Source organism: Vigna unguiculata, chromosome 3, assembly GCF_004118075.2.
Source record: "Vigna unguiculata cultivar IT97K-499-35 chromosome 3, ASM411807v1, whole genome shotgun sequence".
In the NCBI taxonomy this organism is placed as follows: Eukaryota; Viridiplantae; Streptophyta; class Magnoliopsida; order Fabales; family Fabaceae; genus Vigna; species Vigna unguiculata.
The window spans coordinates 64,398,655-64,515,364 of record NC_040281.1 but is presented as its reverse complement, the minus strand read 5'-3'; the positions used below and the strand labels follow the sequence as shown (position 1 = coordinate 64,515,364).

The following is a 116,710-nucleotide window of genomic DNA, read 5'->3' as shown; positions in this document are numbered from 1 at the left end:
AATACAAATACAAAAATGTTTAGTAATTTTTAAAAATAATTTAAAATTATAATTAATTAATAATATTTTTTATTTAAAATCACAAATTTCACCTACGTAGTACCATTTATATACTTATATCTTCTTATGTAAAATTATATTTATCGATTTATTTATTATTAGTTAACTTCGCAAACATTACAGGTTATTCGTGTAGCCAAATTTAGTACTGTAGTCTGTAGCCAAATGTATTACCTTTTATATATGTTACAAAATACAATCTTGGATTCAGAAAATTGTTTTACAGTTGTATGAATAACTTTGTTATTTATTGGTAGATCACTTTCCATGTACTTTGGTATCTCTTCCTTTAATTATGTTTAACTTAGTTTTTTTTCGTACCACCGTAATAAATCAGAAAATATATGTTATAAACTCTTATGATTATTTATGATGCATATTTATGACTATACGTATTCTGATAGTTAATTATGATTTTTTATTATGTAAATTCAAATTAAAATCATATATAAAAATAGTTAATATTAAAAATTACAAATTAATATCATCATAAAAATATTACTATTTTAAAGATTAGATAGTTCATTTTATATATATATATATATATATATATATAATACAAAATATCATAAAATTAAAATACATAATTTAATTTTAATTTTAAGTATCGATATCATAAATCATTTACTTGTGACAATTTGATTATTGACAAACTTTTCAACAATTTATAGCATAATTTCTTCTCAAAATTTACATATTTTAAAAATATTCATTCAAACAAACTTGTTCTCATTTTGATTCTTAAATTACACATATTTAATGGTCATATGTTGCGAAGCTTAATCAAATTCTTAATGATAAACAATATCATTAGTTTTTTTCTTCCATTGTTCAATAAAATTTAAAAACATATTGGAATTTGTAACAACTGAACGAGAAAGTTAGGAGCACTGAATTCTCAGTGTCAGCAGTAAACTAGTATAGTTTGAAAATTAAAGTGAAATAGATTTATTTAGATAATTTTTTTAAATGGTTTATTTTATAAAAGAAATCGTTTATAGTAGAATTTACTTCCTCAACCAACAATAAGTAAACAGTTGACTAAATAAATACACACGTTGGTTGATGAAATTCAAAGAAAAATCTTGAAAATAATGTTTTGCTCTTTGTTTTTTATTTCCTCAAATATTTATACTTGTACATAATTTAATACTTAAGGGAGTATTTTCTTAGAATAGGCACCAAAGTAGAAATTCTCTTTCAACACATATTTATAATAAAGATCGTAGGAGCAAGTTAAGACAATTCCTTTTATAATGTCCCACATTTGGTAGGAAAATAAGGTTAAAAATTGTGAATACTTCATAAAAAAAATAGGCTTAAATATTTTTTTTTCTTATTTTCGTAGTGTTTATTATGCATCGTCCTCATTTTGACAGAATGATTTTGACCGAATATTTAAAATGATTTTCATTTTCACAATTCGTATTTTATTTGGTCATTTTTTGTAACTCTGTTTAAATCATTGACGGATCATTGTACATGTGACACAGTTTATATTAGGATGTGTTACGTGTACCCAAATAAAACACAAATTACGAAAATAATGATCATTTTAAACATTCAATCAAAATAAAAATCATTTTAAATATAATGTAAAAATAAAAATCATAACGATCATTACGAAAATAGGACAAAAACATAAAAATATTTTAAATATGATGTGAAAATAAAATCATAACGATCATTACGAAAATAGGACAAAAACATATTTAAGCCAAAAGAATAATAGAGTAGAAGTGGGGATAATGGCGCTGCAATCCAATTCAAAAGTTCAAAATGATGAGAAAATAGCGTATCCGCAAATCCAGGGTATCCTCGTGGATCTTTCGTGTTGCGTTAAATAAGGGCCCCATCAGAAGCAAACTAATTGAACAGGATCTTAGCCGCTAATCACCGAAGCAAAACTCCACTTAGATTACTAATCTTCCCCAAAATTGAAAACCAAGGAAAGGAACTCTCAACTGAACTATAAGCAAACCCTCGAGATCGAGGGTAGGCTCAGCTTAGGGATTGTTCGGGTCAAACGATTCATTTTCGAAGATGAAAGCAGTCTCCGATTGGATCGATTCTTGTTCCAAAGAGCAATTGAAGACGTATCAAGAATGGTTCATCTTGGCCGATTCAGGTTTTACTGCTTCGCTTCCTTTCATTCTTCAACTCCATTCGCATTAGGATGCAACTCATTCTTTTCTCTTTTCTTCTCTTATTTGATCGTAGATGGAGACGCCCGTATCTCTGGAAATGATGCAACCAAGTTCTTTGCTCTCTCCAACTTGTCTCGCTCTCAACTCAAGCATGTATATATTCCCTTTCTTATTGTTCATTTTTCAATTTACAATGAGTCTTCAATTTTTATGCCATTCTCGGATTAAGTTGCCGGGACTGATTTTCCAGCTATAATCATTCTTCGTAAGTTGAACTAGTTTAGTTGTATTTCCGATTTTGGTGAAATTTAATCTATACTTGCTTAATTGCTCTCCATAGGTTTGGGCTATCGCTGATGCTAAAAGACAGGGCTTTCTTGGTTTTCAAGAGTTTGTTATCGCAATGCAGGTTCGGGTTTTTAAATACCGACTCTTGGCTTTAATATGGATAATCTGATATCAGAATTTTACTTTCAAATTGATTTTTTATTTATTTTTTTAATAAACAGCTCGTTGCACTGGCACAAGCAGGATACAATATCAACTCAGATATCCTTAAAGCGGAAAGTAAGTTCACCTGTGTAATGTCATTCATGCTTGCTATTTTTTTGTATTGATCTTTACCTTATCAGATGCTTACCCACTTTTTTGGTGGAACGACGTGTTCCATGTGTGGTGGTAAGGAAACTTAAGTGAGATCCCATGTCATGGCCGCTTTTATATGTGATCTCTGAATCACTTGGCTTGATACGAGTCATTCGTTGTATCACTCCAAGGATGAATTAACTGAAATATGTATGTGTGTAAAAGAACGTTCATCATCTGCTTCATTGTTGAGGTTTATTTCTCAAGTCCTATAAATCCAAATTTCATGCAATACGGAAGGAGAAACAGGCCTGGGGAAATCTGCTGGTCATGATACTTCCGGAAATGGATAACCAGCCAAACTTATTGAGCCATGTTGGTCTCAATATGAGTAACGGTTCAAAATATTGGTGCAATGGGAATATATGTTATCTATTGGATTCAAAGATACAAGTTTCCCTTCTGTCTAAATTCGTAGACTGTCCTTCCTAATACTTTCTAGTATTCAGCATTCGTTCCTTCCAATGCATTTTAATTATTCCATTTCTTTTGATTTCAGTTGACAAGGAAAGTATTAAATCTCCAGTAATGGAAGGGCTTGATGGTTTAATAGATGTGAGCAATTTGTGTACCTCACCTTGTCTTTTTTTAGCAATTAGATAATTTTAGTACTGTTGATTATTTTTCTAAATGTTTTTTCCTTTCCCTTTTCTTTTTCAGCAGACAAAGAGTTTGACATTACATTCCCAACCAGAGGCATTTGGTTAGACATGTAATTTTTTTTCCACATTCATGACATTGTACTGTGTAATTAATATTGATTCTATTATTTACTGATAATATGTAGGGACTGCTCAACCTCAGCCTTTGTCCCTCAATTCATGGGCTGCTCCAAAATCTGTGAAGAAAGTGAGTCCCCCAAATCAATGCCCATTTGAACAACAATACGTAGTTTGCTTTTAAAAGAGTTTAGAAAATGAAAAGTGACTTTGGTTTTACAGGTGAATAAAAAATGTAAAAATTTCTTAAATTTGGTTTATTCTTGTGAAGATTGTGTGAATTAATGATACTTAATGTATGGTGCAAAAATTAAAAGACAGCTTTAAACTTGTGAATGGTTGGATTACTTTAAGAGATGATGCATTCAGAATTGATAGCATTCTTCTTGCATATGTTCATTCTATGACAAATCAGTTGATGCAAACAAGGCAATATTAGATAAACGTGATTACTAGGTTAAAATTAATAATAATGTGCGCTTGTGAACTCATTACTTTTCAAGCTCAATTACACAGGCCTAGTGTTACTCTAGTTGATTGCCAGGTATATTCTAATTATAAAAGTTTGGTCTATTTTAGTTACCTCTGAATGCAGTTACATCAATAATCGATGGTTTGAAGAGATTGTATGTGGAAAAGCTAAGGCCGTTGGAGGTCACTTATCAATTCAATGATTTTGTATCTCCATTACTGGTAAGCGACTTGTACACCCAATATATAAATAAAATATGCCAAATTTTTGTGAACTCCCCATTTATGCATATTAATTAATTAACATGACTTATTATTCAGGTAAATGTGAAATATTCAGTTTAAGAATGTCTATGGTTTGTCTTTCAGACCGACAGTGATTTTGATGCTAAACCAATGGTTATGCTTCTTGGTCAATATTCCACAGGGAAAACAACCTTCATAAAACATATGCTACGATGCGATTATCCAGGTTGGTTGAGTCGTGGGTATTCTAGCAGCCGCATTATTTGAAATCCTTCGTGCAAATAATATATGAAGGGATATAAATTACTTTATTGATCCTGTCTCCGGTTAATTATTCGCACAGGTGCACACATTGGACCAGAGCCTACAACGGACAGATTTGTGGTTGTCATGGTACCATAATCCACTCTTCTAGCATGAGCTTTGATAATTGTTAATTCGTGTTCATTTGTGCTTTTCTTGTGCTCATGGAGGTTCAAAGCTGAATGTGTTTTTTACTTGTAGTCTGGTTCTGATGAAAGGAGTATTCCTGGAAATACAGTAGCTGTTGATGCTAGTATGCCTTTCAGTGGCCTGTCAACTTTTGGTGGTTCATTTTTGTCAAAGTTCCAGTGTTCTCAACTACCACATCCAGTGAGTTTTCTATATATGCTTACAACTTGTGTCATTTATTTGTCCTTGAACTTGAAACAATTTTTTCTTTCAGCTGCTAGATGAAATAACATTTGTGGACACTCCTGGTGTCCTCTCTGGAGAAAAACAAAGGACTCAACGAAGTTATGACTTCACTGGTGTTATATCTTGGTTTGCTGCAAAATGTGATCTGATACTTCTGCTATTTGATCCTCATAAACTTGACATTAGTGACGAATTTAAACGTGTAATTGGGTCTCTACACGGTCATGATGACAAGATTCGCGTGGTTTTGAATAAAGCGGATCAAATTGATACTCAACAAGTAATGCACTGCCGTCAACTCTTTGTCTCCTGGTCTCGATAAATTTGTGATTTACTTTTGACTTGTTTCCATACCTCATATTTTTAATAACGTAGCTCATGAGAGTTTATGGAGCATTGATGTGGTCTCTGGGGAAAGTTCTGAATACTCCAGAAGTTATGCGTGTATATATTGGGTAGGTTTCATCTTTTACATACTGCTAATGATTTCTGCTTTATTTACGATGACTCGATTCAAGTATTTAACATTCATTTAAGACTGTACTGTCTTGTTGCAGTTGAACATTATTCGATCTCAGTTTTGTTGACCAATTGATTTGTCTTTTTAACACATTGTGGTTGAAATTTACTTTTAAAATGCTTAGCATTTGTTGATGTTTCACATTGCTTTCATATCCCATCCATCGATTCCTCTAATTTGTTCGCAAACATCAGTTTTAAGTTTATTTTACTTTTCTTTGCAGCTCATTTAATGATAAGCCTATAACCGAAGGATTTGTTGGCCCGTTAGGACAGGAGCTCTTTGAAAAGGAACAGAATGATCTTCTTGCAGACTTGGTAGATATTCCAAGAAAGGCATGCGACAGTCGGGTATGGTCCTATTTTCTTAATCCTTCAAATATGTGAATTAAGTGCGTATGGCAGGTCGTTCTAGTAATCCTTCTAATACTTGTTTATCTTGTAATATATTATTTTTTGTTTCTGGTTCTAAATTATAATGTGTTAACTGTGCAGATCAATGAATTTGTGAAACGTGCTAGATCTGCTAAAATTCATGCGTATATAATTAGTCATCTTAGGAATGAGATGCCAGCAATGATGGGCAAAGCTAAGACTCAACAAAGGCTTATAGAGAATCTTGAAGACGAATTTAGAAAGGTCTCTCCTTTCACTTCTTCTCCCTTGTTTCCTCTAATTTCTTAATTCTTATCATATATGACCTTGCTAAGCAGGTTCAAAGGGAGTTTCATCTACCAGCTGGTGATTTTCCCGATGTAGAACACTTCAGAGAGATTTTGAGTGGCTACAGCATTGACAAATTTGAGAAACTAAAGCCCAAAATGATTCAAGCGGTTGATGACATGCTTGGATACGAAATACCAGAGTTATTAAAAAAGTTCAGAAATCCTTATGATTGAATTAAAAAGGTTTTCCATTTTATGATTGTTTTTAGGCTGAGATTTTTATATAAATGATGAATTTTTTTTCATGTTTCACTGTCTATCGTAGTGTAGCCCATTGGCAATCCATAGTGAAATTTACTGTGTAAAAGCCGTTAACTATATTATATTTTTTTTTCTCCTCAGTTATACCTCAAACTCAAGAACACCATATCGAATCTAAAATAATTGAATGTTTGACTTTGTGATTATCAAAATTTAATAGGAAATAAAAGAAAGAAAAATTAATGAAAATCGAGCACTGTTTTGTTGAAATAAAAATTAACGAAGGAAATAAAAAATTGAAACAGTATATATGTATGTATGTGTATGTATGTATGAATGTATATGATAGATAAAATTGATAAATAGAAAACTTACAAGATCAGCTTTCTAAAAAAGTTTTTGTTGATTCAATTTCTATCTATATTTTGAATTATTATTGTCTTTGAAAGTCAATTAACTTAATTTACTCTCTCAGGATGTGAAGGTGTATCAAATTAAATTAACTCCTATTATCCTATTAAATGTTCAGTCCCTTTTCTCTGTTCTAAACATTTTACAGTTGCAAGTTACCATGTCTAGTTTTAGGCCAATCTGGTTACGTCACGCTTAAGCCGTGTCACCAACAAGACCAGCATCCTCTGCTACTATTAGGATAAAAATTAGTTTGTTAATTACTTTTAATTTGTTCATATAAACTTGTAAGCTGCTCAAATAATCTATATCTAGTTTAAATTTCATGTCAAACATGTTTAAAAAATAAAGAAGAAATTGTTTGACAAATTAACTTAAAATGTATTTGAGAACTTTTCTTATTTGAATTTATCTTATGAAGTAAACACTTTATATAAAATAATGTTTCTTCTTATTATTATTATTATTTGCAATTTATAACATTAGTCCTAGTTAAGAAATCAACTCAAATGTTTCTTTTTGTAGAATGTGTGAAAGAGAAATCTCTCCCGCTTATTAATAAGCCATAAATAAGAGATTTAAAAGACGTCATAAACAATAAATAAGATATTTAAAATATATTAAATATTTTAATTTAATCTTAAAGGCAATTGCAATAATTCTTCCCTTCAAATCAACGCCTTTGAGTACAACCAAAAAGCATTTCACTTCCAAATTACCTTAAATCCATCTGGGGCTATAATTATCTGAGTACTAAAGAAATGTTTACCGAGATATAATAAAAAAGTTAACAAATTAGGTCAATTAATTACTTTGGGCCAAATAATTTATCAATTATATTGAGCATTAAACTCGATTTAAGATTAAATATTATAAAGATTTTTTTTTTTAAATCATGAATTCTTACTCGTAGTAAAGTTTTTATTTTTTATAATATTTATTTCGAAACTTATATTTGAAGTAATTGATAATGTAAGAATCTGCATTGACATAATGAAAATTAAACAGTAATTTTATGATTGGCTTTAGTTTTTTCAGACATAATAATATTTTTAAATAAGGGTTAAATATGTTTTTGGTCCCTTAACTTTCAGTGAATTTTGGAATTAGTCCATTTTGAAACTTTGGACCAATTTAGTCCTTCATCTTTCGGAATACGTGAATTTAGTCCTTTTAATCAAATTTTGTTAGGTTTATTTGATGTTTCGTACGCATTTTAAGATTGTATTTGAGTTGTTTATACTGTTTGACACATTTTTACTCTAATTTTAAGTCAAATACTATTGTGAAATATGCTTGAAATGTCAAATAAATTTAACAAAATTTGATTAAAATGACTAAATTCATGTATTTTAAAAGATGAAGGACTAAATTGATTCAAAATTTCAGGACTAATTCCAAAATTCACTAAAAAGTGTTTAAAGGTAATATAAAAAAGTGTTTAAACGGATGGTTAAGTCTGGGGCGTTGCGGTGAGTGAGTGTTAGCTTGGATTGCATCGAAAGTGGAAATGGTGAAGTCAAAGAGATTTGAAGGAAAGGTAGCGATTGTGACAGCTTCCACGCAGGGAATCGGTTTAGCCATAGCCGAGAGGCTTGGCCTCGAAGGTGCATCCGTTGTTATCTCTTCTCGCAAACAGGTTCATTTCCCCTTTCTTAATTTCTTCTCCATCCACTCAATTTTAGGTTTTCCCTTCATATCTTTCATCCTCATCTTCATCTCTTTCAATTGCCGCAGCAAAATGTTGACGCGGCGGCGGAAAAACTGAGGGCAAAAGGAATTGAAGTGTTAGGGGTTGTTTGTCATGTTTCTAATCCTCAGCAACGGAAGGATTTGATTCACAAAACTGTGCAGGTCAGATCTTCAGATCAATTATCAACTTCTTTCTTTTTTCATATACAGCTAGTTTAACACTCTAAACTATCACTTTTAACTCGTAGTTGTAAAAGTTTGCTGTACAGTAATTTTATTGTTTTTTTTTATAATACCAAGGAGGATTTCTAAGTAGTTGAGCTTTTAAAAACACTTTATACTAAATTTACATATCTATTGAATCTTACCGTAAAATTAAATTGTTTTTAATTATATCACAGTGTGTAATCTTGGCCATCTTGATCATATTTTGTACCAGTCTAAATCTCATTCAGATTTATTATTATTTGTTGTTTTCATCAAGAGGTTAGACTGATACTTGGCCTTCATTTTCTTCAATACATAGTTTCTATAAAATTGAAATCTGTCTTCCAACTTTGTTCTGATATTATATGATTGAACATTCTGGTTTTCTGCAGAAATATGGAAAGATAGATGTTGTTGTGTCTAATGCTGCTGCAAATCCTTCTGTTGATTCCATCTTGCAAACAAAAGACACTGTCCTTGACAAGTTATGGGAGATAAATGTCAAAGCTACTATACTTCTTTTGAAGGTAGTTAACTCCGTGAAATGACCAAAACAAAAACAAATTTGATACATATGTTTTTTCAGCATTTTCTTTTCATGTCATCTTGATAAGATGTGCTGATGATGTGATTGGTTTATGCAGGATGCTGCGCCTCACTTGCAGAAGGGTTCTTCTGTTGTTATCATTTCCTCAATTGCTGGTTATAACCCGCCACCTTCTTTGGCTATGTATGGAGTGACCAAAACAGCTCTTCTTGGACTTACCAAAGTTAGTACTTGACCTGCAATTGTTACTAACTTTTCTTTTTATTAATTTGCTAATGATTTGTAATATGTTGGGTAGGCCCTGGCTGCAGAAATGGCCCCTGACACTCGTGTAAACTGTGTTGCTCCTGGTTTTGTGCCGACCAATTTTGCTTCATTCCTTACAACTAATGAAGCTGTGGTGAGTGTTTTCTGAACCCTTCTTCCTCCCTTGAATCCCATTCCTCGACATTTAATCATTCTGTGTTACTGCAGAGGAAAAATCTTGAAGATAAGACATTTCTTAGAAGGCTTGGTACAACAGAAGACATGGCTGCTGCAACAGCATTTTTGGCATCTGACGATGCTTCTTATATAACAGGAGAGACTATAGTCGTTGCAGGAGGAACGCCTTCAAGGTTGTAGCTTCCACTATTATTCTCTCAGTCAGCACATATTTGAAGTTCTTGTTAGCAATAAATTATTTGAAGTTCTTGTTATGGCCCCTCTGCACCCATGGGGATATATGTTCACTTGGTTTGAACAGTGTTTATTTCAATTTCTTTTTAATACCGCAAGGATATTACTGAGCTATGTTTGGGGTTGTTGAAATAGAAAAGATAAAAGTATAGGCTGAATTCTTAGTATGTATAGAATACATTATAAATAAAAGGTTACAAAAAGATGGATATAAGTCTGTTACCTCTAACAATTTTAATAACAAATAAAAAAACGGGATTGTTAAAGATATTATGAGTTATCACATTTTAAAAGGAAAAAAAAAAAGTTATGTACACTAGGAGAGTGAGTATTAGGAAATTTACATTGGAAGGTAGAAAAAGAAAAAGAAAAAGTATCAAATACGTGTTTATCCGAAAGTACCCTCCAGGTAAGTGTCAATTCACGGGTATTTGTCTACTGCTACGGAGTATTTGAAAAGTTGAGGCAACTTTTGAAGAGAACTTCTCTCCAAGTGCGATGTGTTGTGACTTTGTTTAGAAAAATTATCTTTTGGCACTCATTTTTTATTTCTTTTAGTTCCATTTAACAATTTTTTTAATAATAAAATATTATATTTAACTAATATAAATAAATGTATAAACGAAAGTTTGAAATAAGCGCTTTTTAATAATAAAGTATTATATTTAACTAATAAAAACAAATATAAACAAACTTTTGAAATAAAATAATAGTATTTATGTTAAATATTAGTATAAGAAAATGATAGAGTCAAATTATGTTGTTCTTTGTTTAAATATCTTTTTTTCTCCTTAAGTTTATTATAACCTTAAGTTTTAAACTATTGAGGCTGGTTATATTTATCTTTAAAATGCATTTCTTTTATTTTAGAGTGCTCATTTTAAACAAAAAAAAATGCTTTTGTTATTTACCAGATTTTGCCTCTCTTGTTTTGATTCCTTTTCAGAACATAGTTGGTGAAAAATTTATTTATCAAAATGTAGTCATGTGCAAACACAGTAATTTCATCCAATGATATTTTCTTGTGTTAGCATCTCGGAAGGCATTGTACATAAGTAATGTTTAACTTCAAGTTTAGCAGGTATTCCAAAGTTAAAATTAAAAAGAAAATATATTTTAAATGTATGGTTCTTCTTTTTTGGGCTGACATATGATCTTTTTATTTATAAGATTAAATATATTTTTAGTTTTTTAAAAATTTTAGTAAAATTTGAAATTAGTCTTTTTTGAAATTTTTGATCAATTTAGTTTTTCATATTTAGAAATGCGTGAAAATAGTTCTTTTAATAAAATTTTGTTAAGTTTATCTGACGTTTCAAGCGCATCTCAATATAGTATTTGAATTATTTACACCGTTTAACATATTTTTATTTCAATGTTAACTCAAATATTATTATAAAATGTGTTTGAAACGTCAAATAAATTTTACAAAATTTGATTAAAATAATTAGATATAAATATAAAATATCCAATTTTTTCAATTATGTATAAGGACGGGAATAAGTATGTATATACCTGTCCCATTTTCATACATGTCATAGTACTCGTCTTGTCCCGTTTAAATTATTAAAGTACTGAAAATTTATTATATAGTATTATCTTAGTTTTTTCTTTCTCTCTTATAATTATTCGACTTGTTTTATATCTATAAAATTATTCAAATTTGAAAGATAATTTTTCTAAAATGATAATATACTCAAAAGATTGATAATATTTACTACATATGTTATTATGTATTCTATATGATATAATTGTCTTAGTTTAATTCTCCTGCTCCATTATAAGGAGCATCTACCTTGCTCTTTCTTTCTTCCAATCACACTTTCTCTACCAAATAAATATAGCTTCATCCAATATACAAAAGAACAACAGAAAGAGAATGATTAATCAAGGGTAAACTATAGATGCAATTTTTGTTGGAGAACCTTGTTCTTCATCTATACTTTGCATTCACGTCTGTACGCAATAGCAACTTTTTTTAAATTATTAAAAAGACACCTTTTGAATAAATATATATTTTAACAATATTAAATTTTAAAAATACTATTTAATATAAGTTACCGTGCTTGATTGATACATTTTCTTAATGTTTTTTATCAACTATCAATCAACAAAAAGTTATGATAGATATAGCATGTAAAGAAATTTTTATTAAGAAAAATCAAACTTATTGTATCTGGTTCGTACAACTCTATAATCATTTAATGAAATTTTTATGTGAGACTTATGTCCGTAACTTATTTAATATTTGTCGCTTGATAAAAATAATAACAGCTATATTATATCTGAAATAAAATGTAGGATTAAATATGTTTTTGGTCCCTCAAGTTTCAGCGAAATTTGGAATTAGCCACTCATCACAAATTTTGACCAATTTAGTCCTTCATCTCTAAAAATGTGTGAATTTAGTCCTTTTAACCAAATTTTGTTAAGTTTATCTGACATTTCAAACACATTTCATTATAGTATTTGAATTATTTACACCGTTTGACACATTTTTGCTTCAATGTTAACTCAAATATTATCATAAAATGCATGCGCTTAAAATGTCAAATAAACTTAATAAAATTTGGTAAGAAGGACTAAATCTACACATTTATAAAGATGAATGACTAAATTGGTATAAAGTTTCGAAGAGGGACTAATTCCAAAATTCAATAAAACTTGAAGGAGCAAAAACATATTTAACCCTAAAATGTAAGATTTGCCAAATAATATAGAAGGGAAAAAAATTAAAAAGAAAAGTAAACATACTTTTCGTTTATCTATTTTTGTACATAAATATTTTCTATTTAATGTTAATTAGTGAAAAAAACAAGAATTTCAATGGATATTGAGCTTTAGAATAAATATACATAAGATTTAATTTTAAATAGGTATATATGAATTTTTATCTTAAATTTTTTTTTTTAAAATTTAAATATGTTTGTAGTTCTTAAGTTCGGATGCAAAAATATAATTTATTTTTTTCTTACTATTTGATGTATTTTTGTTCCCAAATTTAAAAAATGAATTAATATTATTATTTTAACTCATTAACGTTAATTTCTCTTTTGTATTGTGTTAAAAAGAGTGTTCCAAATTGATATTTGAATGGTTGTGTAATGAATTGTGTAGAGAGATCAAATATCAATCTTGAATATCATTTAATACATAAAAGATAAAAAATAACTATCAATAAAATCAAAACATTATATTCATTTATTTTTAAAATTTGTGATCAAAATGTATCAAAATTTGAAACATAAACAAATATCAATTTTGTATATAAGTTTAAGGACTGCCATCATATTTAACTCTAAAAAATAAGAATCCTCTGCACTCATAGGAAAAGTTGCAGTAGAAAATTCAATTAAAAACATATTGTTTTTTATACATAGATAAGAAAAATAACTTTAAAATATTATAAATAAATTAATTTATAAAAAGTATTTACATAAAAGTTTAACCACGTTTAAATATGTTCAACTTTGAAGTTTAAAGTTTGTCTCATAATTTTGTTCTTACAAAATGAGGTAGTAAATAGAAAGGTGTATTAAAATTGTTTTTATTCTTTATATAATATAAGACTTATTAATTGTAACTAAAAATTAATTGACCGGTATATTAGGAAGGGAAAAAAAATGTCATGGATAGCATGGTGGTAGTATTTTGGAATCAAACTACTGAGAGGGATTGGAATGAAGCATTGATATTTTCTGTTCCTTAATCTTTCATCTTTATATATGTTTCTATAATGTCTTCTCATTCACACACCTTTCACTTTTTATTTAAAAGGTCTGATTCCACACTCAGAAACCCTTCCTTTGCAAAATTTCAATTAGAATATTATGAGCTTAGATGATCCACAATTGAAATGCTTAAAGAACTCATCAAGTTGCATCAATCTAATCTACTGAATTGACTATCCCAGAAGGAATTAATACACATATAGTTCATGCAAATCCAAATAAAAAATCCCTCAGTTAAGGTACTGCACGCACTTTCTGTACCTTTCAGTACATTTTTTTTTTTGTGGGAAGAAAGAAAAGAAAGGTAAACTAAGAGTTGAATCATGCGTGGCATTTGGATCAAACGGTTCTTGACTTGGCTCTTGTGTGCGCTTTAATCTTTATCTTTTTGACAAGGTTAGGTGCCACATGTACATGCATTGAAGAACCTTTTTTGGTGCTAACAATTTGGTGCTACAGTTAAAGGATGCAACATGGGACATATCCCAAACTATTAGCAGAATGAAAAGCACAAAATTGTTGGATGAGCAAAACGCAAAGCTCAAATCTACCATGCTTTGCACTGTGGCCACTTATCATTGATGATGTGATGATGCATGCAAGAAAAGAAACGCGAACAGAGAAGCAAGGTAGCTCAATTAAATTAAAATCCAGCAAAAAGTCTCTCTTTCTTTCTCTCTCTCTGGCTCCACTTTTGAACCAAGCACTCACGAGACACCCTTGAAGCTTCACCCTTTGAATTCATCTTTATGCTGCTACACGACCTAATCCTCCTCACCCCTCCTATTACCAGAAACAAACCGTGAAAACTGCTTCTTCTCTTCTCTTCTCATCTCATCTCTATCTATCTCCTTACAATTCCCATCTTCACCAACGCTCCCTGCAGTTACTTCCAATTCTTATGTTCATGTTTTGCAGAAATTTTCACCCTTGACAGCTTTGAGACAATTGCTTGATATGAACAAATCTTTTGCAATCCAAAAGGGTCTTCTCTGAATTCGTAAATGAGTCATTTTGACTCGTATTCTGCTTCCTGTTCTTCATTTTCTGTTGGAGCCTATGTTTCGGAATCGGTTTATGCACTTCCTGAAATCGGTTCACACATTCAGAAGAAAATCTACTTTTGACAGATTGTTTTGACAAGCAAGCATCGGTCACTGCGCATATCTGTTTCAGAGGCATGCACTTTGCCAGAACTTCAATGGGAGGCTCATGTTTCCATGCGCTTCGTCTGAGGAGGTTCAAGAGTAAGCCTCTGCCAGAACCCTCTTCGTCTTCGAGGGCCCGGTTGGATTCTGACTTGGAGAACATGGAGAGAAGAAGATTCGACAGCTTGGAATCATGGTCCATGATATTGGACTCCGAGAATGTGGAAACATGGGAAGCATCAAAGGAGGATCAAGAAGAATGGACTGCAGACCTTTCTCAACTTTTCATCGGTAACAAGTTTGCTTCTGGTGCTCACAGTCGAATTTACCGAGGAATTTACAAGCAGAGAGCTGTTGCTGTAAAAATGGTCAGAATCCCCACACAGGACGAGGAGAGAAGAGGCTTGCTCGAACAGCAATTCAAGTCAGAAGTTGCTTTACTTTCACGTCTCTTTCACCCTAACATAGTGCAGGTGATTAACCTCTTCAAACTCCACAGCACTCCACTGTTAGTCTGTGAACATACATACACTCATGTTTTTTGTTTGTTTAGCTTTATGAGTTTTTGTCTGTGTCGGATTTGGAATTGAAGCAGAGCACTGTTTGAACTGTTTTTGACTTCAAAGTTCTATAGATAATCATGTTGTATGCATAAAAAAAGAGTAGTTATTAGGAGAGAGGTTCTTTTCTTTGGTTTGTTTTTATGAGTAAGATTTTGAAGATGGAGGGGTGACTAATAAAGGTGTATTAATTTACAGTTTATTGCAGCTTGTAAAAAACCGCCAGTGTACTGTATCATAACAGAATACATGTCACAAGGAACTCTGAGGATGTATCTGAACAAGAAAGAACCATATTCTCTTTCGACAGAAACCATACTAAGGTTAGCTCTTGACATATCAAGGGGCATGGAGTACCTTCATTCGCAGGGTGTGATCCACAGAGACCTCAAGTCAAATAACTTGCTTCTCAACGATGAGATGAGGGTTAAGGTGGCAGACTTTGGAACATCGTGTCTGGAAACACGGTGTCGGGAAACCAAGGGAAACATGGGAACGTATCGTTGGATGGCCCCTGAGATGATTAAGGAAAAACCATACACTCGTAAAGTTGATGTCTACAGCTTTGGAATCGTTCTCTGGGAACTCACCACTGCTCTTCTCCCCTTCCAGGGAATGACCCCTGTTCAAGCTGCTTTTGCTGTTGCTGAGAAGGTCACATCCCTATCCCTATCCATATAATGCTGCATCAATTTATAACTCTCTGCTTAATCTTAAAGAGACAACTCTTGAATCTAGTACCTAGTGTTATACTTGTTGGATCACTGAAAAATTATAACTATTACAATGTAATAGTTCAAACGACACGACATGATACACGATTTGATTGTGACTCGATCTATTTGAACTCCGACACCATAGAATAATTGATGTTACCTTCATCGATGCTTAATACTTCTTATGTCTGATTAGATAGATTTTTCTATAAACCCATTCAAAGAAAGAAAATAAGGCCGTCCAAAATGCTTTTGACTGTGTATAAAAAAATAGGTAAGATGTTATTGTAACCATAAAACGGAAAGGAAAACGTGACATAAAATTGCAACTGCTACATTAATAGCTTTTGTCAAGATCTTTTGAGTAGCAACATCAAGGTTTAATTTGGTCAGTGAAATTTCGTGTAGAACAGAAACTTTGTGTAGAAAAAAGTAGGCTAATTGAGGAAGTGTTGTTGACAAGTGTAATTCCTAGGATGGAACAAATGAGGCTCGTGGCTAATAACGTAGCATCCGGCGCAGTTACTGTTGCCAGCAAGGTAGCATTTTTCCAGGTAGAAGCTCGGAACTATTTGACAACATTTAAGCTAACTCCACGTAGGAATTGTACTAACTTCCCCTTGAGATTAAGGTCAAAACTTTGTTTTGAATTCGATGCAAAGAGTACAAAAGCAAGTCCAAAGATCTTGACTTTTTGTGAGAGGGGGTCCATGGGCCAACATGAGTCTTGACTAGAATTGAATCCATTAATGGGTAAAATGGATGGGCCTTCGATGTGTTCCCTCCTCAAACAACCACTCTCGAAATGGCCCAATGAGTTGGAAAACATTTGAGTGAACAATTGTTCCATTAATGTGTCAGTGTGTCTTTAATGCATGATGTTGTTGTTATTATTACTCTGTGAAGGTTGTTTTATTGAACACTGATTTGAGTTAATTGAGCAGAACGAAAGGCCTCCACTTCCTGCTAGTTGCCAACCAGCACTTGCTCATCTCATAAAACGTTGTTGGAATGCAAACCCTTCGAAGAGGCCAGATTTCAGTGACATCGTGTGCACTCTGGAGAAGTACGATGAGTGTGTGAAAGAGGGTCTTCCTCTGACTCATCATTCAGGCCTTGTCAGCAAAAACATCATCATTGAACGCTTAAAAGGTTGCGTCTCTATGACTTCTTCCATACCTGTACAGGCTTGATTCCCTATATAAGGTATATTGTTGTTGTCATCAATCCATATTGAAGCTCTTATAAGTTATAGATATTATATTATACATGCTTCATCTTCTTTCAACTCTATTATTATGTAACTGTACCTTTTTTCAGTTGTGTCAAAGGGATCACTTATTTCATTAAAGACAGGTACAACCGAATTGTTATCTGCTAATCTCTTCATTCCCAAACACACACAACTTTACTACAAGTGGAATTCATTACTTCGATATAAAAATTTGAATTCTCTGTTGAATTTTTCTATACTGTTTTTTTACTGTGTCTTCAAAATATATCGCCAGAAATCGAAACTGTAATCTGAAGCACTCCAACCTCAACTACCGTATGTTAACCAAACTCAACAAAGCAACAGCCTCCATCCTACCAAACAACATGTACTACTCTGCATTAATACATTGGCAACTGTTCAATTTTCCACCCACCCACCACAAACGCTGACATTATTCTTAACTAAAACTACACTACTGTTGGAACCCTCATTTATGTTTATGTCTTATCCCTCTTCTTGTCTTGGAAGTTAATTTCCACTTCAATTAAGCTAACTATAAATTAATGACTAGATTTGGACTGTGATGGTTGCTCATGAATAATTAAATTTTGAGTTCAGTTGTGATTGAAGGAATTGGGTAGATTCGAAGTGCAACTTCTAATGCTTAAGTGTCACACAATAATACTGTAGAATTTATATCAGTTGTGTACCGATTATATGTAATTGCTATTTAATATTACAAGTAGTATCTGTGAGTTGTTACTCTTGATGTTTTTTGATTGCTCTTTTGTTCACTTTCTTTGAGGATCTGCTATTAAGGGGAAAAAACGTTGTTTGTTTGGTAGTGGGACACATGTGTCTAAAAAATCTGTGGTGCAGCTGTGTGTTAAAGCATCTAGCAGTATCTTGAAAGGTAGCCTTAGAAAAATAGCAAACATGAAAAGGAAAACACTTAATTATTTTTGGAACATTTGGTTGTTGAGATTACATTGGCGGTTAATTATCTACACAAACATCCTCCTTGTTACCCACTATCCAGCCCAACTTTCCTCATTTTCTTTTGGATTAAATATGTTTTTGTCTCTCAAGTTTGGGTGAAATTTGAAATTAGTTCTTCATCAAAACATTCGACAAATTTAGTCATTCATCTTTAAAAGTACATAAATTTAGTTTTTTAACCTAATTTTGTTAAATTTATCTGACGTTTCAAGAACATTTCACGATAGTATTTAAATTGTTTATACCGTTTGACACATTTTCGCTTTAATGTTAACTCAAATATTATCATAAAATACGTTTAAAATTTCAAATAAACTTAACAAAATTTGATAAGAATGACTAAATTCACGTATTTCTAAATATGAATAACTAAATTGATATAAAGGTTCAAAAAAAGACTAATTTTAAAATTCACTGAAACTTGAGAGACCAAAAACATATTTAACCTTTTTCTTTTCTGTTTTGGTCTCTGAAAAGCTTATAATTCACCATTTATCAACCCTCAAACTCATGCCCAATGTTTTAAAAAGAGAATCTAGTATAACTTAATTATATTGTATCGATTTCTAAACGATACGAAACTATTAAATATTAAATGTACCCGTACATATATTATTGTTTTTCTAATTTACAAATATAATTCTTTTTAGTGACAAAATATTTTTAAAAGTAAATTGTATCTGGTGGTGGTGTATGTGTCAAAAAAAATATTTTTCTAACTGCATGAGTGTTGGAAGTGATGTTACTTTATCAATTTAAACAAAACACAATTTTGATTTATTGGAAATTAAAATTAATTGTATCTTTATATTTACCAACTGAAATAAAAAACTTGGATCATTGGTGCATTATCTGGTAATTAAGTAGCTTAATTTATGGGCGCATGAGAATCATAGTTGAAAAGTGAGAAGACATGACGGACCCAATACCTAACTCCACTAACTTTTCTCCTTATCAATTCCTCGTCATTCACGAAAAATAAAATTAAAAATTGCCAAAATTGTAACTATGCTTACATTTGGCACTTCCAAAAAATATTATGTGAAATAAATTCCATGAATTTGGAAATTTTGAGCATTTGACTGCGTTGAAAGGTTGAGTTGGAGTTCACGTAGTTTTAAGTGAAAAATCGAACACGCTAAGTATATTATTTATTCTATTGTTTTAATAATATAATGTTTTGATCATTACACTAATCACAGTGTAGCTCTTGCTTAAATTTATGTTATTTTTATTATATTTTAAATTCAATTGAAAATATTTTAAGATATAGAATAATATTAATAGTCAAATGTAGAATAGAAAAAAAAAATCTTAAAGAAATCATCTATAAATTAAAACTTATGTGGAAGTATGGTGAAATGAACAGATTTTAGCTTTTTCATCTCAACTTACTTTCATGTTTAACTAATTGTTCAAAATCCCTTAAACCAGTTTTTAAACTAATTTTACCAAACATGTACTTTATATAACTTTTAATAAAAAAATTATAATTATCACCCACTTTCTGCATAGTAAGGGCTAGTCCTAATCATAGAATGGAGGGAGAGTGAGCAAAGGTCAAGGTTAGAGAAGGCTACAAAAGTTAAAACTCAATGTGCATGATCGACAAGTTTCTTTTTTAAATATTTTTTATAAATTAATTATTATCTCATTATATGTACATTAAAATGTTTTTGTAGTTAATAAATTCCTGTTATTTTTCTTAATATGTACATTCATAAATCCATATTAAATTAACATTTTCTCAACATCACATATCGTTATTGATGGACCTCCACAAGCAACACAAACTAACACTTGCAATAATATAAAACTTAATTATAATTTTAAAAGTATAAATTAAATTTAAGGGTTAAATATATTTTTGATCCCTCACCTTTCAGTGAAAATTGGAATTAGTCCATTTTCGAAACTTGGACCCAATTTAGTCCCTCAACTTTAAAATTGTGTAGATTTAGTCTTTTTAATCAGATTTTGTTAAGTTTATTTAACGTTTCAAATGCGTTTCATGATAGGTTTTTAACTAATATTAAAGAAAAAACGTGTCAAACGGTGTAAACATCATCTCAAATGCTATCATGAGATGCATGCGTTTGAAACGTTAAATAAACTTAACAAAATTTGCTTGAAAGGACTAAATTTACGCAGTTCTGAAGTCGAGGAACTAAATTGGGTCAAAGTTTCGAGGAGAGACTGATTCTAATTTTCACTGAAAGTTTGAGGACAAAAAAACATATTTAACCCTAAATTTAATGATCCAATAAAAAATTCAAAGTAATTGACTATATATCAAAAAGTAAAGTTATAGGTGGTGATTATAGGAAATGTTTATCAATTTTATCGAAGAAAAAAAAAAAACATCAGAGTAGTAAGAATAATTGATTAGTATTTAAAATATACCACAGTGAAATAACTGTCCTCTAATTACATGTTATTTGTCTCTTTAATCACATGATTGTATCGGATGGAAACTTTATTATACATTGGTTTCCTTAATGACTAAGCAAAAGACTAAAGAAGATTATTTAGAGTGATACCGTGAGAGAAGGGAAAATACAAGTTTGAAATTTTACTCCCAACAAAAGCTATGATCATAAGTTAATAGATAGCACAAAGTCAAGGCTTATTAAACTAAAAATTATGACACAAAAAACAAAAGGAGTTTCCATTAATTACCCTTCATAATTTCATATACTCTATCACGGTACTTTATAAAAAACAAAATTAATTATTAATTTCTTAAGTAGTAATCTCACATATAAGCTGATTAGACTTTAAATACTCTCATTATTTTTTAATATAAAACAAAAATGATGATAAGTAGATTGTAATACTTTTTAAAGGTGGATTTGCTTAATTTTTTACTTTTTTTTTAACTTAATTAAACTATAATTTTTTTAGTTAAGTAAATAATATTTTATTGACAGCTTCATTATTAAATAAATAAATTATGTAACGGGGTGCTGTGGTTGAAAACATTTTGAAATCTCATTCAACTGATATTTTACACATTCTAATAGAATTCTTTTTTTAATGTAGATTTTACCAACATGAATTTTTTAAAATTAAAAAAATTACAAGTTATCCTTTTCAAGAAAAAGCTTGTATTAATTATAAATATATATCAAAATTATATATGTATTTATAAAATACAATCTTAGAAAAAAAATACGTTAAATTTGAAGGCCACACAATATAAACATATAAATGACGTGTCCTTCGGATATTATGGTAGAAAAATGTTTATATTTATTGGAGTGATTAAAATATTAAACTGGATTAACCTTTCACTCTATTTATTGTATGAAAATGAAACATTTTTAAAAGTGTCATCCATCTCCTTCACACATAAAACCGAACAAAGTAAGAAAAAAGAAATTAGAAGTCACATCACACCCAATTTTTAATTGAACATATACTAATTAAAGACATTAAAATTTATCTGAAGATTGTTATTAATTGTTTTATTTCATTTTTCATATTCATATTAATATATATAAATAGAAGTTATTTTCATATCATTATGAATAATAAAGTATGATTACATCATGATTAGTGTAACAAATAAAAGTAGTGCAAGTGGCAAAAAGCGTGAAGAAAGCCCTCATCAAAATGTCTCATACAATCTAATAATCAAAGATATTTGCTGCGACGTGAGGTGGTGTATAGTAATCTTTTCGAACTAATCCATTCACTAAAATAAAATATAACTATCTATGAGTGAGCACAAATATACAATTAAATCTTACTTAGATTAACTAAATAAAGGAAAAAAAAAACAAGATTTAATTATGAAGAATTAAATTGTTAACATATTAAATTTAAAAAAGAAGAAGATAATAATACGAATACACTGACTTATCATTCACAGATCGCAAATTAAAGTTTTAAAAAAATACTTTACATAATTCCAGTATGTATAAACTAATGGTTTATGTTATTTGTTTAAAAATGAAATATGTTTAATGCCACATCCAATTTTAACTTAGTGTGGACATTTAAAAAAATAAATTTAAAGTTTTATTTTTATGTTGAATATATAAATTAAAAATGTATTTATTTAGTTTTTGAAATATTATTGTTTTTCTATAAATATTTTTCTATGAAATTGAAGTAGTATTATTCACATTAATCACCATATTTAATATATTATTTATGTTATTTTTTTAAAACATACTTCCCAAGAATAAGAAGAGATATGCATTTAAATTTTTTGTACTGAGTTTTAAATATTATAATTTAAATGTTTATTGTGAAATACGATAGAGTATTGAGATTTATTTATAAAAAAGTTTATAATGAATTGTTTACGTTTATAAAACTTATTTTTAGGATGTTTCGTTATACTTTAAATATTTGAAGTGCAACTTTTATGTGAACAATGTTGTTTGTATGTTACTTTATAATTAGAATACTTTCCGAAGTTAAGAATCAATAGAAAACTAAGGAAAGTGTACTACTTAATTTAACTAACTTTGTGTCATTTTTATATTTTTAAAATGTACAATACATCCCATCGTTCTTTCAAATAATCGTACACATATTTTTAATCTTCTGGGTTTCTACTTAAAATTGAAGTTTGTTATTATTTTAAAATTTAATATAATTTGATCATTAAATTTTAAAAATGAATAAAAGTAAATAAATATAACTAATATAATTCTTAACTATTTTATTAATTTAAATTGTCATTATTAGAATTTTTTTATATTTCATGACATTCTTTTTACAAATTTGTTATAAATTTTTGCAAGACTTTGTGTTTATCATTTTTGTAAGAATTTTAATTGACAGATAATTTATTTGTGAATAATTATTTTCTACTATAAAATTTATAAATTTATTAACAATTTTTTTTTTGTAAAAAATGTTTCATACAATTTTTCTTTTAAAATAATAATAATTTAATGTAAATAATTTTTCTTAACAAAATTTATAAGTATTTTTTACGAAAAAAATTCAAAATAAAATTAACAAGAAATTTATGTTAGTTTTTTTGATGCATTTTAGATCAAATACTAGTTTAGGATATCATTTATAAAAAATAATGTTGTTGAGTTAAAATAATTATATATATTATTTTGTAAGAATATAATCGAAATATATCAAAATTTAAAATATAAAAAAAATTTAATTTCATATTTATATACTAAAAAAATATTTATCCTTCTTTGGTACCAATATAAGTTTTATCTTTAATTTATATTTTTTTAGTTTAAACTATCTCTTATACAAGAACTACTTTTATTCTTTTTCATGATTTTCATTCTTTCGATTTTGTTTATCCTTTCTATAATATATATATTCTAAATTTTTTTATTAATAACTTAACAATAATTTATAAGATAACGAAAATAATTTTTTATTACATAGTGTCCAGTTATAAAATATTATTTCGAAATTTCTCTATCGTCCAAGACTCGTAATTATAATTTGCATTGACTATTTTTCATCGGAAAAGTTTCATCTTTCTTTTAACAATATTTTCCTTATCACCGAGATTAAGAAGCTCATAATATTGAATTTTAAAAACTAAAACTCTATTAACATTTCATCTCCAAGACACAATTATTTAACTGCAAAGGTGTGTTTGGATGAAGTAGGTAAAATTTATATTTTCAAAATATCAATTTGAATTGACAGAGAAATTAAAAATAGTTACTTTAACATTAAAATAAATTTACCATAAAATTATTTTAGAAACCGTTCAAATAATTTATTAACATTATTTTAATTATTAAAATAAAAAATAATAATATTTTGACTCATTTTTAACTCATCATTACAAAACTCAAAATAAATAATTAAAATAATAAATAAAAGAATGAATAAAAATATAATTTTCTTAAAATCAATTTCGAATGTCTCGTCGAAAATCAATTTTAAGTTTCATCCACAAATGCACTAAGTAAACAGTTTTTTTTGGACATAAAGTAGTTATAAAAATCTGATAGAAAAGATGGAGGAAGTAGTGGAATTGTTTTAATGGTGATAATATTTAAAAACAAAAGTACTTAAAAAGATTATTTAAAAAAAAAAATAGAGATGGAGAGTTTGAGGACAAGACTCTTGGAGATAAACGAAGAATAGGATTGGTGAGACAGAAAAAGAACAACTTTTTGTGGCTCTCTTCTTTGCTTTCGCCGATCTCGTTCTGCGTGACACCTAACCCTCCTTCTTCCCTAATTCATTAACCTTAAATTAACACCTTAATTATTACTCTTAAATTAAATAAATACTTTCTTTTTTTAACCTTAAATTAAATTGCTTTTCCGATACTGCCCTCGTCTCCTCCACCAACAATCGTAACAGCCACGGGGCAGTTTTGGGAATGAAATTCAAAGCCCCACCGCCCAATTTCGTTTTGAATCTCTGCCCACCACAAATCACCATCTCCTACTCACTTCTATTACTACTCCCATATATAATAATAATAATAATAATAATAATAATAATAATATTCAATTAATCATCATTCACCCATTATATTAAAAAATATTTACTATAAAATATCAGTAACACATAAATCATAGGGTTCAAGGGCTCCACTCATTATTAGTGCTTTTAAAAAGAAAACCAAATAAAAAAATACAATGAAGTGAAAAATAGTTGTCAAAAAATACCACACTCCTTTCTCCTATCTTCTCAACCAAACAACACCCACCAAACAGGGCATCAGAAAATTACCATAAATAACAGACAAAATCTATGGCCCTCTATTTTAATTTCTGCAAAAACTCTTTAGCCACATTAGCAAATGGCAATAATTCTATATGTATGCATGTAATATTATTTCTAATGTAAACTTTTAGTTATGTCTCTATCTCAAAATGTTCCATTCACAATAACTAATAATCATTTTGATGTGAAATTAATCATGTTGGCATCCAGCTTAAATTTCCCAGACATGTTCAGTGTTACTTTAGTTATGTTTCTTCATATGGCAGTCAAAATAAAATCAAAGCTCCGTCTTTGAAAGAATTGAATCAAATCATTCCATTCACCAAAAGTTTTGGAATCTGTAATAAGTAAAAACACTACAAATCCATTAGGTCACTTTCCCTTAAGAGAATTAGTTATCGGCTCAATACCCCTAAAAAGGACAGTGTCCTATAAATGAGGAACATTCAGGTTTTAGCTAAGTTCAAACAAAGAAGAAGATAAATAATGGCTATGCTTATGCTTTCATTCAAACTGTAACAAAACTAATGGAAACCAGAAACAGAGACTGCCATTTCTTTTTATACATTCAAGATAAGTGATTAATGTACAAAAAGAAAAAAAAAAGAGTTTAGAAATAAATAAAAAACAAAAGAGAGAAAGAAAGGGTAAAGATTAAACCCACCTTTTCTCTTCAAAACTCATTCAGGGACCCCAGGCACCCCAAATCCTTTCTCCGATGAAACTAACGAACCTTCTAACGGACCCTTTCTCCTCCCCGTCACCACCGTCACCGCCTTCACCAACCTCAACCTCTCCGCCGCCGCTACCACTGCTCCCCTCGGGGAGCGGTTCGGCCGGCGAAGAGTGAAACTCGGAGCGAGTCAACTCGGGAGGCTTGGTCTTGGAGCCCCTCTTGTTTCTCTTATCCTTTCTGGAGAGTTTCGCGGTGTGGGTGAGAGAGTCTTCGAAGGCGTCGATGATTTCGTGGATGAGTTGGTGGTTAGGAGAGGAGTTCCAGCGCACCCAGTAGCTCATGTAGCAGCGGAAGCAGGAGCAGTTAAAGAGGGGGGGATGATCGCCGTCGACGACCACCTTAGGGTTCTTGCGGCGGTGGTGGTTGTTGGAGAAGTGGTTGTTGTTGTTGTTGGAGGAGGAGGAGGAGCATGAGAGAAGGTAAGCGAGAACTTCCCGGTCCTCCGGTGAGAGGGAGAGAGTGAGAGTGAGGATGGCGGCGGGGAGGAAGGAGAGGTGGTCGGAGATGGTTGGCGGCGGCGGAGAAGAAGAGGGGGAGGGGTGGACGGTTCCTTTACGGTAGAGCTTCTTCATCGTTTGAGAGAGAGAGAGAGAGAGAGAGAAAGAAGGGAACAAAAGTTTGAGGTTTGAAGGGTTGATGAACTTTTATTATTATTCTGATTCTCTTCTATTAACTATTAAGAGAGAGAATGTGAATATGAAAAGGAAAATAAAATAGGTTGGGAGGGATCGGGTGCGGCGCGGGTGTTGGTGCGACCCAGCCGTATAGAATTGGACGCTTGTGATTTGTGCAGCGTTGGGTTGGGTCCCACGGCTGTGATTTGTCGCTGTCGATGCTTCGACATTTGTGGAACTTAATTACTCTGTTTCTCTCTTTCTCCAAGTTGGTATGCTCTGCAACTACCCCAAGTACATACTTTCATTAGGGTTTTTGCCTTTCTATTCTCAATTTCCCTTTTTATTAAAAAAAATGTTTCTGTAATAACACTACAATAACCAGTTTTTAGTCCAATAGTAATTATTGAGAAGAAAATTAAAAAAACAGAATTTGATTCTCTGCCACAACCACCAAAGAGGGGATTGATGGAGTTAATGTCTACCAAACATTCTCATATGGAAAATGTAACCCAATATTTGTTTTTCACAAAAACTCTATTTATTATATCTTCAACAAAACAAACAAAAACTTAAGTTATTCGTTAAATTATTTATAAAAAAAAAAAAAACTCAACAACAACTGAAGAACAGTTTGCTACTAATAATTGAAAAAGAAAAGGAAAATAAGTGTTTTATTTTAACATACACTATAATTAAAAAAAAACATGGTATATAATTTCTAAAATTTATACAGTATCTAATTCTTGATTCCGTCCTTGAAAGTAGGAACACGTTAGAATCTAACGATAAAATTTTCGAAAATTGATGTATTAAAAACAATAAAATATTTTTTTTTACTAGAATAAAAAAAATAGTATTTTTTGTTATATGCTTGAATCTTCTAATATTTGAAAATATTTACATGTATATTAAAAAATAAAAAATTCATGGAACCAAGACTCCTGGTAACTCAAATATTTGTTTGTATGCTAATAGAATGTGACATTTTTTATTTTAAAAATAAATATAAAAGAAGAGTGTGCTAAGGTAACCGAGGGTACAAATTGAAGTTTGAAAGTACACTGAGCATAAGTTTTCTATTAATGAAAGTATTAGCCAATTTTAAATTACAGCAATTGAATAAGTTACACTGAATTACATTTTAATTTATTTAAAAACAAAGGGTGTCTTTAATTAATACACTATTAGGATATTTCAAGTGTACACTATCTATTAAAATTACGAACATGATCTAAAATAAATTCACCAGAAAAAGTTCTTCCAAATTATCATTGATTGTTATGCAAACAGAATAGTGTCCAATTTTATGTGTTGAATTTGTGTTTTATACATCCACGCGCAAACTTTTCCTTAGAATAGTTGATTTTTCAAAATAAAGAACTAGAAAAAAATGTAATAAAAAATGTTCCTAATTCAGTACTTAAAACAAAAATTAGTAGCATAGCTTATTTTACTATTATTATATTTACTAAATATATATATATATATATATATATACACACTAAAAACGCTAGTAAAGAAGATTAAAATAAATACAGTGTTAATTTATTTTTTTAATCTAACTAACAATACTGTTAACTGTTAAACATACGCAAGTGTGACTTACTTGTAGTTGACTATGACCATGCAGCATGCAGCACGCATGAATGAAACTCTACTTTTTTTCAACATTGGATAATAATTGAATTCATACCAATGAAGACTAGTTTTGATCCAAAAATAATATTTATCCCGTTATAATAAGGTTTCATTTTATAATCAAATTATTTTTATTCACAAAATTTTAAGTTGTTAGTATTTTGTTATTAAAAAAATTAATTCACAACTTCCCATACTCTTTTACTGTTAAATTACCTTATAAATCTTTACTTTTATTCACAATATATGAATTTGAAGATTTATCGAAAAAATTGAGCTTGTTTTTATTAAAATTGAGGTAAATTTTTATTTAAAAATAAATTTTGAAAAATAAAAGTTTACTTTTATTGATGAAATAAGAAGAAAAAATAGCGCAAATTGATTTTGTTTGAATTGTCATAATTTTTTCCTCTGGAAGTTCAAAGAATACATAGATTTGAATTAAAATTCAAATCAACCTTTGGAATGCGCATGAAGGATTCGTTGACCAGTTGGTAACTGTGCATTGCCGTCGTTTTTAATAACAAAATCTACTGTTCACACCGCAATCATTTGGTGTGTTCTTTCCAATTTCCAAAATAAATAATATATATTAATCTCAAATATTTTTATTTCTATTTCATACATTGTTTCAGAGGAATAAAATACAATTTTATGCATGAATTTTCATTATTTATTTGAGCCCTTCGATAATCTTTTGAGATTGCAGAGGTACTTATGAAGTTAAATTCATCTCTAGTATAGTAATCGGCAATCTGGCCTGTCCATTATTTGTGCTATTTTGTAGTTTTTTATTTTATTTTAAATTGTGTCATTTTATTCTTATACAAGTTTTTCTTTGAATAGTTAAAATTGATGTCTAGTTACAATGTTTTGTATTCTTTACCATTTTTACTCATTTAAAATTTTAAACAAAAAGCATTTATTTAAAGTCTACTTATTTTTTTAGGAAAAATGTTAGAAAAGTTAGACTTTAGAAAGTTCTGCTTCAATATCACATTCTATCTTACGGTAATTGATAATCAATTATCAATCTTATTGAAACAATTTTCAATTTAGGATAACTATATTTTGTTCTAAAAATCTTTTAGTTTATTTTTTTTATTAATATTTGAACTCAATATTGGTAAATTAGTTAAAAAAAATTGTGTTTTTAGTTAGTATGTTATATTTGATTATATTATTTCACTATTCTAATGAAATCGTGGTGTTTTTTCAACCTTCTTTAATTTTTCTTGGATTGAATTTTTTTTTAAATAAAGGAAGTTATGTGTGTTGAAGTATTATTCTGAGAATTTATAAATCTGGAATGATTATGCTGTTCATGAGAATTTAGAATTTTGGTGATAAATTTTGTATGGGATGTTTTAAATTGGAAAGTCATTTCTATTTCTATTTTGATAGAGAAATATTGGATTTTTTTTGTATTTGATGGTTTATTTGAAGTCAAATTTATAAATATGGATCTGTTCATTTTTTTTGCTAAATAGGGTCAAGTGGTTAAGGGAAGGATAGGTGAAGTTGTACTCCACCGACTCAGTTTCAGTTTTTTTTTTTTTTGAAAAAAACAACGTTGTCCTTACAGAGAATGGTTTATGTGTTGGAAAAAGTGAAGTCGTCCTCATATATGACGATTTCACTTTTTGTTGTCAAAAGAACCTTAAAATACAAAAAAAAGTCGAGAAATATTGCATGGTGAATTAGAAAATAATTTTGAATTGCAATTTGAAACTTGAGAGAAAAATGAAAGTTAATATATTATTTTGGATGATATGGTCGAATCTAATTAAAATGCTTTAAATATGAAATTTGTGTGGTAGAATAGTTGAAATTGGTACTTTAAACTTGTGAAGAAAATATAATAAGCAGAATATGTTTTTAATGACTTTTGAAAATGATGAGTTATTGTATAATTTTTTTTCCAGTATTTTTCTCAAATAAAATCTTCCCCACTCAAGCAAGAATTGTGAATGAGTTAATTTTGTCTATGTTGTGTTATTGGTCAAACAACATTTTCAAATGTTAATTATTGTTTTATTTTGGTTATCAAAGGAATGAGGTTAAATTATGAATTTGAATGATGATGGATTGGATTAGTTTTGAGTTAGATACTTATATAAATGTGAATACTTGTAGTAATGTGTGAATTAAGAACACAAAGCTACATTTAAAACAAGTAGGATAGTTTCAACAAGTGTTTAAACAAATAGATTAAAACCAATACCTCATATGATAAAAAAAACTAAAACAGAGTGTATTGCCTAAAACATCAATACGTGTTTTTTTAACCATGTCAACAAACATTTTTTTATGTATGTTGATTTGTGTTAATGAATGGTTAAGAGTTTGAATGCACTTAAATGTATATGTTGATGACCTAATTTATGAACTAAAGTACAAAGATTATTATGTATATTTTGAATAAGAGAAGCCTTTACTTTGAACAAATACTTATGAAGCTCTATCAATTGAACCATAAAAGGAACATAAGATATATTATTTTTCTTAGAAATAAGAATTTATGATGTTTTATCGATGAAAAAGAAAAGATGAATGGAGTTTTCTGAGAGACAGTGACCAGTAGAAGGTACATGAAATGAAAAGGCATTGGATGCTTGGAACATTATTGGCATAAGATGGAGTTGTTTCTGACGTTAAAAAAATAAGTTACTTCATCTGTCTTCATTATCATTTATTGGAGAGAGTGAGCCCCCCCTGCCCATATAAATTGGCGTTACATAGTTTGGATCATAACTAAACCCCACTCACTAGGGACCAATATTCACGAGTTCATGGCCTCACCCACAAAATCAAAATCATCTTCTACCAAACCTTCATACTGCTACTATGTCGTAAAATGCGGCACTTGGAGTTTGGATCAGGGGTTAGCTACTATTTATCTTCCATGGGGTTTCTAAATCATAGTACGGACATGGATATCTTTGTCTTTTTATCGTAAAAACATGTTATGTTACCTGAGTAAATAAAGATCACAGTATGCTACTTTTGGTAAAAGAAATTGTCAGTATATTATCTGTGTAAAAAAAGAAATTCTATAAAGTTGATACTCAAGGAAAAGAATCATTTGGCGACCGGATGCAGTAAGAGAACACTGGTTTTTGTAGGTGGGGCGTGCGTGTTCACAAAACCTAAAAACAAAAAAAAGGCATCACTCACATTTTGACTATTTTTACCACTCCTACATAGTACATGCTTTCGAATCTTTCTGGTGAATTTTAGTACATTACTCACCGCCACCCTCGTCCGATTTCAGAAAAATTCCAAATTCCAAAATTTACGCTCAATTTCAACTCGCGGATAATCTGTCCCCATTCATGACTCATGACCATCATCATTATTGCCCATGTTTTCATCAATAATAATTATGTAAAAAGCAAGCATCTCTATTTTAAAGTAAAATCATCCAAATGCCACAGACCGGAAAAGAGAAAAAAAAAAAAAGAAGAAAAAGGGGTATAGTATATACCACCGATGGAAAGATGATAATAGTACGCATTTGGATAAGCGTTTCCAAAATTACCAAGTTGAAATTGATTCAATATAAAATTCTTTCATTTAATGTTTTATTCCATAATAGTTTTCACCCAAATTCTTAAAGCATGACCCAACAGATTAGTATCTATCTTAAATTACATCAATTGATATTTCAACGTCATTTTAAGCGGAAGCTATAACTAGCTTCTGTAAAACACATCCAGATGGTCAATATCACATTCAAAATTTGAAAAATGTTCCATTTGGTTTGGATGTGAGACTTGCATTAATTAACATGAATTAAGAAACTACAGATTAAGATATCAAAACTCTGTTTGCTCGTAGATTTGTGTGCTTTATCTTCGAATCACAACCAAACACATCAATAGGGTGGGTTTCGCAAACGTTACCATGAATAAAACGAGTATAAATAAACTGATCAGGGGATCTACACAAATACAAGCATGTACTTAGATTATATTATTCCAAGCTGAAATAACTATTGGGAAGAACTCTGTAGGCGTGCCTTGATCCATGACTCGAGATACCGCAGCTCCTCATTGTTTATGGAGTGGGCAAGACCAGGATAAGCCTGCGGAGTGCCAACAAAACAAATGTCAACGTCGATGGACAGAAGGGTGGTTCATTGGATAAATAACTGAATTGTTGAAAACATAGAATTCACCTTAAACTCACAACCAACACCATTTTTTTCAAGGAAGGGGGGACCTGCATGTCCAGCTTCGAACAATACCGTTCTATCAACCATTCCGTGGCACCATAGTATGGGTGTCTGTAGATATATACATATAATACGTCAAAAAAGCATAAAACAAATGACAACTGCATTCCGCAAATTCACTCTGGTGTCATGCTCAGGGTACACCTAAAAGTGATTCTAAATTCTAATGACATAAAAAGTTAAACACTGTGGCGTGTCATTGTTCCAACAACTTCCAAGGAAAATTGAATATCAACAACATCACGCCCTGATGAGAAAAACCAACATAGCTGGCACCCGTGCTTGTGAAATGGAACTTTTGGATTTAGGGAGTTGGGCTCCGAAAATTCCTTCATGTAATGAATAGGGGAATTAAGGCATGAATAAAACTCGTTACACAACAGATTTTGATAGAAAAAACAGAGTAGAGAGAATATTTGTTATGAATATTTTGCGTGTCTTTTTTTGAGCCCCCAGGCAAGGCATAATAAAAGAAAAAAGTGGCTATAGTACTCCGGTGGGAAAAGTTGCAGCAAACTTTTCCAACCAGCCAAATGCCGCATAAGCTAATTTCTAATATGGAAAATGAAAGATGGAAAAATGAGTTTTATAATAGTAAAGCAACTTTACAACAATAGAATGTTGTAACAATACCCCTGTTCAAGAGCAGCCTTATCCTCAAGGCCAGAAATTAGGAAATTTCTTCAAGAGATCATAGTAGAATTTCCAAGTATCTTGGTCATTAAGTAAATTCTTCCACTTGACTAACAGTTTACCAGTAGCAATGCTACCTCGCTGGACCATTTTTCTGTCCAATATTATCCTCTAGATCCCCTTAACTGAATGGCCACGAAATTGTAAAAGCAAAGGATGAATGAAACAGAGCGAGGGTCTATACGGCTCTTCAATTAGGAAACGTGAAACACATTAAGAACCTCTTAATCTAGAGGAAATTTCAGATGATATGATACTAATACTATTCTGTCTATCTCCCGTTAAGGACCATAAAATTTGGTAGCAACTTATGGAAAAAGTGCTTAAGAATGGAAAAATCTTTATAAGTGCTTGACAATGGAAAATTATTGATAAGGCTGGGTGTACACTGATTGGATTGGGTTTCGACCAATCCACTCTTGATCAAATTGCATTGGATTAAGTCAATTGGCTCACAAATTTTTGAATTTGCTAAATTTTTTAATTTAAAGAAAAATTGTTACATTGGTTAGTTTGTTTTTAAATAAACATTTATTTAATATTTAAAAAGTACAAATTTAGTTAATAAAATAATGAAGTGAATTGAATAATAGCAATATTACTATTATTATTGATATTAATATTATTTAATAATTGTGGTTGAGTTAAACTGGATTGATTCTTGAGTTTAACTTACCAAACCTGTCACTCAAAAGCAGAGGACATTTAGTTGGGTCGGATTTGACTCAATCACAAAGAAAACTTAATGCGATCACCCCAGATTGTGTAGTTTTGCTAGTAAGGTAAGGCAAATGAATACAGGTGGTTGACCATAAACCACTTCATAAGGAGTAGTGTGTAGTGCAGAGTGATAGTTGGTGTTGTACCACCACTTAGCAAGCGACGCCCACTTAGACCATGAAGAACCAGCCAAATCAGGTTTGCACCTCAGACAAATACCACAAATTTTGAAATACTGTTGTTGGATATCCATGAGCATACCTCTCCAGAAAAACAGAGATTTCACTCTGGCAGTTGTGACATCTTGATCAGAATGTTCCCCTGTAAATGACTCATGCAGTCATTTCAATATTATAAGTTTGAGATAAGAATTGGCACCAATAAATAATTTGCATTTGCATCTAAGTTCTCCTCTATGCCAAGAGTATTTCAGATGCTTGTTAGGATCCCACATAAGCTCCTGAATAAGTAATTGAATACTATGATCAGCAGACCAACTGTTAGGTTTGCTCCAATAGCTTCATCTGAGCATTATTAAGCATCATTGGAAAGCTCCCGACTTTTGAACATCATATACTATGGCTAGAAACTTCCTCTCATATATTGACATAGCTTAATGCGTAGGACTCAAGGATTTGCTAATGTAAGCAATAGGGTGCTTATCTTGCATTCAAACTGCACCAAGATCCAGAACCTGAGGCATCTGTCGTCACAATGACAGTCTTAGAAAACTTGGGGAGAGCCAGTACCGTGCTAAAATAAGAACATTTTTCAATCCTTGGAAGGCAGGCACTATTTGAAAATGTTGATAATACATATGTCAACGGTTTTGCAATTTTACTAAGTCCTTCACCAACCGTGGGTAACAATCAACCAAACCTAAAAACCTATAAAGCTGCTTTTAGGCCAGTCTGCAAGTCCGCCACTGCCTGAATTTATTCATAGCTTTATTGGACTTTGGAACTTTGGATTTAGGGAGTTAGACTCTGAAAATCCCTTAATCTAAAGAGTTGGGGAACTAATTCATGAATAAAACCAGTTACACAGCAGATTTTGATTGAAAAAACAGCAAGAGTAGAGATTAGATTGGTTATGAATATTTTGCGTATCTTTTTCTGTGTCCCAGGTAACGCATAAAAGAAAGCAAGAAGTTGCTACAGTGCTCTGGCGTGAAAAGTTGCAACAAACTTTTCCCACCAGCTTAATGCCACGTCACCTAATTCCTAATACGAAAAATAACATATAGAAAATAGCATGAATTTTATAACGTGAATTTAAGTATTGCAACTTTACAGCAATAGAAAATGCTCTATGATAAGTATGAAAAATACTTATTATTCTTATTTTATTGGACCTCTTAATTGTACTTAATCATGTGTTTTGTGGGAAGTTTTAGGTTGTTTTTAGGTTCTTTTAGGTTTAGATATATTTTGTGTTATCTTTGAGATTATTGTATAAGAAAGTGAAGGATTGGAGAAGAAGTGAGGTTATTCTGTCAGGATCCAGTCGCCCAGCGAAATGGACCAGTCGTCCAGCGAGTGTGCTCTTTCGCCCAGCGAGTAATCACTGGTCGCCCAGCGAGTAAGTCATCTTGCCCAGCGAGAAGACGGTTTTCTAAAGTGGTTATAGTTTCGAAAAGTTACACGAAACTGTGTGCGGGAGTGTGGGAACGCGACAGAACTAGAAAGGAGACGAAAAAGCGCCATTCTAGGGCAAGGAGACTTCACAACAATTCATCCATTCCATCAAATTCATCCATCCTTTGTTCTAGATGCTTAGGAGTGACTAAACTCCTCCTTCATTGGGGTTGGATGTAATGGACCTATACTCTTTGTAATTTTCCTATGCAATGTAATCTCTTTCGTTGTTCATATGTTTTATCTCAATTATAAATGTGCTTGATGGAAATCTTTGCTATTTGGTTGTATCTAATTATTGGAAAATAAATTGGAACTTAACCTTGGATAGAACAACCATGAGATTGGGTTCTAGGAATAGACGTAATCTCTAGGTCATTCTATACATCAAATCTTAATGCAAGTCATGTGTTAAAATAGTTAAGGAATTAATATTTTGACATATTTGACTTAGAACTTACTTCTAAGGAATTAGGGGTTAGTAAGCTTATGATGAGGATGTTTGAGCACGATAGAGAAATTGTGTAGGAAATATTGCGTTAGTATGGTTCATGAAATCCAACCTTGATGAAGTGTTTCTTAAATCCTTTTATAACTTTAGTGTTTATTAATTTTGCATGTTGTTCTTAAATTAAACCAATCTATTACGTTGACATTATTGCTAAAATTAGTAAATAATCACACTTAGACAAATGAACACAAATCCCTTGGAAAAACGATACTTGGACTTCCATTTTTACTACTTGTAACGAATTGGTACACTTGCCAAAGAGTTATCACTCTAATAGCTTGATATTGGAACAAAAGTAGAAATATAAGTTCTTATGTGTATTTATAGTCATTGAAGTGGTCTTCTATGTTGATCGGTGTACTTTTGTTTGGATAATTGTTTCAAAATTCAAACAAAGATAAAGGAAAACTCAATATTTCCACGTAATCCTAGGATCAAGAGAGAGTTGGAGTTGAACCAAATTGGTTGTGACAACCCTTTTATTTCCTCATCCCAAATGATAATAATCACTCTCAAAGAAAATGAATGGAAAATAGCTAAGCTTGACAAGAAAAGAAACGGAAGAGAAAATATTAAGGTTGGCACACAAGGATTAGTACCTGCTTTGCCTCGGGCGTAATTTGTTCTGTAATAGAAGAATTGAACGGAACCCAACCACTAAAGATTGCACCTCCACCTAAAGTTTTAGGGTACAGTAGAACACTAGCCAAGGTTAAGGCACCTGAAAAGTAATATCACCATAAGCAAACAGTCTACATACACAAGCATGGCCCACTCTTCAGAAGCAAACACATAGACTGATCACTGACACACTCAAATAGAAACGGGAAGAAATGAGAGACCTCCTTGACTGAATCCACAGATAAATACATTTTTGGGGTTTACACCAGCAGCTATTTCCCTGTCTATAGTAGCATGCACATTTTGAACAGCTTTAAGTAAACTACTCTCGTCATTGGGAGATTCCTGACAATAAGCAGACCATTTTTCAGCAAAAATTTATTAGATCGTCAACATCATCCTGACCTGAGCGGGACTTCCTAAATCAAGTTGCTCAGCCAGAGCACTAACTTTTTTAGGAATCAAAGCAGTTGAACATAAAACGTAAAAAAGGAAAAGACACCCTCTTTAAGCTTGGTAAACAGGTAGCACTGCCTCGAGTAATGCTTTCAGCGTAATAATGTTCACCATCTCACATTTTTTAAATGAAAAGAAAAAAAACAATTCAAGCCAAATGTAATATTTGTACTTCGAATGACATTCTGACAGCACTTCGCAATACAGAAAATGAGGAAAAAGAAGACATAAAATCTCCTAGCATTACGAAAAAAGGGAAAGGATATAGCTTGTTATACCATTTATTATTTTCACTTCAAGATTTATGATTCAGGAAATACACTTAATATTTGAAAAACAGAGAGGTTATACATGAAATAGTCCAGGAGAGATAAGAAATCTAAACTTACAGCTGTGACAGGAATCTCGAGAATGTCAAACCACGAAGGCATTACAGAACCATCTACAAAAAGAGCAAATAACAATAATATATTACTCATCTTTTAAAATGGGAAAGCACGCGGCATTTTCATTGCATTGTAACTAAGAACAGATGATTTCAAGACTATCACGACGTCAATAAATGCCATGTAAGAAAATGCTAATATGCTGTATAAAATTTGAATATCGTACACCTGTACGAACAACATTAACGAAGGAGCATCACTTAGAAATTCCAAACTTGTAATTAACGATACCTAACCATTTCCTTGAACTCAAGTAAGCTAAGATCTCCTAAAAACCTAAATTAATGTCACAGGGATTGGCCTATGACTGTGAGAAAATAGCAAAATTCGTAACACGATAGTGACCAATTAGGTGAATATTTGGTAGTTGAGATTTGACTCGTAATTATATGGTTAAAATTGGTAGGGAAGAGTTGAGTGAATCAGAGTTGAATTTTGAGCACAACATCGGCGATCTCTTGAATAGGTAGAGAAAAGAAGACGTACAGTTGCAAGTGACGGGGGCGGAAGGGGCAGAAGGGAAGGACCATTTGGTGTCTCTGAATTCGGGAGAAGTGAACAAAGTTTTGATGGGTTCGTTGGCTGGGCCAGAGTCACCGAGACCGTGAAGCCACAGAACAAAGCTTCGCGCCCTGGACATGGCGGAGGAAGAGGAATCTCGCTGTAGTGGTTGTGGAGGAGAAGAGGGGTTTATGCTCTTTTTGGGGAAGAAGAGTAGAAACAGAATACTGGTGCTTAATAATGTAACTGTAAACATCACCTTCATCTCTCTCTCTCTCTCTCTTCATCTATGCCCTTCATTGCATTATATCTTTATTATTACAGTATTGGTATTTTAATTTAGTTATCATTGTGAGTATTTTGATGTCTAAGGTATAGTCCTTTAATTAACTTTTTAGTATTTTTTTACATTTTTAATCATTTCTTAGGTCGAAATCACTATATCCAATTCAAAATTGATATATCCTAAAAGATGAATAAATACACAATCACACTAATATTACAAATGACAAATTTAACAAAAAAAAACCTAGTCAACATTAATATTCAACACCACTCATGCTTTACGATCAATTAAAACACAAAAATAAATAATCACAACTCATTTAGTTCACAACATTAGTAAAAAAAAAAAAAAAAAAACTAGTTTCATTTACCTAAACTTAAGCTTCTAATTCAACTAAGTTACACATATTTTAGCTCACACAATATTCTACTTGAACAAAGAAAACTTAAATAATCTATATACATCCTAGTGATCACAATAAGACAAATACTCACCTTAAACTCAAAAGTGACACATTCAAAAACCTATCACCCTAATGCATGCATATTTCTAAATGACTCAATAAATGAGTAAAATATAGACTTCCTCTATTAAAAATTATGATTGTGACAAAATTATTATGTTCAACATCAAAATTTTCAAAAAAATAGAAGAGGTGTAGAAAAAAAAATTATAGATAAATTGTGGTCTTTTATAAAATGAACTCAAATAATTTATTTATCCATTTATAAGCTTGACCGTTTAATAATAAGCAATCAAACTTTATTTTTAAAAGACCAATTACTCTTATACATTTTATAGGTCCTTATGAACTAGGTATATGTTTAATATTTAGTAATTTTTATCTGCATTTATTAAGAAGTTCGTTATTATTATTTTTAATTTAAAATATATGTAAGTAGAGTTAGGATGATTTTAAACATTCCATTATGTATAGTTCAAGCTATGATGTAAAATACATGTAATTAGAATTGAAATAATCGTAAGGTGTAAGGTTAATGTTCATTTACCTCAATCATTATCTCAAATAAAACTAATAAAATAAAAATAGTAAAATTAAAGTTTTTTTAACAGTATTATTTTCTTTTTTTTATTATACTAAAAATAATATATATATATATATATATATATATATATATATATTATTGTGCAAAAGTTATTATTTTATTCATAATGCATTAATACGGTATCCCCTAGTATATATATATTTTTTTTTAAAATTAAAAGAGTGATATTAGAGGTAATGTTTTTTTTTTTGGAGATATCTCTCCTAATTCTAGTTGTCCATATAAAAGTATATAATAGTAGAATACAATATTTATTGAAAAGAAAATAAAAGAATTGCGATATTTCCCGAAAAGAAAATAAAAGAATGCGATATTTCCCGAAAAGAAAATAATCGGAATAAGAAACTCTTTTTACCTTTGTCTAATTTACAAATTGGTTTATATCTCACAACTATTTTTTGTGTTATGTGTTGAAAGTTACCCAATTGTGATTAAGTTTATTGTTATTCATGGGGCATAAAATATTAATTTGTTAATAAAATGAGAGTTGGGAAAAAAAATATAGACAAAATATGCAATATATTTGGATTAATTTCATGGACACAATTATTAATGAATTTTATAAGATTTTTAAAAAAGTAACATCTTTACTAATTATGTTAATAATTCAGTTTGTTTGTTTTTATTAATTAGTTTATCAGTAAGTAATATTTAAATATCATAATTTAATAAACTACTAGTTTATTATTTTAAATGTATAAATGATCCGTTAATGAATTAATAAAAAGTATTTTATCAATTATCAATTAATTTACAAGTTAATTTTAACAAATACGAACAAAAAAAAAGTAGTATTCGTAAGAATTTTTAAAAACAATACTGTCAAAGAAGTTAATATATTAGAACCCATTTTTATAATAGAACCTCTGTTGTTACGTGGGTGACCAGAAAATTTTTAAGCCCTTTCTGTCCCCGACCTACTAAGTCTGCACTCAGTCATTTGTCAACAACAATCACCAAAAAGCTCACAGAGTAATTTGACTACAGTAACATCCCAGGGCCATCAGCATAAAATGCATTGGTCAAAAGGCAAATTCCGAATGCAGGTTTACTCACGAAATCATCTCTACAATTGTACGATTTCAGTGGTCTTGCGTCAAATCCAATAGATTTGGTACTGGATAAAGGGGATGATGATGATGTTCTTTTAGTTGCAACCTCATCAGTTATTCTTTTATAAGAACTAAACCACTTTGCTTGCATGTACCCGATTCTTCTCCATGGAGGTATATGCATCTCTATGCTTTTCATAGAGCTCTTAATAGCACTGCACATTAGCCTCACAACCTGTTTCAGCTCTTCCAATTTCCCAACAAATATTTCAGGGAAAACGTCAAGTAATGAACAATAATGGCTTATGGGACGAGCTATTTCAAATTCCGCCACAAGGGAGATTTCAACAATGTACCGATTTCCTGCATAATTTACGTCAATATACTCATAGTCACCACCTGGGAATCTTCTGTTTCTCTCCCACTTGCATTTGCAAAGCCCTGTGCATAAAAAGGTTAACAAAAATAAAAAAATCAAACTCATTAACCAGTGGACAAAAATAAATGTGTACTTTCAAAAGTCAATCTCACTAAATAAAAAAGAAAATCGAAAGTTACAGCACAACTCACCAGCATCCAAACCTCTCTCGCGCATTCGAGACATCAATTGTCGTTTGAATTCCGGTGCCGATTTCTCGTTTTCCGCAACGAGGTTCATCACAAGTTCAATTTCTCTCCTAATTAATCGTTTGGCATCATCATCATCGCCGCCATCGTTACTGAATATTATTTGAAGGATCTCCCTCTTCTCAGAATCAAACCACTCCAAATCCTCGTCTCCATCATCCCAAACAAAACCAATAGCATCTTCTTCCTCTTCCTTCTTCTCCATGAAGGATTTCACAAGGTCCGACAGATCACTCAGATCCTCCGGCGAGTGCTCAGTTTCGCCACCGCCACCGCCACCGCTCTCGCATGGCCTCACACGTGCCACGTCAGCTTCGAAGGCTGCCGCCACCCTCTCAAACCTCACCGGAATCCTCCCCATTCTTTCGCTCTGTAAATAAATATGGGATGAATGAATGTATCTATATACGTCTGTCGAAATTAAATGATAAAATGATGTGTACATAAAACGACGAAAGAGAAAGTGGATGGAGTAAGAATGAGAAGAGAGAAACTACTTCCACCAATGTATATATATACACGTTGCAGTTTGAAACAGACCTTTGGTTGTAGCAAGGGTAGAGATTTAGTTTAATTGCCACACGAATGTGGTCCAAATGACCACATTATTTCTTGAATCCAACAGCGAAAACCGTCCAAGTTCATTTTTTTAGGTACATTTCATATTTATGTGCCGTTAAATTATGTATCATTTGTGGGGTAGAGGAACTGTATTATCTTATCCTACAACATCGAAAGATGTATATCCGTCAAACTCTAAATTATACGTCTATATCTTTACTGTTTATCGACCCTTTGTTATATAATCACAATTATTCATGCTAAATTATATTTTTACAAACTTTATACTGTATATACATTATAATTAATATAATAAAATTTAAAATGAATAAATATTTTTAGGCATAAGACTAGTATTTTAAATTTGTAAAAATCAAACTATATTATGATGTGAAATTAATTTACGTATTAATATTATAAAAATATTGAAATTTAAATTAAAAATAAAGATGAACATTAAAAACGATAAGCTAGGATAATTATACAAATAAAAAAGTGTTTGAGATTATTGAAAAAAAAACTTTTTATAGCTTTTAATTGTTTAAACAAATAAAATTTCACTATAAAAATACAATATCTATTCAAAAGACACAAAAACAAAGGTAATGAAAAGTTTAATGTATAGTATTAGAATAAAATGTAAAACTAATTAATTAAAATAAGAAAATATGACTTTTAAAAATTTCATACTGTTCTTCCTTTAAGTTAAATATGTTTTTTTTTATCAAAATACTTTATATATATATATATATATATCATTTTTAAACTAAATATATATCTATTTCATTCGTATACTTAATTATAATCATATAAAACATCATTTTTATTAAACGACTTATGAAATAAAGTTCTATAATGAATCATAATATAACTTTAAACGTAATTTTTTTTAAGTAATATTTTACATAAATTTTATAAATTACATGAACAAATGAATATATATTTAATTTAAGGATTAAGAACAAATTTAAAAAATAATTTAAAAATACGACATGTATTTAACTTCTTTTCAAATTAATTTTGTTTTCTTTCATATTTTATCTTTGGCTTGATCTCGATGAAAAGTATTAGTTTAACTTCAATTAGAATTTTGTGAAATTGATTGAGATTGAAAAGTCCACTCAATATTATTTTTTAATTGATGCCACCAATTTCTTTTTTAAATTTAAATTCAATTAAGATTATTGGTCTTTATTACAGATGTTATGTTATTGATACATAACAATGTTATTTCTTGATTAAAGTTAATCAAAATTCTCAATGATACTTTTTAACTTATGTTAAACATTATACGTTGAGTTGACATGAAATAAGATTATTTTAAAGTCTATGGTGATTATTTTAACTAAATGTTTGCAATAATTCATTTTTAATTCATGTTTTTTTTGTAATATATGTATTTAATATTGTTTTTGGTAGTTGATAATTGAAATGCTTTATCTGAAGAATTTTTTTAATAAATTTAGTTTTTCTAATTTAAAAAATTATTTTAAAAAATAAGGGTTAAGTATGTTTGTAGTCCCTGAACTTTGACCAAAAATTGGAATTCGTCCCTGTCCGAAACTTCAATATATTTTGGTCCCTAAACTTTAAAAATGAATGAATATAGTCCTTTTAACTCAATTTTTTTTAAGTGTCGAACATACTTCTTAGTAGATATTGAATCCATAATGTGTCAAACAGTGTAAAAAATTCCAATACTAATATGAAAAGCGTTTGACACGTCAAAAAAAAGTTAACATAATTAGGTTAAAAGGACTATATTCATTCATTTTTAAAGTTTAGGGGCCAAAATGTATCGAAGTTTCAGACAAGAATAAATTCCAATTCTTGATCAAAGTTCGGGGATTAAAAACATACTTAACCCAAAAAATAAACAATTAAAAATAAAAATAATTCAAATTTAAGTGATCCTTGGAGAACCACTAGGTTAAGGCTACCAGAACTCCTAGTAAATACAAGTGATCTAAAAACTTTGAAATGCAAGAGAATAATAACTTTCCAAATTAATTTAATAGCTTAGACACTTTAAAGAAAGTTACAAACTAACACAACCACAACACTACAAAAAATCTTACTACAATTGTTTGAAGAGTATATAAATACTATTTTTCTATCTAGTAACACGATAACATTAAAATATTTGAGAGTAGTATGCAAATTGCTCTTTACATCAATCTTGAAAATGACATATTTTAGTATTGAAAAATTAATTTGAGTTTGTTAGATTCCTTGTACCTTATAATTGAATCTACTATTCAGTTGCTTCATCTTTCTCTGCTAATTAATTTTTAATTTTCAGTGTTTTTAGAGTATTGAGCTTGCACATTTATATTTTCAAACTCCTTTTAAAACTTTTGAAAATAATACTATTACATATTACACGGTTTATCAATCAAATATATCACAACAATCATCTTCACTACTTTACAACTAATTTCTGGAATTTGTCACTATATCTTTTATATATTTTGCTAAAATAATTTTTTTATATATAATTTAGTTTCAAATTATAATTATGACCACTTAATATTTTAATTTTTTTTGACAAAAAATATATAGAATTTTATCGACTATTCAACTGGATTGATATGCCTAAATGTCTTCTTGTTAGAGAATTTTAACAACTAATAATCTCATTACATCATATAAGTAATTTTTTAACTAGTCAGACAGAGAATGAATTCCTAGTTTTAAAAAAAGTGGTTTATTCTTTAAAATATTGATAATTATTCATAATGTCTCACCGTATTAAAGTCATAGTAAGTTCAAATCCACCAAATTATTTCATGAACCATTTTAAGATTCTAAGGAAAATACGTTTTTAAACTAAGTGTTGATATTCAAAGATTGTATCTTGCATATATAATCATAATAATCATAACTTTAAGGAAAAAATGTTATGAATTTGTTTGACAAATTTATGTGCTTTATTTTTAGATTAAGTTTATTTTGATCATAATTTTTATTATATATATATATATATATATATATATATATATATATATATATATATATATATATATATGAGAGTTAAAAAAAATCAAAGCATATTCTTTGAGTTTTTCATATTATTATTATCTGAATTACTTTAAAAGATATAATAATAAGTAATATTAAAAGTTTTGCTAATATTGATGGATTAGTGAAGTTATTTACAAGTATAAATGAAATTGTAAAAAAAAAAACTATTTTTCTTATATATGTATGCATTTTATGATTTGTATTGAATAATTTTTTAAAGTTCATTTGGGCTTTTTTTATGATATTTTGTAGTTGGATAAATTTATGTCCAATTATATTGGAGTTTGGTTATGTATTAATAATTAATAATGTCACTTTATATGTGTTTAAGCATATCAATTAAATATCTTAATCTTGTATGTTTCTTGAATTCATAATATATTCTAAGCAAAACAAGACTAAAATATAATTGAAAGTTTGGTTTGGGCTAAACAAAGTTCAAAATAAGAAAGTTGATGTACTTAATTTTCATTTAATTTAAAACAGTTTTGTAACTCAAGAAAAACTATTTATAGTATCTCTTTAATTTTATTCTAAATTATGTGAAACTAAACATCATGGTTAATTATTTTCCGTCACAAACGGATTTTGTTGCATAAATAATGAGTCTTCTTTATTAAACTTCCATTTTTTTTTTACTTTTTTTTAATACATTTTTAATTGTTTACCATCTTTTTTTAATTCAAATAACTTTACGCTATTTTCCATTAGTATCAATATAATTTTAACATTAATCAATTTTTCTATCCAAAACTATTTTTAAGTCTTTAAAAAAGCAAAAAAAAAAAAACAAATATATACTTGACAACCAAATAAATATAATTTTCTTATTTCATTGTTGACATAATTAAATAATTATGATTAAAATAATTTCTTTTCTGACTTTAAATGTGTATGTATTTATTCATTGTTGATATATATATATATATATATATATATATATATATATATATATATATATATATATATATATATATATATATATATATATATTATGATTTAAGACGTTAATGAATTCAAGACCTTTATTTTTATAAAAAGAAATTAAAATTAATATAAAAATGTATTGGTAATATTTTTATAAAAAAATTAATTTTAATATAAAGATGTATTTGTGATATATGTTTATGTTTATTGATAAACATATTCTTTTATTATTTTTTTATGCTTAAGTATAAACTAACTGCTTGAATAGGAAAAAAAACTAAGATAAAAAGATGCATCTAATATGAGTGGCTTTATAAATAATTATATTTATTAATTAGTGTTTTTCATAAATCATTCACTATTTTAAAATAGTAAGAATATGAATGAGTTTAAAAAGAAAAATTAGTCTCCCCTTGCTGGAGAATCCAAGTAATGAAAAATAGGAACTAAAAATAATATGAAGGTGGTTGATTATAAATCTAACAATATGTGTATAAATGAATTTATATATATCCATGTGCATATGATACTGTATAAACAAATTACAAAGAAAATTATGTAATGTGAATGGGTTTATAAGTAGTTCTATTTCCAACCGCAAATCTAGGTAATTCAAAACAATTTTGGTTAAAAATTAAGACAAGTAAATGGTTAATCGTAAAAATATATGTAAAGTAAAGGGTTAACTCTCACATGTATCGAGCTAGAAAAAGTTTAATTCAATCTGACTTATTACTTGGTGAACAAATTTTTTTATAATTTATGTTAGTGGATTAGTGAGTTTGAGTTTACTTACTTTCGAATATTTTGTTTTTACAATTTATTTTTTATATTTGTTGTAGTATAATAAAAATGGATTGACTTGATTTATTTTTTTATAGTAATGAAATCAAAGTGTTTACCTAATTCTTCAAATATTATTATAAAGATAGTAGTTGAAAATTAAAGTATAAACTCATATAACTTGACAAAATAAATTAAGCATCTAAATTATTTAAATATTACTGAACAATATTTTAGTACTTAAAAATATTAAATTACATATCTATATACTTAAAAGTGGGATATAAATTTAATAAAAAAACTTATTAAAAATTGATGAAAATATTAATAAAGTGTTGTTGGTCATGAGTTACAAGTTAATCCATATTTAATTTAACTCAAACTTAGGGAATTAAGTGAGTCAAATTCATTTCAACCCGTTCAAAAAGTTTGAACTTTTTTTAAATTCAATGAGACTTAAACTTTTGATAAATTAAGTTGACTGAAAGATTATAACTCAATTTGTCTATCTCTACCGGTTATAACATCATGAAAATTTAAGATAGAATTTTGATGTTGAAAAAAATGACTTAAATTTTTTTATAACTTTCCATTGGAATATAGTAATTATATGCAAAACTACAGCCTATTATAAAAATAATTACGAAAATCACACCTGAATTTTTTATTCAAAAGTTCCAATTTTTTATGTATTAATAAAACTAAAATAAAAAGAAAAAGTTTGAATTTCAATTTTTTTTTTCAAAAGGAAAAAGAGTTTGCCCCCAATTTTGAATATTCAATTTAAATAATCCATTAAAATTAACTTATAATTTGAATAACTCATATCTAACTGTTTGATAAATTAAATAGTTAAATATATAATTTGCAAATATTAATTTTGATAATTTAATAAATTAAATAATGACATATATATAAATTTGAAAATATTAGACAAGTCAAGCATAGAGTTTTTGTTGATGCTTACAAGTATAAATGATCCTAAAAGGAAGTCCAGATTGACAAGTCTCATCTATATCCAAATCGAAGTACTTATCTTGTTTATCTCTCTTTTGGTGCTGAAAATTGGCTGCTGCACGTGACTTTACATAAAACTCAACAGTCACAGGTAGTAATCTAGTTTCGTTGCATGGAATTGAGACTAGGTTCAACGAATCCTAAATTGGTGTCCAGATGCATTGAAGTTTGTCAACTGTATTGCAGTATCTTCAGTTATCTCAGCAACTGCTCAAACCAAACCCCTTAACATGCTGCAAAGCTATATGTGTGTGTCAGAGAGAGAGACTCCATTTGAAGGAAAACAAAAGCTGAACCAAACAAAGCCAATTTTGTGGAATTTGGTTAACTTTATCTGATTGGTAATTTTTAATTCTTTTTTTTTTTTAAACTTACCCTTCCTTCTCAATTTTTTAAATTAAAATATAATAATAAAATAACATGATACTCAAAATTTGATAAATATATTGAGTGATAAGCTAATAAAATTACAAGATTAAATATTTAATTAATATCACTAAAAAACATAATTTTACTTATACTATTTATATGACAATTTGCAACATAATACTTACTGCACCGATTACATTGAGCTCTAATATGTTACTTTTTCACTCTTACTCTAAGAGAAAATATTGATTTAAAAAAAATTTCTAAATTAAAGGAGGAGACACTTCGATATACATCATAACAAAATTGTTTATGACAATTAACATAATAAATAATATTAATTTATTGAATGAAAATAATTAATTTTATAAATATGTTAATTAATTTTCATTGTATATATAACAAAATTGTTTATGACAATTAACGTAATAAATAATATTAATTTATTGAATGAAAATAATTAATTTTATAAATATGTTAATTAATTTTCATTGTATATATGTATAATTATTCTTATTGGATTTGATCGACATGTTTCTCGGTGAAGTATGAGACTCTTAAGAGCCAAATGATGTCTTTTGGTGAGAGAGTTTTCAATCTCATTGATAAAAATAAGGAAAATCACCTACAAAAAATTTCTTTAACCATTAAGTGAGTAAGAGTTTAAAAGATTTATATCATACATGAGTAATATTGAACGAGAAGATTGTATACGAATTCTACATGATAATTCACAGTCCCTACTAAATGTGGTATGATAATCTATTTATAAATTTTCTATACCTTAAATAAATATATTAAATAGATTCAATTACTAAAAAATAATCAAGTATTATACATTAAAGATATTAGATAATAGATTCTTATATCATAATATCATAAAAATATAATAAAATGTGATAACAAGTTAATATATCATGAGATATTAATTATTCAATTATAAACTCATTGAAAATATTTTATAATATCTTGAAGTTATGTTCAATGTTAATGCATAAAAACTTAATCATTTTCTTCAATTTTAATGTAATTATGTTTAATATACTATATTATATAAAAAGTGTAATTTAAACTGATCGATGTACATTGCATATACTATTGTGTGTTCATTTCTGTCTACCAATAAAGCAAAAATATACTGTTAGAATGTAATGGATATAATTATCACCAATTTAATATTGACTCAAATTAGAAAATATTTTAATTTAAATTAATAATAAATCTACCGTTACTTTCACAGCTTTATACGGTCACTCAGAACTAATATTTAAGTTCGGATGCAAAACAAATATTTGATATAAGACTAATTTATATTATATTATATATCTATAACAATATATAAATAAATAATATTAAGATAAATTTTTTTATAAATTGAGTTAAATTTAAAATTAATTTCTTAATTATAATAAAAATATTATATAAAAGATTTGTTATACAGTAACAATAACTAAAGGTTTTATGTTACATCAAATAAAACAACAAACATGTATAAAATAAAATTTGTTTAATTTATATATTATTCATTCTAAATTTTAATTATAATATAATACAGTTCTAATTAATATATTTTAAAACACAATACATACTATAAATTTTAGCTGTATAAAATATATATTTACTCTATACAAAAATAATGAATTTTAGTTTTTATCTGTACTTGATAAAATAAGAATTTCAGTTTTTTTATACGGGGACAAGCAAGAGTCCTCTGAGGAAAACGCGGTTTCAAACGTGAAAGCACATGTAGTCGGCAAGAGCGCGTTAGATTGAGTTGGACGAAATTTAGGCCCAATTTGGAAGTTTGAAACCGGAGGAATGGGCTTTCTGTTGGCGACCCAAGATAGAGTATACATACATAGACACATACTTTATATAATTTTAAATACGGAATGGAATGGCTGGGAAAATAACTAAACTATCAAAATCCGTGGCATCTCATCGCATAGGGCAAGGGTTGGTGTCGTTCCTTTCCGATGAGTTGTATGGATTTGTGATTCGTCGAGATTTGACGGCACTTGCATTATCGAAATCTTTGTGTGTTTCGCGGCCATTGCCTCTGTTCGTGGCTTCAGGTATCTTTTCTTTACTCTTCCCCTTCACACTTGATTTACATTCTAAACTATCACCATAACTTAACCATAACTTAATTAACCACTCCTGCTTCTATTTCTGGTTTTATTTTCTCACTGTCTCGCTCAATTCTCCTAACCCTAAATCTAATCATTTTCTTCAATTTTCTCACTTCCAATAGCCTCTCTAACAATCAATCTTTCGTTCTCACTATCTGAACCTTCCGATCGGAGATTCGCTCTGCTTAATACCTGAGAACCAAATCTATTCCTATGGATTTCGTATTCCAGATAGTTGACTCTGAATCCGTTTTCATCTATAGTAACGGAATTCGACATTAACTTAAGAGTGTTATTTACTCCAATTCAATTTAATCAATTGCATTGATATTTCTTTTCTTCCTTGGAATTTAATGCACAATTTATTGTCAACCTAGCACGACTTAGCTGTGTAATTTGGAAAACTGAATTTCTCTTCAGATTCAGAGCTCTGGTGTTTATGATTTTAATATACATAGTATGTGCATATTTCGATAGGTATTTTCAGCTTGAGAGTTGTCGATGTGAGCGGTTTTGAGGTTTCTCTATGGTTTTTCTTTGATGTAGTTATGATTATCTTGTAAATGCAGTGACCTAACTGTAGATCCTTATAGGTTTTCTATTGATATTTCTTAATACATTGTTTTAGGATATAATTCGCATCTGTGCTTGAATCTAATTTTACTTGTCATGCTTCTATTTCAACCACCATCCAACTCCTGCTTTTGCATGCTACCCTTTCCATTGCACGATGAAGTTATTTATCGGCTTTCTGCAATCCACAATTGCTATGCAAATTCGGCCGTTGTGTGATGTAACTGACTTAATACGTTTATTAGGCTTTCTTAGTGAATTAACAGTCTGTATCTGTGATTTTTGAGAATGATTTTTCTAATATTGTTACATGGTTTTGCAGGATTTTATTAATTCTGCAGCTCCGAAATATAGATATACAAATATTCAGGTTGTAGAGGAGAATGACAGAATCTATATCAAGCTTCTGGGGTCCAGTCACATCCACCAAAGAGTGTTGTGAAATGAACTATGCTTATTCATCTTACATTGCTGAATTTTATAACACAATATCCAACATTCCCACCATACTTTTGGCTCTGATCGGTCTTATAAATGCTTTAAGACAGCGGTTTGAGAAAAGATTTAGTGTTCTTCATGTATCAAACATGACACTTGCCTTTGGAAGCATGTTGTACCATGCCACACTGCAGCGTGTGTAAGTATTTCCATCATTTTTTTTCCGATAAAATACGTAAATTAATGTTTTTTTATGTTAGATTTCACTTTTTTTTTTCAAGTCATTTTGCATGATACAAAATGAGGTTGGCATTTTATACAACTGTTTGTGAGGGATATATAACCATTCTGTCAACGAAATGTATGTTACTAACATATATTGTTAGCATGCCAATCTCATCCTTGAAGGTTTTGTGACGTCCATTTCAAGAAGGCAAAGAGATAACATAGAGAGTGGGATACAAATACACAGGGGAGGGTAAAACAACGAAAGAAAATTTAAAACTGAAAGAAAATCACTTCATTCAACACTAATTGTGTTATGTGATTGACTTATTTGAGTCAATTTTTTTATTACTAACTATTGTGTGTTTGCATATGTGGATGAAAGTTTATACTCTTTTTTATTGCCTGGGGTTGGAGGAAGGGAATAATTTCCGCTGGGGGTACTTGAATGCCGAATATGAAGCTATGCTATAAACATGGTTGAACCATTTTGGTTTAACCATTTTGGTTAAGTAACAATAAGGGTCGGGTTTATGACATGATCTAAACTGGGTTATCAACCCCCCATCGTTGATTGTTGTTTGGCTTTATTTATATACAATAGGATTGGGTTTATAACCAGACCTAAGTTCGTTAACAGCCCCCATTGTATTGTGTGTACTCGTGATAATGTGACTTACTGTTATATATGTGTGTGTGTGTGTGTGTGTGTGAGTAGATAACTAGTCCTGAAACTATCTTTCAGTTGCAGTTTAATCTTTTCATTTATTTATGTATTTGAGTTAGTTCTTAATTTCACAAAGCCAGTCATTCCTAAAGACTAAAGTGAGATACGAGAAGGATAAGTGTGATACGAATCTCATGAATTTAGATGGCTGACGTACACATTAAGGTCTAGGTGGTTAATCATTCCAGGGACCTGTTGCCTATCTATTCACCTAAAAACCACGCTTTTTCTGATATATTCATGAGTGTTCCCTAGGAATCAGTCTTTGGTGACATTTTTCTTATTGAACAATTCTACTAGGTTTGAATTTTTGTCTCTTTTAAAAATCGTTTGCTTAATTATGTAATCTGTTTGTCAATAATTCAATGTCTGTCTGTTTTGGATGACTATTTATTGTTCAGATGTTGCGCTTTAATTCAGGCAACAGCAAAGTGATGAAACTCCAATGGTGTGGGAGGTGCTCCTGTACATGTACATCCTCTACTCTCCAGATTGGCATTATCGCAGTACAATGCCCATCTTCCTCTTCGTCTATGGTGCTCTTTTTGCCGCTGCTCATTCAGTGTTTCATTTTGGTATTGGCTTCAAAGTGCATTATATCATTCTCATTCTTCTCTGCGTTCCTAGAATGTACAAGTATTATATTCACACTCAAGATGCTTCTGCCAAGCGGCTTGCAAAGCTGTTTTTAGTTACTTTTGTATTCGGCAGTTTGTTTGGGTTCTGTGATCGAATTTTCTGCAAGGAGATTTCCAGTTGGCCTATTAACCCTCAGGGTCATGCGTTGTGGCATGTATTTATGGGCTTCAATTCCTACTTTGCCAACACATTCTTGATGTTTTGCCGGGCTCAACAGCGTGGGTGGTCTCCAAAAGTTCTTCATTTAATGGGTGTATTACCTTACGTGAAGATTGAGAAACCAAAAAGCCAGTGACAGAAATTTGTGGAAAAAGAAGGAAGTCTCTTCTGATGATACGTTTTGGCAATATAAGTTGTTAGAAAACCTTGTGTCCTTCTAGCCTTTTTTTTTTCTTCCTTTTTCAGTTTTGTGGTTTAGATTGGCTTGAAAATGATGATTGATTATTTATATATTTCGATGTAGAACTAGGACATGTACCATAATTATCCCTTCGGTACTTTCTTGAGCCTAGACCTTAGCTTTAAAATTGTTATGACAACCAAAAGACATAATTTTGCTGCACCGGTGGTCGTTGGGTTCCCAGTTGAATCAATCCCCACATTCTACATGTAATGTCTTGTGTAACCCTATTCACGTTCATTTGAGTATATTACTAACTTGTTTGGAGCGCTTTTAAATGTCATGCACTGTTTGCTGTTGCTTCCCACAAGATACCTTAGAAAATTGTTGGCTGTAATTTCTAATCAATAATTTGTTATTTTACTAAGTGACTTGAATTCCTCTTTTTAAATGAACTAAATCCAAATTAATACCTGACTTATGTGGATGGTATTGGCTTATTTCAACGGTAATATGAATATGGTCGCCAGGCAAGAGAGGCAAGTATCTACACTTTTCTCTGATGCATCTTCACTCTGAAGTGATTGGTGAGAAGTCGAAGCTTCTTCCTTTTTCAGCAAAGCCAAGTCTAGCTATTGGAAGTTCAAAACTTTTTGTTTCTCCAACTCCACAAACTGATTTGATTGTTTACCTTCTGTTTTCCATACTTGGCAGTTTGTCCAGACAGATGCTCCCTGTTTCTCAATTATATAAATGTTGTGTCTAACAACAGAAAGTTGTTACATTTAATACTTATTTGTTGTGTCATTTTATTTTCCAATCTTAAATATATTTTTGATAACTTCTTAAGGGCCTCAATCATGAATGTCATAAAAGAGGGAGAAATCAATATTGTATGTGGTACAATTTCGTATCAGTCTCCAAAATTTAATTTATTTTCAAGCAAGTAATTTATTTATTTTTAAGATTTATATACTCTCATATCTTTTAAAACCTTTACAATTCATTTACGTTAGCACATTTATATAAACGTAGTTTTTGCTTATATTGTATAATAAATTATGTTAATGTCCTAACAATTTAAATTATATGGTAATTTATTACAGAACTGTGTGGATGGATCTTAATTCCCTATATTTCATTAAGTTTTTGGTTTAGTAATATACATTCAGAAAATAAGATGAACGATCCAAGAAATTTATGAGAACTAAACCAGTTAAAGCATAATGACAATATGTCCAAAACAAAGAGTGAAAGGGATTAAAATGAAACAGCCATGTTCATAATTTTTGCCACCAAATTTGTCAAGACAGAAGTCTTGTAACTTCATAAATGGGGGATTAACCAAGACCCTGTCTTCTTGTATCTCTGAAGATAAAGAATAGGAACTAACGTTTCTGTTGTCCCATATACCAATAATAGAATAAAGTTTAGGAATTGGAGCCATAAAAAAATGAAGTCGAATTCCAAGAACCAAGATTTGAACACTGATAATAACCAGGAAGCAACTATGATCGTCAAGATCCATTTCTTTCTTTGGCTCTTTCCGTCTCAGTTTCCCTTTATAAACTCTCAAAGATACTGAATCAGTTCACTAATCTCATTATGTTCCGTCCCCCATAGGTTCTCCTTTTCCAGATTCATTCTGCTGATTTTCTCATTACAATGGGTGCTAAACTCTGTGTTACCTGTTACAAAACTAACGAATTCTGCGCCAGAGATGACAGCGATTTCAAGAATGAAGGAAAGCAAGGAAGGTTTTGCAGGATCTTGAAAAGAAAGGAGGTGGAGAGAGATGAGAAGAAGGTTCGAAATGTGACTCTTGAAGATTGGATAATAGCTTCTCCTGGTTTGAAGCCAGAGTATATTATGAGTTCAGGCGAAATGTCTTTTTCTTCTAAGAATTTTCAGAAAAAGGTTCATCCTTGTGTGAGTCAACGCAGTGGATCATTGATAACTGAAACCAAAGACAGTTTGTGCTTGGACAGACCCATGAAGAAGCATGATGAAGAAGGTGAAGAAATGTTAAGTTCGACATCCTTAAATGTGAAATCAGAGAGAAGAGTGAGGTTTAAGCTGCCTCATATTGTCATATGTTACTCACAAGATGACCCTTGTTCGCCAGAAGAGACTTATTATAGCAGTCAAATTGATAAAGGGTCGTTTTACTCATCAATCTGCAGAGAATACTCATTTGATTCTTCTGCAGAAGAACCTTTTCTCAGACTCGCAGTGGATATTCTTCCTCATGTTTCCTTCTCTTCCAAAATGGAATACTCGTAGCTCACTTACTCACAAGGGATGAATTAATGGCCCAATTTCTTTCTATTTTGTTGGGAGTGCAATAATTTTGTCCATTGATTCAAGTAGAGGTGTGTGTAATGAATTTTAAGAACATGTTTTTACGTGTGGTACAATTCCCCTTATTATGCTTTAGCGAGTTTAGAAAATTGGTTGAGTAGAATCGGTAGTGATTAATTTGTATTTAGATATTTTTATTTTAAAATATACTAACACCAAAATTTAATAATTCAACCCAAAAATTGTTTAAAATCACTTCAATTCAAAATCTGTTATGGATCTAAAACTAGAATCGTTTCGTTAGGAACGGAACTTTTTTTTTTTTTGAGTAAAATTGTCATTAAATGTCTTTGTTATAGATCATGATTTATCTCATTAGAAAAAGGGGGAAAATACTTGTACAAATAGTAACAATCAATATTATTTAAAAAAAAAATGTGCCCATAACATCTCCCATCACAAATGCTTTTACCTTGAACTTTACAGGGCCACTCTTAACCTGGGAAAGGCAATTACTTCCTGCACTCCATCAAATTTATTCTCCCACCTATCAAAATTCTTCCAAAAAATGTTTTCCGTAGGAAGAAAAGTTTGCTTTCCGAAAAATAATTTCCAGAATTATTTACGTGAGTCATGACATGGGCATAGATTACTGTAGAGAGAAAGGCTGAGTAATTAAAGTAAAAATTTCTGACTAAGTGCCCATCGGTTCTTGGTTTTGATTGTTTAAACTAAATTATTTTATTAAAATTTTAAAACAGGTAAAATTTTCTCCTGCACCTCCTCTTTTCTCCCTGTACCCTCATAAATCATAAATTATACCTCATTAAGATCATAATAAAAAGGTAAAGAGCATAGTACTTGTCGGAGACACAGAAATGAGGTTTACTACTTTCTGCATACGAATTATAGGTGAATAGCGCTGGCTGAGTTCTAACTTCGAAGGTGAACGAAAAGACACGCAAGGTTGTTATGGGATTATGCTTCAGAATTTCATAACTGTGCCGTGCATGTGTTGGAGAATATTTTTATGAGGATTTGGAATCTTATATATGGCTTGGTCTTGTCAGGAGAGTTTAAGATTTTTATGTGTTGGATTAAAATTATTAGTTATTCAGTCTATAATGTGTGTCTATCCATTGTTCCCTCCTGTTTATTTTATTTATTTTCACATTTCTATTAAAGTAAAAGTAATTTAATAAAGTAGCTTACGACACTGCAATTTATTATAAGAATGGTTTTCCAAATAATCTATTTCACAACTAAACTAACAAGGTATATAACCCAGGAGAGTGCGATAAAATTAAAAAAAAAAAAAATTGCCCCTTCTTCGATACAATGTCACCTATCTCTCAATATAACATAACTGGATGTATTAGTTTTCTGTATCTTGGAGATTCTCTTCAGGATATCCGCAAAAGCCTTTTTATCCTGTACATAGCAAAGAACACAGAAGCGAAATTCAACCTTTTGCAGTGCAAAGTAAAACAAACTCCCTAAAAGCCATACGTACATACATACCACGGTTTATATATCAGTATGGTAGAACTAGGGATTCATTAAGCCAAACTACCATAAAATATTCACAATTTTAGATTCCCGTGTTCGACTTTGCACTGATCAGTCAATTTCGTTCCAAATAGTACTAAATGTTAGCTCTACAGAATTGTGAGATGTAGCATAATTTGCAAGAACCTAGGAATCGAGTTTTATTCCTTACACAGATTTAGCTAAAAGGCCTTCTATTAAGATCACAAAACAAGCTGAGAAGCCCGCATATACAGACATAAGAATCACTAAGCAAAAATTGCAGCTCAATAAAGGAAAGGCAAAATTTTTGGTAGAGCTTACCTCTGGACTTCTTAGCCTTGCTCTGAATTTAGCAACAAGATCCTGTGTGGTCAATGGAGTCTTCTGCATCAAAACAGCCCTGATTTCTTCCTCACTCACAGGTCCAGAAACAATGGGGGAAGAACCACCTTTAGATGATGGTGCTGGTGGTACACCTTTTGCAGGAGCATTATTTTTAGATGCAGACCCGTTTTCATCTTTGACAGTTGATTTTGGTTCCTGATAAATGGATGGGAAAGGAAACTTAGTGTTTTCAAATGGGATGAGAAATTTCGACAACACTTAAAAAGAAAACCTTTTGGATGACCTTTCAAATTTAATTTTCTAATACTTGAAAGTTAAAATCTTTTTGAAGGTGCTCCAATACAATAAGCAAAAGATAGATTGTGTTTGGAAACATCAATTTGAAAAAGCTTCACACTAAATAGAGTGCACGAATGAATGATTGAGAAATCAAGTGGAATAAATAAATAAATAAATAGGATGAGTTCGGATAAGTTCAGAAGTGTTCTTTCATCCATTTTCAGTTAAAAATATAAGTTCACATGGCTTTTTATTTTATTTCACAGGAATTGTTGCAGTATAAACATGAATCATGGAGTCGTATTGGTGATAAAATATGCATAGATTCATTCATGTATCATAAGATATGAAGTCATTTAAGATTCATCTTGAGATATGTATGGATCAGCCGACAGCCAAAATGTATCGAATTGTTAGTTTTGGTTTTCGATGTTTATTTTAAAAAAAAACTACTTGGCATAAAAAGAGAGGTTAAAGTGGTTTTAAAATGAATTTGGAAACCATTTTACCTTTCTTTTTAAAAAAGGCTTTTTATTGTTGGGTTTGACTTTAAGCTTTGAGAAACCTCTGCCTTATCGATAATTATTTATATAAAAAGAAAAAAGCTGGAACTATTTTTTAAAACTGAAAACCAAAATAAACTGAAAATGAAAACTAGTTTTGGTTTCTAAAAATTAGAAAAAAAATTTATCTGTGGATCAAAACTAAAGCACTCAAGTGAGTTTGGACAAACAATGACGTACATTTTCTATTTTGACCTTCTTTGGTGGTGCACCATTAGTGGATTTTGTTTCCTCATTGAATTTTCTCTTCCCCTTTGAAGGCTTTGAAGTGGATACAGTTCCCCGAACAGTTCCTGTTATTGCAGGTTTTGAAGGGCTATTGTCAGTGGGTTCTTCCTTAGGTGCACCCTTCTGCTTTGAAACAATCACAGGAGGAAGGCCAGCCTCATCATCCACCTAGACAACCCAACTGACCCGTTAATGGAGGAAAAATGCTCAAATGAAATTTAGGCTATTGGTTTGAATAAGTCATTCCCCCTGTTAAAGGTCACAGCAAAAAAAGTAACCCGCTCCTTAAAAAAGGATTGCACTCATTGCAGTTAGCACCAAGTTGTATTTAACTTGCATGTTACTAGAGGCCTACGGAAAACTTAAACTAGATCTACCAAAATAATTTAAAACGGAGAATTGTAAGAAAAAAGTAACTAGATCTACCATACATCATCATCGTAATCATCATCTTCAGCGTCAGATTCATTTAGACTACTTGTACGTAGCAGCTTCTTCAGCTCTTTCCCAGATTTACTCAGACCTCCCCCTTCTTCATTTTCTTCATCTTCATCCTCGTCATCCTAAAATTATATTAAAAAAAGTAGTTCAAGAAAGTATGTATCAAAAACCAAATTTGAATATTTATATTCCACTCCTTTTTATATAAATTTGTAAGTTCAATAAGCTAAATGACATCAAGGGAAATCATGAGGGTTGGTTTCTAAAACTGCATCAGTCAATAATTAAATTCAAAATACAAAGAGTAGAACATCATAAATGCCAAATATCACAAAATGACTGAATGTATAAAATAGCATGCATCCATGTAAATAAGGAACCAAGGAATCCATTAAATGAGAACACATAAAAAATACCTACTTCAGTCAAGTCCTAATATTCTAAAAATAGGCTGTGTTACTCTCCGAAAGTAGTCTTCTACAGGAAATTCCTCAAAGTGGTTGTTTGAATAATGAGTTGACAAAAACTATTTCCTCGTTTACCAACTTTATTTTACACCAGATTCGTAGCATCAAGTGTGAATATAGGGCAAATTGAAGTAGCAACTATATCCAATCAATTTTACACCCATAAATAAATCTATACAACATCCATCTCAAGACCAATTGTTGAAGTAGCAATGAGACATCAATGCCATAAAATAACAAAATTCAGCAGAACATCTAGCTTCTTACCCACAAGTATTTGTGGAACTTCAACTAACCTGCTTGATTTCTGGAGGAGCAGGAACTTCAGAAGCCAAATCTTCCCTTTCCTCAGGATTGTTGCCAACAGCTTCATCATCATCAGTGAAAATCTCTTCATGCTCCCAATCATCACCTATACATATGTACAAGTATAATAAACAATAGAAAGAATAAGCATATAGCTATGAAGTATTCTTCAAACTTTCCTCAAGAGTTTAAACAGTAAGAACCTCGTAATCCCTCTGATTCTTGATCAGTTAAGATTAAATACTTCAACAAAATGGGAACATTCTAGCAAAGGATGCCAATTAGACATAAAAAGACTAATCAAATCGATACTCAAGAATAATAAGGCAAAGCAAAACATAACCAGTATACTCACATCGGGAACCTGTTTAGAATATACTTCAATAGACTATAATTAGTTGGCATCAATTAAAAATCAACTTTTGGAGAAGCCGATATCAGGGAGTTGTTTCAAATTAACTTATAAAAGTGTTAATTTTAGTTTGTGGAGAAGTTTAGAACAACCCTAGGTATTGATAAGTTAAGTGTAATGTAATAGACCCATGTGAATGATGGATCGTTTAATGCTTGTTTCAGGCCTATTGACCTGCTATATGAAAATATATTCAAGAAGGAAAAATGACTGTCACAGACAGCTAGTGTTGTAGTTAGTTAAGTGATGATATTTTGTTAGGAGTATGCAGTTTACAGGAGACAACGAGAAGGCGTGAAATAGAGTTTGGATGCGGGAGTAAGGTTTTCCTCTGGCAGAGAGAGCACTGTTACAGGAACTGAGGCTCTGATGAGGTGCATTAAGTTGTGGACTGAGTGTAAATATATTCCTTTCAATAATAAAATAATTATTTTTTTCTTTTGGTTTCATCTCAGCTAGTGTTCTCCGGTAGGATCTAGCCACACAATCCAGCCGCATCAAAGGCAAAATACACAAAAGTCCAAACCTAACAATATGAAGTCTCAACTCAGTTTGATTCATTTAGAGAATTTGTTTGATTTTGAAATTTAACACTAGGCATAAACCTCCAAAACAACGAAAAAATCAAGGAAGAAACTGAGAATGATGTACATTGTAGACTTCATTTAAAAAGAGGCATAGTATATAATATAAAAGAATTGCATCCTATCATCCCCAATATGTTAATTTAACATATACCCATTCGGATATATATATATATATATATATGGCATGGAATTTAACAGCAAAGAGATCATCACTGCACAAAACCAGCACTTAAAATAATAACCATCACAACCATTTTTATCAGAAAGTAGAAAGTACAATTGCCTACCCTTTTCGATGTCATCATCATCCAGATCAAGGTCTCCTCCCCTTGGACCTTCGTCATCATCATCACCACCTTTTTTGTTTAGTCCAAGTCTACTCCTCCTTCCTACCTCCCCATCTTCATCCTCTTCTCCTTTATCTGATACATGGCCTTCATCATCGTCAGTTTTCTTACTGCTTTTCCCTCTCCCGCCTGCAATGCTCTCCTTCTCATCAAACCTACCACGTTCACCAAATGCAGCTGGCCCATTATTTGCTGCTTTCATCATCCATCTTTCATATCCATCAGCAGTTTTCTTTCTGTTCTTCATTTTCTCTTCTGCTTCCTCCAGTGTCAATTGTTTATATTGTGCAACCTTGTTAAAGTTGTACCTAAATTTTAAAATTATAAAGAAAGGGCATACAATATCACATATGTGTCTACTGTCTTTGACAAGCAAAATTCTCAGACTTTTGAGTGATGCAAGTATCCCTCACTTTAGGTCTCAAACACATATTCTTAATTACCAAAAATATTTTCCAAAAAAAAGATTTAAAAAAGTGGTAATCACTTGATAAATGATATTTAACATGTCAAGACTAACTAAATATTTTCCTAAAAGGCCCCTTACCTATTACGGTTTTCTTTACTAGAAATATTAATTATGGATTAATGTTGAGATCTTACATAAAAGAGAGATATGACCAATATAGTACATTAAAAGATTTTACAATCCTAACCATTCAAGTTGGTTTATGGGATTGAGATAAGTCCTAAGCATATCTTGTCAATGTAGAATATTAACATCATCGCATGCCCAAAATATATAGTCATATCTAGCCACTGTGGAATGTTAACACACCTTCACCTGCCCAGAAGGAGGGATATCTGATGCATCAACAAATATCGGTGAGCCACAAACAACAACCTTAAAGCTTAAGAATAGAAATCTAGAACATACACAAATGCAGGTGATCCATTGCAACACCCCACTTCCTTCAGGATCGATGCTTGCCCCCTCCCCATTAGGGTTGGCAAAAGGGCCCAACCAGGCCATTTAGGCTCACCCTGGCTTTAGCCCTCTAGAAAAAAGTCAGGGCACACTATTCAACCATAGTAAGGACAGGTTAGGAGCCTTGGTCTAACCTGCCAAAGAGCAGGCTAACCTCATGGTTTTTTATTTATTTATATAGATATGTTAAAAACACATTTAATTTAATAAATCAACTTAATATTTTACACACATAATATAAACTATTCTAAGAAACTACCAGCTGAAAACACCTCCCTGTCCAATGGTAGGCCAGACCAGCTGCACCCCTACTCCCCACAAACAAACACTAGACCTTTGAGTAATTTGGCCTCACTCAACTTCCTAGGAAACATCATAGGAGGAAACATCAGACAGAATCTTTCCGTTCTTGATTTCAAGAAGCAGCTCCTTTATTTTTCTCATGTCTGGTATGCTTTCTTTTACCATACTCGTGTCTCTTCCCAAGTCTGAAATCCTCTTCCGTTGTTCTCTAGCCCATTTCTCCAAAGCACTCACTCTACTTTCTATTATGCCACTCAGGTATCCAGCAAGTTGAACCACTTGTTATGTGCCTTCTAAAGAGAAAATGATAAAATGTATTATTCAACAATTATCAACTCAGAATACAAGCATCCATTTGCATAGGAAAATTCCTCCTTTCACACAGGGTACTCCCTGTTACAACAACTAAAAACCTTCCTATCTCCACATCCCACAAGATAAGAATATAGACTTTCTCGAAAAGTCTCACCCCCCATGCCAATTAACTATTTAACTACTGTTATTTTAAATTTCTTCCTATAATACACTTTCCAAACCATCTCATCACTTCTCTGCTTAACAAATCCCCTCACACCTAGAAATAGACATCTAGAATGTAGAGGGATACAGGTAATTCAATGACAACTCCAGTATAGGCTTTAATATTATCTTAGGATTTGGCGAGCCTAACTCAATCCATCAATGTCAGTTAGTATGAAGATTCTAAGACTTATAAGAACTACATTGGTCATATCCCTAATCTATGCAAGATCTCTACAGTCAACATCATTCTCACAACTATTTTCATGTCTTCATGCATACCCTCACCACACATTTATGTTTCTTTCTTTTCCTCTCTTTACCTTCTACTTGGTAAAAAGTTCACTCCTTGCTATTGAGGGAATCAAAACTGCCATTGATATTTTCTGAGGAAAGTCATTTAAAAACTGTCACTTTGTCTAAGTTACCACGCTTGCCCTTTTCTGGGTTTGATAACCCTTTTGCAAGAGTGACGATATTATAATCTTGTACCTCTTCAACCGTTTTCAAAGAGATAATATTTTAAAAAAATAATAACCTATTCTACCATGTACTTGAATAAATATCCAATAAAACATTTTCGTTCGCTTGGAAAGACCACATAATGAATTTGGTTGTAAGCATAAATAAACATCGGAACATCCCAATTACAGAAAAACAAAATTCTCAACTTTAACACAACCAACATACCAAGAACCAGCAGGAATGGCAACAAATTCTTTTCTTTCCATCATTAGCAGGTAATACGTAGCTGATTGTGCACCTTCGAGATGACCCTGGAATTGAGACTGACCAGTTTCGTCTTCCAAGAGCCATGGTTTGTTCTTGTACTTCTCCTATGTAGTGCAGCAAGAAATTTATTAAGGAAATAAACACAATGATCCATAACAATTCAACAGCAATTCATTACCCAATGTTCACATGACTAAAATGTTCACTACAGTCCCGTGGGAATATCTTATCCATTATAAAATATGGTGCTCAAGCACTGCTTTCAGACATACTCAATGGTAAACAGTCACGTCGAAGAATATAAGAGTGGAACAGTAATTGCACATTGGATTATAGGTTCAATACCCGCAAAGCATCGGTGACTTGGCGGCTCTGTAATCCCTCCTTCTGCAAGGCCCACTTGTTTTCAGCACTTTTCTTTTTCGAAAAGTCAGGCAAACCAGATACAAATCTCCCAATGAAATAATGTTTGTCACTGCCAGAGGTAGCGCGAACGCTATATTCCTGCCACAGAAATTACACGTTAATCCCTGCTTCCAAAAACAAGAATGACATACCCTAGTTCTAAACGGATTCACAACCTAATCACAACACTGGAATGAACTGAAAGCAAAATAAAATGTCATCCAGTAAAATTTAATTCCGATTCAGAAAAGGAATAACAAAAACAGGTAATGCAGGGGACAAAAAAAAAGTGAAAGAAAGCGGGAACATAGATCGAACTCGAATCAAGCGAGTAACGGTGACGCCACAATCAACGCATTTTGCCTTGTTCTCCGCCATGCTCTTGCCACAGGTCAAGCACAGAGTCATGTGTTTGCAATTGCTTCCATAAAGATCGGTGGTTGAACCACATCCGCCACACGTTGGCTTCAATAGCAGGTCAATCGACATCTTCTGCCTTTCAATACCAAAGTTTGATCTTCCAATGCCAAAAACTAACAGTCTAGGGTTTAACACTCTAACTCACTCGCAATTTTTGGCGCGCGGGCTTTTACATTTCAACTCGGATTCCATTTATTATTAATAGTTAACCATGGTTCATATTCTGCGTATCCTCCTCCTTGACTTCGTCAAATCAGGTTGGGCTTATCTCTTTTAAAACCCTTTCAGCGTCTATTTGCATGCACCTTAGTTTAATTATCTATGACTATTGATTTATAACTATTAATAAAGAAAATTGTTTTTTATAATTTTAGGTAAATGGCTTTTTTTTCTTATTTTATATTTATTAATATAAATTACTTTATTAAGTATTTTATCCTTTAGATTTTTTAACTATTTTTATAATCATTTATATTTATTATTATAAGATAAAAGTGAAAATACTTGTTTATAATACTTGCCACCAGCTATATTTTAACCTTAATTTTATATACACACAGATGAAAAAAAAAAATTCATAATGCGCAGGTAAAATTTATAAGTAGTAAATGACATTTGTGAATAATGAATATAAATACTTAGTAATTCGCTTTTAATCCACTTTTCAATTTCAAATTTGATTTTATATTTTTTTATTCATTTAAATTTATATTTTAAAGAAACCAAATTTATTTACATTGATATTTTATTAAATAATTTAATTTGAATGGTAATTAAAAATTATTATTTTTTATCTAAATTTATATTTTAAAGATTTATTTTTATATAATTTTATTTAAATTTAAAAGAAAATATGAATATACACAAAGTTGTGTATATTCAGAGAGAGATTCGGATACAATATTACCTTTTCACAATAATTTTTTGATAAATTTAACAAAATTTCTAAATATAGAATTAAAACAGATTAAATTTTTATTCTTTAATTATAATAAAATAATGCTTTTTTCCTTTAAGGAAACTTTGTCAGGAACTTTGTTAAAAAGTTTGTTAACCTATCATAACTCTTTCATTAATACCAACAAAACTGATAAGGGAAATTGGTACTATTCATATTGTCATCTGTACACACCATCAAATCACTAAAAATAAAGTAAAACTTATATTCATTCACTCTAACTAATGAAATCTAAATAAAAATTGATATTAATATAATAATTTTATTATTACATTAGAAATAATATATAAATATTTATTATTTTGAATAAATTATTTGATTAAAATTGAGAGCCAAACTACATGTTGAGAAGATTATCCATGAAATCAATAATATGAATTTCTTCCTCCAAACTAAATCCTTTTTGTTATTGCTAAAATTACTGGTTTTAAACAAGATTAGAGATAAATAAACAATGTAGAAAGAAACAAGTAAACACGAAGGCGAATTCAACTCAAATAACAATAACTAAGGATTAAGCATCACTGGTGGAAGAGGTGAGTTCACTCCTAAAGCCAGTCCTTTTTAATATCAAAAGTGTAGTTGATCTCCAAATACAACTTGTTATCATCATCAACAAACTGAAAAACATCACACAAAATACAAGGTCAAATAATTATGTATCAAATATCAAATCTAAACATAAAAAATGTCTCACTCATATAACTTTCTGGACTGAATTTGAATTCATAATTAACAGTGAGTGGTTAAATGAGCACACATGAAACCTGGCAACAAATTTATTAGAGCATTTATTATTGATGCCAAAGAGATTAATTTGTGCTCACTTCATTTCCAAAACAAGTCACAACATCAACACTGACAAGTTGGACACAGACAAGAATTTAGGATAGGTTAAGTTTTCGTTATTTAATGCACTGCTGGTAGATCTCGTGACCATTGCAGGCTTGGATTATTCAATGAAGTCATATGAAATAGCAACTTTGAAATGTTACATTAAAGACTTACTCTGAATTAGATTTAGTTTCGATTTTTCGATAATAAATTGATTTGAATTAGATTTAGTATCGGTTTCTCGGTAATAATATGTCTGGTGCTACGAGAATTATTAACTACTTTACCTTGGATCTAGCTGAATATGTCCCTCTAGCAAAGAGTCCTGATGGTGTTGTCTCTTCAGGCATCTCATGAGTGTAAGGTTCTGCTTGAGGGCTGAATGTTCCGATCATCTCTTTGGTGCTGTCAACTGTAACAACGTATGGAAGTGGAAGAAGTTAAAAGTTAGACAATGATTCATAATTTAAGGAACTGGAATCGAAGTATTTGGTTGGTACGAACGTACGTACCCTTGAGACCGGTTTTCCATACAGTGTTGGTGTATTTGAGACCTGAAACAATATTATGGCTCACCTGGAAAGTGAACATCAGACTGTAACGGCTTCCTTCTTTCAGAGTAAACCATAAACCTTCGGGATTTCCTGACTCTGGTATGGGAAGAACAATGTCTTCTCTACCAGCTGCCTTGATTGCAAGGCTCAGGATCTTCACTTCTGGCTCCAGAGATTCTTAATCGCATTCATAAAAACACCCCACGAGTTATCATAAGTTTATGATTCAATAGCCAAAAAGGAACAAACAAAAACATGAAACATGAAACATTGTCTGAGATAATCAAAGAAAACAGAAAGAAACTGTTAAAGGTTAAAGGGTACGTAGCGTTTGAAGAAGTAATTACCACCAACAGCGTTGATGTCAACACTGCCAAGAAGCTGTTCCTTCCACCTCCTCAAGCTCTCATCATCCTAATAAGATCTCAAGGAGAAAAGGCATGAATGATATGAAAATGTTTGTTTTGAAAAGTACATAAAGAAAGAAAGTGAAAGAATTGCATGTAAGAGATGTGAACCTTATCCTTTTCGAGTTGCTCTTTCAAAGTGCACTGGGGACCCAAGTCGATCTTCCTCTCGACATCCTCTTCTTCATCCTCGGTGGGAGCAGGAATGGAACCTTCACTCATGTGTCTACTGAGAGCGGTCCCTCGTTCGTCGCCACTTCCCTCGTGGTGCGTTTCGGGAGCGTCTGGTGCTGCACCCTCCTTGCCTTTGTCATCAAAACCCATGCTTTTTGCCGTTGGAAACCACCCCAATGGCCAAAGACATCAACGGTGGCGAAACCCAGATGGCAGCTTCACGAGAACCACCACCTAGCTAGCTAGCTAGAGACACAATTGAAATCCGCTCCAACGTGCAAAAGGGTTGTGCTAAGATAGATAGATAGAGTGAGTGAGTGAGAAAGAATTGAATAGTGCGTTCAAGAAGAAAGGGTTGATTCAAGAAATGAGTGTTGCAGCAAGAAGGCAAAGAAGAGAGGTGAAGAGTGCAAACAGAGAAAGAAATGGTCTTTTGTGGTGATCCGCAATTCACAAATATTCAACCACAAAAATGGGAGAGACTCCTCTTCTTCCTCCTCTCATCATCATCATCATCATCATCGTGAAGGTCACTCTTCTAGCACTAACTCAAAATAAATTATTTTTTTATTTTTAAAAACCATTCAAACCCAAGATAGTAACCAAGAAGACCAACCAAACATATATAAAACAAATCACCAAAAAAAAAAAAGAAAAAAAATGGTTTGAGTTTTTGTTCTGGTTTTAGTTGGGTGGTGAACTAAACATGGAGTTTGACTCCTTCACTTCTTTTTATGGTAATACAGTTCCTATCAACAAATACGTTAAGATTAATTTCACAATATACTACAGGCTGGTTACCTAAATTTTTTAAAAAATGATACCTCGTAATAATAATAATAATAATATATTTTATTATTGTAAATTATGTAATATTAGATGGAAATAACTTTATAGAGAAAAATGAGAACAAACTATTACAATAGTTAGATTAATAATAAAAGCTTTTAATAAAAAAAAATCCTTAATTAAAACTAAATTATTGGCTTTCTTTTTCCATATATTTTCCTTCCTTGGTCATCATTACACTCATTGCCATATTTTTATCTCGTATCGTATAAGAAAAATAAAATTGGTGATTCAAAATTAAAAGAATGATTAACGACTATGAAAAATAATGAGAATTAAATAACTGATTTCTTGCAAAATAAATACATCAAAACTGTGTTGTGCCTCAAGTTTGTAAACTCTCACTTTTAATACGCAATGTTGTTATATGTTGAAGAAGAAAAAACAAGTTCAGAGAAAAGAACCAAATAATCCTTGTCTCGTGCTTAAATATGGTTGGCTTTTGGAACTTAAGAAAAATAAAGTCTTTGTATTTTGCCCACAAAATTATATATTTCGCTGAACTAAAAAGATAATTAAAAAAATGCATTCGCTCTACCGTATCTCGTTGCTGATTAAAATGTCGGATGAAAAAAGTATATATTATAGTTTTTTTTCATTAGCTTTATGTGCATATATTTAGAAATAACTTGGATTTCTTTCTTAACTCCAGTATTTAAATATTCGATGTTAACAATTTCGAATAAATTCCTTTGAAGTTTAAATTTATACAATTAACATGTAAGTTTGTCAAGGCAAGCTTGTTTGATAGTCCAATATCTCAAAATGCTTTTATCGCCACTGTTAAAATTTAAAGTCAACACTTTACAGGGGATGATTGTTCTTTTAACGTGTATTTGTTTATTAATGGTAGAAAAAAAGTTGCATATATATGCTTTGAAAAATTGAATCGTTTGCTTTCGTTAACAAAAGTGATCGCTGAGAGAAATCTTATTACACATATTTGAAGTAACATTTTTGGAAGATTTTTACAGGTCATATTTTCATGTAATAAATTTTCTTATACAATCCATTTAATTAAAAAAAAAACAAATTAAAACATGACATTATTGCAGATAAAGTATATGGGCAAGATATTCCCATTATTGCAGATGATTGCGTGCAGTATTGCATTTCGCTGAAAACATGGATTAAACAATGTATGACAACTATTCCAAGAATAAAAATTTTCCATAATTACTTTTTAAAATATTTTTATTTATTGAAGTTTGGAAACATCAAGTATTCAAGCTCATCACGTTGATCCAAAAAATGATTGTGAAAAACACGTTCATTTCACAATCTTGCGTGGTCGTGGTCACTTTTTCACCAAAAACATTAAACACAGAAATAACATAGTCTTGTTTGCATGTATTACTTTTGGGACGCTTATTGAAATACACTGTAACTTACACAATTATTCTGATTTCTTAGAAAGCACACGATCTCACCAGAATGGGTATTATATCGTGCTGATGATTAGAGTTAGGTGGCTACAATCTGGTTCTGAAATTTTCTTTCTGTAGTTGAGCTAAAAAATCAGGTTCAAGTTAGCTACATTTGGCTCCACAAAAATTGTTGACTAAAAATTCATCACTTGAAAACTGTCATAAAATCAACTGCAATTTCATCGGTTGATTTAATATTCAGAGATGGTTTCGAAACTTCATTATCAGCCCGTACATTTATTTCCATGCCTAAATACATTATATACGTATGCAGTTCTCCCTCTGGATTCAATTCAGTTCACAAAGCTTTATTCAATATTGTTATTTCAAAATAACTGTCTATTTAATATAGGAATGATATTTAACACATGATCAAGAATATCACATGGACCTAATAGCCATTTTTAACAAGTATTAAATTAGTTTATTTGCTTATATAAAGAGTATTATACACGAGATAAAATTATCAAAGAAAGCATAGATACTTTGATGCAGACAACCAAATCTTGCATCAGTAGTCTTAAAAGATAATACAAAAGTATAAAACTATTCATGTGATTTTACCTTCTATTAACCTTAATTTCGGAAAAATTAATGCATTACCTACAGTCCGGTTATCAAGATCTGGGATGTCCAGGGTGACAGGTCATCCTGGACCTGTCCTCCATGCCTAATTTAGTATATCCCTGTTCTCATGAAGCCCCTAGTGGGTGACAGGGACAGAAATTAACCACAGAAAGAAGGTGGACTTAAATGCTTGTATTATGAGATACAGCTCATATGAAAATGAAATCAGCAAATGATTCAATGACAGGTCATACAATGTAAGGACTGTATTCCAAATAATCAAGAAAAACATTACAAATCAGAAAAACACAGGTTTACAGAAAACTGAAGATTCACCAGGCATCTTTTGGGGACCATTTTTCAGGTGTTTGTACAGTAAACTAGTATTGGAGCCAACGGAAAATCTGTTTTCTTATTTGATCTTAAACTTTCATGACATTCTTTTATAAAATTTGATACAATACGAAAGTAATCAATCAGCAGCTGCTAATAAAATTTAAAAGTAACCACACTTTCAATTCTAACTAACTTCTCAGGATAATGAAAGAGTTAAACAAAATTTAACCGCTGTTTAGGTGCGAAGGAAATAAACAAACTGAGTTACAACAAAAATCGCTGCACTAATATTTGCATGGAGCAAACGTGATGTTGAACGTATTAAGAGGGTGATAAATAACATAATGCATCAAGGGGGTAATGCCAAACCTTTAAGGCATGAATGACTCATTAGTCACTGCCCCATTTTCTTACAACATTCTCCTTGGCAGAAGTTTGCTGATAAGATTTCTTCTTTGAAAGTCCATCAAAATCAGCCTGATTGCTGGTAGAAGTATTTTTCAAGACTTTAGATGTTACAAAACTAAATCCATTTCTCACTCCCCGAAGTGTATATAGCAATGGATTGAGAATGATAGCAAGGAACAAATCGCCTTTTGCAACTAGGAGATACTGAAAAGCAGAGAAAGGAAAAATAGAACTTTTATTGTAGGCTACGTTGGTACTTACTATAAATTATGAATTCTGGATATCAGAAAGTGAGTTTAGACAGGAATGAGGAAACCTCTTACCACTAAAACGAGAGCAAGTATAGTAAGACCAGCTTGTTTCGCTTCTTGCCAAAAATTATCATCATTAGACCAGCCAAACCGTCCACCCCACCCAAACCAACCACCTCCACCGGAACTACCCCCACCTCCCAGCTCTTCTCTTCTTTTAATTTCCTTATCCCACTTGTCAAATTCATTTTTCTTACCACTTAATGCACCTTCTAATGCTTTTCTAGCCTGTTCCTGCAATCCAAATTCCCTTTCAGTTTTGTATTTCCCCTCATACCAGTTTTGTGAGGCATAAAGGACTAAACATAGTTCATCATCACAAGATTCAAAATCGATTTTACTCATTTTAGTGATAAACTATTTCCATGGATAGTCAATCATCATTAGGTCAAAATTTTATTATTATATCAATATAAACTGATAGTGAGAATCTAATTTTCTTCCATAAACAAGAGTATGATTCAATTTTTATACTTTTCATGAAAATTGTACCCGCACAACATGACGAGGCCAGCAGGATAATTACACTAAATAACAAACAAACCGATTTTTGTTAACTGATGCATCTTCCAAATGTTGTCCAAAATTATGGGACCAGCTTGACATCTAATAGTGATATGACAAGTAATAGAAACTAACTCGCATAAGATCAAGTCAATTAGTTGTGACTGCATGCATCATTCTGTTATAGTTTAGCTTCCATTGTATTTTATAAGCATTCTTACATGCAAATCATTCTTATATCAGCATCTTTTATTCTTTCAATTCTCCGAGTTACTTCTAAGGAAGTCCTCTCTTGTTCTGAGATTTATGATCTTTGACCCCAACATCTGATGATCATTTGCAACCCCAGCCAAACTCTGATAATTATCAAATCTTTGGCTTCACAATGCAGATATCAAAATCCTTGAAGGAAAGGACCTGAAGATGGATTTAAGCTTTCAAAACCTTGGCACACTCAGACCACAAAAACACATCGTGGTTGGGTTCAATGCTCAATTATTATTCAATACTCAAATTGATGCTGGGAAATATAACATACACCAATGAAATCACCCAGAATAATTGACGTGGTTTGACACCTCTGTCTATCTATATCCATGAAACCATCTTAAAACTATTTTTCTATTAAATATAATCACAAAATTTGTAATTCACCCTGAATTGTGTATCACTCTACTAACTCGAGTACCCCTAATAAAAGTTAAAAGAAAATGATCGCACACTCTCACTACCAGAGAATCTCATACACTGTTGCTCTCCTCTTGCTTTAGTAAAGATGATTCATCTTCTTCACAAGACCCTTTTATATACGAAAAGATCCAAGGTTCCATTCGTGAATACTACTTGGTGGTCCTTACTAAATATCCCACATTTCAACATACCTTTCATTATATTAGGTCATCTCCATTGCAAGGGTCACGACATATGAGGTCTTAATTTACCTTTTATGGGTCTACTGTGCCACATTAATTTTAAGATCTCATCCTAACTTTTGCTCCAATTCAATACTCTTATAAGACCTCAGTTTAATAATATCTTTCTCTTAACTTCTTGGGAAAGGAGTTGCTTTTAAGACAGAAAATATTTTTTTATTCTTATGGCCTAAGGTCTTATTTAAGTTAATTCCAGGTTAGTGCACTCCAGTTGGAGGGCCTTATAAGACCCAGGTTTTAAACTTACAACTCTTGAGTATGATCCATGCAATGGAGATACCCCCAGCAGGTTTATCCAAAAGTCAAGATACATGCACCACCTCCTGGACTGTATCTCTTGAATTTCTTTCTTTAATTATTTGGAAAATTAAATTTCTTTCCAACGCACCAAGATTTTATTCTGCACTTTAGAAGGTATGTGGAGGGATATAAGACAAAATAGGAAAGACAAGATGTTGAAAGGCTTATCTAGGAAAAAGAAAGGGATGACTCTTTGGTTGTTATATCATGCCTTGTGTCAACTACTCACATACAACTTTGACCAACACCTGAGTTCAGCAATTTACTAATAATGGGTATGTTCAGCAGACCACCCATAGAAAACGAGAGACACCACATTTTGAAGCTTTACCAAATTACAGAACAGATGGAGCTTGCTGAACAGAATAAGGAATAGCACCAACGACACAAAAGAGATCATAGTTCGATTCTTCAAAATCAATTTTGTTGGGATTGGATAATAGTAATAGGCTCTACAAATGGGAGATGAGCAATAGAAGAGAATTGGTTTTGTCGAATGCTAATTTTCAATGCTTTGCAATCACTGAAAGTGGTCGCACAAAAACAGTGTCATTGTTTGAAAAGATGATGTTGTATTCCGAGACATCAACAAGGCCAGCTGAGACTGACTCTTGTGTTACCTGGATTGCCAATCAGTATTAAAGTTGCTTGTGCTGGCGAGTGGATGTTGGGCACCATTACATCCTGTTTCTTATCTGTAGCTTGTTTACAGATAAAGATAAGAGAACAAAGACTGGGTTTAGATGGTTGGAGATCACTTCTCTGGTTTCACATTAGACCGGTAGAAGTAATGACTTACATGGTGGCCTTTTATCGTGGGTTACTGAGAATTGCAAATAAAAACACAGAAGTGGCTTCGGAGAAGAAAAGAATTCAAGTGACTTGTATCTAAGTCATACAAGATAAAATAATAGGGTAACAATTAGAGTGAGAATTATTGGAACTAAGACTAAACTATATTTGGCATGGTGGAGGAAAAATGATGAAGGAAAGAAAAACTGAAAATTAAATTGAAGGAAATATGGAAGGAATATTTTTTTTTAACTTTTGTTTGAAGAAGTCAATTTTTCTCTCATTTTCTTTTCAACAAAAACAGAAGAAATGTATCGCTATCCTTGCTTTATTTCCTCCCATAAAAACATAATAGATGAATTTTCCTACAGGGATGGGTTTACTTCGGAGTTCACTCTTAAGTTCTTACATGTTTAATAGAGTATGGAATGTACTTACCAGGGACATACAAAAGACTATTCACTCAATTGCACTTTTAGTTCTCCTACTTTTTCAATTTTGTGAATTTCATCACTTCATGTTTAATTTTGGCAAATTTGATCCCCCTCTATCATATTCTGTAAATTGTATCCATATTTAGCATAAATGCTAGCTTAGCATTGCAGTAGAGTGTCACTCGTGGATGTGTTGATGAGGCAGTGTATTAGAGTGTCATGCCAACATTATTGTTAAATATTAGATCAAGTTATCGAATAAACCAAAATTGAACAATTAAAATAGAGGGGGCATCAAATTCATGGAAAAAAAAAATAGGCAACAAATTTCGTGAATTGAGAAAAGGAGTGCAAGTCGAGGATTATCCCCAAATGTATATTTTGTGTGGATGATATAGAGATATTAATGATAAAGATTAACTCTAAATCCGAGCCTTGGAGACAAACATAGAACTCAAAGGTTCTTTTGCAAACATAATATATATACATCGCAATTTTAGTAAGAAACAAAAAGAAAATGACTAAGAGGTAAAACTGGAGAAGATGTTATGTCAAAGGTTTCTATATCTAAGTAAGGAGGATGAATATGATGTCATACATAGGATACAAGCTAGGTAGTTAAAATGGACAAAGGTAGTAACCATCACTTGTGACTGGAAAGTATCTAACAAGTTCAAAAGGAAGTTTTAACATATTACTATACAATCAACTATACTCTATAGTTGTGAACGTAGGACGTTAAAGAAATAACGGGACAGAAAAGTGTGACAGTAGAAATAAGTATATTACGATAGCCAAATGAACATTCAAAAAAGGACAGAAAATGAAATGACTGAACGGAAAAAGACCTATTAAGAAAACCGTGACAGAAAATAAATACTTTGAATTGTGCACTGCCCAGCATATGATACATTATCAGAAAGAGAATTCAGCAAGTGTTGTCGAAACCCATTCCCAAACACATGGATAAGGCAAAGCAAAGAGTAAAAGGGTTGAAATTGAAATGCAGAGATGCAGAAAAGGAATAAGAAATCGGCGAGAAACAGAAATTGAGAGAAAAACCTCTTTTCTGTTGTCGGAGAAAAGGCACAGGAATCTGCCTCTGCATTTGAGGCTGTGCTGCAAAGAAGACCAGCTTTGGCTGATGGAATCATGCTTAATGAAATGGGAATGCGAACGGCACGAGTGTTTCCTCGTACCTAAGCTTGCGGGGGCTCCTAGGTTTAGAATCTCCGCCATGCCCTCCTCTTCCAAGCTTAACCCTTCTCTTCTTTTTTCTCACTGTCACTACACTATCCAATCACTTGCATTTCATTTTATTAACCCCAATTATCATGATGTGACATCACCCTTTCTCCCTAAATAAATTGATTTTGCTTGTTTTCTCTTAATTCAATTTCATATCCAATGTATATATTTCATGATACATCTGTTATTATGTGTTTGTGAGCATGCTTCCACTTGTTATTCAAAAAGTTTGTAATAAAATTCTAATCAAATTAAACAACATGTTTAATGATTATAGGTTATTTCTAATGTTAACTTTTCCCCATTTGATAAATAAGTTAAGAATTATAATGCAAATTTTTATAAAAATTTAATAAATATAAATATATTATAACTAGTGTACAATAAGAATTTAAACATGTAAAATTATATTTAAATACAATAAATGTTTCAATTTTATTTTTAAAATTTTATATCAAATACTGGATTTGATTGATTCTTTATTTTTTTTATCAAATTAACTAATTTATAATCGTTTGGATTTTAAACACTCATATATGATTATAACAAATATTTCACGGTACTGATTGCCCTTTCCTATTTCTTTTGTGCAGATCATTATTTTTTTCCTAGTTCCAATCCTTTTCTCGAGTTACTTAGAAGTTTTTCTTTAAAACAAAAGAATACCAAATTAAATTAAGATTATTTGAGACATTTGGTATGAGAACTATATTAGGATATGTTAGAAAAATAAAACATTTTTTTTGTGTTACACCACCAAGAACCCGCAACAACAACCACCTCACGTACAACTCCAAAACACACCCTAATTAAGAATAAAATTTTAAAAGTTTGTGAGATATTTAATTTATGTGACAATTAAAAATAAAATTTAATTGATGAAATAGGTTGATTACTAAATTGTCTTTGATATTAAAAGTAATATAACATGATATTTAAGAGGAGTTATAATTAATTTTGAAAATATTTTTTATGATGAATAAAATTATTAAAAATAATTATTACTTTAAATAAATAAAAATTATAATATATTTAGTGTAAAAATTTAAATAGGGTCTACAACACACAACTTTCAAAAGTGAAATACGTTCCAAGCTAAATAGAACCGATTCCATTAATCTTTTGAAAAAAGAATATCCAATTTTAAGATATGTATATCTAATGATGTTTTTTCGTTCATACACCAATGTCGTTCTAAACCTCTCTTTTCACCCATTTTCTTTGCACCACGCACCCAACCTTCCATATTTTCTCCTTGGTTGCAACACGAAACTCATGGTTTATTACGAGGATAGTTTGGTAAAATATCATCATTCACTTGCAAATCTCTTCATGGAAGCGAGATGGAAAAAATGGCATTCTCCCACGATTTCGCACGTTCACTTTCTTCCAAATATGCATAAAGGAACACAATCAATCAATATTGATCATCACTCACAATTATTTGTCCACACAAAAGAACATAGTCGTGAGGAATGAAGGGTAGTATTGTAAAAAGATACATACATACCCCCAAATCTCCTAAGATAACTCAATCCTAGCATTCACAAATCCAACTTTACTTATCTCTTCAAATCACTAGAAACAAATAAAGTTGTCACTCACCCTTCCATTCGCTTCAAAGTAAATGAAAAAAAGATAGACAATTAATCACTGACAAGTTAACTTAACATGTTAACTTATCTAAAAATATTTTTTATTTTATTTTAAAGCATGCATTACAAAAAAAATCTAAAGAAAATAGATAAAATAAAAATTTATATTTTATTTATGAGTATGAAATTAATTGTTTTTATTTTATTTTAGTTAAAAAAGTAAAAATACATTTTTGTCCAAATTTTTGTCAAATTTTATCAAATCCGTCATAATTTTGTTTTTGTACTCAAATATGTCATAATTTTCATCAATTTTGTTCAATTAGATCATTTTTTGCTAACACTGTTTAAATATTAACCGATATGAACAATGACTATCATGTGTCACTTTGTGATTTTTTTTATTTTTTTATTTTTTTTAAATGTCAACGTGTCAATCCAACAGCATGTCACATGTCAAAGTCAATGTTTTATATTCAATTTGTTCCATATATTTGTTATTTTTGTTCAATTTAGTCTCATTTTTTGTTAAAATTGACCAATTTTGTCCCTGTCGAATATGAGATCAAATTTAATTTTTATATAAAAATTATAATGGTGTGAATTATAATATATTATATATATATATATATATATTTTTAAATGTAAATTTTAATATAAAAATTAAATTTGGTTTCAATTTGGAGAGGGACAAAATTGTTCATGTTAACAAAATTTTGAACTAAATTAAACAAAAATCACAAATATAGAAACCAAATTGAATATAAAATATTGACTTTGACACATGACACGTTACTAGATTAACACATAGACATTTTAAAAAAATTAAAAAACTACAAAGTGACACGTGATAAAAGTTGGGACCATTAGATATTTTAACCTTACAAAATATATTCTTTATCACTTTATTGACAACGTTTGAATGGTTTTGATCCACGTAAAACCTGGTACAAAGGTTTACATGTGAATAAAGGGTGAAATTATTCATTTCTGCAAAGTAATGTTAATATGCTATACTAAAAGGATTAAGTTAATTAAATGTTAGTGTATATCTATCAATTGTAAGGAAAAAAATGACTTTAAAGTTTTGAGAATACGTGAAATATATATATATATATATATATATATATATATATATATATATATATATATATATATATATATAATATGCTAAGATTTCTGAACTTATGATGGTAAATTTTGTATTTTTCTATTTTAAGTAAAGATAGTTATAAAATAAATTATTCTAAATTGTCTAAGCTGAGTAAAAATAGTTCATATCAACAAAAAAATATCCAAATTAAGAAAATAGTATATATATATATATATTTTGTCTTGTAATTAATTAGGAATAAAATAAATTGAGTTGAGTTTTTTCCTTCATCAGATAGTTGAGACGCGAGGCTCAACTTATTTTGCTTATTCGGGTTTACTTGTTTTGCTTGATCCTGTGTTTGAGTAAATCTATTATTTGTTACTATTTTTTTTAATGGCTAATTAAATACAAAAAAAAGGACACAGATTCAAAACAATGAATAATTTTTATTTTCATTAGTTGGGCTTGTTATTAATACTGATATTTTTGCACAATAATCATGATATTTCATGAGGTTTTTTTTATTTCAAAACAATAATTTATTTTACAACAGTATCTACAAAAGAAAAATAAAATGAAACACACATTATCAATTAAATAAAGACTAAAACTCAAGATTTTGTTGATGTCGAGGTCTTTGAATAATTGATATTAAGATTTTTTTTAAAGACATTAAAAATTTGAGTTAAATTGAAAATGGATGTACCAATAATAATAATAATGCTTATAAAAAACAACTAATTATATTAATAAAGAAACAAAGATATGAAGAAAACATATTATGTCTGCAAGAAATGGATTTGATTCAGGATTATGTATGAAGTTTCAAAGAATATGACTCTCCATGTATTAAAATTTTGTAATTATAATAAATAATAATCAAGGTAAACCACTTTATTTAATTTTATGTTCATTGTTTTGCATGCACATGTATAAACAACTACACATAAGTATTTATAAATTAAAATAAAAAAATACAAATTATTTTATGTGATTTTAATTAATGGTATGAAATCAAATTCATAAATTAAAAAAATTTCAAAATTATAAACTTGATTTTTCTTTCTCTCCTACCTTACTCGTCATCTTGTGTATCAAAATCAATAAAGAAACTCATTAAGTTTTTTACAAACTCGTTTTTCTCACAAGAATATATAAATATATATATATATATATATATATATATAAATAATATGTTTTTATAATTTGGGTAACTTATTAAATTCGACTAGAAAAAACATGAACCCAGTTTTTTTTTTAGTATGATACACTAAAAACACACTATTTTAATATTTTAGAGATATTTTTAATATATTTTAAAATTTTATAATCAGTAATAATTACATTTGAAGATACAATACATACAAATTCAACAAAGAATTTAAATTCAAAAAACTTTTAAGAGGAGAATGGTTGAAATCAAATGCCTATCATAGTAGAATATCTTTTCCAGGTAATTATAAGTAACTGGAAGAGTTAATTAAAGGTAACTGGAAAAACACATTGTGTGAAGGGTGAAGTTGTTGGACCAGGAAAGACACCACATAAACCTGTGTCATGTTAATGTTAAATACTCCAAAATAAAGAGGATAAGATAGGATACATAAATGTCCAGATCTGGGTATGTCGAAACATGGTTAAATAAACTGGGCCATTGTCGTTTGTTGGCTTGCCTAGGAATGAAACAATTCTCCATTCCTAAGTTGACTATGTTAGCTGAGTAGTAGATGAAGCCCCACTTATTTCAAAAATCTTAATTAGTTGACCAAACCCCTCTAATCCCCAACCACTCACGGATTCTCCTACAAGTCCCACCACACCATTTTCAAATTCTCTTTCAGATCATAAATGGCATCACCGTAATTCCACCTTGCTTCACTTTTACCTTATTCTTCTTTCCAAATTTCATTCATCTTTAACGTCAAAAACAAGCAACCCCTCTCTCCCTGCAACTTTTACCCTTTTTACGATTCTACCCTCAACCACTGCTCTGTCAAATTACGCTTCTACTCCTTCTGCTTCCTCTTTGCCGCTCACTGCAAAACCATTTTCGAATAAAGGGTACTTTTGTGATTTCGATCTTATAAAGAGAGAGAAGAAGAAGCAGAAGAGAGAAGGTATAAGCAGCCGTTTTTTCTGTTGGTATATGAAGGTGGTGAAGAAAGAAGAACAAGAATGGTGTCCGACCAGGATATTGCAAAAGGGGTGGAGTCTCTGCTGCGTCACTCTGACCCCAACTCCATAACCACTGTAAACGCCGTCGTTCAGCAGCTCGAGGCTAAACTAGGGTTAGACCTCTCTCACAAGGCCGCTTTCATCCGCGACCAGATCGACCTTCTTCTCCGCTCCCACCCACCGCGTGCATTTCTTCCTCACTCTCCTCCTCTGCACAAAGACTATTTCAATCCTATCCCCCAACACCACTTCCCAACCACTCACTTTCCTTCCCATTTTGCCCTCCATGACGAGATCAACTTCCAGCACCCCAACCCTCCTCCACCCTGCAAAGTTGATTCCTTTCCTGAAAATGCTGCCACTGTTGCGGCACCTCCAGCGCCCAAAGTAAGGTGCGGTTTTTCATATGCCCTTTTGTTTTGATCTTCAACTTCTTAACTGGGTCTTCCTGGGTTTTGTTGTTGTCGCTTAAATTAATTAGATCTTAGTTCCAAGTTTTTTCTTTTTTTTGCTTCGATTTAGGGTTAGAGTTGTCCGAGTTGTCCGCTTTCGCTTTCGTCCGAAGTACGGTTGCGATCTCGGGTTGATCTCCTAGTGTATGTAGTTCGAGTACTGTTCCATTTCCGGAAACTCTTCATGGTTGGTTTGTTGGTTGTTGATGTTACTATTTTCTTTATTATTGGTTATCGTGGTTTCCTTTCGTTGAAATTTGATGCTTTTTTTGTTAAAATAGTTGTAAACTTGTTCATGTCATGTCATTTTCCAATTGATGATTTTATTATGTTAAAATAATAATAATTTTGCTTATTAAAACACGCCGGTCCCAAATATCTCTTTCTTTAACTATTGTCCTCTTGTAGTCCTGTTTCTTAGCCCTCTATTACCCCTATTGTGTATTTATTCCCATTCCATTGACCTGGACGCCTGACAATTTATTTGCTTACTGTTATTTGTCGTTTTTCAGAATTTTAAATGCATTTTTAGTATACTGTTCAAAAACAGCTTATATATGTCTGTGTAGTTGTTTTTCTTCGTATATACATAATCAGCGTATGCTAGCCCGTGCTATGTTGTGACTTTCTTCAAGTTGTCTGGTCTCATGTTCTGGTTAGCTTTGAATATGTAAAATTTTTCTCCAATCTGTCTCTATCATATACTAAGAATGCTGTGTTGCTGTTCTTTATAAATGATTTTCCAGTGTTCAAACTGGAGGCAAAAGAAGAGGTGGTGCTGGTGGTCTAAACAAAGTTTGTGGTGTTTCTCCTGAGCTTCAGGCAGTTGTTGGTGAACCTGCATTGCCAAGAACTGAGGTAGTTTTCTTTTACCAAACCAAGTTTAGATCCCTCACTTTCACTGTAAAAGCATGGATCTTCATTTATCCATAAAAAAATTCATATGTAATCCAACCCTATCATGTGCTCAATTCAGATTGTGAGGCAGCTTTGGGCGTACATAAAGAAAAACAACCTCCAGGATCCTGGTAACAAAAGGAAGATAATTTGTGATGATGCACTGCGTTTGGTATTTGAGACAGACTGCACTGACATGTTCAAGATGAATCAGTTGCTAGCTAAACACATTATCCCACTTGGTCCCTCAAGTAAGTACTAAGTAGCCCATGCCCTGTTTGGATAAACATGTTTCAAGAAAATAAGAAGATGAAATGAAGAAGTTTCTCCCATAACTAATCCACTTCAGCTTTGATGCAAGTTATTTTATTTAACCTTTGGAAAAGCTATTTATTTTACCTTCTTAATATTTTTCTCCTATAACTGCTTATTGAAAAATTTACCTTTCAGAACCCAAATAAAATGAGGATACTACATTACCATCTTTTCTACCAGCGGTTTTGTTGTTTTTTAGTACAATAATCTTTAATATTCTTTCAATTTTATCACTCCAGAGGAGTCACAAGCTAAGCGAGTGAAGGTGGACGTTGAAACTAAAATTGAATGTGCCGAACCTGCTTCATCCACCGTCGTAATATCTGAAGCACTTGCCAAATTTTTGGGTACTGAGGGAAAAGAGATGCAACAATCTGAAGCCATAAGACTTGTTTGGGAGTACATCAAGCATCACCATTTGGAGGTGTGTTGCATGTTCATCACATTATCCACTCTTTCACATGCTCAAACATTATTCAACCTTCTGTTAACAAATCAATACATAAATAGAAGTATTTTTCTGATGGAGTTTTAACTATTGCTCACGGACATGAAAGATTCTTGAAATCAAAATCTGATTGAAAGCTGAAAACTAACAGAAACTGAAGAAAATGCCTTATATTCATTCTAATGATATTTGTTTCTAAAATTACTTTGGTGAGCTGTTGCCTTTTTTATTTGGACAGATGGATCTAAATGTAAAAGAGATTAACAATGAGAAGGAATAATAATTGTTTGGTCTACAATTTCTCCATATTAATTGCAGGACCCTTTAAATGCAATGGTGATATTATGTGATGCAAAGCTTCAAGAGCTACTTGGTTGTGAAAGCATTTCTGCTCTAGGAATACCAGAGATGTTAGCGCGTCATCATCTATTTAAACAGTCAGACACCCACGTAAGGTTAACATTCCTTTCATCTTATGTATATCTATTGTGCTACTAGTGTGTTTTTTTTAATCTCTGGAGCATTTTGTCAACAATCTTGTGTTTATTCTTTTTTATCTCTGAAGCATTTGATCAACAATCTTGTCATGTGGAAATCTCTCCTCCTCTCAATTGTGTTTTACCTCTATTCAACCCTTAGTAACTTGACTGACAAATGGTTCTGTGGTTTTTCTTTTATTGTTGTGCAGCGCATGATCCGCAGAGAACCGTAGTTCTATGTCTGTGGCTGTTGGTAGATGATATAGGAACATTTTACTTATTCCTGTAACTTCCTTAATCTTTTTGTAAACTGAATGTTGTCTGACAGCAGTTATTAGGTTCGTTGTTTAGAATGACAATGGATACATTGAGCTAGGGAAGAAGTATATTATTGTATTTAAGATATGGCCCTCTAGGTTGCCCCTGCATTTTATTTTATCAATTCTCAATGTCTAACCTCAACTGAACTCCTTTTTGGAATCACTAATACTTTTTGTACTTTGAGTTACACCAACTACTCTGAAAGAATGCACCTACTTATTTTGCCACTTTTCTGACAGGCTTGCAATTAATCCTCTGTCTCCTTAGAAAAAGTAAACTAGAAGTTGTTACATCGTACATTTCTATTTGAAGTTGCACAATTACAAGCATAAGAGGGTTTAGTGTGTATTTTACTTTCTTTAAGGATCAATTGTTTACCCAAAATTACTAGTGACAAAGTTATTCATTATTACTTCTTTCTCCCCTCAAAAATTGAACAAGGTGTAATAATGTGAGGTAATCTTAGGTAAAGCATGCATGTAAGCCATTATGATATCTTTACTGGTCCCCAACAAGGACAGAGCAGGCTTTGGAGCATTCAATTTTTTGTTACTATGAACCGACATGAAAATACAAGGCGTCGCATTCCAATCCTCCATGTTCTCACCTAAAAGATTCACAAATCTCGAATAACTTGTTCCTAGAACAATCAGACAATAAAATATTGGGTAACGTATATTTCTAAACCATTTTTTATTTCCCCATTCCAATTCAAACCTTTTTTGGTTGTTTGTTTCTGGTGTAGTTTCTCGTATGGCAACATTAATCAAAACATACTAATCGGGGAACAACATGTGCGATGGTGTTTAGTACATGTTCGGATTGGAACCTCCCTTAGCGCAGAGATTTCAGTGGCTGAAACATTAAAGACATGGTATATAGATTGAAAACGCAAATAGCTTCAAAGGCCGAAAACATTGTCCAAATAATCGTCCAAGTAATAATAACAATAAAAGGAAAGTTCCAAAAAAAGATATGAAACGGTATTATTTGCTATTTCCAAAACGAAGTGTGTCCCTAAAAACCCACTATGTTGTTATGCACACATAAACACAGATTGAATATTTGGATGATAAGTATAAAATCTGATAGAAGATGAAACCACGTCAATTTCAAGAAAATAATGTATTAGGGAACAACATTCCTACATTGTTGAGAGGATTTTACAGTCCATTTAAATTAAAATCGACTATATACTGAAAGTTAAATTATTAAGATTCTTGATTTTTATAAGAAATTAAACACATGCGCTATCGTGTTTGTATACACATTTTTTAAATATAAATGATATTATATTAATATGTGATAATAGTGTAATGTTATTAAATTAATATATAAAATAAATTTATATATATTAAAAATAAAGTGAAATGAATAGAAAAAATAATTTAAAAAATAGATAAAAGTAACCGTTAATTTTAAAAAATTTAATAAATAATTATAATGTAAATGGTAGAATTAGTATTATGAGATGTGGATACAGAAGAGAGAATTCTCTTTATATATTATTATAGATATCTAAAAAGGATATAACCATGTTGATACATATATAATTGTAGACCTGAAATCTACTTTTTTACTTCTTATTATCTTATTTATTTACAAACTTGAGAGAATTGTATATAACGTGAATAATTTTTATTTATTTTATAAATATTTTTTTATTATAAATAATAATAATATTATTATTATTATTAATATGTTACTTAAATAACATTTGTTACACTATTAAGCTAAACTCAATATTCAACCATTCAAAACATCAAACTTAAATCATACATCAATTTCACTAAATTACATCACAATTCTATATTAAGACCAACATATTTTAAATAATTAACTTCTCCTACCTAAATAGATGTTACTGAACTTAGGTGTTTTCCATGAACTCTATCTCACATAGGTTGTTCTATCTACATATGAAAAAATTTGTTCAACAATCAAAAGCACATCCTAGTGATCCTAACTGGACAAAGATTTGTGTCAAGCTCTTAAATGCTACATACAAACCTAAAGATTCCAAATTTTGATTAGATATGATTGTAGATCTCAACACCATAAGTTCTATGGCATGTTCTACTCCAATCTTCAAAGAGATGAAGAATAGAGTCTAGAGAAGATAAAAGAAACATTTAGAAAAAAAATTAGAAATACAATAATGTATATAAAATAAAATTATGTTAATAGAAATTTTTTTTATAATTTCAATTTTTTTTATTTTTATGTATAAAATTTTAGAAAAGGTTGTGTTCAATCTCAGATTGCCTTGGTGGGGGTTAAAAAAGATAATGATTTACATACATTTTTATTTTATATACATCTATTATAAAAAGAAATTGTAATAGTAAAGTATTCTTTCCCTGACATTTTATCATTAATTGAAGTTTATTAACATTATAGAACAGACAAATTGTGTAATAACTTTAATAATGATTTCTTTATGAATTATAATTACCATTTTTAATTATGCATGTGAAGGGAAGGCCATAGGCTTTTTCTTTTGGACGGGAGTGATCCATGGGCACTTTCCATGGCCCCACGTCACCGTCCCTCTTTCCTTTGCCTTTTTCAGTTTTTTTTTTCTTCTCGTAGATTTTCAAATGTTAACTCCACTATTTAAATATTAACAATTTATTTATTGAGTTGGTAGAGTAAAATGAAACTCTTAAAATTAACACAAAAATATAAATACCTAAAACATAAAATAGACAATATGGAGAAAAATGTAAAATTTGGGTGTATAGTCTAGGTAGTGACATTTTGATCTTTGTGATGGGTAATTGGGTTTAGGAAATACTCGACTTTTTCAACTGGGGATGAGGATCTACATATTCGTTTTGTCTTCATCTTCGTTCTCATACCTGTTATAAAATTCGTCCTTGTCATATCTCGTTCCCTTTAAATTATTAAAATACTTATTATTTATTAAGTAATTTTATATTCATTTATATATATATATATATATATATATAAATGCTTTTTTTCACTATCCAATATATATTTGTTGAGAATATTACTTAATATATTTTTTTATTTAAATTAATTTTTAAGAAATATTTCAGTTTTAAATATATGTTTAAGTTTTAGGAAATTAGTTATTATTTTAGATCAGGGTCCGGAGTGAGATATTCTAAATATTTTATACTTGATATTTGTTATATTTTTTGCTCTATATATAGAGTATATCAATAAAATATAAAAATATGTTCCTCCGTATAACATATTACATATATCTCTCATATTTTCAAAAGCCCTAAAAATCCCAACAACTGGTATCAGAGCCGATGGTTCATAACCAAAGGGGTTACTCATACACCTGAAGGACTCACCCTTGAGGGGAGATGTTGGGAATAGACCAAGTGTGAGTCAAAGTCCCACATTGGATAAAAAAGACAAAGTTAAACACTATATAAGAATAAAGACCCATAACAACATTGCCTTAAGATTTTGGGGTTAAAGTGGTGTCTAAGGTCTTATATGTGTAAGACTAATGTCATATAACCATATAGAACCACAATCTCTCAATTAGGGATGTCAAAAAAATCTGTACCCGCGGGTGTCAAATAGGAAATGAATATTAAAAATACTTGACACGTGGTAATTGAGGTTTATTATTTGTTTATTTTGTTTATTTTTTAGGAATCAATTGTAGAAAATGGAATTTTTGATAAAAACACTAATTAAAAAATTTTCATTGTGTTGAACGTCATTTTATAATTACTTTTATAATTATTTGGACTTGTATGAACTTTAGTTTATTTGAACTTTATTTAAAATTTATGACATAGATGTATTTTATTTCGTTTTATTTGAATTTATGATTAAATATTTATTTTTTAAATAATTTTGTAAATATCTGCGGGTACCCGTGGATACCGCGGATATGAAAAAAATAGGCGGGTACCCGTATAACAGATACCCGACGGATATGGGTACGGATACGGAACGAATATTTATCAAGCGGGTAGGGTACGGGGGAGCTACTACTCGTACTCTACCCGTCCCGTTGACATCCCTAACTCTCAATGACTATAACAATGACTATAACCATATATGTGAAAAGAATATATATATATATATATATATATATATATATATATATATATATATATATATATATAACCCAACAATATTAAAGTCGTCGAAAAGGTAACTTTAATTAGTATATAACAAAAAAATTTCATTAGAATTTAAAAAAAGTGAAGTAAATATATTTAAAATAATTTTAAATTTGAATATTTATTTTCCTTATATATATATATATATATTTAAATATTTTAAATTTTATCAACCAGGTTTCATTAATGTTTGTAAGTTTAATAAATGTTTTGGTTCTCATGAAATTTTATTTGATGTTAAATGTATATAATTATAATATAATTTATTTCTAAATATTTAATATTGAATAAACAACACTCCTTTTAATATTGAATATTTAATAATACTATATTTCTTTTACCAAAATTTTTTATTTTTCTATAAAAATTAATAAATTGATATTGAAACAATAAGAAATCGGGTATGGGTATGGGTACAAGTATATATCCGATACCCGGTGGGGATGAGAATGAAACAAAAACTTGATACCCATTGAATTTAGGTATGGGTTTGATGTTGAATTTTTTTCTCTTGGGATGAGTATGAGGTAGCGAAACTCGTCACTGTCCCGTTATCATCCCTAATTATAATAATGAGAAACAATACTTTTATTATAAGATTGTTTGTTAATGTAATTGTATTTGTTTTTTTTATAGTCATTTATTGCTATTATATAAAGTATTAACTTAAGAGAGTTTGTGTGTAATAATTATTTTATAATTAATTATTTTGGAGGGACTAAAATAATATATTCGTCTGCGATGACAGCTCCCTTACGCATTAACTGTGGTTGACCGCGCATCAACAGTGGTTGTGCGCGTATCAACAGTACCTAAGGGGTGATGGGCCCCAAAAATTTAAAATTTTTTAAAATTAATATATTTAAAATTTTTCAAGTTTTTATTTTTTTTAAATTACAATGTAGTTAATACATTAAAAATTAGTAAAAATTAAATTAGATATCTTTTTATTATTTTTTGTAACACAACATTTAATATTAATAAATAATAAAATAATAATACAAGTATTTATTAAGATAATTTTTAATTTATTTTCATTGTGTTTTGAATTTATCACATATTGTACTCATCCTCCACCGTCTCATGTTTTTCTTGTTGTTTACTTGTTTATGAATAAATAAGTAAGTTAGACACAAATTTATTAGTTTTACTCTTATCTTTCATCTGTTTTCTTCTATTCTCTTAAAAAAGACATAACTCTCTTTTGTCTCACTTGATAGTGAAATATTAGTTTAATAATTACCATTATCTTTTTAATCTCATGAGTCTTAGTATGTGTATATTCACTGTTTATGAATATAAAAGAAAAAACAATCTGTTATGTTCTTTCATAACTGATTTTTAATTGTTGCTCAATTATCATAAAGTTTTCTTTTAGTAATTGTGTTTTTGAATATTTGATTTGATTATGATAAATTGTTTTTAATCTTAAATTTAAGAAAAAAGATATATTATGAAAAATAAAATGATAGATTTATTTTTTAAAAAAACAGATTCAACTTCTTTACATACTAGGGAACATGATACTAATAATTTAATTGTTCAATTAGAAAAATCTTTTCTTAAAATTTAAAGAATAATTACAAGTGAGGAGTCTCGTACTAATTTTGTGGAACGTGATATGATAAAATGTCTTCAAATATAAAAATATTTAATATATGATAATATATGATTTCTTTTGTAGATATAATTTTTTTTGGACACATTTATTCTAAATTATGTATTAAATTTTATTGTATTTAATAACAATAATTAAACAATAGCCACTATATATTTATATTTTTATTTTTATCATTCATTCATAGATTTATCATTTTTTATGGACAAATATTTGTTGATAGTCATGGCGTTAAACTTGCAACTTCTTTCGCCCTTCATTCCAAATAAATTTGAAAGGGGTAAGAAATGATAATCTGTAACATTTCTTACCCCTTTCAAATTTACCATATTTGAAAATTGTTTTTTATAGTTTTTTAATTTGCTAATCAAATAATTGATTGACCACAATAAAAATTTTACACAACTAAGGAAAATGTGTAGTGGATACTCTTTCTTCATTAAGTCCCTAAGTCCCTTAAAATATTGGATTATGATTTTGATATTTCTAGACAAAATTTTCTTTTTGTTTTGGATCCTTCTAAAGTAACTCATCAATTTTGTTTTAAGCAGAAAATCAAATATGATCATTCATAGTAACTCATATCAATTTTTTGAAACAATAAAAGTATGCTACACTTCAAAATAACTCTTAAAATATGTAAAATAAATGTGATTTATCTATCTTAAAAGGAATATTAGGAACTAAAGATAGATATCTAATATTTTAGATAGATGAATATCAAAGATAAAAATCAAAGGAAAAAAAAAATCTTTTAAAGAAAATAAAATTACGATAAAGAATTCCAAGACATCAAAGATTAAGGATATGTTGACACTCTCCTAAAGAAAAGTATTGGTTTCATACTCTACTTTAATAAGATGATAAAATATATTAATATTTAAAGTTAAAAATATTACAATATTAATATTAAGTTGTTAATGTAATTTGTTTTGATTATTTTTAAAATATCACTTCTCTTTCTTTGAAATGTGATTAAAAATAAAAGAAAATTGGTATAAAATTAGTCTTTCACATCACATGGTTTACAACATCATGCATTGATACAAATTTGAAGTAATATTCATGTCGGATTATTAAATAGTCGAATGTAAAAATTGAGTTTTCCTCGCGATTTCTACTTCTTTCCTTCTCGTTTCTTTCCTTGGAGTGACAATGTTAATAGACTTCTCTCCTATTGAATTGGAGTATGATTCGTTATATGTAAATCAACATTTACATTTTTAAAACAAAATTAATTAGATTTAAAAAAAAACATGAAGTTTTGAAATAAAATTTATGTGTAATAATTTTATTCGACATAAATTTATATTAAATATTTTATCCAACATAAATTTACGCATCTGAAATTATGTATTTATATCAAACGGTTACCTAACACAGAAAATGATAAATATCTTATACAAATAATTAATTTTTATACTGCAACATATAGTTGAATTGTAATGCTCTGTCTTTGTAATTTTGAAGGAAAAAAAAAGTAAAAAGGTTCGAACCACTCGTTACTATTAACATTCAATTGATGTTTTCTTTTTCTCTTTTGATGATCAAATTTTCTATTGTACCTAATTTTTTGTTCATATCTTTCTCTATTTGGTGTCAAATAAGTGGAAATTTGAAGTTACAATCTTGGAAAATAAATTAAAACAATTAAAATAGTGATTTTTGTTATCATATTGTTATTATTATTATAATTTTGCCATAGTACATGATGTGCTTGAAATATATCGATCGAAGTGGTCACTTATTCAAACTCATCTTTATTATTTCCACCAATGATATAAGTATGTCTTTATTTTATGTATATTTAGTACATTTTTTTATTACATTATATATTATATAAATTCAACATGAGAAAGAGCTTTTGACATTCACAAGACATGAAAGAATAAAGATAATGACTTGAAACACGAATATAAAGGAATGAAGATCATGACCCATAACATGAAGCACATCTGAAGAATAATTCTTAGAAAAATTAAATTATGTTTATATGTTTTTTGGGCTTTGACTTTATTTTAGAAATTAGTTTATATTTTTATGTTTTTAGACTCAGAATTTTTTTAGGATTTACAAGTGTTCTTAAACTCATGTGCCTATATATAAAGGTACCGAAAACTTATGTAAATAATTTTAGTCATATATTAAATTTTATTTCATTAAAGAGGATTCAAGGATTGACATTTTTGAAGTGAATCTTCCTTAACTTATAAATCTTATTAAATGTAAGTCTCTATTATAAGTTCTTATTAAAGAGTGACATTTTTGTGACAAATCTTTATTTATTTATCAATCTGTTAGATTGTGACATATATGATCTTAGTCTTATTTTGCGTTATTCTTTGATTTATTTAATCTAGTTTACATAAAAAGAATTTAAATTCAGAACCGATAGTACACTTTTTTGGATAGGATCGTATCATCTTGTATCCAGAACGAGGTCCTAGTTAGCATTTCCTTTTTTATCTTTTTTATGTCATATGAAATAAATAAATAAATAACCTAATTTTTTTAATGTGTTTGTTTTGAAATTATGTTTTGTTTATTGTTTTTAGAATTTTGTAAGGAGTAAAATCGTAAAGCTTTATCCAATTCCATTGAGTTTTTAACTTTTTCATATTCTTCAATTACATCGTGCATTTTTACATTTGATTTGTGAAAATTATTTTTGTATTTTTTTTAATCGTAGTCTCAATTAACTTTTACTTTGATTTTTCATGAGTTTTAATATTTGAAGAACAATTTGTTTAGATTTCTTTTATTTGTATGTTGAAGTACGAAATTGAAAAAATAATAATAGTCGATCCCAGTCAAAGGAAATAAATATAAAAAAGAAGAGAAACAAATATATATTGAATGAAAAGAAAAAGTAAGGATCTAAGAGAAAAAAACTTTTTAGAGTTCAACACAATTATTATGATGCATTGTTATTATGATTGCTAATCTATTAAATTATATTTAGTCTTTTTTACTGAGTCTCCGTGTTATTTAAATTAATTTCTTTTTGGTAGTTCTATTTATTTATAACTTTATTGATTTTGTGTATTTTAAAATTATTTGAAGTTTTGTCTAAAGTTTTTTTTAATTGTTGACCCATTGAGTCAAGAGTTAGATCTCATAGCATTTTTTACATTGATTTGTCACTCTTTGCTTAAGCTATTGAAGTTCTCTCTCAAGCGCTAAAGAAAATTTGAGTGGAAAAAAACAAGAGTACTTGAAAAAAAAAAGAGCCTACAAGTGTAATACATTAGTGGATTTTTGAGTGAAACACTTAGGAAAGGGTGAGGTTTTAAATATACTTTGTTTTGTTTTCCTAACCTTTCTTGTAGGATCTAGTAATATTGGACAATACAACATGTTTGAGCAGAGACATCCTTTGAGAAGTGGCTTAACATATGGTTTAACCTATCATACTCCTCACCAAGATCATTTGATTAGAGGAATTGAAAGTACCAAAAGATTTGCCTGAAGTAAATGAAATTGTGTCACACATAATACACCTAAATGGAAAAATATGTGAGCTTAGAAGAAGGCTCAAGCATGACATAAAACTTTTGCAACCAGATAGGACAAGTGTTATAACAGTCATTAAATATAAATGTTATGTCATGAAACTCATCAATGTCCTATTAGAATGCAACTTCAATACTACTTTCTATAATTAAAGAGGAGAGAGAAAAGACTTTGCAAAAGTTAAATGTGTTGAAATAGAAGACAAGAACGAAAACTAAAGAAAGCACAAGAAAAGAAAACAAAAGAAATGAGAGAGAGGAGAAAGAAAAGAGAGAAAGAGAATAGAAAACAAAGAGAAAAGAGGAAGAAAAGAGAGAAAAGGAAGTAAAAGAAATAGAGGAGAACAAAAAGAGAGAAAAGGGAAAAGAAAAGAGCTTCTTGATTTGTCATCAAAAGAAAATATTAATTCATCTCCTTTTGTTTTGGTGTTTAAGGAAGAATTGTTCATGAAGAAACAATGGCACTAACAACAGAGAGAAGAAAGAATGATATTACTTCAGGAAAGATTTATTCATCAAAGAGGAATGACAACAACCATGAAAGAAGAAATAAAAAACAGAGAAAGAAGACAAGCTTAAAATTCAATGAATATGTGTTTGTTCTGTCTTTCCCTTTTCTGTGTCTTGTATCAAATAATACATTGTTTCATCCTTATTTTCTGTTTCCCGCTTCTTGTTTCTCTTTATTCTCTCGGTTCAGTTTCTTCTTGATGATAGATACCGATACGCTGTTAACGTGACAACAAAAATATGCAGCAACTAAAGAGCCTAAAAATTTCACAAGTTACACCTATATAAATTAAGGGATTAGAATCAATGAAACCAAAACATCTGACAAAGAAGTCACTATCTATCACAGCTAAACAATTGCATAGAGTTCATAACATAATAATGACAAAAAAAATTAGTCGTTAGACTTGAATGTAATTTATAGATGAAGACAGATAACTTAAAGTTTGCTGTTTCTACTGGGGGAGGGAGCAAGCAGCAGGCCATTAGGCCGTAACCCGATCCATCCTGAGCACCAACTATATCCCCATGTCCATGGCATCACAAACTGAGCTACTTACTACAATAGCAATGCTAGATCACAAGAGAGATCACTATTCTTTCTTTAAACCCTGTTTTATTTTATACTTTATCCATATAAACATTTGATAAAGACCAAGGCCACTGCAACCCTCCACTACTTTGGAAAATAGAGAACTGGTGAAATTTGTCACAGTATCCAATTAGAGAACAGATGGAATACTCATAAAATCTGTACAACGACAATTCTATGTGCAGTCAAAACCACTTCTATCCAGATTGCAGGTGTATTTGTTCACCAAGTACCAAAACTGCACCCAATGTGTTCTTGAGTGATGAGTTCGAGACGTTCTTTCATGACAGCCATAGATAAATAAGCCGGGAAACACAGCCGGAAAAAGCATGTATGAGATGAAGGCAGGCGATCACCAGGTTCAAGGGATCTGTATATGTAGAGTCGTGAAGCCAAACCACGGAAACCTTCAACTGGTAAATATTTTACAGATGTCCAAAAGAATAGAAGAACCTTCCTTTGATCAGCTGTCATACTCCCAACAATCTGTTCAAAAGTGTTTTTCAACAGAATAAAAAGAAAGAAAAAACTAAGCATCTCTCGACAAATCTTAAAATACTGAGTTATTTATAAAGCTTTCCAGAACTAATTAATAACCACCCATATTTACTTAAAAAGAGATCATTGACAAATTAAATAGAGACGGGGGAAGTTAATTTTCAGACTAAACAAAAGATGAAATTATATGCTAGCACTATGGAAAATTCAAAAATATATATTTGGTATGCTACCACTAGTCATAAAGAGGTGCATATTCAAAATGTATAAAGCTACATGCTATCAGAAAAAGGGCCAAAACTGACAACTATAACAATTTTGACAGGGTTTAAAAGAGGGAACACACGGGTACAGCAATGAACAGTCTGCTAGCAAATAAGGCATAATAATTATGATTGGAGGCTTCAGCAACAAAAATTAGAGAAAAGGTTTCGATAATAATCTGAGGCGTATCAAAGGTTGAGCTTATCAGGACTTAGGAAAGGAAAAATTTACAGTAACAAAGTTGAGGACTATAGCAGACTAGCATGATTGTTGATCAGAGTAGTTAAAAGTGGATTCCAACAGTAGTCAATAGAAAACAATTCCCTTAGGGAAATGGACACTTCAAAGTAACCACCATAGTGATGCTTTCCAAGAAGCACCACGGCAATAAAACACATTTTGTTCAGTTGATAAAATGGAAGCAGAGACAGCCTTAAAGAACATCATATTGCATGTACTTGTCACCCACTAGAGGAGGCCTTAAAAAGGAGATGGAACTTAGAGACAAATTTCGTGAGATTTAATAATAGCAGCATGCACATACCTCCCAAAACCAAGAGATCTGAATATCTGTCTCACTGTAACCATTATACTCGGTGTGTGCTTTCCAATCCTCAACAGAAATGGTGTCTTCACTCCCATGCAGCATCCAATCAAGATCTTCAAGGTCTAAACTTTGGAAGAAGTACTGCTGGAGCTTGGAGTTTGAAAGAATATCAGCAAAACCTTTCGCAAAATGTGATACCTGCTCAGATATGGATGTTACAAAGCGATCCTGTATAAGAAGTTCAACATACTTATCCCTGTTCTTACTATTAACTACAACGTTTTTTCCCCCAGAGCAGAGCTCAACCACTTTCCTCTGTCCCAACTCCTCCACCTCTCTAACAAATGTCAGTCCTAATGCATCTGAATCAATGAAATCAGCATCCATATCCAATATTTGCTTGCAGCCATTATACAGACAAGGGTCCGCGCTCCTTATATCCTCTAAACCAATATAGCTTCCCGCCAATTGCAAGAAAAACACACGATCAAAAACAATACCCACTTGCACCCTATGCATCAAAGCTAATGCAATAACTCGACCAGCAAAGCTGAAGTACTCAAGGTGCAGAGGATGTACCTTAGATGCTGCAAAACAAGTAAACAAAAAATATAAGCTAAACTCATTATCCATAAATGCTATAATGATTGCAATGAATAGAAGATATAAAGCAACATATGGTTATATCTTAGTCCCTATCTTAGGTGCGAACTAATATATAGAACCAAAATATTTAGATGTGATAAACAAATATGTGAGTTTTGAGTAATAGACAAGAAGCTGTTGCGTCATATTTCAAATGATGACAGAAGGATGCATAGGATTCTGCAAACAACAAAGTTTATCCTTCAATGAGAGGTCAACTACATGGATCATCCAATGTATTCTATTTTTATTAAAGATATTTGACAACTTCCAATATCCTTCTTGGTCACCTTCTCCTCCTATCACAGAACTAAAAATCATAATATCTATTCTTCTCGGTGATGCCTCCAGTGGCTTTCACTGTACATTTACAAACCACAACAAATTTTGTATCATTTTTCCTTAATTGGGGCTACACCAAACATTACTTGTATAATCACTTCGTATTTTGTCTTCTTTTTTTCTGTACAGTCACACATCCATCTTAACATTCTCATTTCTATCACTCCCATCCTTTTCTCATGCAGTTCCTTTAAAGTTCAACATTCATTACCGCCAAGTACAGCCAGTCTATAACAGTATAATAAAATTTGCCTTGGAATTTAACTGATGATCTCGTTCCCCATTTCAGCAATCCTAAGCTCAGAAATATTAAGTATGGCATTTTCTCTCATTTTTACTTCCAAGTTCTATTCCTTGTTACTCGTTAAAATAGTAATGCATATATTCCACCCTACTCCTACTTGAATGAGAACACTTTGTTTACAATGTCTGATTGCAAAGTTGTTCACGGTTGACTAGTCCCCTCTATTCCTCAATCAAAACTATATCGCTATTAGAGAGACTTTAGTAAGTTCCTGGTAAGAACTTCCATAGCTCGATTAAACAAGTAAAGATTACAGGTTTGACATAACCCTATCCTTAAAGGAAAACCTCTCACCTATTGGAGTTCTCGCATCAGTAATTACCTCATCATACATGTCTTGTATAGCCAAAATATACGTCACACAAACACCTGTCCTTCCACAACACACTACTTTTGGTACTCTCAGGTCAGTAAAAGCCACAGGTAAGTTTCTTTACCATCCCATCAATCTTGTCAAAGATAAATGACTTCCATATAGACCTTCCTCACACAAAACTAAATAGATTCACAACAATCATCTCAATTTTTAATTCATGCTCCCCTTTTCTCACAATTTCATGATGTGGTTCATATGTTTTATTTATACCTATAACCCATGGCGTATTATATAAATTCTGAAAAATGATATGGCCCTAAAACACCCCCAAATGGTTGAATAGTTTAAAATGAACATTAACAAATTTCATTTTCATATGTAAAGTAGTTTTTCAGCAACAACCTTCCTAGAGAAGCAGTAAGGTTTGATGCTTTATGAAATCCAGAGATCACAATTGAAATCCAGGAAACACTCAACCCCCCTTGTAGGGGTAAAGGCTACAGGCTTACATTTACCCTCACTGGAACCCCTCAAATTAAATTTAAAGAGTTTTTATATCATGGAAGTATTCTATTAGAGCTTCCTGGAAAGTACGATGATAGACATCACTTTTTCATCGTATGATGCAAGGACTACCTCTTGTTTGTGGTCTGACACTGACAGGAGTTAGACATTGCTCACTAGGTTTGTTTGATTTAGCTTATTCCAAATAAATAATTGATACTTCTATTTGCTTCTTGAAAGAACTTTCGAAAAATAAGTGATTATTTCCAAAAATTTTAAAGGTCATCCTTTCAATGGGTCAGACACATGATTAGTCGATTCAAAACTAAAATTAGAATATATATATATATATATATATATATATATATATATATATATATTCATTTTTTAAACATTCAATAAAGTAATCTTAAAATCAAGACATCAGACAAAATGCCTCTGTACATACCCACACCTTAAAAGCTTAGAAGGAAAAGAAAGAATGAAATGAGCATTATAGTTTGTATTATTTTGTTAACAAAAACAGGATATAGAAGGATAACAAATGCCACCAAGAGCTACGCTACTCTTGCTACTCTCTAGAGCAACACAAGCTGTTCCTCTTCTCTATCAACCAAAAACTCGTCCTCCTCAACTCTCTTCAAAATCAAATACAAATAGAATCCCTCTATTCCCCTCCCCAATTTCTCTCTCCTCCAACTACCTTCCAGCTCAGCCCTTGGGTTCTTCTTTCTCATGTATATTTTTTTCCCACCGTGTCTTGGTACCTTTGTAGGCTAGTTGTTGAGGAAGTCCACTCATTCTGTAGGCCTCATCAATACCGTCCTCTTGAAGAATTGTCTTGTCCTCAAAACTCAGTCCTGGAAATTGACTCCTAATTGAAACTTCATCTTCCCATGTAGTCTCCTATGATGTCTTCCCTTTCCAATGGATGGACCATTGATTCATTCGTTCTCCCTTCATCATAACACTGTGGAAAGCTAGGACAGACATAGGTTTAATTATTTCAGCAACATCATCCTCTGAACCAATGGGTAACTCTTCCATTGTCTTATAATTCCCCACCATTTTTTTTGAGAATGGACACATGAAATACAGGACGTATCCTTGAAGACGAAGGCAACTTTAATAGGCTAAGTGCCTTGCTCCCCTATCTCTATGCCCATATCTATTATTTTCACCAAGTTCTTTTGTTGTGTTTGGTCCAGGCCCATTAATCCCTCTACTAGTCCCTTGGTTTTTGGGAATGATACACCCTGAAATATTTGAACTAGTTTTGTAACCCGAATAGCCTCCCAATTGTGTTTCTTCTTTCCCATGCTATCCTCTATTCTTATTCGAAAACTTCATATCAATGGCTCTTGCTACGCTCATCATTCTTCTTCTTGTAAGTGGACTTACAACATGCAAACTCCTTATTTGGGCCCTAATTTCTTCATGCAAACCATGAATAAAGTAAGCAAAGTATTGTTTGTCATGAAATTTGGGAACCTAATCCACTAAACATTCAAATCTTTGTCGTAGTGACGACAACTACTCGAATACACTTCCCTCACCCAAACCTCCATATCTTTCAATCAATTTTTTCTTCAAATCCTCCCAAGTTAATTCATCATAATCATTTAACAGTGTGTTGAAGAAATGAATCATTGCCCCCCTCCATACATAATTGAGCAAGATTCACCCTCATTGTCGAACTAGTTTCTTGAACCCTAAAATAGATTTTAGCTTTAGTGATCCAACCGGTAGGATCTCTTACATCGAACATAGGTAGTTCAATCTTTTTCACTGATTGTTTGAATTCATCTAGAACCTTTGCTTTTAAGGACTTCAAGCCACTTCCACCACTAGACGACTCCTTATTCTTAGACCCAACAAAGCTCTCTCCCTCCATGTGAAGGATTTTTTCCGAGCTATGAGTCATCAATTCAACTAACTTCAATTGGTTTATCACAGCCTCCTTACGAATCGTCTCTATTGCTGATTGGTTTTGGATTGCTTAGAGTCGTATCTCCTCCATGACAACTCTCATTTGTTCCAATTCTCCCTCAACAATCTCAACCCTAGCATCCATGTCAATTGTATTTTATGGCTGATTACACCTCACGTCCCTTTTTCTTTGGTGGTATTCACCGTGAAAAAGGATCCGACAAGTCGAACCAAATGTTATAGACCCACACCTTAAAAGTTTAGAAGAAAAAGAAAGGAATAAAATAAATATTGTAGTTCATATTATTCTACTAACAAAAATAGGATATAGATGGATGACAAATCCCACCAAAGCTACGCTGCTCTCTAGAGCAAGCAACACAAGCAGTTCCTCTCTTCTATCAACCAAAAACTTGTCCTCAAATCTCTGCAAAACCGAAATAGAATCTCTCTATTCACCTCCATGATTTCTCTCTCCTATGACTGCCTACCACCTCAGCCCTTGGGTTCTTCTTTCTCACGTATATTTTTTTCCCACCATGTCTTGGTACCTTCGTGGGCTAGTGGTTGGGGAAGCCTGCTCATTCTTTGGGCCTCATCAGCCTCTCTGTACTATTATTTGAGGTTCATTAACCATATAAAAAATGTAACTTGGCAAATTGTTTGGAGAAGTTGAATATACTTTTTGTGAAAGATATAATTCAACTTCTTGTTTCGTGGTTTTCCTTGTAAGAGATAAACTACTTGCATTGTAAAATATGTCTCCTAATAATATTGTGATGCCCATTCTCATAGGAAGAAGAAGAATGTAACTTGGCAGATTGTTTGGAGAAGCTGAACATACCTTTTGAGAAAGATATAATTCAACTTCTTGTTTAGTGATTTTCCATATAAGAGATAAAGTACTTGCATTGTAAAATGATGTCTCCTAATAATATCGTGATGCCCATTGTCAGGTTAGATATTTATTCTCAGGTTAGATCTTTTGTTATACTACTCATTTAGTTTTCAGATTGAGTTCCTCTCGTGCGTGCGTGTGCTTTCTTAGAGTCCTCTGTTTTTAGACATTAACTATGTCATGCCCAAAGTATGGTACTAAAGCCCACATTTTTAAGTATAGTCCCCTGCACAATCAAATAAATTGAAGCATAGAGGGCCTATAAGACAATGGAGATCATCCAAGGATTTCACCAAATAGGGGCATATTTCTTTAAAGAAAAACCAATGAGTTACACAAATAAAGGTCATATGCGGAGGTTAATGATTCACAAATAAAAGACATGACTTACACTATGCGGAGGTTAACGGATGGAACATTATGTAAATAAAGATCATATTAAGCCTCAACATATTTTATAATCTTAATAAAGGTCAGGTTGTAAATAATAAACATCCAAGTTACTGAAATAAAAAGAAAGAATTCAAAAAATACAGGAGAAACTTACCAGGATTAGGGAAAAATCTCCTTCGATCAGTTGGGCATGCCACAAAAAGTGCATTTTGTGGATTGAATATTGCTTGGCATACCAGAAGAAACCACTCCCTTAGTACACCTGGGCCAGTAGCTTCCTCATTTTTGAATTCCATAAATAAGCCAGCATGTAGAGATTCAGGCTCAGCACGTGCTATGTATTCAAAAGACTCGGCCAACAACTGAGACCTGTCAATAAGCATCTCGTGCAACTCCTCGTAGTCTTCTTTGACCTCTGGGAACATCATCATGGCCAAATGCCTTCTAGACTCAAAATTGGTCACAAACCTATGCTCCAGAATCCACTGATGCTCATCAGTCCTCTTTGCATATCGAACAATCAACAGACACAGCACATTTCTATGTCGCCTCAAAACACTCCAAAGCTTTTCTTCAGCACCATCATAAAGCTTAGAAATTTGATACAACTCCTTCAGGATGGAAAGATAATGAGACCACCCAGGATAAAGATTATCCCCTTCCATCATCTCCTGGCCAGCCAAGCTCTGGTCCATTTTTTGAAGGCACTGGTCGATTTTGTTCAATAACTGAATGTACAAACAGTGAAGATATTCAATCTCTTTGGCATGCAAGAGATCATTATTGCTTTTGTCTTCAGCCATAGAACCGTCGACAGCTTGTTGTTCCTTGATTCCAGTTCTCAAAGGCACTAAGAAGGCAGTAAAATCCACAACATCATTAGACAAAGGCCCCACGGCTCTGTGGGATTCCATACTCGAGTCCAAGTCCATCAACAAGCAATTAACAAGCTCAAAAACAAAGGGGAAAATGTCCTTAATCAAAACTAACCCCTTAGCATTATCAGAACCAGCGTAGGAAACCCCAGCAGTTTCCAACAAGGACCCAAAGGTACTCCGGCAATAGAGATACAAAGGGTCATTACTTCCAACTCTCCTAAGCAATTTACAGAACTCTAAGACCACACACGCACACTGCCCATGCAATGCCTTAGACAAGGTATTCCGGCAAGAACTCAAAAAGTGCCTAACAGAAGACTCGGCACAATCCTTGTTACCTGCATAAGGGGACACATAGAGCATAACAAGCACGTCAGGAGCAGAAGAAGACATGAAAATCTGAAAATACCCAGAAGCAGATTCGTTGTCAATCCTCGGAGTCATGTTCAAGTAACTGGTGATTAACCCTTTGATAGTCTTCAGTGAATCGTGAACAGTCTCACCACAGCAGAGTCGATACACGAGGGAAACCATGTCGTTGATTATTTGCCATGCCTGAGGGTGTTCAGTACTGCGCATGCGACCTACGAGTTGAAGATTGGCGTCGTTTTGAATGGAACATTCGGCCAGAGTCTGCTCCCACTGAAGCTGCTTTCCGCGATAAATTAATCTCTGTTCAAACACCGGGATTCCCTTCATGCTTTGGATACGTTCGTGAATCGATTTCACACTGTCCTCGGGAAACGCTTGCATCACAATCGTGTTTCCGGCTGACATCATCCGCACAAAGAACTGGATGTGGGATCGCGTATTCTGCAAGGCCGCGGCAGAGCCGCTGCCGGCGTCACCGGAGGAACCCGACCAGGAATTCACCGCCTCTTCTTTCCGCATCCTCACACAGACTAAGTCTGAGAAATCTCCGTCATCTTCTTCGTCTAGTTTTCGTTTTGACGAGTGACGGTGATGATCGGCGCCCCCGCTGAGGTGGTGGACGGCGGGGGTTTCAATCATAGACATTTAGGAGGCGCCGCTCCGAGTGGCTGTGTCAGACACAAGCCGAGTGAAAAGTCCAAAAAGCCATCCACGAACAAAGTCTCACCGGTGAGTTATGCGGTGAGCCGAGCCGAGCCGAGCCAGAAACAGGAGTGTGTCTGTGCGAAAGAAAATTGGGTTTTGGTTTTGATGTTTTACCGTCCTTCCTCTGTCTCTCCTTCTAATCCCTTGCTGCTTCTTTATATATGACCACTTTGTGTTGGTTTTTTCAATTGCCTCTCGAAACGGCGTCGTCTTCCGCTGTGCTGAGGCGCAAATGCTTGGACTGCTCCCTCGAATAAGCCCAAGGTGGGACCCTCTGCCTTTTGGAAGCAGCGGATGCTTATTTGAAATTTTTTTAACATTAAACTTTATATTAAAGATTTTCCATTTTATATTAATATTTGGAGCGGAGAGATAATGTATCTTCTGCATACTTAGCAGAGAAGCTGTCAGACTTTTTCTTCTCTCTTATTTTATTCTGAGGTTAAAAGAATAAAATAAATCAACTTTTTCTTCTCCTTTTACTTTTTTTTTTTCTTTCTATCTTCTACTGTTTCTTTTTCCTGTAGTATGCCACAAAATTAAAAATAGTATAATGTATCTTTCAGGTTACCATAATAATGTTAACATAAATAATCAATCAAAATTTTATTCTAAAAATTACTCTATCGAAATATTTTATTTTAGCCATAATATGTATTTAACATATAATTTAAGTAAATAAAGATGTGAGTGGTGGACAAGCAGGTCACTCACTAGACAAAAATGAATTTATCAAATACTATTATAAAATTATTATTATTATTACAATTATGAAATTTAAATACATATTTTTTAATTTTATTATAAACTGCTTTTATTTATTTTATAGATAGTTTTATAATTCAAAATAATTAAATTTAAGAAAAAAAGTTAAATTAAAAAAATGGTAAAGTTGATAAAATAATTATGTTAATTCAAAAATATATATTTAAAGAGTGACTTTAAAAAATATTTGTGAAAAAAAAAAAAGAGATCAAACTCTTATGTATGAATAATTATGACATTAAATATAAATAACTATTGTAACTTTACTATAAATAGTTTTTATATATTTTTATAGATAGTTTTATAATTAAAAAAGTGGTTAAATTTAAAAACGATCAAGTTAAAAAAATATAAATTTTAAAGAAAACTGAAAAAATGATAAAATAATTATTTTAATTTAAATGAGAAATTTGTAAAAAAAATATGGCTAAAAAAAATAGAAATTCCTTTTATATATAAATTAGATAAATTTGATATCAAATATTAAAACTTTTATTTTACTATATTTTAAATTATTAACAATAAATTTATTGCATCATTAATTTAAATATTAAATTAACATTTAATGTTGAACGTAAGTTATTAATTTAGAACATCAACTCATGTTTATTATTCATAAAGTTTTTTGGATTTTATGTAAAGGGTACTGTTAACACACATTGAATTTAAGAAAAAAAAATTATAATTAAGTATAATATTAAATAAATTTTGACATAATAATAATTAATGTAATTTTATTTTATGAATCTTACTAATTAATGTCTTAAAAATATTTGTTTAAATTAAATTTTATAAAAATTCATAGCTCACTCTAATATTAAAATAATTATGATATTAAAAATTATTAATATAATTTTATTTTATTTAGAGAACAAAATTATACGTAAATATTATACAATTCTAATCAAATAATTTATTTATTTCACAACAACAAAAATTTTAAAAATATTTAAATAATAAAATTATGATATTTTAATATTATTAAAAATTAAAATATAATTAAACATAAACAAAATTAAAATTAACAGAAAATAAAATAATGTTAATTTTTTATAAACAACACCAAAAAAAATTAACAATAATATTATCTATATTAAAAAAATAAGCAATATATTATTTTCGGTTAATTATTTTTCTTTCACATATTATAATTTTTAGTAATATTCGGAAACAATTATTTTATTGTTTAATTGTTTTTTAACTTTTTTTTCACATAAAAAAAATAACCAGACGTGGTAAAAATTAAAATATAAAAAAAATAACAAAAAATAGAAAACAAATAATATTAAACGTCTGAAATATTTTCAAAATAAAAATAAAATAAAATATGAATTAGATATTTCACATCTCAAATTTTTATAGAGAGACTGTTCAAGTGTGAAGAAAAAAATTTTTGCTCAGAAAGACTTTACTAATTTTAAAATATTTATTTTGTGTCAGATATATATGGCTTAAAAGTTTCAAAAGATATTTTTATTATTAAAAATATGTTATATAAATTTATATTATTTTAATGAATGAAGTTAATTATTTCAAATTTTAATGTAAAAATAATTAAATAAAATGTCATTAATTATATCTTAACCATGTTTAGTGGTTAGTGGTTAGCAATTTTAAATTTTTTATTTTGTATCTCATGTAAAAGAAATAATTAACACCATTGGACAAGAAGAACTTCATCCACACATTTTTTTAAGTATGAGGATCGGAAAAGGTTAAAGTTTATATAAGGAACGAAAACCAAAATCATTTATAGTTTAGGAACAAACAACATAGTTAACATTTATATTTATCTTTATACTTAAATACTATTTTAGTTAGTAAGTTTGTTCAATTTTCTTCTATTTTTTTTTCTATTTGTTCAATCTAATATCAATTTTCATTATTTTTTGTCAATTTCACCTTTTTTTTTTGTAATGTCACATTAAAGATACAGTGAACACGTGACCTACTTTGTCTTCCTCTCTAGTTCTACCATCGTCAACCACCACCATCTTCATCTTCGTGTTTATCGTCCTGAACACTCGTCCTATTGAAAACAAAGCCTAAAATTACAATTCCCTTCTCACCTTCATATTTTTTGGTTTTTTCTCAACATCCAAACAACCAAAAATCCATTTTCACCTCCATAGTTCCCGGCTTTTCTCAACATTCAAACAACCAATTATTCGTCTCCATTAAAGGTGTCAATTTAGAGACGGCCCGGCTCAACCCAACAGTTGAGACAGGTCGCCCTGGACCGAGGGTTGAGGACCGAGACGAACCAGCTTGGTTCTATGGTCGAGACCGGTCAACTTGGGTCAATGATTGAGACTGTTCAGCGGCCAAAACGGTCCGATCCGACGATCGATATTTATTGGATCGAACCGATTGATGAAATGGATGATACAAAACCAATTATCGAGACATACCAATCTAAATCGAAAATTCAATAATATAGTTCAAAAAATAATTTATTTCTCCTGTTTATAAACGAAATTCATAGTTTTTGTGAATTTTTTGGTCTTATAAACTTTTTCTACCCAAACTCACGTGAACCAAGAAGGACCAAACTCTAAGAGGTGAGTCAAATTAAGAACTCTAACCTCCATATTCTTCTCCACTTCCAAAACCAAAATTTCAATCATCCTCATTAACATTCAAAGTCCATGCTCATCATAGTTGCATTGCACAATTCTCAACACTGATATTCTACAATTCAAGATATACTACAAAAGAGCACCTCCAGAACCCACAATCATATTCACATATTGAACCAAAAAGCATCGTTATCGTATTATTCTTCATCCTTTCGATTTTGTTTTCTTTGGTATGAATGGCAATGGGGAAAACATCATCAATAATACCTTCGACCTTCGATTGTGAGCAGGAAAGAAAATCTGCAACGGATAAGAGCGAAAAAAAAATAAAAAAATGAGAACAATAAATGACCTGACCGTTGTTTACTTTGTCGTTACTGATTTAAACACATTACAATAAATGATGATATTGACACAAATTATAAATTAATTGAAAAAAATAGACTAAATTCAACAAATTCAATAAAAATAAGAACTAAAATAATATTTAAATTTTATCTTTAAATTTTTTATAATTTATAATTTATTTATTTATTTTAGATAAAAATGTTTGATTTTAAATTTTGAACGTTCGCATAAATTTTTAATTTATTATGTAATGTAAAAAACTTATATTACTTGTTTTATATGACTATCGGTTCTAATTCGTTTAAATAATAATTGTTTTGGTACAACTTTTTTCATTTTTCTCTCGTTGATTCAACTTTTTCTATTATATCCACCAAGTTTTCTTATTGTATTTTTAGGAAATTTTTCTTTTCATTACAACCTTTTACCCATTTTTTTTTCATTGGTTTAAATTTCAATTTCATTGAATCATATAATTATTTATATTTTTAATATTTTATTTGTTTAATTTTTTATCATATAAAAATATATGACTCTTAACATCTAATAACAAATGAAATTATTTATGATTTTATACAACTTATCTTGAAACAAATAATATTTTTTAATATAATAAATGTTATTTCTTGTTGTGTATTATTTACTTTGATTTTGTGAAGTATATCTTTTTTTTCTTAACATTTTCTCACAGGTATAATCTAATCAGCACAAAGCATCTAACATATATTTAAAAGATGAAAACATATGTAAGTACGAAATAAACTAATGTTTTAGTGTTCATTTATTCAATGTTAATTCACTTTTTTAATTATTTACATTGGTAGTGTTATTTATCATTATTAGTTAAAGTTATAATGCTTTGTTCTATGCATGTTTTTTAATATAATCATTTGTATAAGTAATGTCATTAATTTAAATTTAATATTTTGCAATGAGAATTTTATATAAACATAAATTTCAAAATGGAAAAGTATTTTATAATTATTGCTTTAGCCATTGATAATTATTCTGAATTGATAACAATAAATTTATTACATCATTAATTTCGATATTAAATTAACATTTACAGTATTAACTTCAGTGAACATGCGTATCATTAATGTTTCGTATGTATCAGGGTGATCAGAAAGTAAATACAATGGTATGGAATTGCAAGTTTTGGCACCAACCTTTCAGTCGTGAAGGGAGGCAACTCCACGTGGCATTCCTTAAAACCGGCCTTCTGAATTACTCCGTCACTGTCGCAAACCGTCTTCTTCAACTATATACTCGTTGTGGTTTTCTCCGTGATGCGTCCCACTTGTTTGACGAAATGTCCAACACAAACCCTTTCTCCTGGAACACCCTCATCCAAGCCCACCTTAACTCAGTCCACACCCAAAGTGCCCTCCACTTGTTCTTGTTCAATGCCATGCCGTGCCACACAAGACCCACTTCTCATGGAACATGGTCGTTTCCTCATTCGCCAAGTCCGGACACCTCCAACTAGCGCACTCTCTTTTCAATGTCATGCCCTCAAAGAACCACCTTGTCTGGAATTCCATAATTCATAGTTATTCCCGACATGGGCATCCTGGGAAAGCGCTTTTGCTCTTCAAGAGCATGAACTCTGACCCTGCACAAATAATGTACCGTGATGCTTTTGTGTTGGCCACTGTTCTCGGGGCTTGTGCTGAATTGCTGGCTCTCAACTGTGGGAAACAAGTCCATGCACGTGTTTTCTCGTCGATGGTCTTGGGTTGGAGCTTGACAGGGTTTTGTGCAGCTCGCTGATTAACTTGTATGGCAAGTGTGGTGATTTGGATGGTGCTGCTCGCGTTATGAGTTCAGCTAGGGAAGATGATGAATTCTTCTTGTCAGCTTTGATATTTGGTTATGCAAATGCTGGAAGAATGAGGGAGGCGCGAAGGTTTTTTGACAGTAAGGTTGATCCGTGTGTTGTGCTGTGGAATTCGATTATTTCGGGTTACGTGTCCAACGGTGAGGAGACGGAAGCAGTGAATCTTTTCTCGGCAATGCTTAGAAAGGGTGTGAGGGGAGACGTGTCTGCTGTTGCTAATGTTTTGAGTGCAGGCAGTGGTTGACTCGTTGTAGAACTTGTTAGGCAAATGCATGCCTACGGTTGTAAAACTGGGGCGACTCTTGATGTAGTGGTTGCTAGTGCTCTGCTTGATGCGTACTCCAAATGTCAAAGCCCTTGTGAGCGTGCAAGTTGTTTAGTGAGCTCAAAGCTTATGATACCATTTCACTTAATACTATGATCACTGTGTATTCCAATTGTGGAAGGATAGAAGATGCCAAATGGATTTTTAATACGATGCCTACTAAAACCTTAATTTCATGGAATTCAATCCTAGTTGGCTTAACCCAGAATGCGTGTCCAAGAGAAGCATTGGATTTTTTTTGTCAGATGAATAAACTAGACTTAAAAACGGACAAGTTTACTTTTGCTAGTGTTATCAGTGCTTGTGGCAGCAAAATCATCCCTTGAACATGGTGAGCAGGTCTTCGGTAAAGCTATTAACATTGGACTCGACTCCGACGAGATTATTTGTACCTCGTTGATTTTTATTGTAAAAGTGGTTTTGTTAAGATAGGGCGTAAAGTTTTTGATGGAATGGTAAAAACAGATGAAGTCTCGTGGAACACAATGTTGATGGGGGTATGCCGCAAATGGATATGGAAATGAAGCATTGACACTCTTTAGCGAAATGAGGTAGTGTGGTGCAGACCTTCTGCCATTACTTTTACCGGAGTTCTTTCAGCCTGTGATCATTGTGGTCTGGTTGAAGAAGGGAGATATCTGTTCCACACTATGAAACATAACTATTATATAGATCCAGGGATTGAACATTACTCTTGCATGGTTGATCCTTTTGCTCTAGCAGGATGCTTCGAGGAAGCAATGGATCTTATGGAAGAGATGCCTTTTCAGGCTGAAAGATTAAGAATAAGTCTCTCGACGCGATCTCAGAAGGATCCACACTCTTTTTTACTAAGAACAAGTTTTAAGAGTATAACTTCTTGTGACTTCTATTCATTTTGAAATAAATTTCCCAAAAGTTAATTTTTTCATTTGAGAATTTTTATTCAAAAATTAAGATCGTAGATTATTCAAAGTGTTTTTTTTTTATTACTACAATGTAACTGTATGAAAAAGAAATTAAAAAAAAAAAAGTGTGGTGACAAATCTAGTTCAAAATAATGATTGAAAATAAGTATACGTGAATTTGAGGAGTGCTAACGGTTCACAGTTTCCCTAATGTATTGTTTTCCTTTTTTTGCTAGTGAACTAGAACTATTGTAAATGCAATTGAGTAGGTAAGATATGAAAGCAATGCAACTTAAAGTTCTACGCAAAAATTAGCATTTACCTATAATATTAATATTTTACTTTTCTTTTTTATGTTTCTGATATCTTCTTTACAATTTTTTTATTTAAACCTACTTTTGTCACCATAGTTTAAAAGATTACAATTTTAGTTCCCATAAAATTATAATAATTTTAAATTTATACAATAAACAATTTTATTCGAATATATTATATCATAACTACAAGAAAATGTTCAAGCTTAGATTGACGTTGAGTTGGTATCAGTATCACTCCATCGTCGGTGGGGTTCGACGTCTGTCACCATTAAAGATAGAGATAAAAACTTGACGAAGCTGTGATTTAGCGTGTGTTTGTTTTTAGAGTGTTATCGCTAACTCTCAGATGTGCCCGTGAACGCGACATTAGCGTTTGCATGTACCCATTTTTTAAGCACTCGCAAGGTCCTCACTTTTCTCTTTCTTATTGTTGTCTTCTCCTAAACCACAGTTTATCTCAGAAATCCCTTAACTTTGTCAAAAGCGTGCATGCCAACTTCATCAAACTGGGTCTTAACACTTACACCTATTTGGGTAATCGCTGTCTCAACCTTTACTCAGAGCTCGGCCACGTCAATGATGCACTGAAGGTGTTTGACGATATTTCTCACAAGAACTCCACGTCCTGGAACATTTGCTTAAAAGCGTTGCTGAAAAGTGGCCAGCTTGGCAAGGCCTGCCACGTGTTTGATGCAATGCCTGCTAGAGATGTTGTTAGTTGGAACTCCATGATTTCGGGTTATGCTTCTTGTGGGTTTTTAAGTCATGCGTGGGAGCTTTTCGTTGAAATGCAAGGCACCGGTATGAGACCAAGTGGATTTACTTTCTCCATTGTGATGTCACTCGCGTCAAGTCCCTCTCATGCTAAGCAGATTCATTGTAGGATGATCAGAAGTGGGATGGATTTGGATAATGTAGTTCTTGGGAATTCGTTAATAACAATGTATGGAAAGATTGGTCTTGTTGAATATGCTTTTGGTGTGATTATGACTATGAAACAGTTTGATGTTATATCTTGGAACTCTTTGATCTGGGCCTGTCAAAGAGCTGGGAACCATGAGCAGGCTTTGGAGCTGTTCTATCAGATGAGAAATGCTGATTTTTTACCCGATCAGTTTACATGTTCTATGTTAATGAGTGCCTATTCTAACTTGCGAGACTTGGACAAGGGTAAGCAGGTTTTGGCCTTTTGTTTCAAGATGGGATTTGTTTATAATAGCATTGTATCCAGTGCTGCTATTGACCTCTTTTCCAAATGCAACAGATTGGAGGATTCTGTTCAGCTCTTTAAGGAACAAGATCAATGGGATTCAGCTCTATGCAATTCCATGATTTCAGGCTATGCTAGACATGATTTAGGGGCAGATGCTTTGCGACTTTTTGTGCTGACCTTGAGGAAGAATATCAGGCCAACAAAATACATGGTTAGCTCTCTTCTGAGTTCTGTTTCGGTTTTGTTACCAGTTGAAGTGGGTAATCTAATCCATTCTTTGGTTCCTAAACTGGGTTTCGAGTCAGATGCAGTTATTGCCAATTCACTTGTTGACATGTATGCCAAATTTGGGTTTATTGACGATGCCTTGAATATCTTCAATGAAATGAAAATAAAAGATTTGGTATCATGGAACACCATGCTGATGGGACTAACTTACAATGGGCGAGTATCTTCTACCGTGGACCTCTTCAGGGAATTATTGACTAGAGAAGACATGGTTCCAGATCGAATAACACTAACTGCAGTTCTACTAGCATGCAACTATGGGTTATTGGTTGATGAAGGAATTGAAATATTTTCATTAATGGAGATTAAATTTGGAGTAAAACCAGGAGAAGAACATTATGAATGTGTTGTGGCGATGTTGAGTAAAGTTGGCAAGCTCAAAGAAGCCATTGATATCATAGAAACAATGCCATACATAAGTACCTCTGGCATTTGGAGGTCAATTCTTTCTGCATGTGCAGTTTATGGAGACTTGCAAATTATGGAAGGAGTTGCAAAGAAAATAATCGATGGTGAAACACAAACATCCTTACCTTATTTGGTGTTGGCTCAAACATATCAAATGAGAGGTAGATGGGAGACAATGGTTCGAATGAGGAAGGCTGTGGAAACTATAGGTACTAAAGAGGTCATCGGACACAGTTCGATTGGAATTAAAAATAACTTATACACTTTTTCGTCGAATCAGTTACAACATTATGGTGGCAAAGATCTTTATCTGCTGTTGAATTTACTGGTCTGGGAGATGGAGACTGAAGGTTGTGTCTAAAAATTGTATAGGCCAAGAAATGTAAGAAAACTTGTAGCAGTTGGCAAGGAATATGAATGTTGACTGAAATTGATAGTGACAGAGGAGAGGAAAGTAGGAAGAAAATATGATTTAGCGGTTACAAAGTACAAATTAAATAAGTTATTTCTATTAGTTTTATAAAAAATTATTTACACTATACTCATCCCTTTTTTGTTAACAGGTGTTGTAAAAACATATCATCAATTAAAAACATTATCGTCTTTATCTCTAAGAATTATCCTATTAATAGATAAATAAGATAAAAACAAGAAACACACTAATATAACAATTTCAAATACAAAGAAAAACCACGATCAAAGAATAATCATTTTGTGCAAATTTGTACAATATACAGAGAATACTCTCTACTCTTTGATCTCAAGTACACTCACAAGTGATATCAATTGCTCGTGGCAAAGACCAAGTGGACCGGGTCACAATTGGATTGTAACACTTGGGTTGTTACACTCTTAAGTAAGAAGAGTTATATCCTGACTAATGACTATATGGCCTAGTGGTAAGGGTTCGACTGTAAAGGTCAGAATGCATTTAGTTTGATTATAATAAAAGAATGGTAAAAACACCGTAACACACTTTCTTAATACATTATTCTCTAGTGAAAAAGATAAATTTATGTGTTTATTAATTTGTAGAATACGTTAATTTTAAAAATGAATTTTAATTAATTCATAAATTGATTTTAATGCATGAAAAAGGTATATAGTCTTGATTTCTTATCTTTTATAGAAAAAGTTTATCTAACTTTACTTATCTTGACATTTTATATATATTGTGACTAATCTTGTTTAAAATAGTCTAATATAGTTTTCCTTACTTACAAAAGAGGAGTTCAATCTCGCTATAATTTATGATTAACTTTATTCACCGTATGAGTTATCTTACGAGTATCTTACACTTGCTTTGAGATATAATTCCTTCGACAAAAACAGAATAAATGTTAAGAGTATCTTTCCACAGCCTAGTTTTGATAAATCCATCAAATAAACTCATTTAACTTGATTTTCGTTGACTTTTGGATAAACTACAAACAGTCTATCAAGTTTCTCTTGCTTACAAATAAAAACCTCAACTTAAATGTAATTTCTCCATCACCACAAACTAAATAAACGTAGATTCACATCGCCTACTTATTCTCTGTTCTTATTATAAGAATAAAAGAAAATACTATTGAGACAACAAAATTATAAGATTAACGAAAGCACAAATAATGAAGACATATCACATTTCCTTACTCAAGGTTCATCATTCTATCATATAACAAAACGACCAATCATATATTCCAAAATATCAATACAACATCACTTTATTACAAGCATTGAGAAAGCACAATGACATAAAAAATATCAATCCTATTATAAGCAAACAACATAGGAAGGGAATATATGAGCATTCACATGCATAAAAGTCTTTGCACATTGAAATAATGTGTTGTTTTAGTGGCTTCTCACTCGAGAAAACTTAATCCTCGTTAAAAATAAAATAATGTGAAATCATATAAGTCTTAGAATAAAGACTAAAATTGGATAGTGCAAATTTATATAATGCATTATACATATTTATTTAAATTATATAGTTTTTGCTATAATTAATGTTTCTACAAAGTTAAACATACTATGTAAAGACTCTAACTTCAAACTCTAATTTCAGGGATACTCGTCCTCTCATAGCCGAATAGGGGTTGTACCTGCAAAAGACACTTTGATACTCAAGTCAGCATAGGGCATCAAAAGGTAATAAATGCGATTAATGAACATAGTTAATGTACCTCGTGTACTTTCCTATTTATATTGTGTTTATGAGCTTTTTACTTGGATGAGTCTGATCCATGTAGTGAATTACCTTGATTAGTCTTTAGTTAATCATGATCTTAAGTTAGTCAACTCGATTAACATTTTCTGGATGTCGATTCTGGTTGGCCAACATGTATTCGGCCAAGCTATCATGATGTTGGATCATACCATGAAGGCCCAATACATCTAAGTAAGGGTGACCAAGATGTATTAAGACATAACATGATTGGTTGTTATATAGTTGGTCAAGCATTCTCATCCTATGGCCATATCATAAGACAAAGCTTTCTCACCCTATGGTCACACCATAAGGTTGAATACACCTAGGGACGGGTGACCTGAATTATCATAGTATTTGGAGAAGGGACCAAGTTACTCATGCTTGATCAAAGATTTATATTATCATTTATTCATAATGATCATATTTTGGTGCCAATCATTTCACATTTGGATTGCATCTTAATCAAGTATACTATTAACCCTTCTATGGACCTAATATCACTAAATAAGAATTACGCACAAAAGGAAAGTTGAATCCAAGGTAAGAAGAACCTCATGACTTGAATACTAACATCTATAACTAGGCATTTTTTATGATGCATTGTAATGGTCTACACAATTACAAGCATCTAAGAGCGCCTGAGCGCTACCCAAAAAGGTTTAGATAGTGGTTTTTTTACCACTCTAGGGTAATTTGAAACATTAATTACTAAAGTGGTGCGATTTTGAAAAAAAAAATTACGACGAATAAGTTATGGAGAGGAGAGGAGAGATGCATCGACTTCATTTAGAAGAAATCATGAGAATGAGTGAAGTTGTGACAGTCAGACACGACTTTACATAAAGTTAATTATGATTTACTTCTTTAGAAAGTGAAATCCTATCTATATATAATTATAAATATAATATAAATTTACTACTAAATTTTAATAGATAGTTATAATAAATTTAAAGTGGTTTCGATATTAATAATAAATATAAAATATTCAATTAATTTTAATATAATAATAAAGTAGTATTGTTAATTTAAATTCATTTAATAATTTAAAATATTAATACTAACTTACAACTAATTTACTCTTATTATATCTATTTTAATAGATTTTCAAATTTATTATTTTATAAATTTCCTAAAATCCTTTTTCTTGTTAGAATAAAAAGGAAAACAGTATAAGAATTAAATTCATAAGAAGCCGGATTATAACTAGTTTTCAAAAGTGGAGAGTAAAAATGAGATTTAGAGTTCAGTCTCTAGGAAATTGAAAAACCTTAGATACAACTTAGATTAAAGTACAAAAAGAAATCCTAAAAGTAAAACATGTCATCCATAATTCTGTCTATAATGTAAGAGAGTGTCCATATCTGTCGTTTCAGTCTTAAAAACCTTTTTACTTCAGTAATTTGATGAAAACCGCATCCTTGACTTAATCCAGGCAAGAAAACCCAAGTGTTCTGATTCCCTTCTCAATCGAGCGAACAAAACTCACTTTCTTCAAACAGAGAACTATTCATGTAAAACTGTATGTGAGATATACCTATTAAAGTGGCTTGTATACGTGGGTGGCTTCAACCATTAAATACACAGATGCATACCCCACCCATAGATCAGTGAACTCAAGTTTGTAGCAGTGTACGGTTAAACTTATTACAAACTTAACTGGCCATGGCGCATCTTCTTTATCCTTGTTGGTATGAACAGGTTGTAGTTATGTACGGTTTTTCTTGATATTGAACATTCTGAACTGGAGCCTCTTCAAACCTGAGAAAAACAACATGAGCAAACTCGAGGCAGTAAAGGGAGGGAATTGAACGTCCCAAAAATTAGCATCAAAAAGAGTGGTTTTGTTACTGATCATTCCAAGTCTTTCCCATGAACCAGGGTGACTAATCTCACAAGAGACAACTCAATTCACAGGACAAACCAGTTTCAGCTGTGTATACCGTGTCCTCTTCTTTTGCTCGCGCTTACAACGTCAATTTGAACCCCTTAGACAAGAAGTCATCCCTGCGAAAAAGCTGAAGTAAGCACAACAACATCACAGAAAGACGAGGAGCGTTGAAAAATCAAAATTGGCCCACCCATCCATGTGTGAATCAGATTAAACTTTAGGCTAATTCACTATTACAAAAAGATCTCAGGAGACTCCCAAGTTTTTTTAAAAAAAAAAATAATAATAAGACACATTACAAACATAGCGTGGTTTTTTGACAGTCCAACCATGGAAAAAATTAATCCCAACAACAACTTGATAGTCATAAACATCAAATCTGATAACACTTAATAACTTTGTGAATAAATTCACCAATCATGAGGGGTGGACTTGGTTCAAGTTATAGTCAACTCACTACTAGACAGAGGTAGCCACAAAATTAAAAAAACTTGCATAGCACCTTGTTTTTGAATATGACACCAGAGGGCATAAATTTATTTTGTTGGAGACAAAAAAGCAATTAGCATTGGTACCTTTTCTTCCTATTCTTCTGGTGGCCCAGTTCGTGCATCTCGCTCTCGGCACGGAGGTTCAGTAGAGTGGGTGGGAGAAGGCTTGCAACGCAAACTGTGCCTTCAATGGAGTTTCCGATTCCGGGTATTTTAACGAAACTCACATCGCCACTTCTGAGGTTATACCAACAGAGCTTACTACGGTTCTGTTCAAGCAAAACCCTGTCTCCGTCCAAAAGCAAAGGCCTCACAGATTGCAATTTTGGCAATCCAATGTGAAGATGGTCCTGCGTTAAGGTAAACAGTTTCTCCCACGAATCTGAGGATCCGTAAACTCTCATAACCCAGAAGTCAAATCCGCTTCCCCTATTCTCCACCAGGCACAAACACCCACCCAACAGAGCCACCTCCATATCGAAATTTCCCTTCACGGTTGCAGGGAGCTCAACTTCACGGAAGCTCTCGCGCGTGAGCTCAAAGGCGACTATGAGATCCGGTTGGTCAGGTTCGAGTTTGCGAGTGACGACCCAGTGAAGGGCACCGCCGACCAAGACGCCCATGGTCCGCGCGCAGCAGAGGGCGTAGGGCATGCTAGGGAGATTTTTCCAGGCGTCGGATTTGAGTGTGTAGACTTGGACCTGGGAATCGAAGGTGCGGTTGTGGAGATCGACAAAGTAAGTAATGCTGACGAGCTTGTAGTCGTTGGAGGCGGCATCGTGGCCGAAGCCGTGGACGCGGGCTGCGAAGAGGGAGGAGTCCGGGCGGTTGAAGCGGTCAGCGGGGAGAATCCGGTGCTTGCGGATGTGAGGGTTCCAGAGGGCGATGTCGTCGGCGACGTTGGAGATACAGATGAGGCCGTTGCAGGAACCGAGAACCTTGATGCTGTTGCTGTAGCACATGAGAGGGTGAGTGATTTCGAGGGGTTTCTCGAGGGATTGAAGGTCGACGGTGTAGAGGTGGGAGCGGTGACGGAGAATGAGGGTGGTGTGGGATTTGCTGAGGTGGAATAGGATGAAGTGGGTGGTGTCGATGAGGGAGCGCCACCACTTGCAGGTGGAGCGGAGCCGCAGCACTGACTTCACCGGCAAACGGGACAGGATTTCGGTGATTACTTCCACCGGAAGATTGGCCATCACTGGGATTGCATGTAATCCGCGGAATTGATTCCTATTGCTGCCACTTGATTCCCATGAATTGGGATTGATTTTCAGTTTTTTTGTGGATGCTAGGGTTCGCTTCTGAAGAAATCTTTGAGAGACTCAGTGTTACCAACAGCAGCCCTGTAACACACGCTTTACCATAAACCGCAAATTTTTGTTTCTTTTTTAAAATAGGTATAAATACACATTTGGTACCCAAACTTTTTCGGAAAGTTCAATGTGGTACCCGAACTTTAGGAATGTTCAATTTGGTACCCCAATTTTCTAAAAAGGTTCAATTTGGTCCTCTCCGTTAAGTTGGAGTTAACACCGTGTCCGTACAGGACACGTGTCAAGCCATGAAATTTTTATTTTTTATTTTTTTTTTTTTAAATTAATTTTTTTTTCCAAAAAATTAATTTTTTTTTTCGAAAAATTTAAAAAAACTGTCACGTGTCAGTTTATTATCGTGCCACGTGGCAGCTTACAAGCAT

General features: G+C 31.3%; 14 protein-coding genes and 1 pseudogene across 20 annotated transcripts; 7 read left to right on the top strand and 8 right to left on the bottom strand.

Moving 5' to 3' along the window:
• Positions 1-1,862: 1,862 nt before the first annotated feature.
• Positions 1,863-6,557, top strand: LOC114176148 (EH domain-containing protein 2-like). Of its 2 annotated transcripts, none has more exons than XM_028061086.1 (16): positions 1,863-2,188; positions 2,281-2,360; positions 2,548-2,616; positions 2,717-2,774; positions 3,352-3,407; positions 3,513-3,555; positions 3,640-3,701; positions 4,151-4,264; positions 4,412-4,514; positions 4,632-4,681; positions 4,793-4,921; positions 4,995-5,246; positions 5,342-5,421; positions 5,710-5,836; positions 5,981-6,124; positions 6,199-6,557. In XM_028061086.1, exons 1-16 carry the CDS (start codon positions 2,104-2,106, stop codon positions 6,382-6,384), a joined length of 1,638 nt encoding a protein of 545 aa, XP_027916887.1. In that variant the 5' UTR covers positions 1,863-2,103; the 3' UTR covers positions 6,385-6,557. The 2 variants fall into 2 exon arrangements, with proteins under 2 accessions (XP_027916887.1, XP_027916888.1); XM_028061087.1 differs by having other exon boundaries at positions 3,516-3,555; positions 6,199-6,482.
• A 1,676-nt stretch (positions 6,558-8,233) lies between these two features.
• On the top strand, positions 8,234-10,155 carry LOC114176407 (tropinone reductase-like 3). Its single transcript, XM_028061448.1, has 6 exons — positions 8,234-8,461; positions 8,560-8,676; positions 9,114-9,248; positions 9,366-9,491; positions 9,567-9,668; positions 9,743-10,155. The coding sequence occupies exons 1-6, from the start codon at positions 8,333-8,335 to the stop codon at positions 9,890-9,892; spliced, it is 759 nt and encodes a 252-aa protein (XP_027917249.1). The 5' UTR covers positions 8,234-8,332; the 3' UTR covers positions 9,893-10,155.
• A 4,044-nt stretch (positions 10,156-14,199) lies between these two features.
• Positions 14,200-17,963, top strand: LOC114177443 (serine/threonine-protein kinase HT1). The gene is made up of 3 exons (XM_028062781.1): positions 14,200-15,298; positions 15,584-16,039; positions 17,046-17,963. The coding sequence occupies exons 1-3, from the start codon at positions 14,858-14,860 to the stop codon at positions 17,292-17,294; spliced, it is 1,146 nt and encodes a 381-aa protein (XP_027918582.1). The 5' UTR covers positions 14,200-14,857; the 3' UTR covers positions 17,295-17,963.
• A 7,514-nt stretch (positions 17,964-25,477) lies between these two features.
• Positions 25,478-26,380, bottom strand: LOC114176748. Its single transcript, XM_028061887.1, has one exon. It carries the CDS (start codon positions 26,306-26,308, stop codon positions 25,685-25,687), a length of 624 nt encoding a protein of 207 aa, XP_027917688.1. The 5' UTR covers positions 26,309-26,380; the 3' UTR covers positions 25,478-25,684.
• A 5,261-nt stretch (positions 26,381-31,641) lies between these two features.
• LOC114176111 (probable carboxylesterase SOBER1-like) lies at positions 31,642-38,112 on the bottom strand. 2 transcript variants are annotated; one of them, XM_028061043.1, is made up of 6 exons: positions 37,799-38,112; positions 37,256-37,308; positions 36,632-36,755; positions 36,389-36,510; positions 32,172-32,279; positions 31,642-32,078 (listed from the first exon to the last, which is right to left on the bottom strand). In XM_028061043.1, the coding sequence occupies exons 1-6, from the start codon at positions 38,076-38,078 to the stop codon at positions 31,986-31,988; spliced, it is 780 nt and encodes a 259-aa protein (XP_027916844.1). In that variant the 5' UTR covers positions 38,079-38,112; the 3' UTR covers positions 31,642-31,985. The 2 variants fall into 2 exon arrangements, with proteins under 2 accessions (XP_027916844.1, XP_027916845.1); XM_028061044.1 differs by lacking the exons at positions 31,642-32,078; positions 32,172-32,279 and adding an exon at positions 32,333-32,557 and having other exon boundaries at positions 37,799-38,104.
• Positions 38,113-39,937: 1,825 nt separating this feature from the next.
• Positions 39,938-41,324, bottom strand: LOC114179320. The gene is made up of 2 exons (XM_028065620.1): positions 40,789-41,324; positions 39,938-40,659 (listed from the first exon to the last, which is right to left on the bottom strand). Exons 1-2 carry the CDS (start codon positions 41,288-41,290, stop codon positions 40,148-40,150), a joined length of 1,014 nt encoding a protein of 337 aa, XP_027921421.1. The 5' UTR covers positions 41,291-41,324; the 3' UTR covers positions 39,938-40,147.
• An 8,019-nt stretch (positions 41,325-49,343) lies between these two features.
• Positions 49,344-52,938, top strand: LOC114179050 (alkaline ceramidase-like). The gene is made up of 3 exons (XM_028065250.1): positions 49,344-49,601; positions 50,554-50,868; positions 52,042-52,938. Exons 2-3 carry the CDS (start codon positions 50,615-50,617, stop codon positions 52,553-52,555), a joined length of 768 nt encoding a protein of 255 aa, XP_027921051.1. The 5' UTR covers positions 49,344-49,601; positions 50,554-50,614; the 3' UTR covers positions 52,556-52,938.
• Positions 52,939-56,109: 3,171 nt separating this feature from the next.
• On the bottom strand, positions 56,110-63,957 carry LOC114175639 (transcription initiation factor IIF subunit alpha-like). The gene is made up of 9 exons (XM_028060409.1): positions 63,612-63,957; positions 63,234-63,392; positions 62,847-62,992; positions 60,347-60,714; positions 59,051-59,166; positions 58,278-58,409; positions 57,799-58,014; positions 56,753-56,971; positions 56,110-56,332 (listed from the first exon to the last, which is right to left on the bottom strand). Exons 1-9 carry the CDS (start codon positions 63,780-63,782, stop codon positions 56,243-56,245), a joined length of 1,617 nt encoding a protein of 538 aa, XP_027916210.1. The 5' UTR covers positions 63,783-63,957; the 3' UTR covers positions 56,110-56,242.
• A 1,049-nt stretch (positions 63,958-65,006) lies between these two features.
• On the bottom strand, positions 65,007-67,239 carry LOC114177314 (rho GDP-dissociation inhibitor 1-like). Its single transcript, XM_028062604.1, has 5 exons — positions 66,578-67,239; positions 66,407-66,473; positions 66,018-66,236; positions 65,793-65,917; positions 65,007-65,291 (listed from the first exon to the last, which is right to left on the bottom strand). The coding sequence occupies exons 1-5, from the start codon at positions 66,788-66,790 to the stop codon at positions 65,220-65,222; spliced, it is 696 nt and encodes a 231-aa protein (XP_027918405.1). The 5' UTR covers positions 66,791-67,239; the 3' UTR covers positions 65,007-65,219.
• Positions 67,240-69,869: 2,630 nt separating this feature from the next.
• LOC114176526 lies at positions 69,870-74,807 on the bottom strand. Its single transcript, XM_028061594.1, has 3 exons — positions 74,563-74,807; positions 70,551-70,772; positions 69,870-70,431 (listed from the first exon to the last, which is right to left on the bottom strand). Exons 1-3 carry the CDS (start codon positions 74,737-74,739, stop codon positions 70,210-70,212), a joined length of 621 nt encoding a protein of 206 aa, XP_027917395.1. The 5' UTR covers positions 74,740-74,807; the 3' UTR covers positions 69,870-70,209.
• A 4,489-nt stretch (positions 74,808-79,296) lies between these two features.
• LOC114175994 lies at positions 79,297-82,753 on the top strand. Of its 2 annotated transcripts, none has more exons than XM_028060868.1 (6): positions 79,297-80,006; positions 80,813-80,924; positions 81,043-81,214; positions 81,518-81,702; positions 82,045-82,176; positions 82,415-82,753. In XM_028060868.1, exons 1-6 carry the CDS (start codon positions 79,615-79,617, stop codon positions 82,436-82,438), a joined length of 1,017 nt encoding a protein of 338 aa, XP_027916669.1. In that variant the 5' UTR covers positions 79,297-79,614; the 3' UTR covers positions 82,439-82,753. The 2 variants fall into 2 exon arrangements, with proteins under 2 accessions (XP_027916669.1, XP_027916670.1); XM_028060869.1 differs by having other exon boundaries at positions 79,301-80,006; positions 82,045-82,181.
• Positions 82,754-92,604: 9,851 nt separating this feature from the next.
• LOC114176153 (E3 ubiquitin-protein ligase UPL5-like) lies at positions 92,605-101,678 on the bottom strand. The gene is made up of 3 exons (XM_028061092.1): positions 99,671-101,678; positions 94,183-94,772; positions 92,605-93,362 (listed from the first exon to the last, which is right to left on the bottom strand). The coding sequence occupies exons 1-3, from the start codon at positions 101,409-101,411 to the stop codon at positions 93,099-93,101; spliced, it is 2,595 nt and encodes an 864-aa protein (XP_027916893.1). The 5' UTR covers positions 101,412-101,678; the 3' UTR covers positions 92,605-93,098.
• A 4,608-nt stretch (positions 101,679-106,286) lies between these two features.
• LOC114179644 lies at positions 106,287-108,213 on the top strand (annotated as a pseudogene).
• A 696-nt stretch (positions 108,214-108,909) lies between these two features.
• Positions 108,910-110,802, top strand: LOC114175580 (pentatricopeptide repeat-containing protein At1g43980, mitochondrial). The gene has a single exon (XM_028060334.1). It carries the CDS (start codon positions 108,910-108,912, stop codon positions 110,800-110,802), a length of 1,893 nt encoding a protein of 630 aa, XP_027916135.1.
• A 3,030-nt stretch (positions 110,803-113,832) lies between these two features.
• Positions 113,833-116,401, bottom strand: LOC114178313 (F-box protein CPR1-like). Of its 4 annotated transcripts, none has more exons than XR_003603314.1 (3): positions 115,099-116,399; positions 114,484-114,639; positions 113,833-114,393 (listed from the first exon to the last, which is right to left on the bottom strand). XR_003603314.1 is itself a non-coding variant. In XM_028064146.1 (3 exons), exons 1-2 carry the CDS (start codon positions 116,208-116,210, stop codon positions 114,600-114,602), a joined length of 1,152 nt encoding a protein of 383 aa, XP_027919947.1. In that variant the 5' UTR covers positions 116,211-116,401; the 3' UTR covers positions 113,833-114,393; positions 114,576-114,599. The 4 variants fall into 4 exon arrangements, 3 of the variants coding, with proteins under 3 accessions (XP_027919947.1, XP_027919946.1, XP_027919945.1); XM_028064146.1 differs by having other exon boundaries at positions 114,576-114,639; positions 115,099-116,401; XM_028064145.1 differs by having other exon boundaries at positions 114,557-114,639; positions 115,099-116,400.
• Positions 116,402-116,710: the final 309 nt, after the last annotated feature.

Coding starts and splice junctions, on each gene's coding strand:
- LOC114176148 (XM_028061086.1), top strand. CDS start 2,104: ATGAAAGCAGTCTCCGATTGGATCGATTCTTGTTCCAAAGAGCAATTG. Junction 2,361..2,547: donor CTCGCTCTCAACTCAAGCAT/GTATATATTCCC, acceptor TGCTCTCCATAG/GTTTGGGCTATCGCTGATGC. Junction 6,125..6,198: donor TTGAAGACGAATTTAGAAAG/GTCTCTCCTTTC, acceptor CTTGCTAAGCAG/GTTCAAAGGGAGTTTCATCT.
- LOC114176407 (XM_028061448.1), top strand. CDS start 8,333: ATGGTGAAGTCAAAGAGATTTGAAGGAAAGGTAGCGATTGTGACAGCT. Junction 8,462..8,559: donor TTATCTCTTCTCGCAAACAG/GTTCATTTCCCC, acceptor CAATTGCCGCAG/CAAAATGTTGACGCGGCGGC. Junction 9,492..9,566: donor CTCTTCTTGGACTTACCAAA/GTTAGTACTTGA, acceptor TATGTTGGGTAG/GCCCTGGCTGCAGAAATGGC.
- LOC114177443 (XM_028062781.1), top strand. CDS start 14,858: ATGCACTTTGCCAGAACTTCAATGGGAGGCTCATGTTTCCATGCGCTT. Junction 15,299..15,583: donor TTCACCCTAACATAGTGCAG/GTGATTAACCTC, acceptor ATTAATTTACAG/TTTATTGCAGCTTGTAAAAA. Junction 16,040..17,045: donor CTTTTGCTGTTGCTGAGAAG/GTCACATCCCTA, acceptor TTAATTGAGCAG/AACGAAAGGCCTCCACTTCC.
- LOC114176748 (XM_028061887.1), bottom strand. CDS start 26,308: ATGAAGAAGCTCTACCGTAAAGGAACCGTCCACCCCTCCCCCTCTTCT.
- LOC114176111 (XM_028061043.1), bottom strand. CDS start 38,078: ATGAAGGTGATGTTTACAGTTACATTATTAAGCACCAGTATTCTGTTT. Junction 37,309..37,798: donor CGCCCCCGTCACTTGCAACT/GTACGTCTTCTT, acceptor CTCTTTTTGTAG/ATGGTTCTGTAATGCCTTCG. Junction 32,280..36,388: donor TTACGCCCGAGGCAAAGCAG/GTACTAATCCTT, acceptor ATATATCTACAG/ACACCCATACTATGGTGCCA.
- LOC114179320 (XM_028065620.1), bottom strand. CDS start 41,290: ATGTACACATCATTTTATCATTTAATTTCGACAGACGTATATAGATAC. Junction 40,660..40,788: donor CGAGAGAGGTTTGGATGCTG/GTGAGTTGTGCT, acceptor TTTTATGCACAG/GGCTTTGCAAATGCAAGTGG.
- LOC114179050 (XM_028065250.1), top strand. CDS start 50,615: ATGACAGAATCTATATCAAGCTTCTGGGGTCCAGTCACATCCACCAAA. Junction 50,869..52,041: donor CATGCCACACTGCAGCGTGT/GTAAGTATTTCC, acceptor GCTTTAATTCAG/GCAACAGCAAAGTGATGAAA.
- LOC114175639 (XM_028060409.1), bottom strand. CDS start 63,782: ATGTCGATTGACCTGCTATTGAAGCCAACGTGTGGCGGATGTGGTTCA. Junction 60,715..62,846: donor GCCATTCCTGCTGGTTCTTG/GTATGTTGGTTG, acceptor TTTAAAATTTAG/GTACAACTTTAACAAGGTTG. Junction 59,167..60,346: donor TGATGATGACATCGAAAAGG/GTAGGCAATTGT, acceptor ACATATGTATAG/GTGATGATTGGGAGCATGAA.
- LOC114177314 (XM_028062604.1), bottom strand. CDS start 66,790: ATGGGTTTTGATGACAAAGGCAAGGAGGGTGCAGCACCAGACGCTCCC. Junction 66,237..66,406: donor TGACATCAACGCTGTTGGTG/GTAATTACTTCT, acceptor AATGCGATTAAG/AATCTCTGGAGCCAGAAGTG. Junction 65,918..66,017: donor ATGGAAAACCGGTCTCAAGG/GTACGTACGTTC, acceptor ACGTTGTTACAG/TTGACAGCACCAAAGAGATG.
- LOC114176526 (XM_028061594.1), bottom strand. CDS start 74,739: ATGGCGGAGATTCTAAACCTAGGAGCCCCCGCAAGCTTAGGTACGAGG. Junction 70,773..74,562: donor TCTCCGACAACAGAAAAGAG/GTTTTTCTCTCA, acceptor TTTGGATTGCAG/GAACAGGCTAGAAAAGCATT. Junction 70,432..70,550: donor TACTTGCTCTCGTTTTAGTG/GTAAGAGGTTTC, acceptor TCTGCTTTTCAG/TATCTCCTAGTTGCAAAAGG.
- LOC114175994 (XM_028060868.1), top strand. CDS start 79,615: ATGGTGTCCGACCAGGATATTGCAAAAGGGGTGGAGTCTCTGCTGCGT. Junction 80,925..81,042: donor CTGCATTGCCAAGAACTGAG/GTAGTTTTCTTT, acceptor TGCTCAATTCAG/ATTGTGAGGCAGCTTTGGGC. Junction 81,703..82,044: donor TCAAGCATCACCATTTGGAG/GTGTGTTGCATG, acceptor TATTAATTGCAG/GACCCTTTAAATGCAATGGT.
- LOC114176153 (XM_028061092.1), bottom strand. CDS start 101,411: ATGTCTATGATTGAAACCCCCGCCGTCCACCACCTCAGCGGGGGCGCC. Junction 94,773..99,670: donor GAGATTTTTCCCTAATCCTG/GTAAGTTTCTCC, acceptor CTTGTTTTGCAG/CATCTAAGGTACATCCTCTG. Junction 93,363..94,182: donor AGATCTCTTGGTTTTGGGAG/GTATGTGCATGC, acceptor ACTTTTGAACAG/ATTGTTGGGAGTATGACAGC.
- LOC114175580 (XM_028060334.1), top strand. CDS start 108,910: ATGTACCCATTTTTTAAGCACTCGCAAGGTCCTCACTTTTCTCTTTCT.
- LOC114178313 (XM_028064146.1), bottom strand. CDS start 116,210: ATGGCCAATCTTCCGGTGGAAGTAATCACCGAAATCCTGTCCCGTTTG. Junction 114,640..115,098: donor CAGAAGAATAGGAAGAAAAG/GTACCAATGCTA, acceptor GCTTTTTCGCAG/GGATGACTTCTTGTCTAAGG.